Source organism: Triticum urartu, chromosome 2A, assembly GCF_056163025.1.
Source record: "Triticum urartu cultivar PI428250 chromosome 2A, HENAU_Tu73, whole genome shotgun sequence".
NCBI classification, from domain to species: Eukaryota; Viridiplantae; Streptophyta; class Magnoliopsida; order Poales; family Poaceae; genus Triticum; species Triticum urartu.
In genome coordinates, this window is record NC_141874.1 from 65,505,415 (window position 1) to 65,649,593 (window position 144,179).

A 144,179-nucleotide genomic window follows, 5' to 3' on the forward strand; every position below is an offset into this window, starting at 1 on the left:
TTGACGCCGGTTGATACTCAAATGAATATAGGCACTTCTTGTCAACATTGATGCTTGTCTGAGTGAACTTTGGAGTACATAGCAGCAGCATAAGTACATGTCCATCTGATCATTTTGTGTAGTTCTACTGAAATCACCCGATGTAATGATTTGCTTGCGAGTTCAGGCTCCAAATTACTCCTTTATGAAATCGGCAAACAGTAGCACAATACCAAATTACCAATACATATGACAGGCACAATAATCAGGATAAAGACCAGTACCAACCTGTGTGAGGTAGCATATCAATTACTATTTCCTTCGACTGGAAGCCGAGATAAGCCAAGCGATTGACAACAAAGGAAGAAAGCAAGCGGAGATTAACGACTGACAGGAAAGGACGGAAGCTGTCGAGGCAATGAAGCACCCAAAGTTTTTGTGCAGTTCCACCAAAATCGAGCATCCCTGTTGGCACATATATTGAGGGAGTGAGATTACTGTAATAGTGGAACTAGTTGATGAAACATACACTAACCAATAGAAGCACCCTCATTATCTTAATGGGTAAAGTTAGCAACATAGTAGTCTTGCTTAAAGAGAGGTATTGGTTTATTTAATCAGTGCGAATTAGCTCAACTCTACACTCAAAGCATTGCCATTTATCATAGGTTGCAAAACTTTAACGTGCAAAGATAAAGGAGTTTCTCATGATAGTAGCACGATACAAATAGAGATGACAGGAAACTAATATGGATGAAGGCCTTAGGCCCGTACCAACCTGAGAAAAAAAGCTTATTCATGTAGTCCCATAAGAGATGATAAAGCACTCACTGGAATCACACAATAGTATATATTTTTGTGCACTTCAAATGTATGGATGAAATCACTCTTGTTTACTAGTGCTGAGATTATATCGAAAGATTATCAAGAACTTCCAGCAGAGTTAAAGCACTGGCTGGGATACAGTTCATTGTATTGTCTTGTGTAGTTCCACTAAAATGTATGATTGGCACAACATGATCCCTGTTTGCACAAGTAGGAACAAGGTGAAACCTTCATTAGCTTAGTGAGAAAGGATAGGAAGACATTAGCATATTACTCAAATAGTAGCATCAAATTCATGATGGACAATACGCAAAACATTGCCTCATTGAACCAATAGCAATAAATTGACATGCAAAACAATAGCACTATTATGCCATGACACTAATAATATTCCCTCCTTGCTCCACCACATGATTCACCTCCATAGACAAACATACACACGTACATGATTCAGCATAGGGTCCTACTAAAGATTTGTTTAACTCCAACAGGAAAATTAGGCAGTAATAAATTAGTGGTACTTAAGTACTCCTAATTAATTAAGTGAGACAGCAGAAGTGGAAGGGCTCCCTGGAGGATCGTCTCACATGTAAGGTAGTCATTGCCGGAGCCCTTGAATGGCCTCTACTGAGGCCTCTGGCTTCAGCAAGATCGCCTTGGCACTGTTTATTCTTCTTCTTCTTCCTCTTCATGCTCTGTTTCTCTTTCTCCTCACCAGTTGGTGAAACCAAGTACATGATTGGCCTTCTAATTCAGAATTGGTTTTGTCAGTACGGGAGTACAAGTGTACTAGTAAAAAACAACATTATTTTCTCATGGCAGTCGGAAAATAGAGATGAACACATGCATTAAATATCATTCTTACCTAAAGGAAGGTTATGGCGCCAATATGGATGATGAGGATTGGAACACAGATCTCGCTTTGTGCAGTTCCACCAAAATGAACCAACTGTTCCATTCTAACATTCCAGTTAAACAGCACAAAAGTCACTTCTTTTAAGAAGAGTTTTGTGGAGTGCACCAAAAGGTCACAACAGCAACCAGGTGAATTGGATATCCCTATTTGCACAAAAATGCACAGAGGAAACAGTCAGAATCTCAAACAATTACAGGCAAACTTGTCATATAACAGTGGCATGGCTTCATTTTTACCAGGGACATTAGATTAAGAACAGCTAAGGCTGCGTTCGGTTCACAGGTTTGGTGCAGGATTTTCGTAGGAACACAATTCCTATGGTATTCTTTCCCTTCCAACCGTTCGGAACACGGGAAAGGTGAATAGTGTTTCATAGGAAAGCTGCTCATTTTTTGGGCGGAAGCCCGAGGCAGGCGCTCGCTGCCATGCGTTAGACAGGTTGTTGTGCTGTGTTGCCGGAATAAAAAATCAACCTATGTGTGGTACGTGAGGTGAGGACAAGAGTAGTCACTGTGCAGCTGAATAAACAAATAGCATCTCATACTGCCAAGCTTGCTACTCTAAAAAAACAAATCTGTACATTTCGTAGTCCATCCGGACACATTCTCTTGAGAGTTTCCTCCGGTTCGTTGTTCCATGGTTTTATACCTACATTCCTTTCCTATTCCTCTATTTTCATCAAGACCTATGTTTTCTGCCCCTTTATTCTAAACAGAGCCTAAATATTTGGTATAAGGGCATGGGACAGTGGGTGCACCAGCAGTCCAGCACCATGTACGTAAACAGGGGCATAAAGTGGTGATTCATAGTTTTTTGCCCCGAGAAACAAACATCCAAGAAACATATCTGGGTTGGTCCCATTTTTGTTCACTCTAGCCACCTACTCCTATGTGTGGATAGCAAATCTAGTCCTGGTCATACCATTGTGTACAGCGTACCCCTATATTTCCCTTTTCGACCATGAGACCGGTTGGATGACCAGTCTGTACTACTTTCACCCCCCCTTTCCTTCTTGTTTGTACCAAGTCCGATGTACATACTAAATTCCCCCACCCCCACTTTATTTCTTGTTTGAACCAAGTACCCTTCCGTCCGGAATTACTTGTCATCAAAATGGATGTGTCTAGAACTAAAATACATCTAGATACATCCATTTCAATGACAAGTATTTTCGGACGGAGGGAGTACAAGATTCGACTCCATGAAGTAGCTTTACCTCTAACAATAGAAAAAAAAATGTGACGTTGGACCATCCGATCGAGAGGGGCTAAGAGGTAGAAAATGATGCACATGCAGCGACGTAGCGAGCTGGGGAAGTAGCGCTAAGGCGGTTTCGAACGAAGATATACCTGAAGGTCATCGGGATGTGGATAGGTGGGCGGCGGGAGGCCGGATCCGCCCACAGGCAACGACGAAGGGATCGGAGGACCTCCGGCACCGGCGCTCGGCCAGAGATAACGGTGCGGCCTGCAGTGGGTCTCCTCCCTCACTGTCGACGACGGCCTAAACGCTGCCCCTCCTCCCCTTCACCGGCGGAGGGGGATACGTCCAGATCTGTAACCAGCGGTGAGGATAGAAAGCCAGTGTTTTTTGAAGGGAGAAAGACAGAGTTACTAACCCTATCTTGTTTAGATCTGGAGAGGATGAGAGTGTGTGAATAGAGCAACCCTAGCAAGCAAGCGCGGAGGCTCCGGCCTATATATACGTAGTGGGGTAGTTTTCCTTTTCACTCCATTAAAACAATCGTTTAAAATTGTGTACTACCACATGCCAGGTCGCGTTTTTTTAGTTGTTGATTGTTTTTTGAGATAGCTACCCGCTTGTTAAAAGTGGTGCTATGGTGTGTCAGGTCGCACTTTGTATCGTTCAACTCTGGTACTACAAGTCCCTCCATTAAATGAACAACCACCCCCTCGGAAAAATTGTGAACTAGCCCACGGCTAAAATTAGCGGAAACATGGGTTGCCCCAACATGCATTATTATTTATATTTTCTACTCCCTCCGTTCCTAAATATAAGTCTTTTTTATTAGCCACACCTAAGACAAGAATTTTTTCATTAGCAGTGAACCCCACATGTCATAGACACAAAAATTGTGGCAAGATTCCCTTAAGCAAGCCAAAGTGTGTCTAACAATTTGAGCAACTCAGGTTAGGCAAGTGTGGCAAGTGTGGGAAAAATAATGTGGCAACATAAGACAAACATAGTCACAATCCAAACAGCCCCGTAATTTTTTGTGACATGCATGAAAATTTGGTTAGTTAAATTTATAGTCAAAATTTGGCAAGGTGCACCAAATCAACAAATGCAAGTATCAAAAGGAAAGTCACGACATGCATGCATGCGTTGTGCTCCCTCCGTTTCCAAATATAAGTCTTTTAAGAGATTAAAACAAGTGACTACATACGAAGCAGAATATGTCTACTCCTACATACGAAGTAGCCCATTTGAAATGTGTAAAAAGACTTATATCGAGTGCAGTGCTTTGATGTGTCGCATCAACTCGTACAAGACCGAGAAATTTGATTACTACAACGCCCTCTCCCTCGTGGACTGAGCTCCGGTGCCTTAACTGCACCTGCCTTTGGCTGCATGACAGGAGGGCCAACCACCTGTTGGGCCCACCTATCATAGACGCAAAGGTAGGAGCAGTAAGTAGAAGCTTTCGCTACACGCTATCCCTCCCGCACGAGGTGGACGGACATGCAGCAGTGGATTCGATACTGTAGAAGTAGGAGTAACATCATTGTTCATCTTCTCGAAGAGGCGAAGAGCCAAGCGCAACCCGAACATGGCAGTTGCAAACGCTCGCGTGGTGCGGTTCCTTGGAGTACTAGCCAGGCTCTTGCATGAGACAAAATTGCTATTATTTAACAATTAAACTCCATTATCCATTGGTTGATACTCATTCTACATAGGTCCACGCGCTTAGGACCGTTTCCTCCTAGGGTCACCAATGTTTATTTGCTAATTAATAGCATTGCATGCAATGAACTAGCCACTGCAAGTCATTAAAAGCATGCACACCTCTCATCTCTTATTGGTTGATATGTCAAGAAACAAGAAACAAGGTAGAAGTTAATGCACCGCGCCTAAGTGTTTTGGGACTATTTGGTTTTTGTAAGATGACTTACACACCTAGACGGAGGGAGTAGTATAGCCCTGTAAACCGGAAAGGAGTATTTGCCTTTCTAGAGATTTCAACAAGTGACTAGATTACACCGTGTGCAGTACTCCCTCCCTTCCGATTTAAAGGGCTCAAATCTCAAATCTCATGAACCAAGGCATTTTGCGATTGGAGGAATGTATCTTGTACTTTACAAAACTACCCTAATTAAACTCATGCATTAATTACGTAGTTCTCTTGTTTTCCTCGCTGCCTTGGTCGCCGTGCACAATATTGAGCACTCCTATATGACTAGCTGCTCTATCTACATGCAGAACATTTCAAAGCATCCGGGCCCGCGTGCCATCCACCAAATCACAGCGAGGTGCTACAGTCGAGACTCACCTGTCACCCCGGTGTGGCCATCATGACCCGTCATATCACAAAACCCACACCTTTACCAGAAGTGGTAAGGTGGCCTCCAAGTTGGACTGGACGAAGCAACCATCATTTCACTGGAACGCTCGTTCAAGCCCTTTCTTCCCTTTCTTGAAGAAAACCTCACTCCAGGCTACTCACTTCTGCCATTTTTCTTCTGTACCGACGAAGGAAAGGTGGGCGAATAAGTTATGCTGCTATATTTTCATTCCAAGAATCTTCTTTTTGCGAAGCACCGACCGATTCTCACATCCTATTCTTTTCCTATTTTCATTGCGATTGTGGTTTCCTTTCAATTGCTTTTTGTTTGTCAGTTCATTGGTGGATCTTGAAGCACTAGGCAAAGAGTTGTCGGCGGACAACCCACTGGAGACAGCGATCTCCAGGAAGCGAGCACCGACCAATGAGTTGACCATGTTGGCGGGCCAACCCATAGAGACGAAGAACTCCAAGAAACAAGCACTAGCCAAAGAGTTGAGGACGTTGGTGGACGAACTCCTCAAAGAAAGTTGGAAGAACAGCAAGGGCCCCACCATGCCTACCCCAGGAACTCTGATTGCCACCTATATGAGGCTCAAGACCGAGTTTGAGGAGATAGTCGCCGTTGAGAAGCAGTATTCCCCTGGCAAGGTGATGGCCCCCATCAAGGATGAGGAGATGGCCCCCGGAGGGATGAGATCCCCAGGTGAGCTGCACAAGGTAAAAAATAATGGCTTATTACCATAGTTGTGGTTTTTGATTATTTGCAATGTGCTTGCTAATATGTTAGGGTTGTGTAGGTGCCGGTGGACGTCCTTGATGATTCCGATGTCGTGGCTCGTCCTGTTGGCATCGCCCCGGAGATCGATTCTGATGCCGCTATCCATCCCGTGGACATCGCCCCAGAGATCGATTTCGATGTCGCAGTCAGTCCTGTGGACATCGCCCCAGAAATTGATTCCCATGTTGTTGTCCGTGCTGTGGTCATTGCCCGAGAGATCGATGACAAGAAATAGTTGGTCGCGCGGATCCTTCAGGGTAGTTTGCATTGCCCTGTGTTTAATTACCAGAACGATGCATGTTATCAAACCATCTTAGGGCTAGTGCACTGTCTTGTGTGGGTGGATCTTGCTACTTTTGTTTGATAGTGAATCATGCAATGAATCATGCGAACCCTCTCCGAGTTATGGAAACAGATGTATCCTCACCAGCTTTTGATGTAATATATGGCATGCTTAGATGTAAGTTTGAACTGTTTATCATATCAGCAGGGCTTGTTTGATGATTCTTGGTGTTAGTAGGCTAGCTACTGTGCGAGCTATAGTACTTTCAAAACACTCATCGAAGAGAAACGTTGGGGCTGATGAGCTCGTGGTACGCTTATACTTATCCCTCGTCGATCGACCAATAGCCCTAGCTCCTAAAATTATAGGCTTAGCGATCGATCAGACAATAGTCGACATACATTCAGGCCTCATTTGGTTCATAGGGTAGGAAAATCGTAGCAAAAGTATAGAGAACGTGCAACACAAAATCATAGCAGTGCAGAGACGTACTCCCTCCGTTCCAAAATAGATGACCTAGGCGGGCTAGTTTGGCCTAGTTGGTTTCAGTGATATGACGTGGTACAGTGTCGTCCAGTCTTCGCGTGTGGTAGTAGTATTGCGGGTATAGTAAGTTTTCTTGAAGAATCGGAATTCAACGAAGTCATGATGGTTCTTTCGTCCGACTAACTTTGTTCATGGCAGGTGGACCAGGATAAGTTTGTGCATGGCAGGTGGACCAGGATGGTCGACGTCCCACATGTCGGCGAATGAAAGTATTCTTTCCGATATAGTGGACGAGCAACGAGTATTCATTGTTTATTTTTTATGAAACCTATTGTCTCCATTGTTACGACGAAGGAGTGTGAAACACGGCAGCCCAGTGAACTTGGCATGTGCACCACTCCCTCGTTCCTCATGTAATACTACCATAGTGTTGACTATAAGGTTAGAACTTTTTCTCACTCTCTCTGTATCTATTTCCTCTCAAATGTTTTTTACCTTTCTTTTTTTAGACACAATTGTTTTTTATGCCTCTTTTTTAGAATTAGTTTTTTATACCTAGGAGCATGTGTAGAGACGGGCTCCTGGAGATACCACTCCTTGACTTTGTCAATGCCTCTCTCTCCTCCACATAACTGACATAAGCAGGCTTGTCGAGAAGACAAGAGATGGTCTCTTAGCACAATATGTTTCACCATGTTTTTAGGAATAACTAGTTATTGAAGATAAGGCTAAGAGATGATCCATTGTACACATGTTTTTTTGTCATCTTTAAATTACATGCAAGACTTATGATAAGACTATCTTATCAACCATTGTACATGCCCTTTATAGCCCAGAATTTTACTGGTACTACTTGCTATGAATGCAGGTAGCTAGCCTCTGAGGGGGGAGCGCGCGCGGGGAGGTGGTGGGGTGGGGGAGGGGTTCTGGTGGGCCAGGGCGGTAAGAAGCGGGCTTCGAAGCGGTGCGGACTCCTGCACGGCCCACCTCACATTATCACCACATATTTCTTGGACTCCGTGCACGGCAGGCGGGCGATCTATTTTCCCTCCCCCATCTCTCTCCTCTCAGTCGACGCCCGCCGAGCGATTAGATTTTGGCTATCAACGGTTTATTCAATTGGAGTCCCACATGTCAGTGAAATGCAAGACAACGCGTGTCTCCTCTGGTGAGCGGCGTGCGAGCTGGACTGTCGGGGGTGCGATGTGAACGCGACGCGTACGAGTTGTAAGTGTGCCTCCTTTTCCTTTTGAGCTTGCAAAGCGTAACATTTTCGTGCGATCGATTGATAGAAATCCAGAACAAAATGACGAGGGCGGTGCTTTCCCGCGTGTTAGGCGGGCTAGTTTGAGTGATATGATGTGCTACAGTGCCATCCACTTGCTCCATTTTTATGTAAGCAAGAGTCTACACTCTTACGTGGGAGGAGTGCGAAACACGGCGGATCTGATTTTGATCAAGGGATAAATGTTCCCTACGAAATAATGGAGCACTGTTAGCGATTATAGCATGATAGTTAGGGCATCTCCAGCGCTGGCCCTCAAATTTACACCGGCATCTGTCCAAGGACACTGATGGATGCCATCCAATTCTGCCCGCATACCTTTCGACAACTATATGAACTAACCAGACAAAATTCGTGCAAACAAAGAAAATTTCAAATTGACCGGATGAATTTCATTAACATTTCGAGAACTTTTCCTATAAACTAGACGAAATTCATTACATATTTCGCACAAACTGTACTAAAACCTATTGTAAACCTAATCTAAATGATCGTCGGGCCCCGACCACCATGTCCGGCCATGAACCCGAGAAAGCCGGCCATTGCCTTTGCCTCCTCCTTATCCGCCTCGATAACCTCCTCCTCCAAAGCACAAGGTTATGAAGATTTCCGCCTCCACGTCGCCGTCAAGCGGCTAATCGGCCGCCGATTTTTATCCCTCCAAGCTTGGCGTTGACTGAGTGGAGGAGCGGTGGCCTTCCTGGGACCAGAGCGGTGGCGACCTACCATCTACAACTTTTCCTCACTGCCGGCTACGCCCGCGCACACGCGCCGGCTTCGTGGTCGTGGCGGCGGAGGGCGGCCGGGGGGAGCCGATGATCTCCTTCATCTGCTCCTGCGAGAGTACGTCCAAGAGAGCTTTGGAGCGCGCCCGGAGTGGAGCCACCGATGTCCTTCGTCTGCTCCTGCGATAGTACGTCCAAGAGAGCTTTGGAGTGCCCAGAGGCCATGGTTGGAGTGGTGCCAACAGAAGGAAGGGACCGGAGGAGAATGAGTGTGGGTCTTTGGCCATGGCTGGGAGCTGGGGCTCAAGTTAATATAGCGGGCGAATGGCAATGAGCCGCGGTAGACGGATGGACGGCTGGCACCAGAGTAGGTTCATCGGCAGCCGTGGTGTCATTAACGCGGAGCAGTCGCTTGCATCGGGATGCCGCACGGGTGGCACTCTCTCGGCCATCGCGCTGCTGCAATGCCGGCGCCAGTGAGAGGTCGCGTCGGGCATGAATGCGGACGCTGCTTCATTGACTTAACCGCAGGTGCATTGTCTCACTGACATGTGGGCCCAACGGGCATCAGGCCAGCATGTCAGTGACACACCAACTGCACTTGCAGTTAAGGCCGGTGAATGCGGCATTGACGTTCTAGAGAGAAGGTGATTGTTTCAGGCGAGAAGCGCGCGCTAGCGATGGAAGGGGTTTCGATAAGCCAGGGCGGTCAGATGCTGGTGTGGTGGTAAAATGTGAACTCATGGATGACGAGCCTTTGAAGCGTATGAGGCACGTATTGACACCCAGGCGTCCATGCAACCGCTCTTGTCGCAAGCTAGCATTCGACGACCACCATTAGACACCACACAACCATACATAACTTACGAATAATGGACGAATCGATCAGACACACACTCGTGTGCAGTGGCACTATGATCGGTTGCTCACGATAGTTCATACTCCGCACCATAGTACCCTCTCTAGCTAGGTTGTTTTATAGATTGTCATTGTGATGGACGATATACATGAGCAAGGCGCCGAGTCACGAATATGACCGTTGGTGTTGAGCCAGGTGAATACATGCTTGGTGTTTGCGGAGGCCTCCAGCAAACGTCTAAACAGTAATGTCACATACGCATAATTTTGGTTTTTATTTCTTTCTCCACTGACAGGTAGGCCCGCATAGATAGATAGATAAAGAACATGAGTTGATGAGGCACATGCTGACTATTTGACTGGTCAACCAGACAAATACGAAGCTATACGCTGAGCCAGTGACCGTATAATCACCATATCTCGTATACAATGATCAAAGTGAGCTATCAAGACAAGTTCAATGACCGCCAATGCATTTTACTCGGTAATAAATGACCAGGATTGAAGGGGAATCCAAATTTCCTTCGTCTTCTGTCCTTGATTTCTTGACAAACCAATGCACTTTACTATTGTCCGGCCACTCCACCCCATAGCTGTCACCAAGCGTCGTTCATGCCACCGCGCCGCACACTAACCGGTAAGGAAGCGATGGCATCCCGCCGCGCCGAGTTCCTCGCCGCCCACGACCGCACACAGAATGGTAGGCAAGCGGTGGCATCCCGTTGTGCCGAGTTCATCGCCGCTCGCGACCTCACACCTATGTGGGTGGAATTTGAAGCTGCCAAGGCCGACTGGGAGGTAGAGCAAGAGGCAACCAAAGCCGCACAGAGGGAACGGAAAAGTTAGAAAGCACTCAAGAAAAGAGAGGCCCGTTGCCGCAAGAAAGAAGAGGACGCACGCGCTACTGCAGAGAGGTCGGCGGAGATCCAAGCACGATGGGGTGTCGCCAACAAAGCCGGGAAGGAGAACAACGGCGTCTGGCCAGCATGTGAGAAGTAGTAGTAGTACTAGTAGTTAGTGTGTGTGTCTATGTTTGAGTACGAGCATGTACCAGTACTACTAGTTACTACTGTAGTTTTTAGAGCAAATTACCAGTATATTAGCCTAGACTAAATGGAAAAATTCCTATCCTAAGCATCAAATGGCATCTCTTTCTCTATAGGAATTGAGATGCATGTCATCTCACTTCCTATGATTTTCATATTCCTATCCTATGAACGAAAGGAGGCCTCTGTTGGAGTAACTACTGTAGCTAGCAGTACTGCTGGTACAGTAGTTTTCTTCAAGAAGCGGAATTCAACGAAGTCATGATGGTTCCTTCGTCTGAGCAACTTCAAAGTGGGAAGTGGGCATGTGATTTGACGTCTCATTAGTCATTGTTACTGCGGCGCGATGACCTGGGTGACTCTCCCTTGGAGTTCTGCGTGTATGGCAAGTGGACCAGGATGGTCGAAGTCCCACATGTTGGCGAACGGATGTATTCTTTCCGATATCGAGGAGCAAGGAAACCGCGTGGTATAGTATCATTATTGATTGGTTCGCAAAAAAATAGTATCACTGCCAATTTATAATTATTTTTTATTTCTGATGAATGCTAGCGTTTCAACTCTTACAACGAAGGGTGCCAAACACGGCACGTGCTGGATGTCCCATAGATCAGCAAAAGGAGTGGGACATGAACAACATGGTAGAGCCCAACGTAAAAAACAGCATGCTAGAGCGTCTCCACTTCTTCCACTTCTGGGTCGGAGACCACAGGTAGTAGTACTTAGTGGTATGAACAATACAAAGTGCGAGCTGGAGAGAAAGACATGTCTAGTTGGAAGGTCTCAGGGCATACACGTAAACAAATATAAAAGTTAATATGTGCCTCCAACTAATATAGTAGTAGTAGTAGTAGAGTACTTAGTCACATACTCCATAACATCACCGTGCATTGCACGTACAACATTTAGTGGTAGTACGTAGTAAGAGACAAATGCCACCCAAGAGTTCCCTTCTCGGCCTACTTTTGGGTGTTTGGTAGAGTGTATGGAGGGTGCATGAGTCCACACTAGTTTAGCACAAATACACTAGAAGCATGCATGAAGAGAGCATGCATGAAGAGGGGTGTTGAGTTGAGCATGCATGAAGAGGGAACAACTATGCTGAGATGAGACGCAACCAAACACACCCTATATGCCACGCATGTTCATACCATTTGTGCCTTTCTACTTCACTTACTGCGCTACATTACTCAGGTTCGTACGTCCACTCCTGGGTACATGTCCGTCTCGTAGTTCCAGTCCCACGTGTTCTTCATACAGATGGAACGATCCTTGCATAACATGTGCACCTTGATGCTAGATGTATCGCGTGTTGGCAAAAGGATGAACAAAGCTCACGTAAAAAAATAGAGTGGAAGAACATAGATTCCAGATGACCGAGAAGGAGCAAGGAACCTCGTGGTGGAGCATCTGCACTCATAATATTTAATATTATTCAGCGATATAAAATTAACCAATCATCTCCAAAGTGGACTGGAAGAGTACGAAACACGGCAACCTAGTGTAGTTACATCATACTAGTGCATGGCTAACCCACGCTATCATCATATTCTTGGCTTCCGTGCGACGCCTATCTCTAGTAATCCAGCAGCCTGTATCACTTCTCCCTCCTCGTCTCTACTCCCTCCTTTTCAGTTTATAGGGCTCAAATCTGAAATCCCATCTATCAAGGCAGATGATGAGTGGAGGAATATATCTCGTACTTCATAAAACTACCCAAATTAAACTAATGCATTAATGTGGATTAATTACACTACATGCATGCTTGGCCACTAGATGAGTAGGAACATTGCATGCATTGGTGGGTTCCTTTTGAATTATTGCATGCAAAGATTTAATGCGCCTCGGAATCTCAATAGGAGTTGGACATGAGCCCTTTAAATCGGGAAAACGAAAAATTTGAGATAAGCCTTATAAACTGGAAAGGAGGGAGTATTAAAGTGCAGTGGGCTGGCGTTTTTGCCGTCTATTGAGGTCGGTTAACTATCCCATGTTAGTGACATGCCAAGAGCATTCTAAAAAAATTCCTTTCACGTTCCATTTTCAAAAAGAAAAAATCCTTTCACGTATGAATTTGCCCGTATGCTTTGAGCAACTTGCATGTCCTATACTGCTCCTGTTTGATACTCTAACTTAGATAGAGGTTAGACTAACTCATGACTAACCCTGAACTAACTGTAGCCAAAGAGGTGTTTGGGTGACAGGGTTAGATTGACAATAAATTCACTTCATGGAGAGAGAGAAGAGTGATTTTTCAGTGGTCCCAATGAGAACTATCTCCAGTTAGCACCTCTTGGGTGGGATAGTTTTTTTTGGTGGGTTCGGTGCAACTTGCTCCAATTTAAACCCTCATGCGTGTATACTTTAGGGCTATTTGAGCCCCAACAAGCTCAAACTAACTATAACCCATGGATCCAAACAGGGCTTATGGCCAGTCTCGACGCGGAGCAGTCGAGTGCACTGGGAAGCGGCGCTCTCTCGGCCGTCGCGCCACTTCAAAGCCGGCACCAGTGAGAGGTCGCCTCCGCTCTGGCTGGGCATTAATGCGGCACTGAAGCTCCAGGGCGACGCTGACCGTTTCACGCAGGAAGCGCGCGCTGGCAAGGGAGTATAGGTTTTGAACCGTTTCAGGTGTAGTACTGGTAGTTTGCAAAACTACTCAATTATTGCACTCAGTTTCCTAAGAAAGTGTGGTAAAAAACATTACTCCACAACCCGCTTCCCTTCTCATTCCTCTCCCACCGCCCGCACACGTCCGGCGGAAGCCATCGGTCAACCCTTATATAGGAGTGCTAGCACAAAAAGATGCATGCATGACCACTAAAATTTCCATATTAAAGCACCGCTCCGGCGGGAGTATGGCGTATGTTGTTACCTTCGGCCGGCCCATGGCTATCGGGCGACGGCGACCAGAGAAGAGGTGGCGGGAGGGGAATGAATGCAGCTACTGTTTGGGTTCGCCTTCCAGCTTAAATAAATGCGCAGCATCACGTGTACACGCGGGTGCACAAACTGTAACATACGTGTCTGCTTAAGTGGGTGTCACGTAACTGGTGTGTGTGTGAGAGATATTCTGAGAGACAGAGTGCGTGTTTGCGACTCTACTCTTCGGACATGTACTCAACCTTTTGCATCGGGATATAAGTATAATGGCATTTACTTTAGCTAGTGATTTATGTGGCCATGTTAACGTGGTTGTGTCAAAAAAATGTCACTTCCTGCTCGTGATTTGCATTATATAATTACAAGCAAGATTCTCGTGCATTGCACGGAACATCAATATGCATTTTTTTTACAAAACACATGTTGTGATTGACCCATGCAGGAGTAATCCCATGTGTAAAAACTAATGACATCTTGAGAATTTTATCGGAAAACTGGTATCTCGAGAATGTCATTGAAAAAATGAAAGATGAGAGATAAGGCAAGGAGGAGTGGAGCGTGGTGGTGACTGGTGGTCGGAATGGGCGGAGGCATGGGGATGGACGGCGCCGGCAGGCGGCAGTGGCCACCATGCATGCTAGATTGTTCCAGAGAGTTATTCCTTTTTTAATTGCTGAGCAATGAGGTTGCGGGAGATAATTATGTGGAGATAGGTGCGGGTATCTTCTGTTAAGTTATCATAGTTTGCTTTCTATCCTCAGATATAGATCATACGGTCTGTATTACAAGATGACAGCCACACCATCACCGCCAACTCGTTTTTCTATAAGGGTATAGATGATAAGTTTGCTGACTACTAAAGTAAAGTGGAATTTGTCCATGTTATGCAAGTAAATAAAGGTGATTGTTTATCATACGGGTAAGGTTGGATGAAGGGTGGTAGGAACAAATGCTCCACCTAGAGCATGTGTGTGTGAGATGGAGTCTTAGTGTGTGTGTGGGGTGTGTGTGTGTGAGAGAGAGAGAGATGGAGTCTTAGTTTGTGTGTGTGAGAGAGAGATGGAGTCCTAGTGTGTGTGGGGGGTGCGTGCGTGTGTGTGTGTGTGTGTGTGTGTCGCGGGGTCCTCTATGGCGGATGTAATGTAAGTGTGCATGGCTTCATCATAGAGAGGTGATGTGTATGGAAGAGGCCACCAACGATGGGGTGCGAGAGAGAAAATGCCTGTAGAGAGGGAAGACAAGGTGTGTGCGTGTGAGAGGAGTCGACATCGAGAGAACGTGTTTGTTCGAGAGACACCGGGGAAGACTACTATATATCGATGGTGCATGTAGGCGGGAATTAAACAAAGGGATGGTCTTATTGGTTTCGAGGATATAGGGGAAGAGTGAGAGGCGGGGGGGTAGCTAGAAGGAGATTGTTAATTGTGAGTGTGTGTTTTACCCATCCAGGCGGAAGTTATGTGCAGAAAAGAGGAGAACGATTCGATGTGGCGTTAGGATTGAGGGTAATCAACTACGTATGGAAACATAGAGACCTTGAACGTGCATGTGTGAGAGGTATACATGTGTACGTGGGATGTGTGTGTGCGCGTGCGCATGATCAAGATAAAAGAAAGAAGACATAAGTCATAAGATCAACGACATGGGAGAGACGGATCGGTATGACAATATGCATGCATGTGAGAATGCAGGGAAGAAGGCCCGACAATTGAGCATGTGTGAGGGAGTCCTAGATTAGGGGGTCTCCGGACGGCCAGACTATATCCTTTGGCCGGACTGTTGGACTATGAAGAAACAAGATTGAAGACTTCGTCTCGTGTCCGGATGGGACTCTACTTGGCGTGGAAGGCAAGCTAGGCAATACGGATATGTAAATCTCCTCCTTTGTAACCGACCTTGTGTAACCCTAGCCCCCTCCGGTGTCTATATAAACCGGAGGGTTTTAGTCCGTAGGACAACATACAATCATACCATAGGCTAGCTTTTAGGGTTTAGCCTCTCCGATCTCGTGGTAGATCAACTCTTGTACTACTCATATTATCAAGAATAAATCAAGCAGGACATAGGGTTTTACCTCCATCCAGAGGGCCCGAACCAGGGTAAAACATCGTGTTCCCTGCCTCCTGTTACCATCCGCCTTAGACACACAGTTCGGGACCCCCTACCCGAGATCCGCCAGTTTTGACACCGACATTGGTGCTTTCATTAAGAGTTCCTCTGTGTCGTCGCCGTTAGGCTTGATGGCTCCTACGATCATCGATAGGGATGCAGTCTAGGGTGAGACTTTTCTCCCCAGACAGATCTTTGTGTTCAGCGGCTTCACATTGCGGGCCAACTCGCTTGGCCATCTGGAGCAGATCGAGAGTTACGCCCCAGGCCGCCAGGTTAGGTTTGGAAACTTAAACTACACAGTCGATATCCGCGGAGACTTGATCTTTGACGGATTTGAGCCCCTGCCTTGTGTGCCACACGGTCACGATGAGTATGATTTAGCTCTCACTACTGGAATCAGCTAATTTGCCATCTGCCAGCTCTTTGCCGTCTGCTAGCTGACGGCAAAGAAGCTCTTTGCCATCAGCTACCAAAAAGCAGACGACAAAGATCTGGCGGACGACAAAGAAGCTCTTTTCCGTCCGCCATATCTTTGCCGTCCGCCAGCTGACGGCAAAGAATCTTTGCCGTCAGCTGGCGGACGGCAAAGAGAGAGGTGGCCCCCACCCCCCCGCCCGTTTGGGAAAAACTTAACGGCCCACCTCTTTGCCGTCCGCCAGCAGACGGCAAAGAGGCAAAAGGCGGACGGCAAAGAGGGGCGGACGGCAAAGAGGCAGTATCTAACGGCCCGTATACCCCCCGCCCCTCTCTGTTCTCTTCTCGTCCCACTTCCCACCCGGCCCACCCCCGCCGCCTCTCGCCCCCGCCGCCCCGGCCCCCCGCCGCCCCGTCGCCCCCCCCCCCCGCCCTGGCCCCACGCCGCCCCGGCCCCCCGCCGCCCCGCGCCCCACCGCCCCGGGCCCGGCCCCCCGCCGCCCCAGGCCGCCCCGGCGCCCCGGCCAGCTCCTCCACCGCCCCGGGCCCAACTCCCCGCCTCCCCAGGCCGCCCCGGCGCCCCGGCCAGCTCCTCCACCGCCCCGCCCCCCTCCTCCACCGGCCCTGCCCCAAGTGAGCCCCCCTCCTTTTTTCTGTTTTTTTCTTTTTTAGTTTTAGTTTAGATTTAGTTTTAGGTTTAGTTTAAGTTTAGTTTTAGGTTTAGATTTAGTTTTTTCCTTTTTTCTGTTTTATTAGTTTTAGGTTTATGTTTAGTTTAGATTTAGTTTTAGTTTTAGTTTTAGGTTTAGTTTAGTTTGAGGAAAGAAGAAGAAGAAGAGAAAAAGAGGAGAGGAGGAGAAGAAGAAGAGGAAAAAGGAAAGGAAGAAGAAGAAGAGGAGGAGGAGAAGAAAAAAGAAGAAGGGGAAGAAGAAGAAGAAAAAAGAGGAGAGGAGGAGAAGAAGAAAAGGAAAAAGGAAAGAAGAAGAAGAAGAAGAAGAAGAAGAAGGAAGAAAAGGAAGAATAGGAAGAAGAAGAAAAGGAAAAAAGAGGAAAAAACCCCGACCCGACACGGCACCCCGACCCCGACCCGGCACCCCGACACGACACCCCGACCCCGACACCCCGACCCCGACCCCGACCCCGACACCCCGACCCCGAGCCTGACCCGACACCCCGACCCCGACACCGACACGGCACCCCGACCCCGACCCGGCACCCCGACCTGACACCCCGACCCCGAGACCCCGACCCCGACACCGACATGACACCCCGACACCGACACCCTGACACCACACCCACCCTTACCCCGACACCGACACGGCACCCCGACCCCGACCCGGCACCCCGACCAGACACCCCGACCCTAAGACCCCGACCCCGAGCCTGACCCGACACACCGACCCCGAGACCCCGACCCCGACCCGGCACCCAACCCGACACCCCGACCCCGAGACCCCGACCCCGGGCCTGACCCGACACCCCGACCCTGACACTGACACGGCACCCCGACCCCGAGACCCCGACCCCGACCCCGACCCCGACACCCCGACCCCGAGCCGGACCCGACAACCCGACCCCGACACCGACACGGCACCCCAACCCCGACCCGGCACCCCGACCCGACACCCCGACCCCGAGACCCCGACACGGCACCCCGACACCGACAGGACACCCCGACCACCGACACCTCCCGAAAAGGTGTTCTTTGGCCTTCCAGAGGCCGACGGGGTCATATATTTGTGAATTATTAGTTAGGTCATATATTTTTTGATTTTGTAGTTTTAATTGTGTTGATCGTGTAGTTTTAAGTGTGCAGTTGTTTCATCGCTGCGAGGTTTGGTGTTCGACGACCTCGCCGTGCGTTTGACGAGCTCTGCCCCTTCGTTCGTGGGTGAGCACAAATGACAAGTCCTCCTCCCCCATTAATTATTTGATCTATTCCGATGAAACTTGATAGCTAGCTATATATGTGTCTTGAATCATCAGTATGCGTAACCAATATGTGTCTCCCGTTCGAAAGCGTCATAGTTATAAATATGCATGCATTTGCATATTTATAACCTTGATTCTTTCGAATTGTCCAACGCTATCCATGGACAGCCCGAGTATGTGTAGATTGGGTTCGTTTTTCCATATGCTTTGCTCCGGATCCGACGCATATATTTCGTCAGTGCCTCCCCTGTTGTTCTCCGGGTACACATCCTCTCTGTTTATTGCAGAGACGTGTATCAGGAGAACAGCGGGGAGGTGCTGCCGAAATTTTGCGTCGGATCCGGAGCATAGCATGGGAAAATAAACCCAATCTACACATACACGGGTGGGATTAGGACCTATCATTACCTATTAGAGTGTAGGTTGCATGGACGTAATAAAATTGACAAAGTAGATCAACTGATGAATATATACATGGTGAATTACATATATAATTGTTGTGTGTCCAGTAGCTCTGAAAGTCAAGATGAGTGACCGTGCTTGGATGTATACCGGTCACACTGGTCAGAACAAATGGAGCGCTGAATGGTTCACAAAAACTAAGGGGTTTGTGCAGAAGAGTGGTTTTATGCCCGATTATACGGTGTGGACATTTCATGGTGAGTCTGCCCAACGTGACCGAGCTGAGGTGGATCGTCGTCGCACCGACGAGCATGGTACCGGGATGGAAAACATGGTGCAAGGCTATGATGATGCTCGGGATTCGGACGAGGAGATGGAGGAATCTGCAAAGGCCTTCAATGAAATGTTGGAGTCTTCGAAACGTCCGCTCCACGAGCACACTGAGCTTTGTCAGTTGGATGCCATCTCACAAGTAATGGCTCTGAAGGCTCAGTTCAACTTGGGCAGAGAATGCTATGACGCAATTATGACAGTATTTGGACGCTTTCTACCCAAAGGCCATATAATGCCTGCAAACCTGTACCAGTCGGACAAAATCCTCCGTGCACTAGCCCTATGAGAAGATACATGCCTGTGAGAAAGGATGTGCCTTATTTAGGCTTGACTATGCGGACTTGAACTATTGTCCCATTTGCAAGTCTTCCAGGTATATTGTGGTAGACAACGGTATGGGTGAGAAGACACAGACCAAATCCCCGTTAGTGTTCTTCGGTATATGCCAATCGTACCAAGAATTCAACGTCTTTTCATGGTCGAAGAGACGGCCAGACAGATGACATGGCACAAAACAGGCAAAAGAACCGAACTAGATGCAGATGGGAATCTGATGATGGCACACACATCGGATGGTGTTGCGTGGAAAAGGTTTGATGAATTACATGCTGACAAAGCGGCAGATCCGAGGCATCCTCGAGTCGGCATCACCACGGATGGGTTCAGTGTGTTTGGTATGACGGCAGCCCAATACAGTTGTTGGCCCGTATTTGTCTTTCCACTCAATCTCCCCCCCCCCCCCGGACAGATTATGCAAAGAAAGAACATTTTCCTGACGTTGATAATTCCAGGACCCAACTATCCGGGCAAAAATATGAATGTGTACATGCAGCCGCTGAAGGACGAATTGCAAGAAGCCTGGGATAATGGGTTCAAGACATACGACGCCTTTAGCAAACGGAACTTCATAATGCGTGTCTGGTACATGTACTCGACGCATGACTTGCCGGCGTATGCGCTATTCGTTGGCTGGTGTGTGCATGGAAGGTTCCCATGCCCCACATGCAAGGGAGCTCTTGAGTTTCGTTGGCTTCAGGCCGGTCGCAAGTTTTCTTGCTTCGACATGCATAGACAGTTCCTGGATCCTCGCCATAAGTTCAGGAAAGACAAGAAGAACTTCATCAGGGGTAGAGTTGTCAAAAACTCTGCACCACCTGCATTGACATGCCAACAGACCCTGGATCAGTTAAACGCTCTCGAGCCAGATCCACAACGTCCAGGGTACTTCAAGGGGTATAATACTAAGCATGCGTGGACTCACAAAACATGCTTATGGGATCTGCCTTACTTCAAAGACCTCCTTTGCCCACACAACATCGACGTGATGCACACTGAGAAGAATATCGCCGAGGCACTTTTTGGTACATTGTTCGGCATAGATGGGAAGTCAAAGGATAATACTAAGGCTAGAGTCGATCTGGAGGCGCTATGTGATAGGCCGTTACAAAACATGAAAGAACCGAAAGGAAAGCAGAACTGGACGAAGCCAAAGGCATGGTTCAATCTTGGAAGGCCAGCTATGAGGGAAATTCTCTTGTGGGTGCAACAGCGGTTGATGTTCCCCGATGGGTATGCAGCGAATCTAAAGAGGGGAGCGAATCTTGATAAACTAAAGATATTTGGTCTCAAGAGTCATGATTGGCACATATGAATTGAGCAGGTAATGCCGGTGATGTTGCGTGGCTTCATCCCTGAGGATGAATGGCTAGTACTGGCAGAACTCAGCTATTTCTTCCGTGTTCTTTGTGCGAAAGAACTATCGCCTGGCGTGCTAGAAGAAATGGAAGAGTTGGCGCCGGAGTTGATCTGCAAGTTAGAGAAGATCTTTCCACCGGGCTTCTTTAATCCAATGCAGCATTTGATTTTGCATCTCCCGACCGAGGCAAGATTGGGGGGGCCCGTGCAAAATCGTTGGTGCTACCCAACTGAGAGGATGCAGAAGACGCTTCGAGAAAAATGTAAAAATAAACGTAGAATTGAAGCATCAATGGCTGAGGCATTCATCACAGAGGAGGCGGCAAACTTCGTAACAGCGCACTACGAAGCCAAAAATCATCATTTGCATAATCCGAAGCCTCGGTACAATGCTGACGAGCCTACAAAGGGTGGATCCAACCTCAGCCTATTCAAAGGGAATCTCGCACCAGCTAGTGTTTCACATCCAGTATCTTTGGATAATGAAGAATGGCGGACCATTTCGTTGTATATCTTCAACAACCTGATAGAAGTGCGGCCGTACATCGAGTAAGTTCTCAGTACATTGTTTCGCAACTTCTATTTCCTTTGAACTACTCTTATTCCTGGATATGTCATACAGTCGATACGTCACCATATTCTCGTATGGAGCGGAGATCCAAAAGGATTCCATCGAAGAGTATGAGCTTCTCGCAAAGCAAGGAGGTGGCTATCCCGGTTTCATCTCTTGGTTCAAACAAACGGTAATTTCTATTAGACAATTTCATATCATTCGCTAATTTGTGCATAATGCAACAATCCTTTCATATTAAACTTGTAGGCTAATTCAGAGTCTATGGACGCCGAATTGAGACAAGTCGCTAATGGTTTTGACTATAAGGTCCGTTCATTTGACAAGTACGACATCAACGGGTATCGCTTTCGTACCTATGGCAAAGAGCTATCTATGGCCGACCGAAAGTCAACAAATTGTTGTGTATCTGCTATTGGCGAAGGAGGTACCAAGTATCATGGGAGAGTTGAAGCAATTTATGAACTTCTGTTCTATGGTGAAAATCCACCGAATGTCGTAGTCTTCAAATGTTATTGGTTTCAGCCGAAGGAGACTAGAAGGACTCATGAACATGTAGGGCTAGTTGAAATCAACCAAAGCACTCATTTAGATGTTCCTGATGTCTATATTATGGCTCAACAGGCGACCCAAGTATTCTATCTACCGTGGGCCTGCCAAACTAATCCAAATCTGAAAGGTTGGGATGTCGTTTATGAAGTGCCGCCACGTGCTAGACTTTCTCCACCAAAGGAAGAGGATTATGAACCTCACATTAACCCAGACACATATGAAGGAGAATTCTTCCAAGAGACACGTCTTTCCAAAAAGCGTTTCAGGAACCGCTATACTTCACCCCAAAACATTGAAGTAGACAGCGACAATGAATCCGACATCACCCCAGAGGAGGAACAAGAAGAGCCGGAACAAGAAGAGGTTACTGCTGCGGATGACCTGTCAATGCTTGACCAATAACGTCAAGGTGGCCTTGCACATGTTGATGCCAATGAACCCTATGAGCCCGTCATTGATTATAGTGATGATGATGATTATGCATTTATTGATGATACTGATCGAGATTATTAGTAGTGTCAGGTATTACATTTTTTTATGTTGTACTTGATGATGATACACTTAAGTGATACACATATTATTATTCATGTCGGTCTTTTTTTATGTTGTACTAATTTCGTTTACTGTTTGTCATGGCAGGTGTTGAAAGATGGTGGGCGCTGGTCGGGAGCGTGGTCTGAGGTCTTCCATTCCAGACGCACCTCTCCGGCGAGCGTTGCTGGACAGTATGGCCACACCGCCGGGCCCTTCTTCGTTGACCGCGGTGCCCAGCAGGGGACGAGGTAGGAAGAGAGGAGGTGGGGCACGTGGTCGTGGGAGAGGAGGTAGGGTGACTGCTATGGCGCCTTCCTCGCCGCCACCCCCAGCCGTTTCACCCGAGCACGTGACTGCTAGGGTGGACTCGTCCGAGGAGGAGGCTACACGGACTCCGGTCCACGAGCCTCCGGTCCACGGGTCTTGGGCCCACGAGCCTCGGGTCGACTGGCCTTCGGCCCACGAGAGTTCGGCCCACGTGACCCCGGAGGAGCACATGTCCGGATGGGGTACCTGGCCGGATCAGCCCGAGGAGCCGAGTGGCCATGCTGATGATGGCGGGGAGCCGACTGATCTTGAGGAGGAGGGGGCACCGTCTACCAGCGTGGTGCTACACGGCTCCCGTCCGTGCCGGTGACCCGCGAGCAGAGGTGGTTGATTTTCCCTGATGGGGAGAGGTACGTAAGTGCATTTAATATTTTTGTACCTTGTGCATTCACGTTTTTTCAAATAACTAATGCGTTGGCCTTGTCATGCTGCAGGGGTTGGGACCACCATCATAGTGTCCGCCGGCCCAACTCCGTCCTTGGAGTTCTTTGCTGGCAAAACTTCCCGGGGTTTGTCACGTTGCCTGGTGAGGGTCGGCTTCCAGAGCTTGGATTGAGCTGGGAGCACTACGTGGCTGCCCCGGCCCCGCCGGATGAGATTATCGACGGTGTCGTGTGCAACACGAGGGCAGACATGGTGATCAGAAAGTTCTGGGTAATTTCTCCTTTACACATTTAAAAATCTTCAACTAGCTAGTTATTAATTGTACTAATCAATATTGTCTCATTTGATTGCATACATTCTACAGGTGTGAGGAGGGATACGAGGAGGACGCGGCACATGTTATCGAGAACGTCTGCAAGCGCCTACTCCAGAACTTAAGGCACGAGGCTCGGGTGCAGGCTGTTCGAGACTACTACGCCTTGCGTGGTATCAAGAAGACCAAGCCGGCATGCCGCGATAAGTTCCTGAGTAAGGAGCAGTACATGAAGGTAATTCTTAAGGCCTTCTCTACTTAAGTTCCTTCATTTAGTAATTCTTAGCCGTAGCGCTCAAGTTTCTATTTGCTAACTTAGGCGCCTCCGAGATGGTGTGCGGATCGGATGGATTGTTGGGAGGTGTTGGTCGATGAGTGGTGCTCACAACGATGGCTAGCCCTCCACAACGAGGCCAAGGACAAACGTGCCCAAATGGAAGGTGTGCCACACCATCAAGGCAGCTCCAACTTATATCAGTTCGGGCGCAACTGGGTATGTGGTTTGCTTCATGATTCATGCAATTCATTCATCATGCTAGCTTGAGACCTTTAATTACTAATTTTCATTGTTTCTCTCTTTCAGGCACGCTACAATAAGGCGGATAAGGTGCCAGAGGTGTACGACCTGTATGCCATGGCCCACACTGCCTCTTTCAAGAAAGTCAAGGCTTTCTCTCAGTCTGACCTCGATGCAAACAACTTCACCAACATCTCCTCCCACAACAAGCTCGTGAGATATAGAGATGAGGGGAAGGCGAGGAAAGGGAGGACTTTAACCTGAGCCAGGGTCCCATTGATCCAGAGATGTTGATGATATCTGGTGGCGGGAGGTCCCATGGCTCCATAGCCATTGGAGATGGACTTATCCGTTGTCCTAGCACTCTCCCGGAGATCAAGGCGCGCCAGTCGAGCTCCGCTCCTGAGATAAGGCCTCGTGAACAGCCAGTGCAACTCGCCATCAAGGTTAGTGATACGTACTCAGTTATCTTTCTCCATTACATTGTGTGCGCTTCCATCAATGATTACGAATGGTCATGTGAGTGGTGTTGCAGGCTGCTATACAGAGTGAGAGAGATAGAACGGAGAAACTTCTGGCGGAGGCGGCGGAGAGGCAGCGGGAGTTGGAGGAGAGGACGACAACGATGATGGAGGAGGAGAGGGCACGGAATGACATGCAGGCAAGGGCCATGTACGAGCTCCTTGTGGTAAGTTTCTTCTGCAGATTAGCCAAAACATTCATGTAGTGTTTGTCTCATTACTAACTAGTATGACTGAGTCGTCAAAACCAAATGTGCAGTCTGTGTGCGAGAAGACAGGTCAGACCGCTCCGCCGATGCCAGTGATTTCTCCTGGGACCACGGTGAGTTTTATTGAATGGACATTACTTGCTAGTCTTAACATTTGAGTGTCATCATGCTAACAAGACATTGGAAATGATCTTTGGTGCAGCGTAACTCCAGACAAGCATCGCACGATCCTTCTCCAGCTACCGACACGAGCCACCCCGCTCCTACACCTCCTACATCTTGGTAAGTTTATCTAGTGTTTTGCTTAACACATGCATAAAGACCTAGACTTAGCTTCATTTCCTCCAATGCTTACCACAATGACCTAGACATAGCTTCTTCACCTCCAAAATGACTTAATAAGCTTACTGACCTCCAAAACCATCCATTTTACCTAAGTTAGCTCTAAAACGATCTGTACTTAGCTTACTTATGTCAAAAATTGCATAATTAGCTTAGTTAGCTTATAGACGATCCATTTTACCTAAGTTAGCTCTAAAATGACCCATTTTACCTAGGTTAGCTTATAAATGATCCAGTTCATCCAAGTTAGCTCAAAAATGACCCATTTTACCTAGATTAGCTCCTAAATGATCCATTTTACCTACGTTAGGTTTAAAATGACCCATTTCACCTAGGTTAACTCCAAAATGACCAATCTTACCTAGGTTATCTCATAAACGATCCATTTCAACTAATTTAGCTCATAAACGATCCATTTCACCTAGGTTACCTAAAAAACGATCCATTTCACCTAAATTAGCTTATAAATGATCCATTTTACCTATGTTAGCTCAAAAAGATCCATTTCAACTAGATTAGCTCATAAATGATCCATTTCACCTAAGTTAGCTCAAAAACGATCCATTTCAACTAAGTTAGCTCATAAATGATCCATTTCATCTAAGTTAGCTAAAAAGATCCATTTCACCTGAGTTACCTGAAAAACGATCCATTTGACCTTAGTTAGCTCATAAACGACCCATTTCAACTAAGTTAGCTCATAAATGATCCATTTCACCTTAGCTAGCTCATAAACGACCCATTTCAACTTAGTTAGCTCATATATGATCCATTTCACCTAAGTTAGCTCAAAAAGATCCATTTCAACTAGATTAGCTCATAAATGATCCATTTCACCTAAGTTAGCTCAAAAACGATCCATTTCAACTAAGTTAGCTCATAAATGATCCATTTCATCTAAGTTAGGTAAAAAGATCCATTTCACCTTAGTTACCTGAAAAACGATCCATTTGACCTTAGTTAGCTCATAAACGACCCATTTCAACTAATTTAGCTCATAAATGATCCATTTCACCTTAGCTAGCTCATAAGCGACCCACTCAACTTAGTTAGCTCATATATGATCCATTTCACGTAAGTTAGCTCATAAATGACATACTCTTCTTGTTCTAGTGTTCTTCTTGTTCTACTCTTCTTGTTCTAGTCTTCTTCTTGTTCTACTCTTCTTCTTGTTCTACTCTTCTTGTTCTAACTTTCTTATTTTTCATTTTGCAGAGTTCATTCACTTGACGAAAGCTTGCATAGATGTGGTGCTCCTTATCCCTTTCTCTGTTTCTTTCGTATCGTTGAACTATGCATGTATCATTGGATGAAACTATTGTAATATATATGGTTGGATGTGTCTATGTTGAACTTGTTATGTATGATGGAACTATGCATGTAATATATATGGTTGGATGATGAAGTTATGTGTTGGATATCTTATATGTTTGCTCTGTAATGGCCTTTTGAAATATATCTATATATGTCATCTATATTTGTGATGAAAATTGTTGGATTTAATAAAAAATAGATAAAAGAGCCAATATGCAGGCTCTTTGCCGTCTGCCACCGACCGCAACGGGCTCTTTGCCGTCCGCCGCGAACGGCAAAGAAGGCACGTGGCATCCAGCTGTGCTTCCTGGGAGCTGACCCATTTGGTCAGTTTGCCTACAGTGGCGGACGGCAAAGACTTTGCCGTCAGTGGCAGACGGCAAAGAACCTGCCATGTAGTGACGTGTAGATGACATCATACGGCGGACGACAAAGACACTATAAAGTTTGCCGTCAGTGGCGGACGGCAAAGGCCTGCCGTTAGCCACTTAACGGACTGACAGCGCAATTATTGCCGTCCGCCTTCTTTGCCGTTCGCCGCGCTCTCTTTGCCGTCTGCGGCGGACGGCAAAGACTTTGCCATCAGTAGCAGACGGCAAAGTAGCTGTTTACCGAAGCCTACTTTGCCGGAGCCTTTTGCCGTCCGCGGCTGACGGCAAAGGCCTTTGCCGTCCGCCGTTCATGCCTTTGCCGTCCGCCGTGGCGGACGGCAAAGTAGCTGATTCCTGTAGTGTCTACCATCAGACAGTGTTCAGGAGATCGCATCGGCAACTACTCCAACCCTCAATTCGGAGCCAATCGCGCCATCCATGGACGGGTGGATAGACCCCGCCACGGAGGCCGTACCCTCAGCGGCGATCGAGTCGAATATCGACCTTACCCTCCACGAGAGCCATGTTGCCAAATTACCGGATCCTTCTCCGGCCACGGACTCCGAACCGCCTGCGCCCGTGCCTATCGAATCCGATTGGGCGCCGATCATGGAGTTTACCTCCGCGGATATTTTTCAGCACTCGCCCTTCGGTGAATTCACTAAGGTCTCTCTCCTTGTCACGAGAGTCCTGGCCAAACTATGTCCGACAGGATTGGGATGCGGATGACGAAGAAATTCGCCGCCCACCCACCACCCACTTAGTAGCCACTGTCGATGATTTAACCGACATGCTCGACTTCGACTCCGAAGACATCGACGGTATGGACGACGATGCGGGAGGTTAAGAGGAACCACTTGTTGGAAATATGCCCTAGAGGCAATAATAAAGTATTATTATTATATTTCTGTGATCATGATAATTGTCTTTATTCATGCTATAACTGTATTATCCGGAAATTGTAATACACGTGTGAATACATAGACCATAATATGTCCCTAGTAAGCCTCTAGTTGACTAGCTCGTTGATCAACAGATAGTCATGGTTTCCTGGCTATGGACATTGGATGTCATTGATAACGGGATCACATCATTAGGAGAATGATGTGATGGACAAGACCCAATCCTAAGCATAGTACAAAGATCGTGTAGTTCGTTTGCTAGAGCTTTTCCAATGTCAAGTATCTTTTCCTTTGACCATGAGATCGTGTAACTCCAGGATACCGTAGGAGTGCTTTGGGTGTATCAAACGTCACAACGTAACTAGGTGACTATAAAGGTGCATTACAGGTATCTCCGAAAGTGTCTGTTGGGTTGACACGGATCGAGACTGGGATTTGTCACTCTGGATAACGGAGAGGTATCACTGGGCCCACTCGGTAATGCATCATCATTATGAGCTCAAGGTGACCAAGTGGTTGATCACGGGATCATGCATTACGGTACGAGTAAAGTGACTTGCCGGTAACGAGATTGAACAAGGTATTGGGATACCGACGATCGAGTCTCGGGCAAGTAACATACCGATTGACAAAGGGAATTGTATACGGGGTTGATTAATCCTCGACATCGTGGTTCATCCGATGAGATCATCGTGGAGCATGTGGGAGCCATCATGGGTATCCAGATCCCGCTGTTGGTTATTGACCGGAGAGTCGTCTCGGTCATGTCTGCTTGTCTCCCGAACCCGTAGGGTCTACACACTTAAGGTTCGGTGACGCTAGGGTTATGAAGATATGAATATGCAGTAACCCGAATGTTGTTCGGAGTCCCGGATGAGATCCCGGACGTCACGAGGAGTTCCGGAATGGTCCGGAGGTAAAGAATTATATATAGGAAGTGCTGTTTCGGCCATCGGGACAAGTTTCGGGGTTATCGGTATTGTACCGGGACCACCGGAGGGGTCCCGGGGGTCCACCGGGTGGGGCCACCTATCCCGGAGGGCCCCATGGGCTGAAATAGGAGGGAACCCAGCCCATAGTGGGCTGGGGCGCCACACCCCTATAGGCCCATGCGCCTAGGGTTTCACCACGAAGGAGTCCAAGTGGTGGAAGGCACCCCGAGGTGCCTTGGGGGGAAGGGAAACCCTCCCCTGGCCGCCGCACCTAGGAGATTGGATCTCCTAGGCTGCGCACCACCCCCCTTGGCCCTCCTATATATAGTGGGGGAGAGGAGGTATTTCATACCTCAGCCTTTCGTGCTTCCTCTCTCCCCGTTACGTCTCTCTCTCGTAGTATAGGCGAAGCCCTGCTACTGTGACACCCTGCATCCACCACCACGCCGTCGTGCTGCTGGATCTTCATCAACCTCTCTTCCCCCCTTGCTGGATCAAGAAAGGAGGAGACGTCATCCGTTCCGTACGTGTGTTGAACGCGGAGGCACCGTCCGTTCGGTGCTTGATCATCGGTGATTTGAATCACGTCGTGTTCGACTACATCATCCCCGTTCTTTGAACGCTTCCGCTCGCGATCTACAAGGTACGTAGATGCATCTAATCACTCGTTTCTAGATGAACTCCTAGATGGATCTTGGTGAAACGAGTAGGAAAAATTTTGTTTTCTGCAACGTTCCCCAACAGTGGCATCATGAGCTAGGTCTATGCGTAGTTCTCTTACACGAGTAGAACACAAAGTAGTTGTGGGCGTTGATTTTGTTCAATATGCTTGCCGTTACTAGTCTTATCTTGATTCGGCGGCATCGTGGGATGAAGCGGCCCGGACCGACCTTACACGTACTCTTACGTGAGACAGGTTCCACCGACTGACATGCACTAATTGCGTAAGGTGGCTAGCGGGTGTCTGTCTCTCCTACTTTAGTCGGATCGGATTCTATGAAAAGGGTCCTTATGAAGGGTAAATAGCAATTGGCATATCACGTTGTTGTCATTGCGTAGGTAAGAAACGTTCTTGCTAGAAACCCATAGCAGCCACGTAAAACATGCAAACAACAATTAGAGGACGTCTAACTTGTTTTTGCAGGGTATGCTATGTGATGTGATATGGCCAAAAGGATGTGATGAATGATATATGTGATGTATGAGATTGATCATGTTCTTGTACAAGGAATCACGACTTACATGTCGATGAGTATGACGATCTACAAGGATGATCATGGAGCCCCAAGATGGAGATCAAAGGAGCTATGTGATATTGGCCATATCATGTCACTATTATTATTTGATTACATGTGATGTTTATCATGTTTTGCATCTTGTTTAGTTAAAACGACGGTAGTAAATAAGATGATCCCTTACAACAATTTCAAGAAGTGTTCTCCCCTAACTGTGCACCGTTGCTACAGTTCGTCGCTTCGAAGCACCACGTGTTAATCGGGTGTGATAGATCCTTTCGTTCACATACAACGGGTGTAAGAAGTTTTACACATGCAAAAACACTTAGGGTTAACTTGACGAGCCTAAGCATGTGAAGACATGGCCTCGGAACACAGAGACCGAAAGGTCGAACGCGAGTCGTATGGAAGATACGATCAACATGGAGATGTTCACCGACGATGACTAGTCCGTCTCACGTGTTAATCGGACACGGATTAGTTGACTTGGATCGTGTAACACTTAGATGACTAGAGGGATGTCTAATCTGAGTGGGAGTTCATTAATAATTTGATTAGATGAACTTGATTATCATGAACTTAGTCTAAAATCTTTACAATATGTCCTGTAGATCAAATGGCCAACGTTGTATTCAATTTCAACGCGTTCCTAGAGAAAACCAAGCTGAAAGACGATGGCAGCAACTATACGGACTGGGTCCGGAACCTGAGGATCATCCTCATAGCTGCCCTGAAAGATTATGTCCTACAAGCACCGCTAGGTGATCCACCCGTCCCACAAAACCAAGACGCTATGAACGCTTGGCAGACACGTACTGATGATTACTCCCTCGTTCAGTGCGGCATGCTTTACAGCTTAGAACCGGGGCTCCAAAAGCGTTTTGAGAGACATGGAACATATGAGATGTTCGAAGAGATAAAAATGGTTTTTCAAGCTCATGCCCGGATCGAGAGATATGAAGTCTCCGATAAGTTCGTTAGCTGTAAGATGGAGGAAAATAGTTCTGTCAGTGAGCACATACTCACTATGTCTGGGTTACATAACCGCTTGACTCAGCTGGGAGTTAATCTCCCGGATGACGCGGTCATTGACAGAATCCTCCAGTCGCTTCCACCAAGCTACAAGAGCTTTGTGATGAACTTCAATATGCAGGGGATGGTAAAGACCATTCCTGAAGTATTTGCAATGCTGAAATCAGCAGAGGTAGAAGTCAAGAAGGAACATCAAGTGTTGATGATGAATAAAACCACTAAGTTCAAGAAGGGCAAGGGTAAAAAGAACTTCAAGAAGGACGGCAAGGAAGTTGCTGCGCCCGGCAAGCAAGCTGTCGGGAAGAAGTCAAAGAATGGACCCAAGCCTGAGACAGAGTGCTTTTATTGCAAAGGGAAGGGTCACTGGAAGCGGAACTGCCCCAAATACTTAGCGGATAAGAAGGCCGGCAACACCAAAGGTATATTTGATATACATGTGATTGATGTGTACCTTACCAGTACTCGTAGTAACTCCTGGGTATTTGATACCGGTGCCGTTACTCATATTTGTAACTCACCACAGGAGCTGCGGAATAACGGAAACTGGAGAAGGACGAGGTGACGATGCGCGTCGGGAATGGTTCCAAGGTCGATGTGATCGCCGTCGGCACGCTACCTCTACATTTACCTACGGGATTAGTTATAAACCTCAATAATTGTTATTTAGTGCCATGTCTGAGCATGAACATTGTATCAGGATCTCGTTTAATACGAGATGGCTACTCATTTAAATCCGAGAATAATGGTTGTTCTATTTATATGAGAGATATGTTTTATGGTCATGCTCCGATAGTCAATGGTTTATTCTTAATGAATCTCGAGCGTATTACTACACATGTTCATAGTGTGAGTACCAAAAGATGTAAGGTTGATAATGATAGTCCCACATACTTGTGGCACTGCCGCCTTGGTCACATAGGTGTCAAACGCATGAAGAAGCTCCATGCAGATGGACTTCTAGAGTCTCTTGATTATGAATCATTTGACACGTGCGAATCATGCCTCATGGGTAAAATGACCAAGACTCCGTTCTCAGGAACAATGGAGCGAGCAACCAACTTATTGGAAATCATACATACTGATGTGTGCGGTCCAATGAGTGTTGAGGCTCATGGTGGCTATCGTTATGTTCTCACCCTCACTGATGACTTAAGTAGATATTGGTATGTCTACTTAATGAAACACAAGTCTGAAACCTTTGAAAAGTTCAAGGAATTTCAGAGTGAAGTTGAGAATCAACGTGACAGGAAAATCAAGTTTCTACGATCAGATCGTGGAGGAGAATACTTGAGTCACGAATTTGGCACACACTTAAGAAAATGTGGAATAGTTTCACAACTAACGCCGCCTGGAACACCTCAGCGTAATGGTGTGTCCGAACGTCGTAATCGCACTCTATTAGATATGGTGCGATCTATGATGTCTCTTACCGATTTACCGTTATCTTTTTGGGGCTATGCTTTAGAGACTGCCGCATTCACTTTAAATAGGGCACCGTCGAAATCCGTTGAGACGACACCGTATGAATTATGGTTTGGGAAGAAACCTAAGCTGTCGTTTCTAAAATTTTGGGGATGCGATGCTTATGTCAAGAAACTTCAACCTGAAAAGCTCGAACCCAAGTCGGAAAAATGCGTCTTCATAGGATACCCTAAAGAAACTTATGGGTATACCTTCTACCTCAGATCCGAAGGCAAGATTTTTGTTGCCAGGAATGGATTCTTTCTAGAGAAAGAGTTTCTCTCGAAAGAAGTAAGTGGGAGGAAAGTAGAACTTGATGAAGTATTGCCTCTTGAACCGGTAAATGGCGCAACTCAAGAAAATGTTCCTGAGGTGCCTACACCGACTAGAGAGGAAGTTATTGATGATGATCAAGATACTTCTGATCAAGCTCCTACTGAAATTCGAAGGTCCACAAGGACACGTTCCGCACCAGAGTGGTACGGCAACCCTGTCTTGGAAATCATGTTGTTAGACAACAGTGAACCTTCGAACTATGAAGAAGCGATGGCGGGCCCGGAATTCGACAAATGGCTGGAAGCCATGAAATCCAAGATAGGATCCATGTATGAAAACGAAGTATGGACCTTGACTGACTTGCCCGTTGAACGGCGAGCCATAGAAAATAAATGGATCTTTAAGAAGAAGACATACGCGGATGGTAATGTGACCATCTATAAAGCTCGGCTTGTCGCTAAGGGTTATCGACAAGTTCAAGGGGTTGACTACGATGAGACTTTCTCACCGGTAGCAAAGCTGAAGTCCGTCCGAATCATGTTAGCAATTGCCGCATTCTACGATTATGAGATATGGCAAATGGACGTCAAAACGGCATTCCTTAATGGTTTCCTTAAGGAAGAGTTGTATATGATGCAGCCGGAAGGTTTTGTCGATCCTAAGAATGCTGACAAGGTGTGCAAGCTCCAACGCTCGATTTATCGGCTGGTGCAAGCATCTCGGAGTTGGAACATTCGCTTTGATGAGATGATCAAAGCGTTTGGGTTTACGCAGACTTATGGAGAAGCTTGCGTTTACAAGAAAGTGAGTGGGAGCTCTGTAGCATTTCTCATACTATATGTAGATGACATACTTTTGATGGGAAATGATATAGAACTCTTGGACAGCATCAAGGCCTACTTGAATAAGAGTTTTTCAATGAAGGACCTTGGAGAGGCTGCTTATATATTAGGCATCAAGATCTATAGAGATAGATCAAGACGCCTCATAGGTCTTTCACAAAGCACATACCTTGATAAGATTTTGAAGAAGTTCAAAATGGATCAGTCCAAGAAAGGGTTCTTGCCTGTTTTGCAAGGTGTGAGATTGAGCTCAGCTCAATGCCCGACCACGGCAGAAGAGATAGAAGAGATGAGTGTCATCCCCTATGCCTCAGCCATAGGTTCTATTATGTATGCCATGCTGTGTACCAGACCTGATGTAAACCTTGCCGTAAGTTTGGTAGGAAGGTACCAAAGTAATCCCGGCAAGGAACACTGGACAGCGGTCAAGAATATCTTGAAGTACCTGAAAAGGACTAAGGAAATGTTTCTCGTTTATGGAGGTGACGAAGAGCTCGTCGTAAAGGGTTACGTCGACGCTAGCTTCGACACAGATCTGGATGACTCTAAGTCACAAACCGGATACGTGTATATGTTGAATGGTGGAGCAGTGAGCTGGTGCAGCTGCAAACAGAGCGTCGTGGCGGGATCTACATGTGAAGCGGAGTACATGGCAGCCTCGGAGGCAGCACATGAAGCAATATGGGTGAAGGAGTTCATCACCGACCTAGGAGTCATACCCAATGCGTCGGGGCCAATCAAACTCTTTTGTGACAACACTGGAGCTATTGCACTTGCCAAGGAGCCCAGGTTTCACAAGAAGACAAGGCACATCAAGCGTCGCTTCAACTCCATTCGTGAAAATGTTCAAGATGGAGACATAGAGATTTGTAAAGTACATACGGACCTGAATATAGCAGATCCGTTGACTAAACCTCTCCCTAGGGCAAAACATGATCAACACCAGAATTCCATGGGTGTTCGATTCATCACAATGTAACTAGATTATTGACTCTAGTGCAAGTGGGAGACTGTTGGAAATATGCCCTAGAGGCAATAATAAAAGTATTATTATTATATTTCTGTGATCATGATAATTGTCTTTATTCATGCTATAACTGTATTATCCGGAAATCGTAATACACGTGTGAATACATAGACCATAATATGTCCCTAGTAAGCCTCTAGTTGACTAGCTCGTTGATCAATAGATAGTCATGGTTTCCTGGCTATGGACATTGGATGTCATTGATAACGGGATCACATCATTAGGAGAATGATGTGATGGACAAGACCCAATCCTAAGCATAGTACAAAGATCGTGTAGTTCGTTTGCTAGAGCTTTTCCAATGTCAAGTATCTTTTCCTTTAACCATGAGATCGTGTAACTCCCGGATACCGTAGGAGTGCTTTGGGTGTATCAAACGTCACAACGTAACTGGGTGACTATAAAGGTGCATTACAGGTATCTCCGAAAGTGTATGTTGGGTTGACACGGATCGAGACTGGGATTTGTCACTCTGGATAACGGAGAGGTATCACTGGGCCCACTCGGTAATGCATCATCATTATGAGCTCAAGGTGACCAAGTGGTTGATCACAGGATCATGCATTACGGTACGAGTAAAGTGACTTGCCGGTAACGAGATTGAACAAGGTATTGGGATACCGACGATCGAGTCTCGGGCAAGTAACATACCGATTGACAAAGGGAATTGTATACGGGGTTGATTAATCCTCGACATCGTGGTTCATCCGATGAGATCATCGTGGAGCATGTGGGAGCCATCATGGGTATCCAGATCCCGCTGTTGGTTATTGACCGGAGAGTCGTCTCGGTCATGTCTGCTTGTCTCCCGAACCCGTAGGGTCTACACACTTAAGGTTCGGTGACGCTAGGGTTATGAAGATATGAATATGCAGTAACCCGAATGTTGTTCGGAGTCCCGGATGAGATCCCGGACGTCACGAGGAGTTCCGGAATGGTCCGGAGGTAAAGAATTATATATAGGAAGTGCTGTTTCGGCCATCGAGACAAGTTTCGGGGTTATCGGTATTGTACCGGGACCACCGGAGGGGTCCCGGGGGTCCACCGGGTGGGGCCACCTATCCCGGAGGGCCCCATGGGCTGAAATAGGAGGGAACCCAGCCCATAGTGGGCTGGGGCGCCACACCCCTATAGGCCCATGCGCCTAGGGTTTCACCACGAAGGAGTCCAAGTGGTGGAAGGCACCCCGAGGTGCCTTGGGGGGAAGGGAAACCCTCCCCTGGCCGCCGCACCTAGGAGATTGGATCTCCTAGGCTGCGCACCACCCCCCCTTGGCCCTCCTATATATAGTGGGGGAGAGGAGGGATTTCATACCTCAGCCTTTGGTGCTTCCTCTCTCCCCGTTACGTCTCTCTCTCGTAGTATAGGCGAAGCCCTGCTACTGTGACGCCCTGCATCCACCACCACGCCGTCGTGCTGCTGGATCTTCATCAACCTCTCTTCCCCCCTTGCTGGATCAAGAAAGGAGGAGACGTCATCCGTTCCGTACGTGTGCTGAACACGGAGGCACCGTCCGTTCGGTGCTTGATCATCGGTGATTTGAATCACGTCGTGTTCGACTACATCATCCCCGTTCTTTGAACGCTTCCGCTCGCGATCTACAAGGTACGTAGATGCATCTAATCACTCGTTGCTAGATGAACTCCTAGATGGATCTTGGTGAAACGAGTAGGAAAAATTTTGTTTTCTGCAACGTTCCCCAACACCACTGCCCACAGGGCACTGGACAGCCACCTCATCATATGATATATATATGGTGGACACACCCAAAGAAGGCAATGGCGACGAGACAGCAGAGGGTGACCCTCCAAGAAGCAACACAAATGCCGACGTCAGCGGCGCCGCTCTAAGTCTCGCCAAAGCAAAAGTGGTGACACCGGCACAAGAGATAATACCATGCCGGACTATGCCGAAGACGACAACAATCCCCTCCAGCAAGATTTAGGGCAGGAGGATGGAGAAGCCAGCCCTCCCGCGAGAGCGGCAGATGGAGAGGCGGAGGATGATAATTACATGCCTTCCTCCGAAGACGAGGCAAGCCTCGACGATGACCAATTCATCGTGCCCAAGGATCCCGTCGAACAAGAGCGCTTCAAGCGCCGGCTTATAGCCACGGCAAATAGCCTTAAGAAAAAGCAGCAGCAGCTTCAAGCTGATCAAGATTTGCTAGCTGACAGATGGACTGAAGTCCTTGCGGCCGAGGAATATAAACTCAAACGCCCCTCCAAGAGTTACCCAAAGTGCAGGTTGCTACCCCCATTGGAGGAGGAAGCACCAAAACCTACATCCCCAGCGTATGACGCGGCTGATCGGCCACCTCGTGGCCGCGACAGAGAGGCATTCCAGCCAAAAGCTCAGCCCGCACCCCGACGCCATTCAAATAAAAAGGCATGGGGAAATACGCCAGACCTGCGAGACGTATTAGAGGACAAAGAAAAACACGCAAGATCGATCTACGGATCAAGAGGGCGTGCCACTATGCGAGACGATAACCGTCACGCCGGATACAGTAAAGTAAAACCGGCCAGGCCGAACACAGCGGACAAGACTCATTTGAGCTGCGTCGCAATATAACCCCGTACAGAGGCGCCGCACACCCCCTATGCTTCACAGATGAAGTAATGGATCATCAAATCCCAGAGGGTTTCAAACCCGTAAATATAGAATCATACGACGGCACAACAGATCCTGCGGTATGGATCGAGGATTTCCTCCTGCACATTCACATGGCCCACGGTGATGATCTACACGCCATCAAATACCTCCCACTCAAACTCAAAGGACCAGCTCGGCATTGGCTCAACAGCTTGCCAGCAAAGTCCATTGGTTGTTGGGAAGATCTGGAAGCCGCATTCCTCGACAACTTTCAGGGCACTTATGTGTGACCGCCGGATGCCGATGACTTGAGCCACATAATTCAGCAACCAGATGAATCGGCCAGGCAATTCTGGACACGGTTCCTAACAAAGAAAAATCAAATCGTCGACTGTCCGGATGCGGAGGCCCTAGCAGCTTTCAAATACAACATCCGCGACGAATGGCTCGCCCGGCACCTCGGCCAGGAAAAGCCGAAATCTATGGCAGCCCTCACAACGCTCATGACCCTCTTTTGCGCGGGAGAGGACGGCTGGCTGGCTCGCAGCAATAACATATCAAAGAACCATGGTACTTCGAATACCAAGGACGGCAATGGCAGGTCACGTCGCAACAAACATAAGCGCCGCATTAACAGCGACAATACCGAGGATACGGCAGTCAATGCCGGATTCAAAGGCTCTAAACCCGGTCAGCGGAAAAAGCCATTCAAAAGAAGCACTCTGGGCCCGTCCAGTTTGAACCGTATACTCGACCGCTCGTGTCAAATACATGGCACCCCCGACAAGCCAGCCAACCACACCAACAGGGATTGTTGGGTGTTCAAGCAGGCCAGCAAGCTAAATGCCAAAAATAAAGATAACGGGTCACATAGCGATGACGAGGAGGAGCCCCGGCAGCCGAACACCGGAGGACAGAAGAGGTTCCCCCCACAAGTGCGGATGGTGAACATGATATACGCAACCCACATTCCCAAGAGGGAGCGGAAGCGTGCGCTAAGGGACGTATATGCGTTGGAGCCAGTCGCCCCAAAGTTCAACCCATGGTCCTCCTGTCCGATCACCTTCGATCGCAGGGACCACCCCACTAGTATCCGTCATGGCGGATTCGCCGCACTGGTCCTACACCCAATCATTGACGGATTTCACCTCACTCGAGTCCTTATGGATGGCGGCAGCATCCTGAACCTGCTTTACCAGGACACAGTGCGCAAAATGGGCATAGACCCCTCAAGGATCAAACCCACAAAAATGACCTTCAAAGGCGTCATACCAGGTGTAGAGGCACATTGCACAGGCTCAGTCACACTAGAAGTGGTCTTCGGATCCCCGGATAACTTCCGAAGCGAGGAGTTAATCTTCGATATAGTCCCGTTCCGCAGTGGCTATCATGCACTGCTCGGGCGAACCGCATTTGCGAGATTCAATGTGGTACCGCATTATGCATACCTCAAGCTCAAGATGCCAGGACCTCGGGGGGGTCATCACAGTTAATGGAAACACAGAACACTCTCTCCGCACGGAGGAGCACACTGCGGCCCTCGCAGCAGAAGCGCAAAGCAGCCTCTTATGGCAATCCACTAGTTCGGCAATTAAGGACCCGGACACCTTCAAGTGCGCCCGGGGTAATCAGCAACAGGACCGCCTGGCACGTTCTGAGCTCGCATAGCAATGCGGCCCCCACCTCAGTCCCAGCCAAACGGCTAAATCTGTGCCTCGCGTGCATAATTACACATTGAAAATACCATGGGCACAGGTGGGGAGGGGGGCACGACTGCGGCACGCCCCAAGACGCGGCTCAACTGCACTAGGGGCTTCCCGCCTTATTATTTTTTTCTCTCTTTTAGGACTTTACTCTCTGGAAACATCGTTCGGCAGTATGTTTGCCGGACACACAATACAACAATCAAGGAGGCAGAAAGCTACGTCGCATCATGGAATTCCCAGGTGGTCTCTGATAACGAGTGAAATACCTGCTTTCAATAACATTCCTCAGCTTGCCCTTGGAGGGGACATGTCAAATAGTCCCACTTTTTGCTTATTGCACTACTTGTACCATTTTGCTTTAACGCACCTTCTTGAATAAATAATGCATAGCACTAGACTATTATTGCATTCTTCTTTTATATATATATATATATATATATATATATGTTCATTCATGACATCTAGCACCCGTACACTCTAGTACGGCCAATACGCTAGGGGCTTAAGCATACCCCATAATATGGCGTTAGAAGTCCGAACACTTTCCACAGTGCCACACTCCGAACTTATAGCATTATATGCATTAGCTCTGAATCATGTCTTGGGTCAATAGTTGGGTTTGCCCGGCTCCTACGTTCTGCTATATCGCCTAAGGTAGCATTGGGAGAACTACTGCGATTGTGCCCCGGTTCTTCTAGGCTAAGCACCTCAGTAGAGAAAGCTAAAACTGACTGTCATGATAAGGCGAGAGACTGGTTGCTGTTCGAGAGGTTTCGAGTCCCTAAAGACTTATGCCGCTTAGAGCGAGGAGTCGGCTCTGTCCAGCCTAAGGCGTGTATAGCGCGCCGAATTCAGCCTTCTGAATACTAGGGGCTTCGCCAAAATTTAAAATTATAGAATTCTATGTCTAAGTGAGAGTGATAAAGCATTATAGTCCGATTTCCTTGTTCGTTGTGTCGAGCACCTCCCTCGAAGGACCCAAAAATGGGAACAAGAGTGCTCATGTTTATCCCGAACACCCCAGCATTCGTGGCATGGGGGCAGAAGCCGATGACTAGCCATCTCTCAGATTTGATAAACAGCCGAACAGAAGGTAATATTTTAAATTCAAACAAGCGTTGCATAGCGCATATGAAAAAGTTTTCATCATACAGGATCACACGAGCAAATTCATTCAAATATTACATCTTTCGCACACTCGTCCGCTACAAGACGGGCACCCTTCAAGACACCCTCATAATACATCTCGGGGTGGTGATGCTCCTTGCCCTGCGGCGGCCCCTCCTTCACTAGCTTCACAGCGTCCATCTTGACCTAGTGCACCTTCGCACGGGCGAAAGCCCGGCGTGCACCTTCGATGCAGACGGACCGCTTGATGACTTCCAGCCGTGGGCAGGCATCTACAAGCCGCCTCACCAAGCCATAGTAGTTGTTGGGAAGGGCGTCGCCAGGCCACATCCGGACTATGAAGCCCTTCATGGCCTATTCGGCCGCCTTATGCAGCTCGACCAGTTGCTTCAGCTGGTCGCTCATGGGCACCGGGTGTTCGGTCCCAGTATACTGAGACCAGAACAACTTCTCCGTCGAGCTTTCCTCGTCGGCCTGGTAAAACTGTGAGGCATCCGACACGCTGCAGGGAAAATCTGCGAATGCTCCTAGAGAGCTCCAGACTCGGGTAAGTAACAAGTAATTCACTTACACATGCTTGCTTTGCATATTGAATGCCTTACCCGCCGCTATCTTCCTCATCGCCTCAATCTCCTGGAGAGCTTTTTGGGCTTCAGCCTTGGCATTCTTTGCGCTCTCGAGGGCCGCGTCAAGCTCGGACTCTCGCGTCTTCGAGTCACGCTCCAATGCCTCGTGCTTCGAAACGAGAGCTTGGAGCTCTTGTTGCACCTCGCCCACCCGTGCCTCTTGTTTTTCCCGCTCGGCGCGCTCCTTGGCCGCTTTATCTTCGGCCTCGGGCAGCCCTTGCTTTAGGGTCGCCACTTCGGTTGTGGCCCCTGGCAAATTCATGATGATCCTGTCATTTCGCAATCGCATCTTTTTTATTATATATATATATACATCCATAGACAAGGTATTACCTACCTTTGTTCTCTTCGAGCTGCCTCTTGGCAAGGCCGAGCTCTTTCTCGGACCCCTCGAGGTCCTACTTCAGTGCGGCGACCTCTGCAGTTAGTGCGGCAGAGGTCAGCAGCGAAGCCTGCATACGCATATAGACATACTTATATTAGACTCCTGCGTATATTATTTGATCCTCTATTCGGCTTTTCTTTTGAATGCCAAACAGAGCATCACGGGCTACTGTCTATGCGGTAATATTTTTCCTATATTTTAAATATTTACCTCAAAGCCTGTTAGAAGGCTGGCACAGGATTCAGTCAGTCCGCTCTTGGCGGACTGAACTTTCTTCATCACCGCACTCATAATAGTGCGGTGCTCTTCGTCGATGGAAGCGCCGTGAAGCGCTTCCAGTAGGTTGTCCGGTGCGTCTGGATGGACAGAGGTCACTGGCACGGGCGTCTTGCCCCTTTTGGAAGGGGGCCACCTGCCCGAGTCCGGAACCACTGGAGGTTCGGCACGGTGTCCAGCTGAGTGCCGAACTTGGAGCCCTTGGGAGCCTTGCTCCCCTTGCTCCTGGAGTCTGGAAGGTCGCCTTGAGGCACCTCCGGGACTGTCTCTCCCCGACTCGGTGCCCCTCGAGACAATGCCTCGGCATTGTCCGTAGGGCAAGGGGAGGAGGCGGTCGGAAGTGGATCGTTATCCATATCCGACGAATCCAAGGAGCCGTCCAATGAGGATACGTCGATACGGGCTTGGGGCAGTCTGCATAGTCATATTCGGCGTTAGGAGAAGCAGTGCGACTACGGTATGCTATGAGTGACTCTGGTATCCGAATACTTACGACTTCGCCAGGGGCTTGGCCCTGAGCAGCCACTCGTCTTCGCCTTCGGCGGCGGTGGTGGAGTAGTCCGGAAGGAGAGTCCTTCCTTTCTTGGACCCTTCGGCCTCCCCGGTTGGGGCGGCCTTCCTTTTCTTGTCTCCCCCGATTGGAGGGGGAGCATCTTCCTCTTCCTCCTCGTCTTCGTGGGAGGAGTGCGTCGCGGAGTTATCGGACGATGAGTCCGATACCACCTGGCGTCGGGAACTCTTTCGGGTTCCCTTGGCCTTCTTCTTGGTCTTCTCCGGCACCTTATAAGGAGCCGGAGTCAGCATCTCCATCAGGAGAGCGTCCGCAGTGTCTTCGGGCGGAGGGGTTGGACAGTTAATCCGTTCCGATGTCTCCACCCAGTCCTGTCAAAGGCATGGGAGCTCAGACCCCGTGCATGGTTAAACTATGGGAAATAAGAATCCTACCAGATGTATAGAACTCACCGAATTCGCAGGGCGCTTCGCGCTTAGCCCACGGTCCTCGGTAAGAGAAGGAGGGACCTCGGCGCCCTTGAACAGCACCCTCCAGACGTCCTTGTGCGTCGTGTCGAAGAGCTCACTTAGAGTCTGGTGATGGGCCAGGTCGAACTCCCATAAGTTGAAATCCCATTGTTCACACGGGAGGATCCGGCGGAAGAGCATGACCTGGACTATGTTGACAAGCCTAAGCTTCCTGCTTATCATATTCCGGATACATTTTTGGAGTCCGTCCAGCTCCGCCGATGAACCCCAGGACAGGTCCTTCTCTTTCCAGGAAGTGAGCCACGTGGGGAATCCGGATCGAAACTCTGGGGCCGCCACCCAGTTGATGTCGCGCGGCTCGGTGATGTAGAACCACCCCGATTGCCACCCCTTTACGGTCTCCACGAAGGAGCCCTCGAGCCATGCAACATTGGGAATTTTGCCCACCATGGCTCCACCGCATTCCGCTTGTTGGCCACCTACAACCTTCGGCTTGATATTGAAGGTCTTCAGCCACAGGCCAAAGTGGGGGCGGATGCGGAGGAAAGCCTCGCACACGACGATAAACACCGAGATGTTGAGGATGAAATTCGGGGCCAGATCATGAAAGTCCAGCCCGTAGTAGAACATAAGGCCGCGGACGAATGGATGGAGGGGAAACCCCAGTCCGCGAAGGAAGTGATGGAGGAAAACCACCCTCTCATGAGGTTCCGGGGTAGGGACGATCTGCCCCGCAGCTAGCAGCTGATGCGCGATATCCGCGGCTAAGTATCCGGCTCCGCATAGCTTTTTGATGTGTCCCTCCGTAACGGAGGAAGCCATCCACTTGCCTCCCGCTCCGGACATGTTTGGAGAAGGTTGAGGAGAAGGATGTGGACTTGGGCGTTGGAGCTCGAGTGCGCGAGAATGGATGAGCAAGGAGGAGGAAGGCGTGGGTAGAAGAAGGTTAAACCTTATCCCTTTATATGGGCGGAAAAAACTATGCGCTCCCACTAGCCTGGTAAAACTCGCTTATCCCTCAAACGCCGTAATTGATGGCACGGTTGGGTTACCCACGTCCGTATTGATGAGAATCCCGTAATAAGGGGAACACGATATCTTTTTTGACAAGATGTGTCAAGAAACCGCCTCGCGTTATGTGCGGGGCTGGTTAAGGAAAAACGGTTCGAACAATTACCGGGCCATGACGTGATGTCACGCTGCCAAAATGTGTCAGCAGATTAGATTTATGGAAATATTATTCTCTCTACGGTGGTATGTGTAACTTATTTTGCAGGGTCGGACACTATCCTTGTATTCAAATTCTTCCGTGGTGTATTCAGAGGAGGAACCCGCCTTGCAATGCCGAAGACAACACTATGCGCCGGACTCATCATCATTGAAGCCTGGTTCAGGGGCTACTAAGGGAGTCCTAGATTAGGGGGTCTCCGGACAGCCGGGCTATATCCTTTGGCCGGACTATGAAGAAACAAGATTGAAGACTCCGTCCCATGTCCGGATGGGACTCTACTTGGCGTGGAAGGCAAGCTAGGCAATACGGATATGTAAATCTCCTCCTTTGTAACCGACCTTGTGTAACCCTAGCCCCCTCCGGTGTCTATATAAACCGGAGGGTTTTAATCCGTAGGACAACATACAATCATACCATAGGCTAGCTTTTAGGGTTTAGCCTCTCCGATCTCGTGGTAGATCAACTCTTGTACTACTCATATTATCAAGAATAAATCAAGCAGGATGTAGGGTTTTACCTCCATCAAGAGGGCCCGAACCTGGGTAAAACATCGTGTTCCCTGCCTCCTGTTACCATCCTCCTTAGACGCACAGTTCGGGACCCCCTACCCGAGATCCGCCGGTTTTGACACTGACAATGTGTTTTTGTCTTTAAGAGATAGTGGCGTGGGCTGGAGCATGCATCTATGGCGAGCAGAGGGAGTGAGGCGCAACGATTGTGCAAAAGAGACCAACCTATAAATGCATATGTATGGAGATACATATATAGTGTGGGTGATAGGAAGCAAGACTCTGTGCGAGAACGAAATGTTGACGGAGAAACTACAGATAGATACAGAGATGGAGATGCTAGCTAGAGGGACATCCGCTATTTTGGGTGTTGGAGATGACCGTCGGGTGGTTCAAAGGGTGAAGTTATATATGTGTGTGAGAGGGCACTTGACTGCATGTAGAGAGAAACGTATGTAGTGTGCGTGATAGGAATCAAGAGTGAGGGCGAGAAAGAAGGCTGATGGAGAAACAGATAAATAGAAAGATAAAGATGCTAGCTAGTGTGTGTTAGAGATAGGAGTCGAGTGGATCAGAAGGCTGGGTTATGTGTGTGGGCGTGAGAGAGATAGAGAGAGGGTGCATGTGAGTCACATACAAACAGATATCAGAGAGAAATGAGATCCATAGAGACGGAGTTTTGTGTCTGCGAGAGAGAAAGATATTTCACAACGAGAGTGATAGCTAGAGAGACATACGAGGGAACGCAAGATATCTCTAGGGAGAGAGGGTGTATGTGAGCGACATACAAGAGAACAATGGAGAAATATGAGACCCTGGGAGACAGAGTTTGTGTTTTGTGTGTGAGAAAGATATATTTAAGAGGAAGTCGTAGGTTCTCATATCTAAGGAGCGAAAGACATCTCTGTATGAGGGGTGTGCGAGTGGCACACATGGGAATAGTAGAGAGAAATGAGACCCCGGGAGACAAAGTTTTGTGTTTGTGTGAGAGAAAGAGATTCCACATGGAGAATCATAGTTAGAGACACATAGCAAGGAGCGAGATATACTTAGAGAGAGATAGAGTGGTGAAGGTCGAGGGAGATACTACCATCAGTGTGTTACGAAGATAAAAGATCATTGTCGACATACAGGTAGCACGAGAGATACTTGAGAGACGATGAACGCGTATAGGTCTAGAGAGATAGTCCTATATAAGCATGAGTGATAGCTATATGAGACGAATATCTGGATTAAAGGGGATTCAAATATTTAAACTGGAGATCACGACATCAATAATATCATAACGCAAATTGGTGTATCAAACATGCATATTCATTTGAATTTGGGCACACGTGTAATGTTATATAGTTTACCAATATTGGTGATCCATAGATTCTTCAATTACAAACAATGCATGGTTTACATGCAACCAATGTCTAAATGGGATTACACTATATGTTGCGTGTGTGAAACACATTGTACATGTTTGAGAAGTAAAAAAACCTGCATGAAACACACATTAATTGGAGACAGTTAGCGAGGAATGCATACATTGGATTTCAACATAAAGTGGTTTCAAATATTTGAAAATCCAAATTGATGGATACAACCTTAAGAATCTGAGATCATGTCATTTGTAAACCATATTTATGTATAAATGGTGTTGTGCTTTTGAAAGTATATATAAAAAATGATGTATATAGAATGTAATTCCAATTGAAAATGGAACCCACCCGGAAAAAAAATACAAATGGGATTTGAATTGAGTTGGCACGGTAAATGTGCACTCTGCAAAATTTGAACGAAGCGGGAAAAGTCGCAGTAACCGCCCGAAACCAAAATCTGCGAGATGGAAATCACTACTGCCTATCCCTGCCACGCAAAGCCTATCTACTGGATTTCTATAGGTTTCGATAGGGGTAGGTTTGTAATTTCACCCAAACGTGACGTAACCGCCTCTCACCCAGATTCATACACGGTGGGCACCAAAACACAGTGTGTCCTCGGCCAAAATCGACTCCCTCCCCGATCGTATTCATACACGGTGGGTGCCAAAAACAAACTCTCGTCGGCAAATATTCGATGTATGCGAGATTACCGTCCTATCCCCAACCGACTAATGTTGCTATGATGTAGTAGAAATTTGAAACGGGGGCTAAGTTTGTAAATTTCCTCGCATTTGAGACAAGAGCGCCCTGAATACATGGTTCCCCCCTTCCTCTCTACCTCCCTTTTCCCCATTCGTACTCCGTGGGCGCCAAAACACCCTCTCCACCCCACCCTCCTCCGTCCGCCACCGTCCGCCACCCCATCCACCGTCGTCCTCCTCCACCATGCCGGAGCTGATACCCCGACACCGCCGTCCATTACAAGAGATCGACCTCTCTCATCCACAGCTTCGGACCGGGATCCTTCCATCTCGTCCTCTCGCTTCATCCCGCCGTCGTCCACCTTGTCGGCGCCGCTCCTACGACCGTCTCGTCCAACGCGCCCCACCGCCACTGTCTACCCTCCTAGATCTGCTTCCACGCCGCCGACAGCTGTTGCTACCGCAGCACCGTCAAATTCTCGGCAGATGCGTACACAACGCCGCACCAGAGGCAGTACTCTTTCCTATCTGCTCAACTTATTTATCGCAGCAAGAAAATAGATCGCCACTGCTTTACTCTGATTTCTTGTCTTGGTTGTGAAGTTGCCTTTGTCCGGTTTGCACCTTCAGATCCGCCATGGCACGCTCAACACTATACTCCCAATACTTATGGTTTTCCCCTTTTATATTCCACACTAGTTAAATCACAGTAGACTAAATTTCAAAATTGGGTCAGTTGATTTTTCAGAGCTCGCCGGAGTTCGCCGGTGCGATCGAAGGGGCTCGGGTGGTTGTGGGGCCTCGCCGAACGAAGAAAACTCGACGCGGGTGGGGGTTGGGCGGGGGTGGGGGTGGGGGTAGCGGAGGAACACAGGCAGTGGGGGCCGGTGGTCCGGCCGGCGGCCCGTGCGGTGTTCTGTATGGGAAGAATCAGAGACGAGGAAGAAGAAGGGTTAGGAGACGTAGGATATTCATCCAACCGCCTGAAATGGTCGAGAGACAGCTGGGAGTTGCATTCTTAATGCGCTCTGGTTCATCATGTGTGGGCACTGCGCAACCAACGTTTTATTATCCATAATCTGCTTGCTCTTCTTTACCATGTTCCTCTTCCGTTCTTCTTTAATATGTACTCTCTCCGTTCCTAAATACAAGTCTTTGTATAGATTCCACCATGGAATACATATGGAGCAAAATGAGTGAATCTACACTCTAAAATGTAACTGGATACATCTGTATGTGATCCATAGTGGAAATCTCTACCAAGACTTATATTTTGGAACGGAGGGAGTATGATAGTAGTACAGTATGTTCCTTGTACTGAAGATGAGCAGGGACATTTGCAGTGTAGAGGTCTATACGGTCAGTTGTGATGGACAATTTGAGCCTCTTTGATTCGTAGGATCTTGTAAACATAGGAATAGGATTTGTAGTGGCCTGCCCACTTGAATCCTATAAGAATAGCAAGGAAATGCGGGGAGCTGTGTCGCCTTTGAGAGTTACACTGATATTAACAGTACCGCACCTTCACTTCAAGAGAGCTGGTATCCAAAGCCTTTCTAGCCGTACCGGCAATACTAGCACATATATTCCAGCAAGTTCCACTTTGCTGATTTTACTTTGATGCTTAAGGTTTTCCCGTTATATCTACACTATGATCTGTGTAGCTGCTTTGTGTCACACTAGCAGTAGTCCACTCTTGAAGCTAAACACTGCAATGACTTACAAAATTGGCACCAAGGCATTGAGTGCCATTCTAGATGTAATGAAACTCATACGCTCCCCACCTGTTGATTCTTGTTCAGAATATGATCCTAATGACTATTCTAACCTCAAGGAGTCAAAGGCAGATGGCATGTCCTGTTCACCCATCAAGGTGCATGTTCTAATTTGGCAATGTTTTATTGATTGCGGGTATCTTGCATATGTTGTCTTGCATTACTTCTACTTTGTTGCACCGCCATCTGCTTAGTTTACTCATCATATATGTCGAGATGCCATGCCCATCCATTATCAATACATATTACATCTGTCATCATACCATGTTTTTCCACTCAAATGTTGTTCTTGTGCATCAGACATCAAAAAGGAAGAGGGTGATTGCCGAACCTGAAGGAGCACCAGCCAAGTCCTTGAAAATGTGGTGGTGCCGGAGAAATCAGACAGCACCTCACTTATATTGGTTGTACAACCAGTGACACAAAATGTAGGATCGACTCCAGCAGACTGTACCCATACTTCACTGGCTACACCACTAGCCCCACCACACAGGACCTGCACTCCAGCAAAAGGTATACCGATTCATTTGCCATAGCACCAGCTGTACCATAGAAAAATCCCACTCCAGCAAAAAGTACAGCAAGTCCACTGGCCGAAGACCTATCCCAACTGCAGAGACGGCTAATTCCTGCAGATTGGAACCCCATTCCATTTATTCCCAGTTTAAAAGACAATGCTTTCAATGTTGTTAGGGACTACATGCACATATTCCCATCATGGGAAGATTATTGTGAAGATAAACACCATTTTCACATCTTCCTGTCCAACTTACATGTAAGTGCTACTATTCATGGTTATTATTTTCCTGTTTTCTGCTGATTGAACACATCAATGATTTACATTACATTGTTGTAACTAGGCGAGGGTCAATCTAGATAGTCATGACGAGCAAAGCTTGCTTGTGCTTTTCAAGGAAGCATTGCAGCAGTATCGCTGTTACCTGAGGAAATCACACATTGATGGCAAGTCTATAAACGAATTTCCGGTGAAGTCTCCTGTGCTAAATTTAGAAGACATTGAATGGAAAAACCTTGTTATGCACTGGTCTCGTTCCCAGGATGAGGTACTGTCTATGAAATCACATGACAATTTGAACTTCTACTTTTCCGCATGTGCCTTACGGATCTTTTGTGCATGAAATTTGCTCGAAGAAGAATTCTGGTTTGACAAGAACAACAGGATATCGCAAATATGCTGCCCGCTGCTTTGCTCTTGTTAGTACCTATTGTCTTGTATCACTGTACTTGCATACATACCTGGTTCATTATGTGACAGCAGTATGCATGATAGCTTGCTTATCAATTGTTCGCTCCAAATTATCTCATATGTATGAATGGTTACATTAGTGTAGAATATATCCAATGCCAATGTTTTTTTAGCTCTGCATTGTTCTTGTAAGTACACGCTGTCCTTTGTCAGTGTACATATAATGACAGGTAGTTGTTCATGTACCATCACTCTGCAGCTTATTTTCCTTTGCCCTCCATTTTCTACACATCAGATCTATATTTGCTCTTACCATAAGGTTGGTACTAAAGAAGTTTAGTTGTGCATTGCTCTTGGCTTTACCTTTTGTCTGTATCGCTGCACTTACATTTATAGCTACTTGGTTATGTAGCATCACTCTTCATCTTATCTTAAATATTCTCCATTTTTTCATATATTATCACATCTATATTTACTCTTAACAAAATGTAGAATAAAGGCAATGCTTTTGAAGAAGATTTTGTGGTAAACTTCTTGAATTGCCCCCCCCCCCCATCAGCATGGACAAGGCCTTTATAGAGCCTGTCTTCACCAATAATGTAAGTTTGTCCATCTCAAGCCTTCAAACTTTGTTGTATATATTTGGTTAGGCATGACTGCAACAGCTGTTTATTTTTGGTGTTTGCATCAAATTGCTTGTTTAAAGTTTATTATGTAGTTCATAAACAAAAGTTTGTCCTTTCTCAATTTAAGTTTTCAGTTGTACAACCAAGTTCCTTCTTCATACCATGTAAATTAACCTATACAGAGCAAGTGATCTTCTTTTGCACTGCATGTATGATTATGTTCTTCATCCGTAATCCAGTGGTGTGGTGAACCTACCCACTACAGCACAATGTCATATTCTGCAATGTCTTAACTATGAACAGTGTCATATCATTCTACTATTATTCAAACCGTCTCTTTATTTGCCAATCTGAAATGGTATAAATTGACAGCACACTAACCATTGATACTTATGAGTTCTTGATCTGTAATCCAGTGGTGTCGTGAAGCTGCCAACTCCTTGCCATGTCTTGACCTGAACAATACCATATTGTGTTAATGCAATTTTAAACTGTGTCACTTTATTCGTCAGTAAGAAATGTGATGAATTGTTAGCACTGGTACTTTTATGTGCAAAACCTGTCATCTGTCTGCTTGTTTATCTTTCAGAGTGAGGAAGATATAAGTGTTGAACAAGCGCAGTCTCATTATCTTGCTCAGCTGCTTGCGCTGCAGCTCCCCAGCAGGGCTAACCTTTCTTGAACTCTATTGAAGTGCTGTCGGTTTTGTATATTATTTTGTCGGCGTGTTTATTTGCACTGGTGGCGATCTTTGATGCCCAGTGTATGTAATCTGCTGTCTGCTTGTGCTTTATTATGATAGTGGCGAACTTTGATGCCCAGTGGATGTAATATGCCGTAATTTCTTTATTGTATAGTCTAGGTTTTTTCTTATTCACAATGATGCAATTATTTTACTATATATATATATATATATCATGTCTTCGCAGTAAACCGGCCAAACCGTAAAATTACGGTACATAATCGGGCCGTCATGCAATCACGGTGTAGGTTGGGCCTGAAACATGCCGAACAGCTCACGGGCCGGCAGCAGCCCGAAATGAACCCCGGCCCATGATTGTGCGAATCAAATCACGGGCTTTTAACAAGACAAAATTGTCTTGGTCCTTGTTAGGCCCAATGAGATATCGGCTGTGAGCAGGACGGATGCAAACCGGGCCGTAGTTAGGCCCAACTATATGACGGGCTTTTAATAGGCCGAAATTAATATAGGGCCGAAATGTTAAACGGGCCCTTAACAGGCCAAAACTAATACCAGGCCGAATTACTAAGTGGGCCTTTAGCAAGTGGGCCCAAAAGCACAGTGTCTAGTTGACGGGCCGAATCTGATATGGGCCATAATTGAGCCCAAAGCCTCTTAAAGGGCCAGACCTGATCTGGGCCGTAATTTGGCCTAGAACGTGGTAGTCTTTTAACGGGCCAGATCTCATATGGCCCACTATTAGGCCCGAAGCATGGCAGGCCATTAATGGACCGGATCAAATATGGGCCGGCATTTGGCCCAAAAGATGGCAGCCAGTTAATGGGCCGGCCTACTAGGGTCCTCAAAATCTTGTGGGCCTACAGCTGGGCCGGCTCATTAATGTCGGCTAAATCTCGTGTGCCTTTAGCTGGGCCGGCCCATTATGATCCGCAAGAATCTTGTGGGCCTTTACCTGGGCCGGCCCATTATGGCACACAAAAATCTTGTGGGCCTTTACCTGGGCCGGCCCATTATGGCCCGCAAAATCTTGTGGGCCTTTAGTTGGGCCAGCCCATTATGGTCCGCAAAATCTCGTGGGCCTTTATCTGGGCCGGCCCATTATGGTCCGCAAAATCTTGTGGGCCTTCAGTTGGGCCGGCCCATTTAAACTTGATGGGACGGTCCACGTGTCAACATATCATAGGCGCGTCTCGCCCATTGGATGAGTGACACCTGTGCCAACGCAGACCTGACACGTGTCTCCTCAAGCCAATGATGATTTTACACGTGGAAAATCCCCATTGGTCGGGGCTGTTAACGGGTTATCGGATCCAAAACCCGACCCGATAGCTTAACGGCGTTCCGTTACGGTGGATGCCACGTGTCGGTCACCCTTGATGAAAGCACTTCTGTGACGCGTGATTTATCGTTATGGAAGTGGACAGCACAGGTAATGTCATGGAACACTTCTACGACAGCACAGGTATGACTATCTTGATTCTGTCATAAATTTGTCATGGATGTACATGCATGACAAAAAACGCGATCTACTGTGACAAACATGTATCATCACGGAAGTGTATTTTTTTGTAGTGAGAATTGAGGATGATTCCAATTACTTAGCCGTTCGCGACTTGGGGGATGGATATGGTCGGGCCTTTCAAGAGGTCCAAAGACAAGACGACCCACCTTCAGGTGGCGGTTGACAAGTTCACAAAGTGGGTGGAGGCAGAGCCAGTTAGCAAGTGTGATGCAGCCACGGCGGTTCAATTCATCAAAAAGGTGATCTTCCGGTTTAGTTTTCCACACAGCATTATAACAGACAATGGCACCAATCTGTCAAAGGGTGCCATGAAGGAGTTCTGTCAGCATGAACACATCCGGCTTGACGTATCATCAGTGGCTCACCCACAGTCCAATGGTCAAGCGGAGAGGGCCAATCAAGAGATTTTGAGAGGCATCAAACCCCGGCTTATGGTTCCTTTGCAGCGGATGCTGGGTTGTTGGGTCGAGGAGCTACCTTCGGTGTTATGGAGCATCAACACCACACCCAACAGATCGACAGGATACACGCCGTTCTTCATGGTTTATGGAGCGGAGGCGGTTCTTCCTAGTGACATACGTCATGACTCACCTCGTGTAGCGGCGTATGTTGAAGATGACAACGAGAAGGCACGACAAGAAGCTCTTGACCTGTTAGATGAGGAGCGTGACATAGCGGCAGCCCGTTCGGCGATTTATCAGCAAGATCTGTGTCGTTATCACAGTCGTCGGGTTAGAACCAGAACCTTTCAAGAAGGACATTTGGTGCTTCGACTCATCCAGGATCAGACGGATATGCACAGGTTATCCCCCCTTGGGAAGGACCCTTTGTGGTCAGCAAGAATCTGCACAACGGGTCGTACTACCTAATCGATGTTCGAGAGCACAAAGACTAACGTAAATCGAAGGAGGAGACCAACCGCACGTGGAATATTGCTCATCTTTGGCCCTACTATACTTGAGCTATAGGCTCTGCTTATGTACATATTATGACAATGTATATATGATGATCAATACAATAAACCGGAACCTCAGTTAAAACGGGGTATCTGTTGTTTTCTTCCATCATGTGTGGTTACATGGAGCTTCTATTTCTAAAGTGGCGTCCGGTTTACCCCTTGATTTAGCTTATTAAAGATTTATATCACATCACTTGGGGGCTTGGTCGTATTCGAACCATAGCTACACCTTTTGATCGGCGTAATGCCACAGCATCACTTGGGGGCTTGGTTGTATCTGAACCACAGTCACACCTCTTGATCGGCTTAAAGCCAAATCAATCCGGGGCCAAAGAGAGTGTTGTAAAAACAACAACTCAAACATAGGCACCCATTGAGCACTGCTCAAAACGTTACTTGGGGATTCTTTGCTATCGCAATGAACTTAGAATCAACGCTTGTAATTGGGCAATCAAGCCACGGCTTGGAAGCCTGGTGCATACACCTAAAACCCCGGGTTAACCTGCCTCTTTAAGTAAGTCACGCCGCCCAGGTAAACCTGGTATGACCCTTCGAACTTTGACAAGTTACTCTAAAATACAGACCCTGAACTTGTCAAGTTAAAACGATGATTCGTTAAGGATTGCGGACCATCTTAAAAGGCTTTGCAAAAATGGTTTAACTCAGCGGCCTGGCAGCCCATGAAAAGCCTCGAATTTTGGGCCTGGCAGCCCGTGAAAAGCCTCGACTACAACGGTTTTATTTACCTTTGATTGAGTTTTGCTCTCTTTTTGTTAAGATTTATGATGTTTTTTAAGCCGGTGTTATCAACCCGGCTAGACTGCCAATTACAAATTGACAGTACACGATCAAATCATAATCCGGAGACTATCAGCCCGGTATGGTTTTGAATCGAAATCTCAGTATGAAGTAAACCGGTGTTTTTCATAACCCGGAACGGTTTATATTGTAAACCAGCCTTATATAAACAGGAGTTGTTTCTCCTCCAAGTGTTGGGTTATAAACCCCGCTACAAGGTTGGTCAGCCAACATCATGCCTAAGGGTTGCAGGTATTATATGTTTCCATATTTGGTTATATTTCGCAACCTAAATTATAATCCTTGGTCATATATATATATATGGGTATCATGACCCGCCCGGTGGTAAACCACCAGGGCGCTTTGAACTTTTTTGCAGGAACAGCTTAAAGGGCTATGGATTATGAATATGCACGAAGGCATACCAGGCCAAGTATTTTCACTAGCCTATTACAAAGCGTTCCAGTGCCTAAAAGGATAATTGTGTTCTCAAATACATGTCGCAGCATGTAGAAGACTAAAACCGGCCTCCGGTTCATGATTGGTCGCCAGCTTGGCCTGACGGTTGCGGATCATCTCGCGCCGGGTCAGCTTCCTCTTCTCTACCCAGTGGCTGGAAATCAACAGTTGCCCAGTCGATCCCAGTTAGGGCTTGGAATACAGCTTCATCACTTATCAGCATGGACGGTTCAATGTCAGGGGCATAAGTGTGCTGACGGATTGGCAGAATAAGATTCTGAGCTTCGGGAATTGGTGCAGCAACCCGTTTGTTCTTGTCATCATAGTTTGCTTGATAGTATGACAGATCCGCTTCTTCAACCAGTTGACAAGCCAATGGGCGTACCTCCCGGTTTATGATCCGGAGATCATCTTCACCAAATTTTGTTGCGTCTTCCTTCAAGCTGGGATAACCTTGGGCCGCTTCAATTGGATCAAAGTCAGGTACCCATGCTTTTGCCCGGGTCAGTGCAGCCAAAGCGCTTGTTCTAGCAGCGGACTTTTTCAGTTTGTCAACCCGGGCAGGAAGCATAGATAACCTTTGTAAAGTATCCTTAATCAAGGTGGGAGGAGGATTGTTGTGAGAAGCAGTGTATATGATCCGCTGCGCACCGGTATATAGCTGTTGTATCAGAGTATAGGTTGCTTTAGTTTTTTCTGAACATCAGATCCTAAGTGGCTAATACGAGTTCCTGTATCATTACAATGATTAGTAAACCGGCAAATACATACAAGGATATGTTGAAATCAGGAATCAATAATGCTTACCAAACACAGCTGCAGTCATGGCATGAACCTGCCGCTTCATGCTAGTCAGTTCATCAACCACTGGTTTAAGAGCGGCTCTGCTTTCTCAGCCCTGTTGATCAAATCGGATTTTTAACTTTCCCAATCTGTCCATTCCTTGTTGAAGCCTTCTTTCAATTTCTCCATAGCGCCTGGAGCACTGGTCAATTCTTCCTTCGCCTTGGAGGTTTCAGCTTGTTGCGATTTAAGGTTCTCCTAGAGATCAGCGGTTTGGCTCTCTTTCTTATTCAGCTCGGCCTGCAAAGAGACAGTTATATGATGAGGTGACAATACATACTTGAAGCACCAAGCACATAACAAGTTATGCCCTCGGTACTTGGGGGCTAATGCATATTTGCTCTTCATCATACATTTTCTACACGTCCCAAGCATAATACAAGTATTCAACTTGGCACTTGGGGGCTAATGGATATTTGTTCAAAAGAATGCTGATACAGGAGGTTCTTCTACAAATTCCCAGTTCATCTTTATAAAGTTAAACCGGCACTTGGGGGCTACTTCAGTGAAGTTTAGATGCATTGTTGCAAAGCATAAAATTTTTTTACTAAGTCCCGGTTTAGATTGTTATCTTAAATCGTCACACGGGGGCTACTGGAATTGATAAGCTGCAATTAAAAAATAAAGAGGGAACACTTATGAAATTACCTCATATCGTTCCTTCATCATATTTACCAAGCCGGCTTCATAGTCACGACTGGTATATAGACGGCTCAGATAGCCGAAATGAAGGTCTTGAGCATTCAGATGGGCGTAAGTGGACAGATCGGCATTCCATTTGTCTTTGCCAATTGCAGAGAATTCCTCTTTGGCGGTATGCCTTGACAAAGCGACAGGATTTCCTGGATCAGTATGGCCAATGTCAGTAATCAGAACATCATCATCCTTCTCCTTAGCAGCTCGTACTGGAGTTGCCGGTTTCTCAATATCTTTTACTGGACTGACCGGTTTGTCAGTTCGGATAGGGCTTGTTGGCTGGTCGGCATGGCCGGTGGTATCAACTTCTGCCTGCTCAGCAACGAAGTCATGATCTTGAGGCGGTGGGTCATTCAGCATATCGTCAATGTTGGCCTGTTCAGGATCTGGAGTTTTCTCCGGTTCAGCAGCCATGTCTTCCTCTGTCGGTTTATTCAGACGAGCCTTCTTACTGGGTTTGAGCTTGGCACTGAGGAAAATAAAAATAAGGATCAGTATAGTATATATTAAGTAACATATCAAGGATATAAGTAAGAATATGGCTCACCCAAGCACTGTTTTAAGCGGTGGAAGCTTTGTGGCAGACGATTCACCAGATGATGAGTGGGAAGTACCCTGATAATTTGAATCAGATGGAATAAGAGGTTGATGAAAACAACCCGCTTTGGGGCGTGAAGTGTCAAGGGAATAAGAGACCTCTGAACGGCGTTTCCGAACCGAACTGTTCGGTAAACCGGCGGAGGTAACTACCTGGCCGCTATGCCGGGTTGTGCGGCGAGCCTCGTGCTGTTGTGTCTTCACAAGAAAGTTCGGATCCAAGTAAGCAAGAGGATGAGAAAATTTAACTTTCCGGTTTGCTCGACGGGTTTTTAGTGATGGCAAAGGGTTTGAATCGGAGGAAAGAACGATTACCTCTACAGCATCAGCGTGACTGACTTCAGCGTCGTCCTGACAATAATCATCATCAATAAGGCGTATGAAAAATAAACCAAGTGAGTCAAGTTCTACCTCTAAATCCGGGTTACCCACATCACCATCAGCTGGTGGATCGGAGGATGCAGTGGTCCTCTTCCGGTTGGCAGGTTTTTTCACAACTTTGGTTTTTTGACCGGTTGGCTTCACCGGTTTGTCTTGCGGGGGTTTCTTGTTCCAGAACGGATCATCGCCCTGTCAAGAGAATAATCACACTTTCAGAGAATATTGGGACAGAAGCAATTTCAGATAAACAGATTATATGATTCTCACAGCTGGCGGTTTGTTGGTGGTGCAGAAAGGGAGTAGGCTCCCCTGACCGACGTCTTTCATCTATATCTATACCTAATATTAAAAGACGAAGGCTTTCATAATTCTCCATACGTCATCTTTTTATATCCGTCGATTTTATGTTAAACATGAAGATTGACGGCTGAGATTTAAAAGTAGACCTACCTAAATTTTAGTCCGGGTTTGTACGTCCTACGCCGTCCATTGTCTGGCTGGAACTTCCGTTGTCAACCCGTCATCCAATCATTGCGAGGGTCCGGAGTGATTCACATGCCACAATGCTCCAGCTGACTGCCTAGCTAGCTCATCCAACGTCTCCTCCACCATCTAGAAGCTTCTGTTCTTTTGTGCCATGGGCAACGGCCTCTCCCCATGCGTGAGCATGTCGGCAGCGGCCAAGTCCTGCGACGGCCAGGCTGCTGTAATGGGGCAGGCGGACAGGGGCGCTACCGGTCACCAACGACAACAACGACAACAACGAGGGCAACGGCAGTGTATTCACGCCACGGACGTGACGACCGAGCTGCTCTCGGCAGACCATGTGGTCTGCCCGGCCTACTCCTTCGCCGGCCTCCTGGTCCCCATCGCGTGGCCGGGGGAGCGACTACTGTCGGGCCAGACCTACTTCGTGGTCCCTCGGCGCGTCCTCTCCAACCCTCCCGGCGGCAACAGCAGCGGCAAGGCGGCCACGCTCGCGTAGTAGTTGGCTGCGTCAGGGGGCAGGAAGACGGGGGCAGCTTGCAGGCCACGGCAGTGCCCGTTCGAGTACGTCAAGAGCGGCCCACTCTTTCGTCAGCCTCCTGGTCCCCATCGCGTGGCCGGGGGAGCGACTTCTGCCTGGCCAGAGCTACTTCATGGTCTGCCCGGCCCGGTCCTTCGTCGGCCTCCTGGTCCCCATCGGATGGCCGGGGGAGCGACTACTGCCGGGCCAGACCTGTTTCGTGGTCCCCCGGCGCCTCCTGTCCAACCCTCCTGGCGGCAACAGCAGCGGCAAGGCGGCCACGCTTGGATCGCTGTTGGCCGCGCCGGGGGCAGGAAGACGTGGGCAGCTTGCATGCCACGTACAGTGCCCGTTCGAGTACGTCAAGGGCGGCGATGACGGCTCCACGGTGCTTATCCGGGTCCTGCTGCAGTTCATCGAGAAGCGTCAACGGCTGCCGGCTAGCGCGCGTCGGGAAGGGTGAATAGGTCAGCGACGGAGCTGTGCAGCACGCTGGAGCAGAAGCAGCACTACGAGCAGCTGGTCGGGGCAAAGGGCTGCCCATGGTCGCCGAGGCTGGAGACCATCTCCGAGCGCAGCAAGAGGAGGATCATCCTATCGCCGTCCGGACTGCTGCTGTCTTTGCAATGATAGTTAGCTAATGAGCTTAGATCGTACTGGATTTAGATATTAAATCAAGATTAATTAGGTAGGGAACAGAGCGTTCGATTTTACATGTACAATAAGTGGAACTGAAATACAAAATTTACAAATATCTCGATTTTTTTACAAATGTATAGAGAATGTTTGGAACTGACCGAGAGTATATATGATACAAGTCATGGTACATAACACGCCGCCCAAATCAGCGCCTCCGATCTAGGAGCTCCGCTCCGTCATGTCGAGGCCGGTTCGCCAGAGTAGTGGGCCTCAAGGTTGATACGAGGGGGCAGATGTGGCGATACGTACAATTCCCCAGCCGCGCTGAAAAAGAAAGCAAGTGTAAAAGAACGGATGAAGAAGGATCCTGAGGAGTCAGGAAGAGGGGGTAGCGCAGGGCGCCGCGAGTGCAAATGCCCCAAATTTTAGAACCTCCAGCACCTCCAGCCTTGTTTCCATCGGACAGACAAGTGCAAATGCCCCAAATTTCAGAACTACTATGGTTCTTAATTGACTTACTATCATATACTCATGGACACATATGCACTGCAAGTCACCTATTAAACAGTCAAGTCGACTGTAGAAGCGGTTGTGGATCTTCGTCTTGATGGGACACTCCTGGTGCAAGGTGTATGCCTGTCAATTCCATAGTGAACTAAGATGTGTAAGACAAAAAGAGGTACAGATGGTTTGATACAAATATTATAGCAAAAGTAGTATGAGCACTGTCAGGCCAGGTACCATTAGTGAGCTAAATCGAAAAAATTCATTGGTAGCCAACGTTGTAGTTTAAGTACCCAGTCGTCTGATATCATAGCAAAGCATGACGCATGCTTGATTTGTTCGTGCCTTTTCTGGCCTCTACTAATGCGAGACTTACCCTCTTCTTTTTTTGCTGGAGGCTTCCTTTGATACAACTGTACTCAAGTTCAGAGGTGGGTAATTATGTTTTCTGCCCGTTGATGGATGCATCTCCAGGAGAAATACAGTTTATCCATTAGTTTTAGCAAGAATTTTAATTCAGTGTTACCTCTAAAGCATACATGTTTTTGGCCTTACAATTGCTTCTGTTTTACTAGATACATCATGGAATGTTATTCTCAATCCGTTCATTCCATTGAAATTGCAGGATAGATCTTAATTTTCTCCATGAGAAAAATAAGATGCTCTATACATTTTCTGATAAGATAGAGAGGCAACTTTCTTCTGGCAACGCCGCAAAAATGAGATTTTGAATTATATTGTCAATCTCTTTGGCCGCATATGTTTATAGTCCTTTTTTCCCAATATCCATGTTATGTGTGTTTGTTGAACAATATTTGTCATGGTGATTTAGTTGATACCATATGTTCCGCTTCTCTATTTCTATCGAATCAACACATACATGCATTTTTGTAGTCCCATATTTTCCATAAAACACAGGCAGGACGTGCGGGTGCGTGTGTGCTTTCGGTAAGGGGATCGATGTTCTATGTTGCAGTATGCACGAAAATCACATAAGAACCCTTTTTTGTGCAGTATGTGAACCGTATGAATCCAAGTAGAATAATAATGAATGTCTAGGGAAGGTAGCATTGTTACAAAAAACATATTATATACACTGAGAGTGATCTAACGGTAAAAATGGAGTTGACAATGTTGTTTGATGTGCATGTCCATCATAAAGGTATATATATTTGACATGATTGTTGTTGAAGTATTATAAATTTTATGACCCGTTGCAACGCACGGGCATTTTTGCTAGTATATCCATATACCCTAAAAACATCGGGGAATGGAATAGATCGGGAGTTCCGCCGCCGCAAGCCTCTGTAGCCACCAAAAACCAATCGGGGCCCTATTCCGGCACCCTGCCGGAGGGGGGATCCATCACCGGTGGCCATCTTCATCATCCCGGCGCTCTCCATGACGAGGAGGGAGTAGTTCACCCTCGGGGCTGAGGGTATGTACCGGTAGCTATGTGTTTGATCTCTCTCTCTCTCTCTCTCTCGTGTTCTTGATTTGGCATGATCTTGATGTACCACGAGCTTTGCTATTATAGTTGGATCTTATGATGTTTCTCCCCCTCTACTCTCTTGTGATGGATTGAGTTTTCCCTTTGAAGTTATCTTATCGGATTGAGTCTTTAAGGATTTGAGAACACTTGATGTATGTCTTGCATTTGCTTATCTGTGGTGACAATGGGATATCACGTGATCCACTTCATGTATGTTTTGGTGATCAACTTGCAGGTTCCGCTCGTGAACTTATGCATAGGGGTTGGCACACGCTTTTGTCTTGACTCTCCGGTAAAAACTTTGGAGCACTCTTTGAAGTACTTTGTGTTGGTTTGAATAGATGAGTCTGAGATTGTGTGATGCATATCGTATAATCATACCCACGGATACTTGTGGTGACATTGGAGTATCTAGGTGACATTAGGTTTTTGGTTGATATGTGTCTTAAGGTGTTATTCTAGTACCAACTCTTGAATAGATCGATCCGAAAGAATAACTTTGAGGTGGTTTCGTACCCTACAATAATCTCTTTGTTTGTTCTCCGCTATTAGTGACTTTGGGGTGACTCTTTGTTGCATGTTGAGGGATATTTATATGATCCAATTATGTTATTATTGTTGAGAGAACTTGCACTAGTGAAAGTATGAACCCTAGGCCTTATTTCCTAGCATTGCAATACCGTTTATGCTCACTTTTATCATTAGTTACCTTGCTGTTTTTATATTTTTAGATTACAAATACCCATATCTACTATCCATATTGCACTTGTATCACCATCTCTTCGCCGAACTAGTGCACCTATACAATTTACCATTGTATTGGGTGTGTTGGGGACACAAGAGACTCTTTGCTATTTGGTTGCAGGGTTGTTTGAGAGAGACCATCTTCATCCTACGCCTCCCTCGGATTGATAAACCTTAGGTCGTCCACTTGAGGGAAATTTGCTACTGTCCTACAAACATCTGCACTTGGAGGCCCAACAACGTCTACAAGAAGAAGGTTGCGTAGTAGACATCACGCGAGTGGGCCCCATTCGTCATAGTCATAGAGAGGGCGGACCCAGTTGTCAAAGGCCCATGTGGCCTTAGCGGGCATAGGCGTGGGGCGTAGCCTGAGCGGGCAGGCAGACCCGGCAGGGCGCCGGAACAGGGGGATGTCGGTGGCCACAGCGAGCTAGGCAGGGCGCGGGGGTCTCCGAGCGGCGCAGCGGGGCGAGGCCACCATGGCGACGGGGCGCATGCAGCCCGACTGGTCCCTGGCGCCGGCTGGGGCGGAGGAGGGCGCTGGCCAGGGCAAGGGACAGGGGCGGAGCGGGACGGCGGAGCGAGATGGTGGACGGCGCGGGCGCGCACTGGGCGCAGGCGATGAGTGAGGGAGTCCTGGACTAAGGGGTCCTCGGGCATCCGGCCTGTTATCCATGGGCCGGACTGATGGGCTGTGAAGACGTGAAGGCTGAAGGTTGTACCCGTGTCCGGACAGGGCTCTCCTTGGCGTGGAAGGCAAGCTTGGTGATCAACTATGAAGATTCCTTCCTATGTAACCGACTCTATGTAACCCTAGATTCACCGGTGCCTATATAAACCGGAGGGTGTAGTCCGGAAAGGAGATACTCATTACCGCAGTCATATAGGCTAGACTTCTAGGGTTTGGCCATTACGATCTCGTGGTAGATCAACTCTTGTAACACTCATATTCATCAAGATCAATCAAGCAGGAAGTAGGGTATTACCTCCGTAGAGAGGGCTCGAAGCTGGGTAAACATCGTGTCCCCCATCTCTTGCAACCATCGACCTTAGACGCACAGTTCGGGACCCCCTACCCGACATCCGCCAGTTTTGACACTGATATTGGTGCTTTCATTGAGAGTTCCACTGTGCCGTCGACGAAAGGTGTGATGGCCCCTTCAATCGTCTATAGTGACGCTGTCCAAGGAGAAACCTTCCTCCCCGGACAGATCTTCGTGTTCAGCGGCTTCGTACTGCGGGCCAACTCGCTTGGCCATCTGGAGCAGATCGATAGCTACGCCCCTGGCTATCAGGTCAGTTTCGGAAGCTTGAACTACGTCGCGGACATCCGGGGAGACTTGATCTTCGATGAATTCGAGACCGCGACGATCGCTGCCCCCCCCACTCCGATGAACATGACCTAAATCAATCATCGGATCACATCCAGGAGATGGTTACTGTTGCTGCAACGGCCTCAGAACCGGAGCAGATCGCGCCATCCGAGGCCATAGAGTCCGTGGTGTTGGAGCCGCACACAGACTCGACACCCTGCAATATTTGCGTCAACGGAAATCCGGACTCGTCTCTGGCTATAAGTTTCGGACCATGTACGCATGCGGACACCGAGCTGGATCGGTTATCGGTTTTCGAATTCAGCGCCGCAGACATCTTCCAGCACTCACCTTTGGGTGACGTGCTAAACTCTTTAAAGAATTTGTCCTTGGAGAAGGACCCGCGCCCGAACTATGTTTGGTTCGAACTAGAGGCTGACGATGGGGAATTTTGCTTCCCACCCGCCACCCACTTCATAGCCACTGTCGATGACTTAACCGACGTGCTTGATTATGGCTCCGAAGACATCGACGGTATGGACGACGATGCCGACAAGGAGCAACGCCAGGACCCACCATTCACTGGACGTTGGACGGCCACCTCTTCGTACAATGTGTACATGGTTGATACGCCTAAAAAAGCTAGCGACGATGACAAAGAAGATCCAGTTGCGAACAAACCTTCCGAGACATAGTCCAAGCGTCGGCGCCCTAAACGCCGTTCTAAGCCTCGTCGCTCAAAAGATGGCAACACTGGCACCGGAGAAAATAGTACTCCGGGCGACGCTGAAAACAATGAAGACCCTGCTGGAGTAGTATCCGAACAGGAGGAATGAGGGAGTCCTGGATTAGGGGGTGTCCAGATAGCCGGACTATACCTTCAGCCGGACTCTTGGACTATGAAGATACAAGATTGAAGACTTCGTCTCGTGTCCGGAAGGGACCTTCCTTGGCGTGGAAGGCAAGCTTGGCGATACGGATATGTAGATCTCCTACCATTGTAACCGACTCTATGTAACCCTAGCCCCCTCCGGTGTCTATATAAACCGGAGGGTTTAGTCCGTAGGACCAACAACAACAATCATACCATAGGCTAACTTCTAGGGTTTAGCTTCCTTGATCTCGTGGTAGATCTACTCTTGTAATACCCATATCATCAATATCAATCAAGCAGGAGTAGGGTTTTACCTCCATCAAGAGGGCTCGAACCTGGGTAAAAACATCGTGTCCCTTGTCTCCTGTTACCATCCGCCTAGACGCACAGTTCGGGACCCCCTACCCGAGATCCGCCGGTTTTGACACCAACATTGGTGCTTTCATTGAGAGTTCCTCTGTGTCATCACTTTTAGGCCCGATGGCTCCTCCGATCATCAACAGCGATGCAGTCCTGGGTGAGACTTTTCTCCCCGGACAGATCTTCGTCTTCGGCGGCTTCGCACTGCGGGCCAATTCACTTGGCCATCTGGAGCAGATCGAAAGCTACGCCCCTGGCCATCAGGCCAGATTTGGAAGTTTAAACTACACGGTTGACATCCGCGGGGACTTGATCTTCGACGGATTCGAGCCACAGCCGAGCGCGCCGCACTGTCACGATGGGCATGATCTAGCTCTGCCGCCGAACAGTGCCCTGGAGGCCGCACCCGCATCAGCTCCGACCCTTAATCCGGAGCCAACTGCGCCGATCGAGGATGGGTGGTTGGACACCGCCTCGGGGGCTGCAATCTCTACGGCGATCGAGCCGAACACCAGCTCTGTCCCCTGTGAAGCCCGTGACTCCAAGGCGCCGGACTCCACTCCGGACTCCGAGCCCCCCGCGCCCCTACCGATCGAATACGATTGGGCGCTGATTATGAAGTTCACCGCCGCGGACATCTCTCAGCACTCGCCCTTCGGCGATATTCTGAATTCACTAAAGTCTCTCTCTTTATCAGAAGAGCCCTGGCCGGATTATGGTCAGCGAGGTTGGGATACGTATGATGAAGAAATTCAAAGCCCACCCACCGCCCACTTTGTAGCCACTGTCGATGACTTAACCGACATGCTTGACTTCGACTCCGAAGACATCGACGGTATGGACGCCGATGCAGAAAACGATCAAGAACCAGCGCCTATAGGGCACTAGAAAGCCACCTCGTCATATGACATATATATGGTGGACAACCCAAAAGAGGACGACACCTCCAAGAAACAGCCTAAGCGCCGGCGTCAGCGGCGCCGCTCTAAATCGCGCCACAGCAAAAACGATGATTCCGGCACAGGAGATAATAACACTCCGTACAGTGCCGAAGAAAACCCCCTCCAGCAAGATTTAGCACAGGAGGATGGAGAAGCCAGCCCCCATGAGAGAGCGGCAGACAGAGAGGTCGAGGACGATAATTATATGCCCCCCTCCGAAGATGAGGCAAGCCTTGACGACGACGAATTCGTCGTGCCGGAGGATCCCGTCGAACAAAAGCATTTCAAACGCAGGCTTATGGCCACGGCAAGCAGCCTCAAGAAAAAACAGCAACAGCTTAGGGCTGATCAAGATCTGCTAGCTGACAGATGGACTGAAGTCCTTGCGGCCAAAGAGTATGAGCTCGAACGCCCCTCCAAGAGCTACCCAAAGCGCAGGTTGCTACCCCGATTAGAGGAAGAAGCACCTAAACCTACATCACCAGCACATGATGCGGCTGACCGGCCACCTCGCGGCCGAGACAGAGAGGCCTCGCGGGCCTCCACTCAAGCCGCACCCCGACGCCGCTCAAAAACTACCAAGGCACGGGAAAATGCGCCAGACCTGCGAGACATGTTGGAGGACAAGGCAAGGCAAGCAAGATCGATCTACGGATCACACGGGCGCCCCATGGCACGTGACGGTGATCGTCACTCCGGATATAATAAATCTGGCCGGGCCGAACACAATAGACAAAGCTCGTTTGAGCTGCGTCATGATATAGCCCAATACAGAGGCGCCGCACAGCCACTATGCTTCACAGATGAAGTAATGGATCATCAAATCCCCGAGGGTTTCAAACCTGTAAACATTGAATCATATGATGGCACAACAGATCCTGCGGTATGGATCGAGGATTATCTCCTTCATATCCACATGGCCCGCGGCGATGATCTACACGCCATCAAATACCTCCCACTCAAACTTAAAGGACCAGATCGGCAGTGGCTTAACAGCTTGCCAGCAGAATCAATTGGTTGTTGGGAGGACCTGGAAGTCGCATTCCTCGACAATTTCCAGGGCACTTATGTGCGACCACCAGACGCCGATGACCTAAGCCACATAATTCAGCAGCCAGAGGAGTCGGCCAGGCAATTCTGGACACGGTTCCTAACAAAGAAAAATCAAATCGTCGACTGTCCGGACGCAGAGGCCCTAGCAGCCTTCAAGCATAACATCCATGACCAGTGGCTTGCACGGCACCTTGGACAGGAAAAGCCGAAATCTATGGCAGCACTCACGACGCTTATGACCCGCTTTTGCGCGGGAGAAGACAGCTGGCTAGCTCGTAGCAATAACTTGACCAAGAACCCTGGTAAATCGGATACCAAGGACAACAGTGGCAGGTCGCGTCGCAACAAGCAAAAGTGCCGCATTAACGGCGACAATTCTAAGGATACGGCAGTTAATGCCGGATTCAGAGGCTATAAATCCGGTCAACGGAAAAAGCCATTTAAAAGAAATACTCAGGGCCCGTCCAGTTTGGACCAAATACTCGACCTCTTGTGCCAGATACATGGCACCCCTGAAAAGCCAGCCAATCACACCAACAGGCATTGTTGGGTGTTCAAGCAGGCAGGCAAGTTAAATGCCGAAAATAAAGACAAGGGGCTACATAGCGACGACGATGAGGATCCCTGGCCGCCGAACAACAGTGGACAGAAGGGCTTTCCCCCACAAGTGCGGACGGTGAACATGATATACGCAACCCACATCCCCAAGAGGGAGCGGAAGCGTGCGTTAAGGGACGTATATGCGATGGAGCCAGTCGCCCCAAAGTTCAACCCATGGTCCTCCTGCCCGATCACTTTTGATCGAAGGGACCACCCCACTAGCATCCGTCACGGCGGATTTGCTGCATTGGTTCTAGACCCAATTATTGACGGATTTCACCTCACTAGAGTCCTTATGGACGGCGGCAGCAGCCTGAACCTGCTTTATCAGGATACAGTGTGGAAAATGGGCATAGATCCCTCGAGGATTAAGCCCACCAAAACGACCTTTAAAGGCGTCATACCAGGTGTGGAGGCCAACTGTACAGGCTTAGTTACACTTGAAGTGGTCTTCGGATCTCCGGACAATTTCCGAAGCGAGGAGTTAATCTTCCACATAGTCCCGTTCCGCAGTGGCTATCACGCACTGCTCGGGCGAACCGCATTTGCCAAGTTCAATGCGGTACCGCACTACGTATACCTTAAGCTCAAGATGCCAGGCCCTTGAGGCGTCATTACGGTAAATGGAAACACCAAACGCTCTCTTCAAACTGAGGAGCATACGGCGGCTCTCGCAGCAGAAGTGCAAAGCAGCCTTTCAAGGCAATTCTCCAGTCCGGCTATTAAACGTCCGGACACCTTCAAGCGCGCCCGAAGCAACCTACAACAAGACCATCTAGCACGTTCCGAACAAGCATAGCAATGCGGCCCCAACCCCAGCCCTCGTGAAATAGCGAAACCAGTGCTTCGCGTACATAACTACGCTCTGGAAATACCATGGGCACAGGGAGAGGGGCACTATCACGGCACGCCCGAAACACAGCTTAAACCGCACTAGGGGCTGCCGATTTTTTAATTTTCTCTTACTTTCAGGACTCCATTCTTCGGAAGGCCTAATCGGTAATACAATTGCCGCACAAATGATGCAAGAACCAGGGAAGCAGAAAGTTACGCCGCATCATGGAACTACTAGGTGGTCTCTATAACGAGCAATATACCTGTTTCTCATACCATTCCGCAGCCTGCCCCTAGATAGGACATGTTAAATAGTCTCGCCTTTTGCTTATTGCACTATTTGTATCGTTCTGCTTTGATCGCAGCTTTTTTAAATAAACAATGCATAGCTCTCGTCTATTATTGCATTAATCTCTTTTATATATGTTCATTAATGACATGTTGCAACCGTACACTCTGGTACGGCCAATACGCCAGGGGCTTAAGTACCCCTCAATATGGTGTGAGAAGTCCGAACACTTTCACAAGTGCGGCACCCCGAACTTATAGCATTATATGCATCGGCTCCGAATCATGTCTTGGGTCAATAGTTGGGTTTGCCCGGCTCCTATGTTTTGGTGCCTTACGTTCCGTTATATCGGCTAAGGTAGCACTAGGAGAACTACTGCGATTGTGCCCCAGTAGAGCTGGGCTGAGCACCTCAGTAGAGAAAGCTAAAACTGACTGTCATGATGAAGTGAGAGACTGGTCGCTGTTCGAGAGGTCTTTCGAGTCCCTAAAGACTTATGCCGCTTGGAGCGAGGAGTCAGCTTTGTCCAGCCAAGGCGTGGATAGCGCCCCAAACTCGGTCTTCCGAATACTAGGGGCTTCGCCGAAATTTAAAATTATAGAATTCTATGGCTAAGTGAGAGTGTTCAAGCATTATAGTCCGATTGCCTTGTTCGTTGTGCTGAGCGCCTCCCTCGAAGGACCCAAAAATGGGAAAAAGAGCGCTCAGGTTTATCCCGAACACCCTAGCACTAGTGGCATGGGGTTAGAAGCCGATGACTCGCCATCTCTCAAATTTGATAAACGTCCGCACAGAAGGCAATATTTTAAATTCAAAAAGCATTGCTTAGCGCATACGAACAAGTTTTCAGCGCACAGGACAAAACGAGAGAGTTTACTCAAAAATTACATCCCTGGAACATTCATCCGCCATAAGGCGGGCACCCTTCAGAACGCCCTCATAATACAGCTCGGGCTTGTGATGCTCCTTGCCCGGCGGTGGCCCGTCCTTCACAAGCTTTTCCGCATCCAGCTTGCCCCAGTGCACCTTAGCATGGGCAAGGGCCCTACGGGCACCTTCGATGCAAATGGAGCGCTTGATGACTTCGAGCCTTGGACAAGCCTCCACCAGCCGCCGCACCAGCCCGAAGTAGCTCCCAGGCAGAACCTCTCCAGGCCACAACCAAACTATGAGGCCCCTCATGGCCTGTTCGGCCACCTTGTGGAACTCGACCAGTTGCTTCAGCTGGTCGCTCAAGGGCACAGGGTGTCCGGCCTCAGCATACTACGACCAGAACACCTTCTCTGTTGAGCTGCCCTCCCCGGCTCTATAGAATGCGGCGGCATCGGACATGCTGCGGGGCAAATCTGCGAATGCTCCTAGAGAGCTTCGGATCCGGGTAAGTAACAAATAATTCACTTTCACATGCTTGCTTTGCATAAAGAAAGCCTTACCCGCCGTTATCTTTTTCATCGCATCCACCTCCTGAAGGGCCTTCTGGGCTTCGGCCTTGGCAGACTTGGCATTTTCAATGGCCGCCGCGAGCTCGGATGCTCGCGTCTTCGAGTCAAGCTCCAACCTCTCATGTTTTTTCATGAGAGCCTGGAGCTCTCGCCGCACCTCGCCAACCTGCACCTCATACTTCTCCCGCTCGGTGCGCTCCGTGGCCGCCTTCTTCTCGGCCTCGGACAGCGCTTGCTTAAGGGCTGCCACCTTAGTCGTGGCCCCTACAATAGCCATGTCAATCCTGTTATTTTTTGCAATTGCACCTTTTATATATTTCAATAAGGTATTTCTTACCTTCCTTTTCCTCGAGTTGCCGCTTGGCAAGTCCGAGTTCTTGCTCGGACTGCTCGAGGTCATGCTTCAGCGTGTCCACCTCCGCAGTCAGTGCGGCGGACGTCATCAATGAAGCCTGCATACGCATATTGACTCATTTTTGTTAAACTCCTGCGAATTAGATCCTCTATTCGGCTTTTCTTTCCGAACGCCAAACAGAGCATCAGGGGCTATTGTTTATGCGGTAATATTTTTACATATTCTTTACTTACCTCAAAGCCTGTTAGAAGGCTGGCACAGGCTTCAGTCAGCCCACTTTGGGCGGACTGAACCTTCTGGATCATCGCACTCATAATAGTGCGGTGCTCCTCGTCGATGGAGGCGCCCTTAAGCACCTCCAGCAGATTGTCCGGCGCCTCCGGTTGGACGGGGGCCGCTGGCTCAGTAGGCTTGCTCCACTTAGAAGGAGGTCGCCTGCCGCAGTCCAGAACCGTTGAGGATTCCGGCGCGGTGTCCGGCTCAAAGCTGGACTTAGAGCCCTGGGGGGTCCTATCCCCTTTACTCTTGGAGTCCGGAAGGTCGCCTTGCGCCTCCAGGACCACCTCCTCCTGACTTGGAACCTGTTGGGACAACACTTCGGCGTCGTCTGTAGGGTGGGGGGAGGTAGCCGTCGGAAGTGAATTCACATCCGACGAATCCAGGGAGCCGCTCGACGACTCATCGAGCCCGGCCTTGGGCGGACTGCATGATCATATTCGACATAAGGAAAGGCTGTGCCATAAAAGAATGCTATGAATTACACTGGTATTCGGACACTTATGATTTTGCCAGGGGCTTGGCCCTGAGCGGCCATTCCTCTCCGCCGTCGTCGGCGTTGATAGAATAGTCCGGAGAAAGGGTTTTCCCCTTCTTGGACACCTCGGCCTCCCTATTTGGGGCGGCCTTTCTTTTCTTTCCTCCCCCGCTGGAGGGGGAGAGGTCTCTTTTCCCTCCTCCTCATCTTCGTGGGAGGAGTGCGCCTCGGAGTCATCAGATGATGAGTTTGACTCCACCGGGCGCCGGGAACTCTTCCGCGTTCCCGTGGCCTTCTTCTTGGCCTTCTTCTCTGGCACCTCATACGGCGCCGGGACCAGCAGCTTGGTTAGGCGAGCATCCGCTGGGTCTTCGGGTAAAGGAGCCGGACAGTTGACCTGTCCGGCTGTCTTCTGCCAGTCCTGTTAAAGGCAAGGGGGCTTAGGTCCCGCATAGAGTCAAAACTATGAAAAACAAATATCTTCTAAGAGGTAAAAGATAGCTTACCGCGCTGGCTTGACGCTGCGCGCTGAATCTGCGATCCTCGGAGGCGGATGCGGGAGCCTCGGCACCCTTGAACAGCACCTTCCAGGCATCTTCGTACGTTGTGTCGAAGAGCCTGCTCAGAGTTTGGTGCTGGGCCGGATTGAACTCCCCAAGTTGAACTTCCGTTGTTGGCACAGAAGGATCCGACGGATGAGCATAACCTGGATTACATTGACAAGTTTGAGCTTCTTGTCCACCAGGCTTTGGACGCATGTTTGGAGTCCGGTCAGCTCTCCTTTTTTACCCCACAGCAGGCCCGTCTCCTTCCAGGAGGTGAGCCGCGTAGGGGGTCCGGATAGGAACTCGGGGGCTGCGACCCATTCAGGGTCACGTGGCTCGGTGATGTAGAACCACCCTGATTGCCACCCCTTTAGGGTCTCCACGAAGGATCCCTCGAGCCACAAGACGTTGGGTATCTTGCCCACCATGGTGCCTCCGCACTCCGCCTGGTTGCCGCGCACCACCTTTGGCTTGACGTTAAAGGTCTTAAGCCATAGGCCGAAGTGGGGTTGGATGCAGAGGAAAGCCTCGCACACGACAATAAACGCCGAGATGTTGAGGACAAAATTGAGGGTCAGATCGTGGAAATCCAGGCCATAGTAGAAGATGAGCCCCCGGACGAATAGGTGGAGAGGAAAGCCCAGTCTGCGGAGGAAATGGGGGAGGAACACCACCCTCTCATGGGGCTCGGGGGTGGGGATGAGCTGCCCCGCTTCGGGAAGCCGGTGCGCAATGTCGTTAGAGAAGTATCTGGCCTTTCTCAGTTTTTTGACGTGTCCCTCCGTGACGGAGGAGACCATCCACTTGCCTCCCGCTCCGGACATGGCTGGAGAAGGTCGAGGTGGGAAGTGCGGGCTTGGGCGCTGGAGCTCAAGTGCATGGAAGACAGATAGGCAGACAAGGAAGAAGGTGTAGGTAATAAGGTGGATCCTTATCCCCTTATATGGGCGGACGCAACTATGCATCCCCACCAGCCTGATAAAACTCGCTTATCTCCCAAGCGCAGTAATCAATGGCGCGGTTGGGTTACCCACGTCCATATTGATGAGAATCCCGTAAATAAAGGGGGCACGATCTCTGCTTCGACTGGACGTGCCAAGGAAACCACCTCGCTGAACGCGCTGAGGTGGGACAGTAAAAACAATTCGAATAAAGGCTTGGCCGTGGTGTGATGTCACGCTACAGAATACGTCAACAGATTAGATTTGTGTAAATATTATTCTCTCTATGGCAATATGTGGAAACTTATTTTACAGAGCCGGACACTATCCTTGTGTTCGAAATCTTCTACGAAGTACTTGGAGGAGGAACCCGCCTTGCAATGCCGAAGACAATCTGCGCGCCGGACTCGTTGTCATTGAAGCCTGGTTCAGGGGCTACTGAGGGAGTCCTGGATTAGGGGGTGTCCGGATAGCCAGACTATACCTTCAGCCGGACTCTTGGACTATGAAGATACAAGATTGAAGACTTCGTCCCGTGTCCGGAAGGGACCTTCCTTGGCGTGGAAGGCAAGCTTGGCGATACGGATATGTAGATTTCCTACCATTGTAACCGACTCTGTGTAACCCTAGCCCCCTCCGGTGTCGATATAAACCGGAGGGTTTAGTCCGTAGGACCAACAACAACAATCATACCATAGGCTAGCTTCTAGGGTTTAGCCTCCTTGATCTCGTGGTAGATCTACTCTTGTAATACCCATATCATCAATATCAATCAAGCAGGAGTAGGGTTTTACCTCCATCAAGAGGGCCCGAACCTGGGCAAAAACATCGTGTCCCTTGTCTCCTGTTACCATCCGCCTAGACGCACAGTTCGGGACCCCCTACCCGTGATCCGCCGGTTTTGACACCGACAAGGAACAAGACAACGGGCAAGTTAACCCTCATAAACAGGCCATGCCCAACGACCCGGACGACGATAGTTATCGTCCAGTATTCAAGGATGAGGAGAGCCTCGGCAGCGAGGATTTCATCGTGCCTGAGGCACCCCTCGAGCAGGAGCGCTTTAAGGCCAGCTAATAGCCACTGCAAGAAGCCTGAAGAAAAAGCAGCAGCAGCTCCAAGCCGATCAAGACCTACTCATTGACAGATGGACCGATGTCCTGGCAGCCGAAGAATACGGCCTCAAACGCCCAGCCAAGAGTTACCCGAAGCGCAGACTGCTACCTCAGTTCAATGAGGAGGCACCAGATCCCGTACCTCCCTCGCGCAAAGCGGAACGACCACCACGTGGTCGCGATAGGGCGGCGGACCGACCACCCCGCGATCGGGATAAAACGGCAACTCAGGCCGAACAACAGCACGGCGCACCGCCTCATAAAAACAGAGACAGAACAGCTCGGGACCATACATATGACCTTAGGCAGGACCTGGACAGTAGAGCAGGACACACCCGATCAATCTACGGATCGCGAGAACGCTTCCCGACTCGGGATAATGGCTACCTATTCGGACGTGACAAACCTAGTCACGCCCGGGCCGATAACCACAGACAGACTTCATCGGAGGTGCGCCATGACGCGGCCCGATATAGGGCACCGCACACCCTCTCTGCTTCATAGATGAAGTACTGGATCACGAATTCCCCAAGGAGTTCAAGCCCGTCAATATCGAATCATATGACGGAACAACCGATCCCGCGGTGTGGATAGAAGATTTTATTCTCCACATCCATATGGCCTGAGGAAACAACCTCCACGCCATCAAATACCTCCCACTAAAATTAAAAGGACCAGCTAGACACTGGCTAAATAGCCTGCCTGAAAATTCCATCGGCAGTTGGGAGGACTTGGAAGAAGCTTTTCTTGACAACTTCCAAGGTACTTATGTCCGGCCACCAAATGCCGATGACTTAAGTCATATAGTCCAACAACCTAGAGAATCAGCCAGAAAATTCTAGACTAGGTTCCTAACCAAAAAGAACCAGATCATCGACTGTCCGCATGCCAAAGCCCTACCAGCCTTCAAACACAGCATCCGCGACGAATGGCTCGCCCACCACCTCGGCCAAGAAAAGCCGAAATCCATGGCAGCCCTCACAGCAATCATGACCCGCTTTTGCGTGGAAGAGGATAGCTGGCTGGCTCGCAGCAAAAACACAGCCAACAAGATAGGCCCCTCCGAGGCAAAGAATAGCACCGGCAAGCTCCGGCGCAATAGACACAAACGCCGAAGTAGTGGTGATAACACCGATGACACCACAGTTAATTCCGGATTCAGCGACTCCAAGTCCGGCCAACGGAAGAAGCCCTACAAAAGGAACAGCGAAGGACCATCCACCTTGGACCGCATACTCGATCGTCCGTGCCAGATACATGGCACCACAGACAAACAAGCCAATCATACCAACAGAGATTGCCGGGTTTTCAAGCAAGCCAGCGAGTCAAATGCCGAAAGCAAGGAAACGGGATCGCAAAGCGAGGATGACGACGAGGAGCCCCGGCAGCCGAACACTGGGGGGCAGAAGAAATTTCCCCCTCAAGTCAAAACGGTGAACATGATATACGCTACACACATCCCCAAAAGGGAGTGCAAGCGCTTAGGGACGTCTACGCGGTAGAGCCAGTCGCCCCAAAATTCAATCAGTGGTCGTCATTCCAGATCACCTTCGATCATCGAGATCACCCAACTACTATCCGCCATGGCGGTTCAGCCGCACTGGTCCTCGACCCAATCATTGACGGATTTCACCTAAAACGAGTCCTAATGGACGGTGGCAGCAGCCTCAACCTACTCTATCAGGATACAGTGCGGAAGATGGGCATTAATCCCTCATGAATAAAACCCACAAAGACTACTTTTAAAGGAGTCATACCAGGTGTAGAGGCCCGTTGTACGGGCTCAATCACACTGGAGGTAGTCTTCGGTTCCCCGGATAACTTCCGAAGCAAAGAGTTAATCTTCGATGTCGTCCCCTTCCGCAACGGCTACCATGCACTGCTTGGACAAACCGCGTTTGCTAGATAAAACGCGGTGCCACATTACGCTTATCTCAAACTCAAGATGCCCGGTCCAAGCGGTGTCATTACAGTAAATGGAAACAGGGAACGCTCCCTCCGTACGGAGGAGCACACCGCCGCCCTAGCAGCAGAAGTACAGAGTGGCCTTCTCAAGCAGCACTATAATCCGGCTGCCGAGCCCCTGCACATCGCTAAAAGGGTCCGGACTACACCGCCACAGGACAGCTCGGCTCGTTAAGAGCTCAATTAGCAATTCCGCCTCCGTCCCATCCCCGATGAGGGAATGGCGTTCATACCGCGCGTACATAACTACGCACTCAAAACCCCATGGTTACTGACGGAGGCATAACTAGCTTGCAATCCACAGTGCGGCTCGACCGACCCTGGGATTCGCACACCTTTACTTTTCCTTTTCATTTCGGGTTTTTCTCTTTTCGAGGTCTACTCGGACGACCCGCTTGCAGAACACACCAAGGAGGCAAGGAGCCCTGGCATTCAAAGGAATCCCCAGGTGGTCTCTGCTAACGATTGCCATACCTGTTTTACATACCCGTACGCAGCTCGCCCTTGGTCATGGCATGTTAAATAGCCTTACTTGCTTTTCGCATTACTTGTACAAGTATGCCTCGACGTGTTAATCACATCACAAATAAAGGGTAGCGTCGGCTTATTGCTTAATTTTCCTCCTTTTCCTTTGTATTCACTACTCATTGCACACGTACACTCTGGTATGTTTTATTGCGCCAGGGGCTTCATCACGCCCCACATTACGGCAATAAAAGTCCAAACACTGTTACAGTACAGTTCGGCACCCCGAACTTATAGCATTATATGCATCTACTCCGAATCATGTCTTTGGTCAATAGTTGGGTTGCCCGGCTCCTGTGCTTGCTACCCTATGTTCTGCTACATCGGCTAGGGTAGTAAAGGGAGAACTACTGCGATTGTGCCCTGGTCTAAACCAGATGAGCACATTAGTAGAGAAAGTCGAAAACTGACTGTCATGATGCGGTGAGAGCTAGTCAGCTGTTCGAGAGGTCTCAAATCATTAGAGATTTTTCCGCTTTATGCGAGGAATCGGTGCTTCTCTGATTAGGCGAGTATTGCGCCCCCAGTTCGGCCTTCTGAATACAAGGGGCTTCGCCGAAATTCTCTTCGTCAAACTCCTATGGCTAAGTGAGGGTGATAAAGGCCGCATAGTCTGATTGCCTTGTTCATTGCGCTAAACACCTCCTTTAAGGACCAGCATGTGGAGTAAAGAGTGTCTAGATTTATCCCGAACACCCCCGTACTACCTACGTGGTGTAGAAGCCAACGACTGGTCAACCCTCAGATTTTACAAACGGCCGCACAGGAGGTAAAATTTCAAAAATCACAAACGTTATATTACATAACATCATTGTTTCATCGTACAGGACAGGATAATACGAATGTTTGGGAAAATAATATCTTTTGAACATTGCTCCGCTACCAGGCGGGACCCCTCCAGGACACTATCAAAATATAGCTCAGGTCGATGATGCTCCTTGCCCTCAGGTGGCCCCTCGGTCACCAGCTTCTTGGCATCTAGCTTCACCCAATGCGTCTTGACATGGGCAAATGCCATCCGTGCACCTTCAATGCAGACCGATCACTTCACAGCTTCGAGCCGTGGGCAGGCACTCACAAGCCGCTTCACAAGTCTGAAGTAGCTGCTGGGTATGGGCTCGGCAGGCCACAGCCGGACTATTAGGTCCTTCATGGCTAGCTCGGCTGACCTGTGCAGCTCGACCAGCTGTTTCAGCTGGTCGCTAAAGGGCACAGGATGTTCTGGTCCAAGATACTGAGACCAGAATAACTTTTCCGTAGACATCCCCTCTTCGGCTTGATAAAATCGGCAACATCTGATATGCTGCGCGGCAGATTCATAAACGCCCCTTGGAAAACCCAAATTCGGGTCAGTACAAGGAATGTTTCCTTCGCATACTTGCTTTGCATAGCGAGAGACTTACCTGCCGTAATTTCCTTGGCCGCCTGAATTTCTTGGAGGGTGCTTTGGGCTTCGGCTCTGGCATCCTGTGCGCTCTGGCGGGCCTTCGCAAGTTTGGACTCTTGCGTCTTAAAATCGCGCTCCAAGGACTCGAGCCTCTCGACGGTGTCTTGGAGCTCTTGGTGGGCCTTGCTAACCAAAGCCTCGTGCTTCTCGCACGTGGCGCATTCCTTGGCCGTTTTGTCCTCGGCCTCGGCTAACGCCTTCTCGAGGGCTGCCACCTCGGTCATGGCCCCTAATGAAGTTCATGACACTTTAGCCCGCACGGACCATTCATCCTTTCTAAATATACCCGCAGGTTGCTGCATACCTTGGCTGTCCTCCAGGTGCTTCTTCACGAGGCCGAGCTCTTCCTCGGCCCGCTCCAGTTTCTGCTTCAGTCAAGAAACCTCCATAGCATGAGCGGTAGCAGCTTGCAGTGATACCTGCGTATTCACATAGACAACTTATGTTAGACTCCTGTGAAAATTATTCTTGATCCTCTGTTCGGCTTTTTCTTTCCGAACACCAAACAGAGCATCAGGGGCTACTGTCTACACTGTGATATTCTTCCTACAATCACATTACTTACCTCAAAGCCTATTAGAAGGCTAGTGCAGGCTTCGGTCAGTCCGCTTTTGACGAACTGAACCTTCTCGATCATCGTGCCCATGAGGGCATGGTGTTCATCCATAAGGGAGGTGCCTCGTAACACCTCCAGCAGATTATCCGGTGCCTCTAGTTGGACAGAGGACACCCGCGGAACAGGCACATCTCCTCCTTTTGGGGAAGGCCGTTCGCTGGACTCCGGAGCCAAGTAGGTCTCCGAAATGGTATCCGGCCAAGGGCCGAAGGGAATTCGGGCCCCGTCACCAGTTACCATGGGGGCCTTTTCCCCCATGTGTCCGACGACCAAGGAGTCATCCTGGGGCGCCACCCCAACAATCTCCGGAAACTCCCCCAGTCTGGGAAGGTCTTTTGGGACACCACCTCGCCATCATCCTTGGGTGAGACAGAATGAGCGGGTGGCGGAGACATGCTAGCCATTTCCTTCGAGTCTAGCGAATCCTCTGTCGAGGATCGCGGGAAGCCATCAAGGGCCGGACTGCAACAACATAATCCAAATATATCAATAGGCCAGACGTTTGGGCGTGCCTAAGCATTTTGGTACTTACGATGCGGCTCGAGGCTTGTTCCGGGGAGGTCGCTCCGGACTGCTATCAACATCCCACGCGGAAGTATCCACGCGGGAGCCCCTCCCCTTTTTGGGCGCTTTTCAGATCGTACTCCCACAGATAGCAAGTCCGGCGTTGGCACGGAAGGACCCGACAGATGAGCATGACCTGAATCATGTTGACAAGCTTAATTTTCCTGTCTATCATGTTCTAGACGCACGTCTGGAGCCCAGTCAGCTTGTCCGAGGGACCCCAGGTTAGGCCCCTCTCTTGCCAGAAGGTGAGCCGCATCGGGATTCTGGATCGGAATACGGGGGCCGCCGCCCAGTTGGCGTCGCGTGGCTCAGTGATGTAGAACCACCCCGATTGCCACCCTTTCACCGTCTCCGCGAATGAGCCTTCGGGCCAGGTGACATTGGGCATCTTGCCCACCATGGCGCCTCCGCACTCTACTTGTTGGCCGCTCACCACCTTCGGCTTCACATTGAAGGTCTTCAGCCATAGGCCGAAATGAGGTGGGATGCGGAGAAAGGCCTCGCATACGACAATGAATGTCGTGATGTTGAGAATGAAATTGGGGGCTAGGTCATGAAAGTCTAGCCCGTAGTAAAACATCAGTCCACGGACGAACGGGTGAAGAGGGAACCCCATCCCGCGGATGAAATGTGTAAGAAACACAACCCTCTCATGGGGCTCTGGAGTAGGGACGATCTGTCCCTTGGCCGGGAGTCAGTGAGCAATCTCCTTGGCCAGATATCCGGCCTCCCGGAGCTCCTTGATATCCTTCTTCTTGATGGAGGAGGCCATCCACTTGCCTCCTGCTCTGGATCCGGACATATTTGGAGTACTTTCTTGGACGAGGGAAAGCTAAAGCTTGGGTGCTGGAGCTCAGTGATAGAAGGGCTGAGGAGGAATAAAGGCGTGGGTGAAGAAAGGGAATCCTTATCCCCTTATAAAGGCCAAGAATATCAAGCGCCTCCCCACTCACCTTAAACTCGCCTATTCCCAAGGGACGTGCAAGCGGCACGGTTGGATTACCCGCGCCCGCATTGATGAGAATTCCGCAATAAGGGGACACGATCTCTGCTTTCACAAGATGTGCCAATGGCAACCGCGTCTCAAAACATGGAGCGACAAACGAAAAACGGTCCGTAATTATGACCGGGCTGACGTAATGTCATGTTGTAAAAAGTTTTCAGTAGGTTTGACTCGTACAAGTATTATATTCTCTCTACGGTTGTGTGTGGTACATGTTACAGGTTCGGATACTATCGTCCCATCCGAAGACTGTCTTGGAGTTCGGAAGAAAGGGAACCCGCCTTGCAATGCCGAAGACAATCTGCACGTCGGACTCCTCATCATTGAAGCCAGGTTCAGGGGCTACTGAGGGAGTCCTGGACTAAGGGGTCCTCGGGCATCCGGCCTATTATCCATGGGCCGGACTGATGGGCTGTGAAGATGTGAAGGCTGAAGACTGTACCCGTGTCCGGACAGGGCTCTCCTTGGCGTGGAAGGCAAGCTTGGTGATCAACTATGAAGATTCCTTCCTATGTAACCAATGTAACCCTAGATTCCCCCGGTGTCTACATAAACCAGAGGGTGTAGTCCGGAAAGGACATACTCTTTACCGTAGTCATACAGGCTAGACTTATAGGGTTTGTCCATTACGATCTCGTGGTAGATCAACTCTTGTAACACTCATATTCATCAAGATCAATCAAGTAGGAAGTAGGGTATTACCTCCGTAGAGAGGGCCCGAACCTGGGTAAACATTGTGTCCCCGTCTCTTGCAACAATCGACCTTAGACGCACAGTTTGGGACCCCGTACCCGAGATCCGCCGGTTTTGACACCAACAGCGAGCGCGGCGTGGATGGCGACTGCGGGGCCGGCGAGCAGGGCGAGGGGAGCAGGGGCATGCGGTGGGGCGCAGCCATGCATGGCTGCGGCGAGGGCGAGGCCGAGGCCAAGCGGACGGCGGCAGTGGCTGCGGGAGCAGCGGGCGTATGTGCGCACGACGGTGGCCGTAGCGAGGGTGAGGCAAGGTGGCGTAGAGCATCTCGCAGCGTGCAGCAGGCGTAGGCGGCAGCTCCAGCAGGGAGCAGGGCGGCACGGGCATGGTCGTGGCCAGAGCGGGGCACTGCGCGGCCTGTAGGGTCAGGGTGCGGCGTCGTGGCCTCGGCCTGGTGGTGTATTGCGGCTGCGTGTGCGTGCGCACAAGGACAGGGGAAGAGGAGGAGAGGCCAGGGGAGCTCATGGGGGAGTGTTAGGGTACGGGGCAGTGGGGCTTGGGGAGGAGGTCGGGGATGATGGCGACATAGGGGAGGGAGTCCGGCGAGGTGGCTCTGACGAGTGGCCCTCCAGGCAGCGGCGACGATGGGATGAGCTCCTGAGAGGCGATGGCGCAGGGAGGAGGCGAGGACGAGGGTGACAAGGTCGATGACGGAGTGGCCAAGGCGGCGACGTCCAGTGCCCCGACCCGATCTGGATCGGGGGGAGGGAGAACGAGTGTGGGGAGAGTGGGGGTGTCGGTGGGTTAGGGTTTGGCCTGCGAAGGCCATATAGGGGGCGGGGTGGGCCGGCCTGGTAGGCCGATGGCTGGACTGAGGCCCAGTTGGGAGGGGGTTTGTTTTACTTTATTATTAGTTTTATTTTATATTTCATATTGTTTTCTATTTCTTTCCTATTTTAATTTTAGTTCCACATTATTTTTAGTTAGTAAAATATGACAATAGCTCCTAAATAATGTTTCAGAACCACTCACTGTCATAAAAGTTTTACCCTGAAATAAATTAGTTTAGAGTTTTATTAATTGAAAAAGGTATTTACTTAATTGTTTTTGTTATTGTTTAAATCACTTTAGAGTATTAAAGCATTATATAAAAGTGTGGTTTCTTCACCATAATTACCGATGCATTATTTGGCACAACCTGAACATTTTAGTTTTAATATTTGAAAACCTTTACCATTTGACTTGATTTTGAATTTGAATTTGGAATGGTTTCGAATCAACACGAGTTTATCAACAGTAACCAAGGTGACGTGGCATCATTAGCAGAGGTTCACTGTAGCTTAATTATCCGGGCGTCACAACCACCTTTTGTCAGGATAGCTTGTACTAGGTGTCCCCCTTCAAATTGGCCATTATGGAATCCCTTCCCGCCTAACATTTGGGAAGAAGGACCAGGGCCTCTATAAATAGGACTAGCCACCACCATAGGGAGGGAGGATCATTCGGACCACCCCAACCACACAAGCTCACCGAGCTCGAGAACGCCTCTCCCCAAGAGGTTGTTCTTCCCTTGTACTTGTTCATCCTCAACCTACAAGGCAATCCACCACACCACACTGGAGTAGGGTATTACACCACATCGCTGGCCCAAACCAGTATAAACTCTTGTGTCCCTTGTTCCTCGGGTTTGGCGAGATAGGCTTTGAGATTGTGGCGAGAGTGTGAGCTAAGGGGAGAGAGATCTTCGTGCGCACCCCAGTGTTCGAACCTCAAGGGTTTTGCCGGAACCCGTAATCCTACATTTGGCGCGCCAGGTATCGGCGGTGACCTCCGGCTGAGTTTGGGGAAGCGCTGGGAGCTGATTCTCGGGAGCAGCCGCGGGCGGAGGGGCCGCTTTTGCCTGTTTTTCTTTCTTTTCTTCCTGCTTCACAAGAAACAATTATGGGGCCCTGCGGGGGCGTATGATGAATAGTAAAGCTTTTTCTGCCTTATGCTATGTTTATCGCTTCTGAGTTGTGTTGTGGTATCAGTGCTTTACGTAGGCATGTAAGGATAACTTAGCTTGATGCGTCGGTGTCCTGGAAACGGGGGCACCCAGACTTGCCTACCTGTAGCCCAGGGCGTGGCTCATCTAGCGGCCTGGTATGGCCCATCTTCATCATCAAACACTCAAGACCCTCGCGAGGCGGGTGACACAAGACCTCCTCAGGGGCAGCCTCACCAGGCTGGCTCGCGAGGAGCGGAGAGATAAAGGCGAGGGGCACCTCGCGAGTTTCCCGTGACGTGAGCCATGACGACCAAGGCCAGGCGGGCGCCAGGCAGGCGCCAGCGGGCGCAGAGTACCAGTTGCCTCTTTGGTGCTAAAGAGGCAAGCGCAGGCGAGGAGTCCCGAGGCATCAAGCAAAGGTTTCCACATCGGTGCAATGAGACAAAGACTAGCAGGACGGCAGGACGGAGGTCGTCGCGGAGCCCACGACAGCGTCACAACCAGAGCCTTTGGCAGGAAAACACCACCTTTTGTCAAGAAAGCTTGTACTAGTTGTCCCCCTTCGAATTGGCTGTTGTGGGATCCCTTCCCGCCTAACATTCGGGAAGAGGACCCGGGCCACTATAAATAGGACTAGCCACCACCATAGGGGGAGGATCATTCACACCATCCCCAACCACACAAGCTCACTGAGCTCGAGAACGCCTCTCCTTAGGAGGTTGTTCTTCCCTGGTACTTGTTTATCCTCAGCCAACAAGGCAATCCACCACACCACACTGGAGTAGGGTATTACACCACATCGGTGGCTCAAACCAGTATAAACTCTTGTGTCCCTTGTTCCTCGGGTTCGGTGAGCTAGGCTTTGAGATTGTGGCGAAAGTGTGAGCTAGGGGGAGAGAGATCTTCGTGCGAACCCCAGTATTTGAACCTCAAGGGTTTTGCCGGAACCCATAATCTGACATAAGGCGCGCCAGGTAGGGGTGCGCTGAAGCTTCGGCTCCCCCGCAGCATCACCTCTCCGTTCGACCCCCCATGGCCGGCGCCGCTCCTCCAGCTGGACCGACGGGTTCCCGCGGCGACACCAGGGGGCTCAGGGTCCTCGCCCCCGCCTTGCGGCGGGTGCGGTGGCCACACAAGTTCAGGCCGGAGATGCCACCCTGCTATGACGGCGCGGCGGACCCGTCGGCCTTTCTCCTGGTGTATGAGGACGCCGTTCTGGAGGCAGGAGGCGATGACAAGGTCATGGCCAACTAGTTCCCCATGGCCCTCGCTGGTGTGCCGCGTGCCTGGCTGTTCAACCTACCAGGATCTTCTGTGGCCTCTTGGGAGGAGCTGCGCGGCCTTTTCATTGCATGCTTCGCGGCACCGGTGCCTGTCGCCGTCGCGGCCCTCCTCGGTGGCTCGCAAGCACCTCCCTCGGACTGCCACGCCAAGAGTTTTTCCGTCAAATCGGCACCGCCTTTGTGTAGTAAGGAGCCCCTCTAGGATGGGCAGCGCCCGAGGCCGACCTCACCTTCGACTCAGGGGATCACCCCTTCACCACTGCCAGCTTGGGCGTGCTCCCAATACTTTGCACGCCCACCATCTGCAATGTAGTCGTCACCAAGACCCTCATCGACGACGGGGCCAGCCTTAATGTGCTCTCCGTGGAGGCTTTCGGCCTGCTTAACGTACCGCACGAACGGCTCCATCCCACCAAGCCCTTCTCCGGAGTCGACAGCGGCTCCACCAGCCCCTAGGGCAGATCCGCCTCCCCGTGACCTTTGGCACCAGCGACAACTACCACACCGAGCTTAACGACTTCGACATCGCCCGCATTGGCCTGCCGTACAACGCCATCCTCGGGTACCCTGCCTTAGCTCAGTTCATGGCAGCGACTCATCTGGCCTACAACCTCATGAAGACGTCGAGCAGCAGCAGCGTCCTCACTGTGGCTGGAGACACCAATGAGGCCCTGGTGGCCCTCGAGCTTGCCTTTAGGGCCGCGGCGGCAGCGTATCCGGCCGGCGAAGCCACCCCAAGGGCTAAGGAGGCCGCGCCGGCAAAGAAGAAGCAGATGTTCACTCAAGATTGGGCCGAAACGAAGCAAGTACCAGTCAAGGAAGGTGGACCCTCGGGAGCCACCTTCACCATAGGTGCCAACCTCGACCCAGATCAAGAGGAGGCATTGGTGAAGTTCTTGCGCGCGAACAAGGAGGAATTCGCCTGGGAACCCAAGCAGCTAGTAGGGGTCCCAAGGGGGTAATCGAACATCACTTAAGGGTGTGCCCCAATGTGCGCCCTGTGAAGCAGAAGGCGCGGTGACAATCCACAGAGAAGCAGTCCTTCATCATCCAGGAAACTCGCAAGCTGGAGGCGGCAGGTGTCATTCACGAGGTCCGATACCCGGAGTGGCTGGCGAACCCCGTCGTGGTGCCAAAGAAAGGCGGGAAGGAACGCATGTGTGTCGACTTCACCAACCTCAACAAGGCCTATCCCCAAGACCCGTTCCCGCTTTCGCGCATCGACCAGATCGTCGACTCCACCGCCGAGTGCGACCTACTGTGTTTCCTGGATCCTGGACGCATTCTCGGGCTTCCAGCAGATCAAGATGGCAGTGGAGGATGTGGAGAACACCGCCTTCTTGACCCCGTGCAGGGTGTACTGCTACACCTGCATGCCATTCGGACTGCGCAATGCTGGGGCGACCTTCCAGCGGCTGATGCACATTGCCCTGGGTCAGCAGCTCGGGAGAAACGCTAAACCTACGTCAACGACATCATGGTAAAATCTCGGGAGGCGAGAACCCTCATTCAGGACCTGGAGGAGACCTTCGCTAGCCTGCGCCAGGTAGATTTACGGCTCAACCCGGAGAAGTGCGTGTTCGGTGTCCCCTCCGGCAATCTACTTGGTTTCCTCGTGTCTCACAGGGGGATCGAGGCTAACCCCGAGAAGGTTAAGGCAATAGAAGACATGAGCCCACCGCAAACTCCCAAGGAAATGCAGAAGCTTGCAGGCCGCGTGACCTCGCTGGGGCGCTTCATCCCCAAGCTGGGGGAGCGCGCCCTGCCGTTCTTCAAGCTGATGAATAAGAAGGGCCCATTTGAGTGGACCCCAGAGGCCGACCTGGCGTTTCAAGACCTCAAGAGATACCTGACTAGCCCTCCGGTGATGGTGGCGCCCCATCCCCTCGAGCCCCTGGTGCTTTACCTTGCCGCCACTCCCCACTCCGCCAGCACGGCGCTGGTGGTGGTTCGGGAAGAGCGCCACGCCAAGAGTCTGCCGCGCCATGCCACACCTTCAGCCGGGGCGATGCGGCACCAAGACGATGCCACAAAGGCTGCAGCAACGCCAGCGAATGATCAAGCCCAGCGAGACGGCGTTCTCGGGCCTGCGGAGGCCCGAATGGATGACCAGGATCCTGAGGTCCTATCACTTCAGGAGACGCCCCAACCTCTGGCAGCCGCAGGCTCCATCGATGCTCCCGTCCTCGTCGAGCACCCAGTGTACTTCGTCAGCACGGTGCTGTGGGATGCGAGGGCATGGTATCCCATGCCGCAAAAGCTATTGCTCACGCTCCTGGTGGCCTCACGCAAGCTGCACCACTACTTCCAAGGGCACCCGATCAAGGTCGTTCAGCCTACCCATTGGAGAGGGTGCTTCGGAGCCCTAATGCCGCGGGAAGGGTCGCCGAGTGGAACATCGAGCTAGAGGCATTTTAGCTCGAGTTCAGCACAATCAGGGTCATCAAGGGGGCCGCCCTCGCCGACTTCGTGGCCGAATGGACTGACGCCCCGGAACCTAAAGTCGGCGAGAACCGATCACTCTCGCCGGTAAGTGAAGCACCAGATGGTTGGGTCATGTACTTCGACGGCGCCTTCGCACGACAAGGCGCGGGAGCTGGAGCCATGCTCATCTCGCCCACCCAACACAAGCTCTACTATGCCGTGCAGCTCTGCTTCCAGCAAGGCGAGAAGGTGTAGGATCGAAAGTATGTCTAGAGGGGGGGCGATTAGACTACTTGACCAAATAAAAATCTAGCCTTTTCCCAATTTTAGTTCTTGGCAGATTTTAGCAACTTAGGACAAGCCAAGCAATCTTAACACAATTCAAGCTAGCATGCAAAGAGTATATGAGCAGCGGAAAGTAAAGCATGCAACTTGCAAGAATGTAAAGGGAAGGGGTTTGGAGGAATCAAACGCAATTGGAGACACGGATGTTTTTGTCGTGGTTCCGATAGGTGGTGCTATCGTACATCCACGTTGGTGGAGACTTCAACCCACGAAGCGTAACGGTTGCACGAGTCCACGGAGGGCTCCACCCACGAAGGGTCCATGAAGAAGCAACCTTGTCTATCCCACCATGGTCGTCGCCCACGAAGGACTTGCCTCACTAGCGGTAGATCTTCACGAAGTAGGCGATCTCCTTGCCCTTACAAACTCCTTGGTTCAACTCCACAATCTTGTCGGAGGCTCCCAAGTGACACCTAGCCAATCTAGGAGACACCACTCTCCAAGAAGTAACAAATGGTGTGTTGATGATGAACTCCTTGCTCTTGTGCTTCAAATGATAGTCTCCCCAACACTCAACTCTCTCTCACGGGATTTGGATTTGGTGGAAAGAAGATTTGAGTGGAAAGCAACTTGGGGAAGGCTAGAGATCAAGATTCATATGGTAGGAATGGAATATCTTGGCCTCAACACAAGTGTAGGTGGTTCTCTCTCTAAAAAGGTAAGTTGGAAGTGTAGGTTCATTTTGATGGCTCTCTTCACGAATGAAGAGGAGGTGGAGGCGTATATATAGCCTCCACACAAAATCTAACCGTTACACACAACTTGCCAATCTCGGTGGGACCGAATTGATAAACTCGGTTGGACCAATTCAGCAAATCTAGTGACCGTTAGGATTTTCGGTGGGACCGACATGCAACTCGGTAGGACCGATATGGTTAGGGTTAGGTCATAACATAATCTTGGTGAGACCGATTACACCAACTCGGTGAGACCGATTTTGGTAATAAGCTAACCAGAGAGTTGGTCAGGTAAACTCGGTGGGACCAATTCTCTCATTTCGGTGAGACCAAAATGTTATGAAAGGGAAACAGAGAGTTTACATTGCAATCTCGGTGGGACCGATCGCTCATCTCGGTGGGACCGAAACATTACGAAGGGAAACAGAGAGATTACAATCCCATCTCGGTGAGACCGAGATCCCTATCGGTGAGACCGATTTGCCTAGGGTTTGTGGCAGTGGCTATGACATCTGAACTCAGTGGTGCCAGATAGAAAGAATCGGTGGGGCCGAGTTTGACTTTTGGTTTAGGTCATATGTGGATGTGAGAAAGTAGTTGAGGGCTTTGGAGCATATCACTAAGCATTTTTAGCAAGAGCCTCATTAAGCAACACCTCATCCCTCCTTGATAGTATTGGCTTTTCCTATAAACTCAATGTGATCTTGGATCACTAAAATAGAAAATGTAGAGTCTTGAGCTTTGAGCTTGAGCCAATCCTTTTGTCCTTAGCATTTTGAGGGGTCCACTTTTCTCATCCATGTCATGCCAATCATTGAGCTTTCCTGAAATATTAATCTTGAAATAGCATTAGCTCAATGAGCTATATGTTGTTAGGAATTACCAAAACCACCTAGGGATAGTTGCACTTTTAGAAGGTCTCCAACAACATTGCAGAGTACGAGGGGTTGATCGCCGGTCTCAAGGCAGTGGCGGCCTTGGGAGTGAAGCATCTCACCATCAAGGGTGACTCCCAGCTCCTCGTCAACTTCTCTAACAAGGTGTATGAGCCAAGGGACGAGCACATGGAAGCGTACCTCGCAGAGGTGTGCAAGATGGATAAGCAATTCTTGGGCTTGGAACTGCAGCATGTACGGCGCGACACCAACAAGGAGGCCGATGAGATTGCCAAGAGGGCGTCGAAGCACCAGCCCCAAGAACCCGGCGTCTTCGAGGAGCGACTCATCAAGCCCTCGGCGGCTCCCCCCGCCGCGGAACTCATGCCACCTCAGGAGGAGCTCCCTGCGCCACCAACCTCAGGGGCCCCCGCCTGTGGCCCGACCTCAGGGGCTCACCTGCTCCGGGTGCTCGAGCCCCAGGAGGGTTGCTAGACCGAAGAGTTTAGGGCGTACTTGGTGCAGGGGACGCTGCCGGAGAAGGAGGAGGATGCAGAGCATGTGGCCCGACAAGCCACGGCATACTGCATCCAAGATGGTGAGCTCTACAGAAAACGGCTGAATGATGTTTCCTTACGTTGCATCTCCAGGAAGCAAGGGGGCGAGCTGCTAGGTGATATACATGATGGAGATTGCAGGCATCACTCGTGGTCGCGCACCCTGGTTGGCAAGGCGTTCCACAGCGGGTTCTACTGGCCCACAGCACTCAACGACGCAGTCGAGCTAGTGAAATCATGCAAGGCCTATCAATTCCATTCCAAGCAGATCCACCAACCAGCTCAGGGCCTCCAGACTATCCCACTCTCATGGACGTTCGCGGTCTAGGGGCTGGATATCCTAGGCCCCTTCCCTCGAGCACCTGGGAGCTACCGCTACCTCTACGTTGCCATTAACAAGTTCATCAAATGGGCAGAGGTGGAGGCCGTCTGCACCATCCGAGTCGGGTCCGCAGTTTAGTTCATCAAGGGCCTCGTGAGCCGGTTTGGGGTCCCTAACCGCATCATCACCAACAATGGCTCGCAGTTCACTAGAAATCTCTTCAAGACATTTTGTGCTAACCTTGGAATGCAGATATGCTACTCCTCAGTGGCACACCCTAGGAGCAATGGCCAGGCCGAGCGCGCCACGCGGATGTCTTGAGGGGCCTCAAGACCAGGACCTTCAAGAAGAAGCTCGAGGCTTGCGTTAGGGGCTGGCACGACGAGCTCCGGTCCATGCTGTGGTCCATCTGCACCACCGCCACCAAGCCAACGGGCGAGACTCCGTTCTTCCTCGTCTACGGAGCTGAAGCAGTCCTCCTTCACGAGGTCAAACATCGCTCCGCACGGGTCCTAGCGTTCGATGAAGCGCACTAGGACTCCATGCGAGGGATGGACCACGTGCTGGGGAAGGAGCGCCGCCGCTAAGCCTCGCTCCGGGCGGCAAGGTACCAGCAGGCGCTGCAATGGTATCACTGCCGCAGCGTCCGCTCCAGGACGCTCGAGGTGGGCGATCTCATCCTAAGGCGGGTGCTCTCTAGGTAAGGGCTGCATAAGCTCTCACTCATGTGGGAGGGCCCGTTTAGGATTGCCCACGTCTCCAGGCCTGGAGCTGTGCGCCTGGAGACGCAGGACGGGATCCCCATCCAGAACGCCTGGAACATCCAGCACCTCCAGAAGTTCTACCCATGAACCAAGGCCAAGTGCTTGTGAAGGTCTCCACTCGTGATACTCTCATGTAATAATGAGTGGGGTTGTACGCGCCCTAGAGTCTCCAGAGTGCCGCCCCGGGCCTCGGGGCTCCCTCCCACGTCCTAGTGGCAGCACTTAGCTCCGCGCTGGTGAGAAGACTAGACTCGTGCCGGACGCGGCTGTTCATTTGCTTTCCGTAGTTGGCTTGCCCCTCTTTAATGGAAATTTGAATTCTGGTGTTTCTCGGTGGCTTGGTTCGATTCCCTTTTCTTTTTGTTTCTTCCCTCGGTTCTCTGTTTTGCCCGACACTCTCCCTCGCACGCCTCGCGAGGGGGTTGGATAGGTGCATGCGTAAGCGCTTCCCTTGGTCTTCACGACGCACCCTCGTTCGAGCTCGCGACCGGTGCACCCCTTTTTAAGTCTGTGCCCCACGGGTACCGTGATGTGGTGCGCTAGGCCATGACCGGCCACGCCTGGGGCCCGGAGAAAGGTAGAACAAGGGTTTCCTAACAAATTTTTGCAGTATCTTGAGTCTGTGGCAGGGAGGTCTCATCGGGTGTTGGGAGATGCGCGCCTCACGAGGTGGAAACTACTTCAGACGCATCGAGCTAAGTTATCCTTACATGCCGACGTAAAGCACTGATACCACAACACAACTCAGAAGCCATAAACATAGGATAAGGCAGAAAAAGCGTTACGATTCATCATACGCCCCCGCGGGGCCCCAATACTTGTTTCTTATGATGCAGGAAGAAAAGAAAGAAAAACAGGCAAAAGTGGCACCTCCGCCCGCGACTGCTCCCGAGAATCAGCTCCCAGCGCTTCCCCAAACTTAGTCGGAGCCCTCCTCACGCTTCACTGAGGCGCAACGATGGGATGACCCGCCACCGTCCTCGAAGCGAGCCCGACGACGGGGCGGTTGGTCATAGCCGCCGCTGCTGGAGCTTTTGCCGGAGGAGGAACCGCCGCTTCCGGACGAGCCGAGGCCATCATCGAGGGCGAGCTCGCCCCCGTCCTCGTCGCGGCCATCGCTAAGGCCGAGCACTTCGTCACTGTCGCTGTCTTCAGGGCAACACCCAGCCCGGCGACCCTCTTCTCCAAACACCCTCACGAAGAGGGTCGCGGCACCGTCGTACTTGAAGTGGAGGGTGCACCGCCTGCTCAGACCGCGCGCGCGGGCAATTGTCTGCCAGCCGCGGGACAGGGCTACATTGCCCGCGAAGGAGATCTCCAGCGCGACCCATGAGGCCTTACTGCAGCAGCCGTCCGCCTGCAGCCAGAGGCCACCGGGACCCGTGGTCGCCAGCTCACCAGCAAGGGAGAGCGGAAGCTGGAGCCAGGTGCCGGTCGGGTTCTCTGACCACACAATGAACTCTGAGAGGACCTCTGCCGAGTGAAAGCGTGGCCGGGGAGGCCTAGCGACCATGGCATGCCTCCCCTCGTCGACGGGACCGCCACGCCTCAGGCGGCTTCCACCAGGCGGAGAAACAACGCCTCGGCTGCCCGAAGCGGCACCGGACCCCGAAGAGATTCGTCCTTGCCCACGGGGAGTCACAGCGGGGGTCGCGGCGTGCTTGCGAGGGCGATCGCGCCCCCTCTTGGGCGGAGGAGAGTCGGGCCCCTCTTGGCGATCCTTCCCCTTCTCCGCGGCCGAGAACCTCTTCGTTGGCTCCATGGGCATCGCTGCAAGATGGTGGAGCGAGGAAGAAGAAGAAGTGGGTGGAATGGAGGAAGAGATGAGCGACGGGGGCTCCGCCCCCCCCCCCTCATTTATAGCCAGGAGGAGGCCAACCTCCGGCCTCTACGATCGAAGGTAATGATGGCTTTTCTTCTACATGCAGTAGGGACTCATCAAGTCGGGCAGTTTCCGAGGCAACATGGGGAAGCGGAGACGCCCACGTCCCGTCAATCGCCACACGTCAATCAAGGACGCCGTCTGTGGGGGCACGCGGCGCTTTGCACTTGGCCTTGGCTTCGCCTCGAAGCCAAGTCCGAGCGTGCCTTGGACCCGGGGGCTACTGTCGGCGTCCTGCGAACGGGGGTACCCAGACTTGCCTGCCTGCGGCCCAGGGCGTGGCTCATCCAGCGGCCTGGTACGGCCCATCTTCATCAGCAAAGCCTCGCGAGGCGGGCGACACAAGACCTCCTCAGGGGCAGCCTCACCAGGCTGGCTCGTGAGGAGCGGAGAGATCAAGGCGAGGGGCACCTCGCGAGGTTCCTCTGGCGTGAGCCGTGATGACCAAGGCTAGGCGAGCGCCAGCGGGCGCAAAGTACCAGTTGCCTCCTTGGTGCTAAAGAGGCAAGCGCAGGCGAGGAGTCCCAAGGCATCAGGCAAAGGTTTCCATATCGGTCCAACGAGACCAAGACCAGTAGGACGGCAGGACGGAGGTCACCGCGGAGCCCACGACGGCGTCACCACCAAAGCCTTTGGCAGACGAAGACCATCTTTTGTCAGGAAAGCTTGTACTAGCTTTCCCCCTTCGAATTGGCCGTTGTGGGATCCCTTCCCGCCTAACATTTGGGAAGAGGACCCGGGCCACTATAAATAGGACTAGCCCCCACCATAGGGGGAGGATCATTCAGACCATCCACAACCACACAAGCTCAGCGAGCTCGAGAACGCCTCTCCTCAGGAGGTTGTTCTTCCCTTGTACTTGTTCATCCTCAGCCTACAAGGCAATCCACCACACCACATTGGAGTAGGCTATTACACCACATCGGTGGCCCAAACCAGTATAAACTCTTGTGTCCCTTGTTCCTCGGGTTCCGCAAGCTAGGCTTTGAGATCGTGGCGCGAGTGTGAGCTAGGGGGAGAGAGATCTTCGTGCCCACCCCAGTGTTCGAACCTCAAGGGTTTTGTCGGAACCTCATGAGGGTCAAACAATCACTCAAGACCCTCGCGAGGGGCCAAGCCTCGCGAGGCGGACGACACAAGGCCTCCTTAGGGGCGGCCTCCCTAGGCTGCCTCCCGAGGAGCGGAGAGATCTATGCAAGGGGCACCTCGCGAGGTTCGCATGACGTGAGCCATGACGACCAAGGCCAGGCGAGCGCCAGCGCGCGCAGAGTACTCGTTGCATCTTCGGTGCTAAAGGGGCAAGCGCAGGTGAGGAGTCCCGAGGCATCAGGCAAAGGTTTCCATATCGGTGCAACGAGACCAAGACCAGCAGGACGGCAGGAAGGAGGTCACCGCGGAGCCCACGACAACGTCACCACCAGAGCCTTTGGCAGGCGAAGACCACCTTTTGTCAGGATAGCTTGTACTAGCTGTCCCCCTTCAAATTGGTCGTTGTGGGATCCCTTACCGCCTAATATTTGGGAAGAGGACCCGGGCCACTATAAAGAGGACTAGCCACCACCATAGGGGGAGGATCATTTAGACCATCCCCAACCACACAAGCTCACCGAGCTCGAGAACGCCTCTCCTCAGGAGGTTGTTCTTCCCTTGTACTTGTTCATCCTCAGCCTACAAGGCAATCCACCACACCACATTGGAGTAGGTTATTACACCACATCGATGGCCTGAACCAGTATAAACTCTTGTGTCCCTTGTTCCTCGGGTTCGGCGAGCTAGGCTTTAAGATCGTGGCGAGAGTGTGACCTAGGGGGAGAGAGATCTTCGTGCGCACCCTAGTGTTCGAACCTCAAGGGTTTTGCCGGAACCCGTAATCCGACAATACCTAAAAAAGTCGACGTGATCGACATGTGCATAAAGGCCGACTAAGTAATACAATTGTTGAGATGGAAATCGACGAAGCCAACAAAAAAGGAGCATAAGAAATACCACAACCACAAACACAAACTGGTAAGAATTGTAAATAACATCATCTTTGAGTTTTACAAATTACACTACATGTCTCTCTAAAACAAAACCAAAATGTAATCCCAAGTTCCTAGGTTTAAATAAGTATACGAAAGTATTACTCGGTGAAAAATTCGAAAAGGAAAAGGGTACATGGGACGTTCATTTTTTACAGGGCGTTCCAAAGGTAAACAAAGGTGAAACTCCATTTTTTGTTCTAAGGTTCGCACATCTCTTTGATGGCAACAACTTCGTTGAAGAGATAGATAATTTCGACATAAGTTTTCACTGAAAACTCGCATTAAATCTACTAGATGTCATACAACTGCATGAACTAATTCTGATGTGTTTTTTCTCCTTGTTTTGCTGAACTTTTTATAGGATGAAACGAGACAATGGAAAGCAGAACAAATGTGCAGGCTGTTATTTAGCGAGCAGAATGAAACCAAACCCAGCGCAATGGGTGATGATATTTGAAAGATCTTTGAGAACATCGCAGTCTAAAAGTTGTAGATAAGCGAACGAGCCTAGCTCCATCGAAACCTCAGAAAACAGTTTAACCGCACTTGATAATGTGATAATGAAGCCATAGATTCTTTTTATTCATGTAGTTCCTTGTTTATTCTGTAACCGAGTATTCGAACACCAGCCGGTGCCGCTAGACACTTCACAACTGTCTATCCATACGGTTGATAACCATGCCCCATGAAGCCCCAAGTTCGTCCGTAGACATGCGTGCGTCATGTTGACGCGCCATGACTCTACATACTCCTCACGCGTCATCGCCCGTGACTTTGATGTTTCGCCTCTGTGCAACCGTGTGAGCCGAATGCCACAAAGCTACAGCGCTGTGTGCATTTGGCCTGAGTATAGGCGGGACTCTCTAAACGAGTATTCGAACCAATTCCTATGGCGCCACCCACTCGTGCCTTTAGATACTTCACACATGTGCATCCACAATGGTGCCTCTCTACTTCAGTATCAGCAAGCATGCATCTGCTACAACAACACCATGCATCCAGAGGGTTGAGAGCGGTGCCTCGCGAATCCCCACACCCCTACCGTGACTCTTACGTGCCCGTGATGCCAGACATTCCTGACTCTCTAGAGGCTTCACAACCGTGACTCCCTAACTGCATATTCGGAAGCATGCCTCTGGTACCACACTTTCGTGCATCCCCAGGGATGATACTTCTTCGCCTCTAGAAACCCCACTTCCGTGAATCTTGTGACTTCACTTATGTGCCTTTTGTGCCTACATCCACGTGCCTAACGTGTCACGCCCCGTGAGTCTTACATGGTCGCGGTACCACGCCCATGTCGCTTCAAGACATCACAACCGTGCATCTCTAACCGAGCATTCAGACACATGCTATCAGTGTACAAAAAGAGGGGTACACTTTTTGTACCCCTATAACTGTGCACGGGCAGTCTGAGCCACGGGCACCACCACGCTGAGCAAGGCCAGGGAGGTGAGCCAAGGTAAGACCGAAGCTCGAAAGAAGCAGAACGACGCCAAGACCAAGACCACGAAGAGCAAAGGAGACGAAGCGGACTCCCCCGGCAAGATCCTTGCCGGGAGGCGGTTTTAGCAAACCCGGCAAGACCCTTGTCGTGGCAGCTCGCCCCACACCTATGGAGCGAGTCACCCTTGAGTCCACTGCCCCCATGGGGCAAGGATTCGGGAGACATCCCCGTGGTGGCATGCAGATCTTTGTGAAGACATTCAAGATCAGATACACACTTTAGAAGGTGATGATCCTTGGCGGGATCCCAGCCAAGGAGGATGATACGTCTCCAATGTATCTATAATTTTTTATTGCTCCATGCTACTTTATCTACTGTTTTGGACTATATTGGGCTTTATTTTTCACTTTTATATTATTTTTGGAACTAACCTATTAACTGAAGGCCCAGCCCAGAATTGCTGTTTTTTGCCTATTTCAGTATTTCGAGGAAACAGAATATCAAACGGAGTCCAAATGGAATGAAACCTTCGGGAACGTGATCTTCTCACCGAATGTGATCCAGGAGACTTGGACCCTACTCCAAGAAGTTTCCGGGGAGGTCACGAGGGTGGAGGGCGCCCCCCCTGGGCGCGCCCCCTGCCTCGTGGGCCCCTCGGAGCTCCACCGACGTGCTCCTTCCTCCTATATATACCTACGTACCCCCATTAGACCAAAGGGGGAGCCAAAAACCTAATTCCACTGCCACAACTTCCTGTATCCATGAGATCCCATCTTGGGGCCTGTTCCGGAGCTCTGCCGGAGAGGGCATCCATCACGGAGGGCTTCTACATCAACACCATAGCCCTTCCGATGAAGTGTGAGTAGTTTACTTCAGACCTTCGGGTCCATAGCTAGTAGTTAGATGGCTTCTTCTCTCTTTTTGGATCTCAATACAATGTTCTCCCCCTCTCTCGTGGAGATCTATTCGATGTAATCTTCTTTTTGCGGTGTGTTTGTTGAGACCAATGAATTGTGGGTTTATGATCCAACTTATCTATGAATAATATTAGAATCTTCTCTGAATTCTTTTATGTATGATTGAGTTATCTTTGCAAGTCTCTTCGAATTATCCGTTTGGTTTGGCCAACTAGATTGGTAGTTCTTGCAATGGGAGAAGTGCTTAGCTTTGGGTTCAATCTTGCGGTGTCCTTACTCAGTGACAGAAAGAGTTGCAAGGCACGTATTGTATTGTTGCCATCGAGGATAACAAGATGGGGTATTTATCATATTGCATGAATTTATTCCTTTACATCATGTCATCTTGCTTAAGGCGTTACTCTGTTTTTAACTTAATACTCTAGATGCATGTTGGATAGCGGTCGATGAGTCGAGTAATAGTAGTAGATACAGGCAGGAGTCGGTCTACTTGTCACGGACGTGATGCCTATATACATGATCATACCTAGATAACCTCATAACTATGCTCAATTCTATCAATTGCTCAACACTAATTTGTTCACTCACCGTAGAATATCTATGCTCTTGAGAGAAGCCACTAGTGAAACCTATGGCCCCCGAGTCTATTCTCATCATATCAATCTCCATTACTTTATTTTACTTGTTTTGCTTTTACTTTTTACTTTGCATCTTTATACCAAAAATACTAAAAAATATTATCTCTATCAGATCTCACTCTCGTAAGTGACCGTGAAGGGATTGACAACCCCTAAGCATTGGTTGCGAGTTGCTACCGTTTTGTGCAGGTACGAGGGACTTGCGCGTGACCTCCTACTGGATTGATACCTTAGTTCTCAAAAACTGAGGGAAATACTTACGCTACTGTGCTGCATCACCCCCTCCTCTTCGGGAAAAACCAACGCTAGCTCGAGACGTAGCAAGAAGGATTTCTGGCGCCGTTGCTGGGGAGGCCTACGCCAAGTCAAGTCAAGATTTACTCTCCCATCAACGAGCCATTTCTGGCGCCGTTGCCGGGGAAGCCTACGCAAAAGTCAAAATACCAAGTACCCATCACAATCTCTATCTCTCGCATTACATTATTTGCCATTTGCCTCTCATTTTCCTCTCCCCCACTTCACCCTTGCCGTTTTATTCGCTCTCTCTTTACCTTTGCCTTTTGTTTGCTCGTGTGTTAGTTTGCTTGCTTGTCGTGATGGCCCAAGATGCTACCAGATTGTGTGACTTCACCAATACCAATAACAATGATTTCCTTAGCACTCCGATTGCTCCTCTTGCCAATATTGAATCTTGTGAAATCAATACTGCTTTGTTGAATCTTGTTATGAAAGATCAATTCGCCGGCCTTCCTAGTGAAGATGCCGCTACTCATCTAAATGGCTTTGTTGATTTATGTGATATGCAAAAGAAAAAGGATGTTGATAATGATGTCATTAAATTGAAGCTATTTCCTTTTTCGCTTAGAGATCGTGCTAAAGCGTGGTTTTCATCTTTGCCTAAAAATAGTATTGATTCTTGGAACAACTGCAAAGATGCTTTTATCTCTAAGTATTTTCCTCCCGCTAAGATTATCTCTCTTAGGAATGATATTATGAATTTTAAGCAACTTTATCATGAACATGTTGCACAAGCTTGGGAGAGAATGAAATTAATGCTAAGTAATTGTCCTACTCATGGTTTGAACTTATGGATGATTATACAAAAAAATTATGCTGGATTGAATTTTGCTTCTAGAAATCTTTTAGATTCGGCCGCGGGAGGCACTTTTATGGAAATCACTTTAGGAGATGCTACTAAACTCCTAGATAATATTATGGTCAATTATTCTCAATGGCATACTGAAAGATCTACTAATAAAAAAGTGCACGCTATAGAAGAAATCAATGTTTTGAGTGAAAAGATGGATAAACTTAGGAATTTATTTGTTAAGAGTGCTTGAGAATAATAATGAATCTATGGATGTGAATTTTGTTGGTAGGAATAGTTTTGGTAACAATGCGTATAGAGGGAATTTTAATTCTAGGCCTTATCCTAGTAATCCTTCTAATAATTATGGAAATGCCTACAACAACTCTTATGGAAATTTTAATAAGATGCCCTCTGAATTTGAGAGTAGTGTTAAAGATTTTATGAATTCGCAAAAGAATTTCAATGCTTTGCTTGAAGAGAAATTGCTTAAAGTTGATGATTTGGCTAGGAACGTTGATAGAATTTCTCTTGAGGTTGATTCTTTAAAGCTTAGATCTATTCCTCCTAAGCATGATATCAATGAGTCTCTCAAAGCCATGAGAATTTCCATTGATGAGTGCGAAGAAAGAACCGCTAGGATGCGTGCTTACAAAGATGCCTTTATTAAAGTGTGTTCTTCTAAATCCTATGAAAATCAAGATGAAGATCTGAAAGTTATTGATGTGTCCCCTATTAAATCGTTTTTTTGCAATATGAATCTTGATGAATCTAATTATGATCTTCCCTTACCTAGAAGGCGTTCTAAGAATTCTGAGTTTTTAGATCCTGATGATGAAATTGATAAAAAAGGGATTGAAAGAAGTAAAAATCTAGATATTGCTAAACCCACTATTTTGGATCTCAAGGAATTTAACTATGAAAATTGCTCTTTAATTGATTGTATTTCCTTGTTGCAATCCATGTTAAATTCTCCTCATGCTTATAGTCGAAATAAGGCCTTTACCGAACACATTGTTGACGCCTTAATGCAATCTTATGAAGAAAAGCTTGAGTTGAAAGTTTCTATCCCCAGAAAACTCCATGATGAGTGGGAACCTACAATTAAGATTAAAATTAAAAATTACGAGTTTTATGCTTTGTGTGATTTGGGTGCTAGTGTCTCTACTATCCCCAAAGCTTTGTGTGATTTGCTAGATTTCCGTGACTTTGATGATTGCTCTCTAAACTTGCATCTTGCGGATTCCACTATTAAAAAGCCTATGGGAAGAATTAATGATGTTCTTATTGTTGCAAATAGGAATTATGTGCCCGTAGATTTTATCGTTCTTGATATAGATTGCAATCCTTCATGTCCTATTATTCTTGGTAGACCTTTCCTTAGAACGATTGGTGCAATTATTGATATGAAGGAAGGGAATATTAAATTCCAATTTCCCTTAAAGAAGGGCATGGAACACTTTCCTAGAAAGAAAATAAAATTACCATATGAATCTATCATGAGAGCCACTTATGGATTGCCTACTAAAGATGGCAGACCTAGATCTATCCTTGCTTTTATGCCTAGCTAGGGGCGTTAAACGATAGCGCTTGTTGGGAGGCAACCCAATTTTATTTTGTGTTTTTTGTTTTTGGTTCTGTTTAGGAATAAATAATCCATCTAGATTCTGTTTAGATGTGGTTTTATCTTTTAATTAGTGTTTGTGCCAAGTAAGACCTCTAGGATAACCTACGGTAATAGTAAATTGATTCTGCTGCAGAAAACAGAAACTTTGTGTGCACGAAAATAATTATGATAAATCACAGGAACGTTCTTTTTAGTTGATTCTTTTTGCTGTAGATCAATAAACAAATTATCTATAAATTCCTATTTTGGCTGAATTTTTCACGTTCCCGAAATTGGCGTTAGTTACAGATTACTACAGATTGTTCTGTTTTTGACAGATTCTGTTTTTCATGTGTTGTTTGCTTATTTTGATGAATCTATGGTTAGTAAAAAATAGTTTATAATCCATAGAGAAGTTGGAATACAGTAGGTTTAACACCAATACAAATAAAGAATGAGTTCATTACAGTACCTTGAAGTGGTGTTTTTTTTCTGTCGCTAACGGAGCTTACGAGATTTCTATTGAGTTTTGTGTTGTGAAGTTTTCAAGTTTTGGGTGAATTCTTTTGATGGATTATGGAACAAGGAGTGGCAAGAGCCTAAGCTTGGGGATGCCCATGGCACCCCCAGGATAATCCAAGGACACCAAAAAGTCAAAGCTTGGGGATGCCCCGGAAGGCATCCCCTCTTTCGTCCACTTCCATCGGTAATCTACTTGGAGCTATATTTTTATTCACCACACACTGGTAGAAAAAGGGCCTATAGTCCCGGTTCGTAAGGGCCTTTAGTCCCGGTTCCGGAACCGGGACTAAAGTGTCGGTACTAATACCTCCCCCCTTTAGTCCCGGTTCAATCCAGAACCGGGACTAAAGGCCCTCCACGTGGGCAGTGCGCAGAGCCCAGTCAGGAGACCCTTTGGTCCCGGTTGGTGCCCACGTGGAGACCCTTTGGTCCCGGTTGGTGGCACCAACCGGGACCAATAGGCATCCATGCGTCAGCACTTCTGTGGCTGGGGTTTTTGTTTTTTTTTAAAGGGGGGGGTTGGGGGTTTTGGGGGGTTAATTTAGGTGTTTCGTATATTGTGTTAGCTAGTTATAATTAACAGAGAGAAGTGTCCTCTGTTATGTCCGTGCTTGGTCGATGCTACGTACTATACATACGTATATAGAGAGGACTAGACACGCTAGCTAGCTAGTAAGCAAACGAAGGAAACAGAAGATCGTCATGAACATATATGCATATATACAGAGAGAAGTGATATCGACCACCCCTCCTTCTCCGAGAGATTGGTCGAACAACAAGTTCTCGTATATCTATCTGACACTACCGGCTATATATATAAAATAATTATCTCTTACAAATATAATCATACGGACTCAGGGTCCACATAGAATTCTCCGTCTTCAGGGATCACGTGGTCAAGAAAGAATGCCGCCAATTCCTCTTGAATTGCTCGCATGCGAGCTGGTGCTAGGAGTTCATCCCGCTTCCGAAACATCTAATTTGAAGAAGGGGGTCAATACATATATATATATAAATGAATGAAACTCAACACAAATGATGGTAATAAAATAAAATGTGAATGTTGTTATTTACGTACTTCATATTGCTCATTAGAGTACCCGCCCCGCTCACAGGTCGTGTGGCGGATGGACTCGCAGATGTAGTATCCACAGAAATCATTCCCTTGTTCCTGCCACAACCACTTTACAAGAAATAGAGGTCAATCAAACTGATAAGCAAGAATGCTAAATGGTATTGATGAAACTAGCGCTTGAATCACTAGGTGATGCGCGGAACATGCTACTATAGTACTTACTTTCGGGTGTCTAAATTCCAGCTCCTTCGGCAGTCCCGGAACTGTTTTGGTGAATTTTCTCCAAACCCTGCCGGACAAAGAAAACAATTACTTGATATCAGGAAATGAACAAAGTTGCTGATATGGTGGATAATGATCGATTTAACTTACTTCTTGAGGATTTCAGTCATGTCCGCATACTCCTTGGGATCTTTTCGTTTAGAGTCCAAGACGGTTACAACTCCCTGCTCAAGCTTAATCTCTAGGAGAATATAGTGGTAACTGCACACACATGCATAACTCATCAATTACATTACTATAACCTTGACTAATATATAAGGGAAACCGAATACGCACAAGACAGTAACACTCACCTGAAGTTGTAAGGAAAGAGTATTATATCTTTGTTTTGATTTATTACGAACGATCGTAGCAAGCTGGCCTCGGTAGCTGCGGCATGAAGTTTAACCTGAGTTGCATCTATGAGATATGTGTTAATGAACCCAATATCACCGACTTGTCTTTTCTTCAATTCGGCGATCTTCAATCTACATAATATAGTGAGGATGATTATAAATACATGCAATGAAAGAGCTAAGCTATATAGAGAAACTTAATGACAGAAGTAGTACTACTTACAGACAGTAGCAGGCGACCGTTGTTTTATCGAGGGCCAATTGATTGAAAAACTGATAGAACTCCTCAAATGGAACAGGCAACAGATCAATTCCAACGAGGTCATGCTCCGGTTTAACTCTCGCATACAAAGTACTCCTCCCCCCAGAGTCTCTGCAGATTTTCAAGTACCAATCATGCAATCTTCGCATCATCGTTGATAGAGATCTTTCATCTTTGACGAGAGGCTTCCCGTACTCGTATCTTTGTATCTGCACCTCCATGGGTTCATAATGTACTTCATCGGGCAGGTAATCTGCAAGATTGCTATAACCAGGCACCATCCTCGGATCATTATCGACGTTGTGGCTAGGCACCTTGAGCGGGGGGCACGATTGCTTCGCTTGTTCACCGAGCTGGGCAATTTGTTTCCCAGCTCGTCATTCTTTCAGCCTTTGATCACTGACAGTACTTCCCGACCACTCCGCTTCGGCAAATTCCTTTCCAATAATGCGGTCATAGTTTCCTTTCGGCGGATCAGACTTTGGTGGTTTTGTCAGGGCAGCCAGAGTGCGCTTCACTTTCACCCGATCTACCTTCTCCTCCGGAGGTGGATGTTTCTTTGCTTTCACCCCTTCAAAGAAGTTCCTCACTTCTTCTCGCGCGATCTCGGCGTTCTCCTCCAGGGTCCTCTCATATGGTAACTTCTCTGGAGTCTTCAGAGAAGGACCGAATCTGTATGTCCTCCCGCCTCTGGTTGTACTGCTAGACGCCGACCGAGCAGACGGAGCGGTTGTCTTCTTTACTTGCTTAAGCGGCGGAGGAGAAGGACTACGACGCGCCGGAGCAGCTGGAGCGGCGGCAGGTCTCTTCCGCCCTTGCTGACGAGGCGGAGAAGGAGGAGGCTGGCTGCTCGGGCGCGTCGGCACAGGCGGAGAAGGAGGCGGAGTGCCGCCACGCGCCGGAGAAGGAGCCGGCCGAGGGCCCTGATCGTCACTCGCCGGAGGAGGAGGCGGTGGAGGCGGAGTGGCCTGACTCGCCGGAGGAGGAGGAGGAGGAGGCGGTGGCGTCCAGTTCGGAAGGTTGATGAGCTCCTTCCGCCATAGGCATGGAGTCTTCAGAGCAGACCCCAGCCGAGTCTCCCCTTCACCGGTAGGGTGGTCAAGCTGGAGGTCCTCAAATCCCTCCGTTACCTCATCCACCATCACCCTAGCATATCCTTCTGGAATCGGCCGGCAGTGAAAAGTTGCGCCGGGTTCAGTAGGATAAACAGAGCCAACAGCCGCCTTGACCTTCAAATTCATCCATTGCGTCATAAGGTGGCAGTTTTGAGACTCCGTTATAGCATCCACGGGATAGCTGGCAGGAGCCGTCAAGGCATGCTCCAGCTAAAGCAGCTCGGTGGAAGCCACGCTGCTTCTGCGCTGAGATGGCAGGGTAGCTTCGGGGGAGGCTTCGGCAGTACGTTTGCTGCAATTTGCTTCTCGTTCCTCTATCGCGTCTACCCTTGCATGCAGCGCCTGTATTTGGGTCTGCTGCACTTTTTTCCTCCTCTCATGGGATTTGTAATCGCCTGCGTCCGGACACCCAACCTTCCACGGAATGGAGCCTGGCGTGCCTCGTGTCCGTCCAGGGTGCTCAGGATTCCCGAGGGCCATTGTGAGCTCGTCGTTCTCTCTGTCTGGAAAGAACGTCCCTTCCTGCGCTGCTTCGATATACTGCTTAAGCTTACTGACTGGTATGTACATTTGATCGTTCGTCCAAATGCACTTCCCTGTTACAGGGTCCAGTGTTCCGCCAGCCCCGAAGAACCAAGTCTGGCAACGGTCTGGCCAGTTAATTGTCTCTGGTTCGATCCCTTTATGAACCAGATCATTCTCAGTCATGGACCACTTAGGCCGGGCTACGAGGTAGCCACCTGACCCCGTGCGATGGTGAAGCTTCTTCTTTGCAGCATTTTGCTTGTTTGTCGCCGACATCTTCTTACTCTTTTCTGATGTCTTGTGGGCCACAAATGCGGGCCAGTGATCTCTGATCTTCTCATATCTGCCCTTGAATTCTGGTGTCTCATTATTTTCGACAAACTTATTCAGCTCTTTCTTCCACCTCCTGAATAGTTCTGCCATCCTCTTCAGAGCAAAGACTTGATTAATTTCTCTTTAACTGGGTTCTCTGGATTATCCTCAGGCGGTAGGGTGAAATTTGACTTCAGCTCAGTCCAAAGATCATTTTTCTGCATATCATTGACATCAGACACCTCAGGGTCTTCTGTAGCCGGCTTAAACCATTGCTGGATGCTTATCGGGATCTTGTCCCTAACCAGAACCCCGCACTGAGCAACAAATGCGCTCTTTGTCCGGAGGGGTTCAATAGGTTGGCCGTCGGGCGCGATTGCTATGATCTCAAACTTTTCATCCGAGCTCAACTTTTTCTTCGGGCCTCGTCTCTTTACCGAAGTTGTGCCCGATTCGGAGGGCTAGAAAAAAGAACAAAGACTTAATTAATATGTGTACATACCAAAACAATGAATGCATCAATCAGCTAGTCAGCATAGGCTTAACTAATATATATACCTGGCCGGACTCAGTTCGGTCACCGGTGCCGTCATCACGGTCTCCTTCTTGCACCGGCATTGGGTCACCGGAGCCGTCCTCATGTTCTTCTGCTTGCACCGGCATTAGGTCACCGTAGCCAGCTTGTTCACCCTCTCCTTCAAGACCATCGGTTTCGTTGAGAAACAATGAGAGGGCATCACTTCCTTCTGCGATTATGTCCCTCAACAACGCTTCTTTTGTTGCTTCGTCTAGGGCGGTGTCCATAGTTTCTACAAATATTTACAACATAGCAATTATTATTCAAACATGACAGATGGATATATTAGTGCCAAACGTAGAACTAGCTACCTAATCATAGTAAGCTACCGGGAGGGGGTATATATCGACAACGACGACACTACATCTATGTCCCTCGACGACCCTCGTTCCCGATAAAAAAAGAGGAAGAAGAAGAAAAATAAGAGGAGAAGAAAGAATAGAGGAGAAGAACCCTCGACCCCTAGATGACCCTCTTCTTCCTCTCATGTTCGAGAGGATCGCCGAGGGGTCGGGAGGTTGCCTAGTGTCAAAGGATTCAACAAAACCATGTCTTCATCATTAGGCGAAAGTAACATGTGCATGATGGTACGAAGCTCTTCAAAGTTGTTCTGGAACGGAGTCTCGGATAGGATAATTCGCTTTTTGGTACAAAGTTCAGAAAGAGCCTTCCGAATATCGCTATTTGGAAGGCCTTTGCTGAATTCGTACCAAAAGGCGGATTATTCTATCCGGGAATCCAGTCCAGAACAACTTTGCAGAACTTCGTACCAACATGCCCTGGTTACTTCTGGCTAATGATGAAGGCATGGATTTCTTCAATACTTTGACACTAGGAAATCTCTCTCGACCCCTCGGCGATCCTCGACCCCTCGAACCCTCGACGACCCTGGAACCCTCGACCCCTAGACGACCCTCTTCTTCCTCTCATGTTCGAGAGGATCGCCGAGGGGTCGGGAGGTTGCCTAGTGTCAAAGGATTCAACAAAACCATGTCTTCATCATTAGGCGAAAGTAACATGTGCATGATGGTACGAAGCTCTTCAAAGTTGTTCTGGAACGGAGTCCCAGATAGGATAATTTGCTTTTTGGTACAAAGTTCAGCAAGAGCCTTCCGAATATCGCTATTTGGAAGGCCTTTGCTGAATTCATACCAAAAAGCGGATTATTCTATCCGGGACTCCATTCCAGAATAACTTTGCAGAACTTCGTACCAACATGCCCTGGTTACTTCCGGCTAATGATGAAGGCATGGATTTCTTCAATACTTTGACACTAGGAAACCTCTCTCTACTTCCGGCTAATAAGAAGAAGAAGAAGAAGAAGAAGAAGAAGAAGAAGAAAAGAAGAAAAAAAGAGGAGAAGAAGAAAGGAATAGTGGAGAAAAGAGAAAATAGAATATATTCTATTTTCTCTTCTTCTCCACTATTCCTTTCTTCTTCTCCTCTTCTTTTTCTTCTTTTTTCTTCTTCTTATTTATTTCTCCTCTTCTTTTCGGTAGAGGAAACCCTAAATAGCTAGCAAGTATCGTGGGTGTGAGATACATGTGGCCTTCGGTGTCGGACACTACATCCACGTCCCACAAGTGACGTGGGCGTCGAAGCCCGCGCCACTTGTGGGATGTGGGTGTAGTGTCCGACACCGACGGTACATGTATCTCACACCGACGATACTTTCTATTTAGGGTTTCTCCTCTACCGCTCCTCGACCTCTCGACGACCCTCGTTCCCGATAAAATAAAGAGGAAGAAGAAGAAGAAAAAAGAAGAAAAGAAAGAATAGAGGAGAAGACTTCCTCTTCTTCCTCTCCTCTTCTTCTCCCTCTTCTTCCCCTTCTACCTCGCCTCTCTCATGAATGTCCGACGTTCTCGACCCCCCCCCCAATGTGTCGAAGAAAAAAAAGAAGAAAAAAAAGAGGAGAAGAAGAAAGGAATAGTGGAGAAGAAGAGAAAATAGAATATTCTATTTTCTCTTCTTCTCCACTATTCCTTTCTTCTTCTCCTCTTCTTTTTCTTCTTTTTTCTTCTTCTTATTTATTTCTCCTCGTCTTCCTCTCCTATTCTTATTCTTATTTAGTTCTCTCGACCCCTTGTCCCTCTCTCGACCCCTCGATGACCCTCGTCCCTGATAACATATTTTTTCTCCCCTCGACACCTCTCGACCTCTCGTCCCACTCTCGACCCCTCATCATCATCTATCACCCCCCTCGGTTTCTTTAGCATATATCCATGAACAAAATAGAGGAGAATATTGAAAAAAAAGAAGTCTTCCTCTTCTTATTTTCCTTTTTCCACTCCTTCCTTTTCTTCTTCTTCTTCTTCCTTCTTCCTCTTTTCTTCCTTTTCCTTATTTTACTTTTTCCTCTACACTAACCTAAAATCGATATCTACTAATTAACAACCTAAATAAAAAAATGAATACATATATGAAAAAAAAACATCATATAAAAAAACATTTTTGACATATTTAGCATATTCTGATCCATAGTTCAAAATTTTCAAATTTCATTCAAATGAAATTTGAATCGGATTCAAATAACTTGTTGAAAACCTATTCTAAACCTCTCCAACAATTCTGAAATTTTGCCATCGCCTTTGTCTTGCATCAGTACCTCACCACAAATTTTTTTTTAAAATTCCAAAAATGCCCAAAGCCATCTAGCATTTCATCGAACACCTTCTATATGGACAAAAAAATTCAGAAAAGTGGACAGCGCGTTGCTGCTGCTCCACTTCTCCTCTCCTTTACTTCTCCTCTCCTTCTACTCTTGAATGCATCGGGGCCGGCGGCGACCATGGAGCAGGGGCGGAGCAAGGGCGCTCGGGCGCAAGAGTGGCACTCGAGAGGGGGGCTCACTTTGAGGGGGGCGGCGACGGCTGGAGTCCGACGACGAGGACGGCGGGCTCGGGGCGGCACGCGGTGACAGGGACGGCAGCCTCAGGCCGGGCGGCACGCGGTGACGGCCGGGGACAAGGAGGCGAGCTCGGGGAGGCACGCGGCGACGGGGACGAGGGCGGCGGGCTCAGGGATGCCGGCGACGAGGACGGCGCGGGCTCACGGAGGGCTCGGCGGCGACGAGGACGAGGAGCAGCCTGGCGGCGTCGTTGGAGGAGAGGACGAGGAGATCGATCGAACTGAATCGAGAATTTCACAAGTCCAGCTTATATACCAAAAGCATTGGTCCCAGTTGGTGCTACGACCCGAGACTAATGCACCCTTTAGTCCCGGTTGGTGCCACCAACCGGGACCAAAGGCCAATTTTCAGCAGCCCAAAGGCCATGGAGGCCCAGTAGGTGGCATTTTTTTTGTTTTTTTCTTTTTTATTTCTACATTTTTTTGGTTTTTTTATTTTTTTATTTCTACTTAAAACTAAATACTTACAGTTTTTTAGTGATTTCTTTTTGCTTTTAGGTCACAAAAATTATAAAATTTCTGTTAGTGCCATTAGTTTTAAATTTTGAATAGTTTAAATTTGAATTTTTAAAAATTTGTGTGAATCACTAGTTTATGAATAACTTTACTATAAAAATAAAAAAAATTCTATTTATTTTTTATTTATACTTACAACTAAATACTTATAGTTTTTTAGTGATTTCTTTTTGATTTTAGGTCACAAAAATTATAAACTTTCTGTTAGTGCCATTAGTTTTAAAATTTTGAATAGTTTAAATTGGAATTTTATAAAATTTGTGTGAATCACTAGTTTATGAATAACTTTACTATAAAAATAGAAATATTTTTCTATTTATTTTTTATTTATACTTACAACTAAATACTTATAGTTTTTTAGTGATTTCTTTTTGATTTTAGGTCACAAAAATTATAAACTTTCTGTTAGTGCCATTAGTTTTAAAATTTTGAATAGTTTAAATTGGAATTTTATAAAATTTGTGTGAATCACTAGTTTATGAATAACTTTACTATAAAAATAGAATTTTTTTTCTTCTTTGCTATTTATTTTTTATTTATACTTACAATTAAATACTTATAGTTTGATTTTAGGTCACAAAAATTATATTCTTTCTGCTATTGAAGAATATTATAGTTTTATTTTAGTTGATCATAACATAATATTTTAATTGATTGTTTTTATTTTCATAAAAGTTTTGTAGTTCATTCTGTTTGCTATTAATTTATTCTTTGAGCTAAATGACTCTAAAATTGGAAAGCATTTCAAAATGAACTCTCAAAAGGTTGAAAGTTGGCATGGTATCATCATTTCACCCACATAGCATGTTCCAAAAAGTAGAGAGGGTTACGACAAAAACTTGATGCACTTCGTGTACAAAATGGACAATCACTTACGAAGTATCAAAGTTTCGAACCATAAGACATGAAAGCATTTCAAATGAACTCTGAAAAAGTTGAAAGTTGGGATGGTATCATAATTTCACCCACATAGCATTTGCTTATTGCGGGAGAAAGTCTTCACTTTTTCTTCGCTTGTGTCATTTGCTTATTGCGCCGTAACCATGGATAATCTTCATTGTTTATCAGGATGCTTGGGTCAGCCTTGACATTGAAGGGAGGAATTTCATGAAACTTTTCATAATCTTCAGACATGTCTATCTTGCCGTCCACTCCCAGGATGTCCCTTTTTCCTGAAAGAACTATGTGGCGCTTTGGCTCATCGTATGATGTATTCGCTTCCTTATCTTTTCTTTTTCTCGGTTTGGTAGACATGTCCTTCACATAGATAACCTGTGCCACATCATTGGCTAGGACGAACGGTTCGTCAGTGTACCCAAGATTTTTCAGATCCACTGTTGTCATTCCGTACTGTGGGTCTACCTGTATGCCGCCGCCTAACAGATTGACCCATTTGCACTTAAACAAAGGGACCTTAAAATCAGGTCTGTAGTCAAGTTCCCATATGTCCACTATGTAACCATAATATGTGTCCTTTCCACTCTTGGTTGCTGCATCAAAGCGGACACCGCTGTTTTGGTTGGTGCTCTTTTGATCTTGGGCGATCGTGTAAAATGTATTCCCATTTATCTCGTATCCTTTGTAAGTCAATACAGTCAAAGATGGTCCCCTGGACAACAAGTACAACTCATCACAAACAGTGTTGTCACCTCTGAGATGTGTTTCCAACCAACTGCTGAAAGTCCTGATGTGTTCACATGTAATCCAGTCGTCGCACTGCTCCGGGTGTTTGGAGCGCAGACTGTTCTTGTGTTCATCAACATACGGGGTCACCAAGGTAGAGTTCTGTAGAACTGTGTAGTGTGCTTGAGACCAAGAATATCCGTCCCTGCATATTATTGAGTCTCTTCCAAGAGTGCCTTTTCCAGTCAGTCTCCCCTCATACCGTGATTTGGGGAGACCTATCTTGTTAAGGCCAGGAATGAAGTCAACACAAAACCCGATAACATCCTCTGTTTGATGGCCCATGGAGATGCTTCCTTCTGGCCTAGCGCGCTTACGGACATATTTCTTTAGGACTCCCATGAACCTCTCAAAGGGGAACATATTGTGTAGAAATACGGGCCCAGGATGACAATCTCGTCGACTAGATGAACTAGGACGTGCGTCATGATATTGAAGAAGGATGGTGGGAACACCAGCTCAAAACTGACAAGACATTGTGCCACATCACTCCTTAGCCTTGGTACGATTTCTGGATCGATCACCTTCTGAGAGATTGCATTGAGGAATGCACATAGCTTCACAATGGCTAATCGGACGTTTTCCGGTAGAAGCCCCCTCAATGCAACCGGAAGCAGTTGCGTCATAATCACGTGGCAGTCATGAGACTTTAGGTTCTGAAACTTTTTCTCTGGCATATTTATTATTCCCTTTATATTCGACGAGAAGCCAGTCGTGACCTTCATACTGAGCAGGCATTCAAAGAAGATTTCTTTCTCTTCTTTTGTAAGAGCGTAGCTGGCAGGACCTTTATACTGCTTCGGAGGCATGCCGTCTTTTTCGTGCAAATGTTGCAGGTCCTCTCGTGCCTCAGGTGTATCTTTTGTCTTCCCATACACGCCCAAGAAGCCTAGCAGGTTCACGCAAAGGTTCTTCGTCACGTGCATCACGTTGATTGAGCGGACCTCTAGGTCTTTCCAGTAGGGTAGGTCCCAAAATATAGATTTCTTCTTCCACATGGGTGTGTGTCCCTCAGCGTCATTCAGAACAGCTAGTCCACCGGGACCCTTTCCAAAGATTACGTAGTGTAAATCATTGACCATAGCAAGCACGTGATCACCGGTGCGCATGGCGGGCTTCTTCCGGTGATCTGCCTCGCCTTTGAATTGCTTGCCTTTCTTTCGACATTGATGGTTGGTTGGAAGAAATCGACGATGGCCCAGGTACACATTCTTCCTGCATTTGTCCAGGTATATACTTTCAGTGTCATCTAAACAGTGCGTGCATGCGTGGTATCCTTTGTTTGTCTGTCCTGAAAGGTTACTGAGAGCGGGCCAATCTTTGATGGTCACGAACAGCAACGCCTTAAGGTTAAATTCCTCCTGTCTGTGCTCATCCCACGTATGTACACCGTTTCCATTCCACAGCTATAAAAGTTCTTCAACTAATGGCCTTAGGTACACATCAATTTCGTTGCCGGGTTGCTTAGGGCCTTGGATGAGAACTGGCATCATAATGAACTTCCGCTTCATGCACATCCAAGGAGGAAGGTTATACATACATAGAGTCACGGGCCAGGTGCTGTGATTGCTGCTCTGCTCCCCGAAAGGATTAATGCCATCCGCGCTTAAAGCAAACCATACATTCCTTGGGTCCTTTGCAAACTCATCCCAGTACTTTCTCTCGATTTTTCTCCACTGCGACCCGTCAGCGGGTGATCTCAACTTCCCATCTTTCTTTTGGTTATCACTGTGCCATCGCATCAACTTGGCATGCTCTTCGTTTCTGAACAGACGTTTCAAACGTGGTATTATAGGAGCATACCACATCACCTTCGCAGGAACCCTCTTCCTGAGGGGCTCGCCGTCAACATCACCAGGGTCATCTCGTCTGATCTTATACCGCAACGCACCGCATACCGGGCATGTGTTCAGATCCTTGTATGCACCGCGGTAGAGGATGCAGTCATTAGGGCATGCATGTATCTTCTCCACCTCCAATCCTAGAGGGCATACGACCTTCTTTGCTGCGTATGTACTGTCGGGCAATTCGTTATCCTTTGGAAGCTTCTTCTTCAATATTTTCAGTAGCTTCTCAAATCCTTTGTCAGCCACAGCATTCTCTGCCTTCCACTACAGCAATTCCAGTACGGTACCGAGCTTTGTGTTGCCATCTTCGCAATTGGGGTATAACCCTTTTTTGTGATCCTCTAACATGCGATCGAACTTCAGTTACTCCTTTTGACTAATGCATTGCGTCCTTGCATCGACAATGACCCGGTGGAGATCATCATCATCGGGCACATCGTCTGGTTCCTCTTGATCTTCAGCAGCTCCCCCCGTTGCAGCATCACTGTATTCAGGGGGCACATAGTTGTCATAGTACTCTTATTCTTCGCCGTCTTCCATCATAACCCCTATTTCGCCGTGCCTCGTCCAAACATTATAGTGTGGCATGAAACCCTTGTAAAGTAGGTGGGAGTGAAGGATTTTCCGGTTAGAGTAAGACCTCGTATTCCCACATTCAGTGCATGGACAACACATAAAACCATTCTGCTTGTTTTCCTCAGCCGCATCGAGAAACTCATGCACGCCCTTAATGTACTCGCGGGTGTGTCTGTCACCGTACATCCATTGCCGGTTCATCTGCGTGCATTATATATAATTAAGTGTCCAAATTAATAGAAGTGTACAAATCTCGAGGAAAATGGAGCTTGGAGGTCGAGCTTCGAGAGGAGAAAGCTTAAGTAGTGTGGCTCGGGCATTCCATCGAACACCTCATGTGCATAGGAGGTGAGCTAGAGCACCACAAAGCCCTCTCCCCCTCGGCCAGAAAAAATAGAGCACTGTGCTCTGCTCTTGCGCGAGGGGGTATATATAGGCACCTCATTGGTCCCGGTTGGTGGCATGAACCGAGACTAAAGGGGAGCCTTTGGTCCCGGTTCAAGCCACCAACCGGGACCAATGGTGGTGGGCCAGGAGCGAGGCCCATTGGTCCCGGTTCGTCCCACCAACCGGGACCAAAAGGTCCAGACGAACCGGGACCAATGGCCCACGTGGCCCGGCCGGCCCCCTGGGCTCACGAACCGGGACCAATGCCCACATTGGTCCCGGTTCTACACTGAACCGGGACTAATGGGCTGAGCCGGCCTGGACCATAGCCCTATTTTCTACTAGTGACATGATATGTGTTTTGCTTGGAGCGTCTTGTATTATTTGTGTCTTTGCTTGTTAGTCTACCACAATCATCCTTGTTGTACACACCTTTTGAGAGAGCCATGTATGAATTGAAATTTGTTAGAATACTCTATGTGCTTCACTTATATCTTTTGAGCTTGATAGTTTACTCTATGTGCTTCACTTATATCTTTTTGAGCGTGATAATTTTTGCTCTAGTGCTTCACTTAGATCTTTTAGAGCACGGTGGTGGTTTGTTTTAAAGAAACTTGATCTCTCATGCTTCACTTAGATTATTTTGAGAGTCGTTAATAGCAGGGTAATTTGCTTAATGTTAATATACTTGGTATTCAAGATATGTGAAACTTTCTTTTTAGTGGGTTGAATACTAAGATAAGTTTGATGCTTGATAATTGTTTTGAGATATGGAGGTGATAATATCATAGTCGTGCTAGTTGAGTAGTTGTGAATTTGAGAAATACTTGTGTTGAAGTTAGCAAGTCCCGTAGCATGCACGTATGGTTAAAGTTGTGTAACAAATTTGAAGCATGAAGTGTACCTGGCTTGTGCATCCTTATGAGTGGTGGTCGGGGACGAGCGATGGTCTTTTCCTACCAATCTATCCCCCTAGGAGCATGCGCGTAGTACTTGATTTTTGATGACTTCTAAATTTTTTCAATAAGTATATGAGTTCTTTTGACTAATGTTGAGTCTATGGATTATAAGCACTTTTACCTTTCCGCCATTTGCTAGCCTCTTCGGTACCGTGCATTACCCTTTCTCACATTGAGAGTTGGTGCAAACTTCGCCGGTGCATCCAAACCCCGTGATATGATATGCTCTTTCACACATAAACCTCCCTATATCTTCCTCAAAACAGCCACCATACCTACCTATCATGGCATTTCCATAGCCATTCCGAGATATATTGCCATGCAACTTCCACCATCATCATCATCATCATCATGACATGCTTTACTTTTTTCATATTGCGATTGCATGATCTTGTAGTTGACATCGTATTTGTGGCAAAGCCACCATGCATTATTTTTCATACATGTCACTCTTGATTCATTGCACCATCCTGGTACACCGCCGGAGGCATTCATATAGAGTCATATCTTGTTCTAGTATCGAGTTGTAATCATTATGTTGTAATCAATAGAAGTGTGATGATCATCATTATTAGAGCATTGCCCAATCAAAAAAAATAGAAGAGAAAGGCCAAAAAGAAAAAAAGAAAGGCCCAAAAAAAAGAGAAAATAAAAAGGGCAATGCTACTATCTCTTTTTCCATACTTGTGCTTCAAAGTAGCACCTTGATTCTTCATGTAGTGAGTCTCATATATTGTGCTTCAAAGTAGCACCATGATTTCATATAGTGAGTCTCATAAGTTGTCTTGTTGATACTAGTGGGAATTTTTCATTATAGAACTTGGATTGTATATTCCAACGATGGGCTTCCTCAAAATGCCCTAGGTCTTCATGAGCAAGCAAGTTGGATGCACACCCACTAGTTTTCTTTTGTTGAGCATTCTTATCTCTAGTGCATTCGTTGCATGGCAATCCCTACTCCTTGCATTAACATCAATTGATGGGCATCTCCATAGCTCATTGATTAGCCTCGTTGATGTGAGACTTTCTCCTTTTTGTCTTCTCCACACAATCCCCATCATCATATTCTATACCACCCATACTGCTATGTCCATGGCTCACGCTCATGTATTGCGTGAAGGTTGAAAAGTTTGAGATTATTTGAGTATGAAACAATTGCTTGGCTTGTCATCGGGGGTATAGAAGTTGGGAACATCTTTGTGTGACGAAAATGAAGCATAGCCTAACTATATGATTTTGTAGGGATGAACTTCCTTTGGCCATGTTATTTTGAGATGACATAATTGTTTGATTAGTATGCTTGAAGTATTATCATTTTTTATGTCAATATGAACTTTTGTCTTGAACCTTTCAGATCTGAATATTCATACCATGATTAAGAAGATTTACATTGAAATTATGCCAAAGTATCACTCCGCATCAAAAATTCTCTTTTTATCATTTACCTACTCGAGGACGAGCAGGAATTAAGCTTGGGGATGCCTGATACGTCTCCAACGTATCTATAATTTTTGATTGCTCCATGCTACTTTATCTACCGACGTGCTCCTTCCTCCTATATATACCTACGTACCCCCATTAGACCAAAGGGGGAGCCAAAAACCTAATTCCACCGCCGCAACTTCCTGTATCCATGAGATCCCATCTTGGGGCCTGTTCCGGAGCTCCGCCGGAGAGGGCATCCATCACGGAGGGCTTCTACATCAACACCATAGCCCTTCCGATGAAGTGTGAGTAGTTTACTTCAGACCTTCGGGTCCATAGCTAGTAGCTAGATGGCTTCTTCTCTCTTTTTGGATCTCAATACAATGTTCTCCCCCTCTCTCGTGGAGATCTATTCGATGTAATCTTCTTTTTGCGGTGTGTTTGTTGAGACCGATTAATTGTGGGTTTATGATCCAACTTATCTATGAATAATATTAGAATCTTCTTTGAATTCTTTTATGTATGATTGAGTTATCTTTGCAAGTCTCTTCGAATTATCCATTTGGTTTGGCCAACTAGATTGGTAGTTCTTGCAATGGGAGAAGTGCTTAGCTTTGGGTTCAATCTTGCGGTGTCCTTACTCAGTGACAGAAAGAGTTGCAAGGCACGTATTGTATTGTTGCCATCGAGGATAACAAGATGGGGTATTTATCATATTGCATGAATTTATTCCTCTACATCATGTCATCTTGCTTAAGGCGTTACTCTGTTTTTAACTTAATACTCTAGATGCATGCTGGATAGCGGTCGATGAGTGGAGTAATAGTAGTAGATGCAGGCAGGAGTCGGTCTACTTGTCACGGACGTGATGCCTATATACATGATCATACCTAGATAACCTCATAACTATGCTCAATTCTATCAATTGCTCAACAGTAATTTGTTCACCCACCGTAGAATATCTATGCTCTTGAGAGAAGCCACTAGTGAAACCTATGGCCCCCGAGTCTATTCTCATCATATCAATCTCCATTACTTTATTTTACTTGTTTTGCTTTTACTTTTTACTTTGCATCTTTATACCAAAAATACTAAAAAATATTATCTCTATCAGATCTCACTCTCGTAAGTGACCGTGAAGGGATTGACAACCCCTAAGCGTTGGTTGCGAGTTGCTACCGTTTTGTGCAGGTACGAGGGACTTGCGCGTGACCTCCTACTGGATTGATACCTTGGTTCTCAAAAACTGAGGGAAATACATACGCTACTGTGCTGCATCACCCCCTCCTCTTCGGGGAAAACCAACGCTAGCTCGAGACGTAGCAGAGGACCACAAGGCCTCCGGCAAGAAACTTGCCGAGGATGACAGCGGGCGCCACGGCAAGACCCTTGCCGGGGCCCCGGCAAGGCCCTTGCCGAGAACACTCGTAGGGCCACCATCAGGCCCACGCCAGTCAAACCTCCACCACCGTCTCGTATGCAGCTGCTGACCCAACCAGCTGGGCAGGCACTTGCGTGGCGGCATGCAGATCTTCGTGGAAACCCACCACTGCGCCACCTCAGCTGCCTGCCTGCCTACATGGCATCGCGGGCATCGCTGGCCAGGGCGCGTGTCAACATGAGTGGAAGCGGCAACGGACGAGATAGGGCTCTCCCCCGTCCCCGATAAAGCAAGGACACCTAGGCAAATGCATTAAATGCGTCTTGTCATGTAATGTGAGGGATAACCTCGCATCACTGTACCCTTTCCACCTCCTGTGTGCCACTGTGGCAACCCCTTTTTCTATAAAAGGAGGCCCGAGGCGACCAGAAGAAGGATTCGGCTTTTTGGAGCTTCTCACACCCCATAGCTAGCTCAAGAACACAGATATACAATCCACCAAAGCAGGAGTAGGGTTTTACGCATCCTCGCGGCCCAAACCTGGATAACAAACCGTGTGCTACCTGTTTGATCCGCTCTCCTCACGACCCCGCGCCCCGCTAACCGTAGTAGGGATTCTTGTGATCCCATAGGTGTCGTTCTCACCGACATCTTTGGCGCGCCAGGTAGGGGGCGCAGTTGTGAGAATCGGCTTTAGCAGTTAGTTCGACGCTTCTTCATCGTCATGGCGCCCAAGAAGAAGACGACGGTGGCGGTTGGCCCGTCGGAGGCCAGACATCCCGCCCCGACGCGGGCGAGTAGCAGACCGGTCGCAGAAAGGACCCGGGGCGCCATTCGCGAACACCAACACCGTCCCAGCAGCCGGAGTTTGGGAGGCGGCGATGTTCGTGCGCCTGGCAATGGGCCGCAGGCCGCCAAATCCAAAGACGGAGCCAGGCCCTCCGCGGGTAGCGTGGGGCCTTCCAAGATCGTTGCCACCCCGCCCGAAGGCGATGCGAGGGCTTCCAAGACTCCCACGCCGGCGTCGACAGCGCGCTCCTCTCAAGCGGCGCGCGACGAACGGCGTAATCACGCCAAAGATCCCGGGCGTCGCCACGGGAAGAGCCCCGGGCGCCACTCTCGGGATGTAGAAGACCTGCCCGCTCACTGAGGCGCTGGTGAAGATGGCATGCGACCGTGGGGTCGTGATAGAGCTCCTTCTGACATGGTCAGAAGTCGAAGCGCGTCGCGATCCGTGCAGGTTTCGCTTCCACCAACGCCAGCAAAAGCCCTGGCGCGCGTGCAGTTGCTCCTCGATTTTCCTCCCACTACGGGGAAACTCGACGAATGGAGAGCCACTATCCAAAGCCTTGTTGCGGTGGCCAACAAAGACAAACCCAGTCCGGTGGGGCCCCCGGGTCAGCGTTCCAATGGAGTCGCGCGCACCAGCGGCGAGAGAGCCGGCGGCGCTGCAACCACGGTGCACTCGCCTCCTCCTCGCCCGGTACCGCGGACGCCGGCCCGTCGTGACGTTATGGGCGACGAGATCTCCATAGCGTCGTCCGACCCGCGGACCCACTATGACCAGCGCCAAGTCCTTCGGGAACGAGAACATGAAGACGCTCGAACCACTATCGAGCGCCAGCGCGGAGCGCGCCACCAGTCAGACAGGCGAGCAGGGCCTGCTGTGAACCACCCGGCACCGGAGAGCCCTGGAGGCCTACCTTACGAGGTAGGCTGTCCGGCTTTTACCCATGAGCTGCGGCAGTTCCAGTGGCCCACTCACCGCACTTTCAAACCTAACGTTGGCGAGAAGTACAACGGCAAGACCCACCCATCGGAGTTCCTCAGCATCTACACCATCGCGATGAAAGCTGCCAGAGCCCGCGACGATAAGGTGCTTGTGAATTACTTTCCATTGGCTCTTAAACCCAACGCCATGTCATGGTTGATGCACTTGCCGATAGACTCTATTTCCTCCTGGACGGATTTGTGCCATGAGTTTGTGGGCGCCTTTACTGGAGGTCACCAAGCCCATGGCCAAGCGAGCGACCTGCACGTCATCCCCTAGAAGGAAGGCGAGAGTCTGCGCAAATATATACAGAGGTTTAGCCGGGTACAGTACAATATCCCTGATGTTCACCCTGCCGCCATCATCAACGCGTTCCATCAGAACGTGCATAACCGCAAGATGCGCGAAGAACTGGCAATGAGTAAGGTGAAAGATGTGGCAGAAATCTATGTTCTTGTTGACAGATGTGCCCGAGCTGAAGAGGGAAGGAAGTACCCCGGCGAAGATGCCGGCGTGGAAACTGACTCCTCAGATGAGGATACTGCCGCCCCGGCAAAGAAAGGTCGGCGCCGCAACAGGAAGCACAAAGGAAAAGCCATGCTTGCCATCGAGGGATCTGATGACACCGGCTCCACCAAGAAAACCAAGGCAGATGACCCCGACAAGGAAATTGCCGGGTGCATCGCCTGCCGGGCCTTGGCGGCTGCCGAGAAGCCAGGAAACTCCGACAAGCAATACTGCAAGATCCATCGCACCAAAGGCCATGATCTCCAGAACTGCCGACAGGTTGAGCTCCTTGCTGAGAAGCAGAGGGCTGAATATGAAAGGCGGGACAAGGAGAAAGGCCAGGACGGTGCTGAGGGGTCCGGCAAGAAGCGTGACGGCCAGGCGGGCCGTCGCGGCAAAGATAAACAGCAGGAGAGGCCCGCCCGGGGCCGCGACAAGAAACCAGAAGACGATGATCACGAAGAGGACGACGAGTCCGGTGGCCAAGAATTTCAGAAAGCTACAGAGGCCATGTGTGTCGACGGCGGCGCCTCGCTGCATACCTCTCATTGCCATCTCAAACAGTGGGCGCGTGAGATCACAGCGGCAGAGCCGTCGTTTGATGCCCAAAGGCCGCTGAGGTGGTCCAGCACACCTATCATTTTTCACGCTGAGGATCACCCTGATCGCACTACTGCGGTCGGGTGCTTGCCACGCAACCTCAAGGTGACAAAGATGCTAGTCGATGGCGGGGCCAGTCTGAACTTAATCTTGCCTATCGTGATTGAGAAGCTGCAGATTCCTGACGGAGACCTCGAAGAGACAGGCACGTTTCAGGGGGTCAACCCGGGAAGGAGTCAGCCAAAGGGGAAGGTCACACTGACTGTGACTTTTGGAAGTGATCTGAACTACAGGACAGAAAGAATTGTGTTCGATGTTGCCAAGATCCCCTTGCCTTACAACGGGATCCTTGGCCGCCCAGCGCTGGCCAAGTTCATGCCGGCGTCACACTACGCCTACAACACCCTGAAGATGCCAGGGCCTGTGATGATCATCACCATCCCATCCGACAAGAAAGATGCGCTAATTTGCGCTGACCAACTCTACCAACAAGCAGTTGCAGCAGCTGCCGCCTCTAGGGCACTTGCTCCTGCCACTGGAGCCCCGGGAGGGAAGAAGAAGAAGAAGACCGGTGAGACCTCGGACACCCACTCCGGCAAGCGCACCTCTTCGGAGTGTGGTGCTCCCGTCGAGGACGTGCCTGAGAGCTCCACCGGCAGGAACAAGAAGTCCAGGGCCACGCCGCCGGAAACTAAGAAAGTTTCTGTCAAGAAGGACGGCATGGGAGGGGCTTTCACCATAAGCTCCGCCCTTGATGACAAATAGGAAGACGCGCTCGTCACCTTCCTGCGGGCAAATGTCGATGTGTTTGCATGGCAAGCATCCGACATCCCCGGTGTTCCCAGGGAGGTGATTGAGCACCACCTTGCTGTCTGTCCTCATGCGCGGCCCGTCAAGCAGAAGGTCAGGAAGCAAGCTTTGGAACGACAAGTGTTCATCACAGAGGAGATCCGGAAACTGGAAGCAACGGGTTTGGTGAGAGGAGTGCTCCATCCAACGTGGTTGGCCAATCCAGTGGTAGTGCGCAAAGCAAATGGGAAGTGGAGGCTGTGTATTGATTACACAGATATCAATAAGGCTTGTCCCAAAGATCCTTTCCCGTTGCCGCGCATAGACCAGATTGTTGACTCCACGGCTGGGTGTGACCTGTTGTCATTCCTCGATGCCTACTCCGGCTACCACCAGATCTTCATGACAAGAGAAGACGAAGAGAAGACAGCATTCATCACCCCATGTGGTACGTATTGTTTCATATGGATGCCTTTCGGGTTGAAGAGTGCTGGTTCAACGTTTGCAAGGGTGCTCCAGATTGGTTTTGAACCCCAGCTCCATAGAAATATGGAAGCTTATATGGATGACATAGTGGTCAAAACCAAGGACAGGGCAACCCTCATACCAGATTTGCAAGAAACATTTGCGAACCTGCGCAAGATCAACCTCAAGCTGAACCCTGAGAAGTGCGTCTTTGGCGTCCCGTCCGGCAAGCTTCTCGGGTTCTTTGTGTCACAGCGTGGGATAGAAGCCAATCCGGACAAGATCAAAGCTATAGAGCAGATTGAAGCACCCAAGCGAATCAAGGATGTGCGTCGGCTTGCTGGCTGCGTTGCCGCCATGAGCAGATTCATTTCCAAGTCTGCCGAGCGCGCCCTTCCCTTTTTCAAGATTTTGAAAAAGGCGGGCCCAATGGAGTGGACGCCAGAGGCCGAAGCAGCATTGCAAGATTTGAAGAAGTATCTCTCCTGCACGCCAGTGCTGGTTGCACCCAGGCCACAGGAACCGTTGCTGCTATATTTGGCGGCAACGAACCAGGTAGTCAGTGTCGCACTAGTGGCGCAGAGAGAGGTTGACGACGAGGTGTCAGCAGCGACAGAGCCTGATGCCATTGGTGCAGAGACGACACAACCGGTTGGAGTGCCGCCAAGGAAGAAAATGATGCAGCACCCGGTCTACTTTGTTAGCTCCCTCTTACTGGGGGCTAGATCAAGGTACTCCGGTGTGCAGAAATTTCTCTTCGGCCTTCTTATGGCCTCGAGGAAGCTGCATCACTACTTCTAGGCACACAAGATCACTGTCGTCACTCGCCTCCCCCTGCAACGGATATTGCACAATCCAGATGCAACGAGAAGAATTGTGGAATGGGCACTGGAGCTATCCAGCTTTGGCCTTAAGTTTGAAAGTACTTCGATGATTTAGAGCCGAGTCCTGGCGGAGTTCATTGCAGAATGGACCGCGACGCCTGACGAAGAAGCCCAAGAGACCGCTCTCCCCAGCAAGGAGGCAAGTTGCAATTGGATCATGTACTTTGATGGAGCTTTCTCCTTACACGGCGCCGGGGCTGGCGTGCTTCTTATCGCACCCAACGGAGAGCACCTCAAGTACGTGATCCAGATGCACTTCCCCAGGGAGGTGTCGACAAACAATACAGCAGAGTACGAAGGGCTGCTTGCCGGTCTTAGGATCGCGGCGGACCTCAGAATCAAGAAACTCATCGTCAGGGGCGACTCGCAGCTTGTCGTCAAGAAAGTCAACAAGGATTACCAGAGCCCGTTGATGAAGGCCTACGTCGATGAAGTGAGAAAGCTGGAAGAGCATTTCGACGGTATACAGGCTGAATACGTTCCCCGAGCAGAGAACAATATCGCCGACTACCTGTCGAAACGCGCTGCCCTCAAGCTACCTGTGGAACCAGGTACCTTTGTGCTTCAGCTAACTCAGCCATCCATTGATCCATCAACAGAGCAGAAAAAGAGGAGGAAATCAGGGACCGGCAAGTACTTTCCCGCCGAGCTCCCCGGAGCCGCGGGCAAGGATGTTGTCGGGGACACTGAGCCTGCCACGGGACGGCTGGCTTCGGCGGAGCATCAAGCTCTTGCCGTCGAGGCGGCCGCTCCTGTAGCGGAGGAAATGCCTTTAGTCCTCGCTGTCGAGCCCCAGGCTCCAGCATGGGCACAGCATATCGTCTGATTCCTCCAAACAGGGGAACTTCCTGAGGAGCAGGAAGAAGCGGAAAAAGTAGCCCGTCGCTCTACCATGTACCAGTTCGTCGATGACGTCCTGTACAGAAAGAGGCCAAACGGTGTGAAATTGAAGTGTATCCCTCGAGAGGAAGGACTGGAGCTGTTGGCGGAGATACACGGAGGCATATGTGGATCCCACATCGGGTCAAGGGCCCTTGCCGGCAAGGCATTTCGGCAAGGCTTCTTCTGGCCCACCGCCCTCCAGGATGCGACGACACTAGTCACCGGGTGTGAAGCGTGTCAGTTCCATTCAAAGAAGCTTCATCAGCCAGCTCAAGCCCTTCAAACCATTCCTCTCTCCTGGCCCTTCTCGGTCTGGGGGCTCGACATACTGGGCCCTTTCCCCCGCGCTGTCGGGGGCTTTGAGTACTTGTACGTTGCAATCGACAAGTTCACAAAGTGGCCGGAGGTGGAGGCGGTGAGGAAGGTCACAGCTCAGTCAGCCGCCAAGTTCTTCAAGGGACTGGTATGCCGTTTTGGTGTACCAACAGGGTCATCACCGACAACGGCACACAGTTCACAAGCCGCACCTTCATGCAATATATTCAAGACCTCGGCAGCAAAGTCTGTTTCGCTTCCGTTGCTCACCCATGAAGCAATGGTCAAGCTAAGAGGGCAAACGCTGAAGTGCTGCGAGGCTTAAGGACCAAGACCTTTGACAGGCTGCAGAAGAGCGGAAGGCGCTGGATTGATGAGTTGCCGACGGTTCTTTGGTCGATCAGGACGACGCCAAATCGAGCCACCGGCCAGACACCCTTTGCCCTAGTATACGGGGCAGAAACAGTTCTCCCCACTGAACTCATATACGGGTCACCTCGAGTGCTCGCTTATGATGAGCTTGAGCAAGAGCAACTACGGCAAGATGACGCAATGCTCCTTGAGGAAGATCATCTTCGGGCGGCTGTGAGAGCAGCACGCTACTAGCAAGCCTTGCGCCGCTACCATAGCCGCAAGGTTCATGCCCGAAGCCTTGAGGAAGGCGACCTTGTCCTTCGGCGCGTTCAATCGGCCAAGAATTCCAACAAGTTGACACCAAAGTGGGAAGGCCCTTATTAGGTAATACGAGTCACCAGGCCCGGCGCAGTCCGCCTGGAGACCGAAGATGCCGTTCCGGTGAGTAACTCCTAGAACATTGAGCATCTTCGTAAGTTTTACCCGTGAGGCGCGGCTTGCTGGGCCTCCCGGCAAGCCACATTTTGTACAAGCATTGCCGATGATGCATGTAACCCTTTGTACAAAGCCAGGCATAGACCCTGAGCATAAAAAAATGAAGCGTTTGCGCCCTAAGTTATAGCATGCATGCTAGGTCGAGTCTCGTCCTTGGTTAGGGTTGATAGTGCTTAGCGGCGACTAACCCCTACCTTAGAGGTCGAGTGTGCGTCTCTTTGCCGTTCTTTTGTCTTCGTTGGTTCGCAGGGCTCACAGATATCCTTGCCGGATCACTTGAGGACGGAAAAGAGAAGGACAGACCAGCATCTAGACCCCGGCAAGCCAGTATTGCCGGGGGCTGCAAGAGCAAAGATTCACCCACGGCAAACCAGGGTTGCCGAGGGCTACAGCTTCAGATAAGTTCTTCATCCCTTATCATGCATTCCCTTATGGACTGAGGTACGTGAAACCTCGTTTTTTCCCTAAAGCTATCGTGCTCCCCTAACTCTAGGCCCTAGGACTCGTTCCTGGGGCCAGGTTTGGTCGTAGTCGCGGCAGCAAAGGGATGAAACAAGGAGCCTGAACCCACCTCATCCCTGCCTCCGCCAAAGGCGTGAGAAAGGTCGAGCGAAGTGGGGAGACGGCAAGGCCTGTTGCCAGGCAAAGAAATGTTTATCTTAGATATATCAAGGATTTACTCCTTGTCGTGGGTTCTACCCACAAACAAATGACCCGGCAGGCATCCCTTTTTCATTAAAAACATTCCACTTAGGTATAGTCCATAGGGAATGAAAAACATGAAAGATGGGATTACAAGTTTTAAATTCAGTTAAGGCCCGAAGGCTTACAAACTAAAAAGAGATAAGGTGCCCGTAACCCCTTTCTTGTCCCTCTCCTCAGGAGGCAGGTCAAGGAGGCGAAAAGGGCAAAAGGCGCGCCTAGGCGAGCTACGGGTGGCAGAAGACACCAAGAGAACATCTCGGTGGCTGTCCGAAGGCTGGATGGTGATGGTAGCGCCGGAAGCAGAGCTCGAAGACGAGGAGGCAGGACGTCAGCACGCGTCGAAGGCGTCGGTGCCCGCTTACTCCGACTCGACGGCCTTGCCGCCCGCCCTCTTCCTCTTCCGCAGCCTCCCAACGCCAGCCACCCAAGGAGACGACACCGAGAAGTTCAGGGAGCCGGCGACACGGATGATGGGGTCGCCGGTGCCACACGGAGCGACGCCCGACACCTAGTCGGACCCGTCATCCTGCCGCCTACTACCCTCATCGTCGTTGCCGCTGTCCTCCTCATCACTCTCGCTCAAGGAGGAGTCTTCGCTATCAGAAGAGCTCTCCACGCAGCACCTTGCACGAGTCCCGAAGAGCCCGAAGACCTTGACGGAGAGAAGGCCGCCCTCCATCAGCTTGAAATGGAGAGTGAGCCCCTCCATCAAGCGGTGGATATGAGCGAACGTCTTCCATCCCCGACGAAGATACATCACGTGAGGAGCTGGGAAGTCGACGCGAACCCGCGTGCCGCTGATCCCACAGCCCCTCATGTGCAGCCGCAGCGACTCCGACGGATCCAACTCCATCTCTCGCGCGAATGGAGTCGGGAGACGAAGGCGACGGCGTGGCGGTCGGCGCAGCCTGACGAAGAACTCACAAGGGTCATCCCCAATGTGGCCCTCCATGGGGGAAGGAGCTGCTGGCGGAGGCAAGGCCGGCGCGCCACCCCGTCCTCCTCTTCCCCGAGCACTCCGGCCTCGCCCACGGCCTCGCCCCCTCCCCTTTCCCCTCGCGGCTGGCTCTGCCACCGCAGGCGCAGGAGAAGGAGGGACGCGTTCTCGAGCAGCAACCCTCGCCGCCACTGTTGAAGAACCAGGATTCCCTCTCTCCATGATGAATGGAAGGGATGAGTAGAAGCTAGAGGAAGAAGAAGATGAGAGAATGCGGGATGCCATCCCCCTCTCCCGCTCTTTATAAAGGAATGGGGTGGGGGCTCGGCCGCCCCACTCAGCCAATCAAGACGCGGAAGGCGCAGGAAACTGGGGCCGACCCACTGCTCCAGCCCGCGGCGGCCCGGTTTCCCGCCTCCACCGTTCGCCACCTCAAGCGCATGAGAGCCACGTGGCAGGCGAGAAGGACCAAGGCGACCTCTCCCCACCCCGTGATCGTGGGGAGTGGACGCCTTGAAGACCACGCCTCCCCCTGTTTATGGGGAAGGCGCAAACCGCCCCCTTTACTGCGACGTGACGCATGCGTGCAGAGCTCAGCCCCACGCATGCCGCCCACGTCACACACGCCTCCCCACGCCGCGCCACGCGCGAGAAGCATGGGAAGCGCAGCGCGCGAAGAAACTTACCGCGGTAAAAACCGCCCCGCCTGCCCGCGCACCATTTTTGGGCCTAGCCCAATGACGCGATTGCGCTTACGTGTGGCCCAGGCCTGGGGGCTCCTGTCGGTGTACAAAAATAGGGGTACACTTTTTGTACCCCTATAACTGTGCACGGGCAGTCTGAGCCACGGGCACCACCACGCTGAGCAAGGCCAGGGAGGTGAGCCAAGGTAAGACCGAAGCTCGAGAGAAGCAGAACGACGCCAAGACCAAGACCACGAAGAGCAAAGGAGACGAAGCGGACTCCCCCGGCAAGATCCTTGCCGGGAGGCGGTTTTAGCAAACCCGGCAAGACCCTTGTCGTGGCAGCTCACCCCACACCTACGGAGCGAGTCACCCTTGAGTCCACTGCCCCCATGGGGCAAGGATTCAGGAGACATCCCCGTGGTGGCATGCAGATCTTTGTGAAGACCTTCAAGATCAGATACACACTTTAGAAGGTGATGATCCTTGGCGGGATCCCAGCAAAGGAGGACCATAAGGCCCCCGGCAAGAACCTTGCCGGGGATGACAGCGGGTGCCACGGCAAGACCCTTACCGGGGCCCCGGCAAGGCCCTTGCCGAGAACACCCGTAGGGCCACCATCAGGCCCACGCCAGTCAAACCTCCACCACCGTCTTGTATGCAGCTGCCGACCCAACCAGCTGGGCAGGCACTTGCGTGGCGGCATGCAGATCTTCGTGGAAACCCACCACTGCGCCACCTCAGCTGCCTGCCTGCCTACATGGCACCGCGGGCATCGCTGGCCAGGGCGCGTGTCAACACGAGTGGAAGCGGCAACGGACGAGACAGGGCTCTCCCCCGTCCCCGATAAAGCAAGGACACCTAGGCAAGATGCATTAAATGCGTCTTGTCATGTAATGCGAGGGATAACCTCGCATCACTGTACCCTTTCCACCTCCTGTGTGCCACTGTGGCAACCCCTTTTTCCTATAAAAGGAGGCCCAAGGCGACCAGAAGAAGGATTCGGCTTTTTTGGAGCTTCTCACGCCCCATAGCTAGCTCAAGAACACAGATATACAATCCACCAAAGTAGGAGCAGGGTTTTACGCATCCTCGCGGCCCGAACCTGGATAACGAACCGTGTGCTACCTGTTTGATCCGCTCTCCTCATGACCCCACGCCCCGCTAACCGTAGTAGGGATTCTTGTGATCCCATAGGTGTCGTTCTCACCGACACATGCCTCTGCCACCACACTCTTGCGCATCCACAAGGTTGATACCCGTGCATCGACAAGTCCCGAGCCCGTACCTGTGGTGCCTTCACTGCCTTCCATACCTGCATCCAGGTGCCTCACATGACACTTGACATGACTCTTACATGCCCCATGGTGTCACACACCCTTGGCTCTGCACACTTCCAAACCGTGACCTTCTAACTGAGTATTCGGACCTCACCTCTCCTACTCCATACACGTGCCTCTGGATGCTTGTGGTGCCTTCATTTCTGTAGAGACTTCACTCTCGTGCCTCCGGCCCCTGTAGTAAGACATGCCCATGGCTCTAGAGACTGCAAACATGTGCCTCTCTAACTGCTTATTATGACCCATGCCACTGCTGCCTCTCCTCGAAAATCCGCGCTTATGTGCACAACAAAATTGTACTTAGCGTCCCAAGACTGCTTTGTATTTTGTTGTACTTAGAGTGAAGAGCAACATAACTACTTCAAAATGACATGATTGTTGAATAAACATAGTACTAAGCAAGCTAAATAACTTGTTCAATCACATAAACAAACTACGAACTTGACATAAACAAACTTTTTTAACCTGATACACATGACATAAGAAACTGGTTCATTCTAACACAAGTAAACTACAAACTTGAAACAGTAGAAAGGACAAGCAGAAAAACAAGCAACTCTATGGCCAGATTCTTAAATTTTCGTCATCAATAGTAGCCATAGTAGGGATCTTCATAGTTCTTCTCTGCCTCTTTTGCACTCTCCAGACCTTCTCTGATGTTTTCAATTCTCTTCCATGACTCGTAGGTGGCGTACGCATCTATCGCTGCATACTCGATGAGGTAATATGGCAGTGGGTTGATCCCCCATAGTTTATGGTCTTCATCCCTGTCAATCTTTTTCTTCATCTTGTTGTAGAATGGGTGGATCACGCTGCCTGCAACATCAGCCAAAGAGTGGAACCTCTTTCTTTCCTTGAACGGAACACTCCATTTGCGCTGGATGTCTATGTACTTGTCGGGGTTGATCTCCAAACCAGATCTCTGCAACATCTCTTTGTCACCTTCAATACTGAAGTCGGCAAAGGTGTAGAACCTGTCCTCCTTCAGGAACAGGCGCAGGCTGGGCCTGCAAGGGGGATGACAGATTGAAGGTGGATCCATCAAGTACATGCTTATATAGTATAATTCATGGACAAATTTTTTTCAAAAACTACTATACAGAGTTCATAAATTAAATACAAGCACAACATGTTATTTTTCTTTTTGTATTTACACTTGAGTCAATGACATATCTGCTTCTTAGCCACATTACCACATCAATTCAAGAAACTGTACTATAGCATCAAGAATAGAAACTACACTAGAACATCAAGTTCAGAAAATAATGTCGTACATCAAATTCATAAATTAATCTAGTGCATCAAATTCATAAACTAATCTGGTGAGTCAGGTTCAAAATCTATTCTGCTGCATCTACTTCAAAAACTTCACTAGTACATCAAGTCCATAAACCAATTTAATCAAATTTCAGGGTGCATAGCTAATTAAACAGAAGCATGAAGAGGTTGGATTTGTAGGATGGTTCACCATTTTGTTGCCGCGCTAATGTGGTATACCAGACAGAGTTCCTCCATGCATAACTGCAAAACCGCTGCCCTCTGCGGAGGTTCGTCTTCCCTAATGTACTCGACATCAACGCCGATGTGCTGAGGGTACAAGCCGCAGACCCTCTTCATGATCCTGCTGATCATCTTGCCGGCTTCGTCTGGATTGCTGGTGCATACGACATCCGGCTTCTCCTTGGCGTGGATGACAACCTCCTTGAGGTACCTTTTGTAGTCGTGCTTCTGACCGGGGACCTGAATGTCGTCGACCTCACTGCTCTGGTTGGACGTCTCACCACGGGGACGCTTGGCAGATGGTTCATCCGCCATTACCCTCCTCCAACGATGGCGGGCTTGAGACAGAGATTCTGGGGAGTTGCTAGTTGAGATGGAGCGGCAATGGTGTTTCCGAAATTGAGTAGCTATGGAAGTGTGGTTGCCTTTTTGTGGCAAGGTTTAGGTCGTGGAGGAGGCGGTTGGATGCGGCCTCGTCGTGGTAGTGGGGCGGTAGACATGCGCTCGCCGTTGCAGTGCGTCAGGGCAACCGCCGAGTGGCAGTGCTCGCGGTTGCCGACAAAAAGCAACCGTCAAAGCGTCCGCTTAAGCACGTACAAATGTTTTTGCATACGCCATTTAAGCACATACTGCACTGGCACGCGTAGATAGTGTGCACTCCGTTTAGCTACTATGTTGAACTGCATGCACCTTTCCCGACGCACGCCACTGCTACCACATGACCAATGCTATAGAGACTTCACACATGTGGACCCACAACTGATACTCTCCAAGTAGGTATTCGCACCCATGCCTCTACTACCACACTTCCCGACCCATGACTCTCACGTGCCCGTGGTGGCACACGCTCGTAACTCTAAAGACTTCACAACCGTGACTCTCTGAGTGAGTCTTCGGATGCATGCCCCTGCCACCACACATTTGTGCATCCACAGAGTTGATACTAGTGCCTCTAGAATTCCAACGTCGGTGTCTGTAGAGCCTGGTGTTCCGTGCCTCACACGTCTATTAAGATGCTATAGCAAACAAAAAAACACAACCAGGCGGCATGAATCTTGATGCTAAAATCGGACCGTCGAAGACTACAGATGGTTCCACCATTTCCATCCCTCCCACCCCCACTACTCTCATGCTTCCTCTCTTCCATAGTAAATCTCGAAACATTCCGCACTCACACACGGTCTCCTCCTCCCTTCTGCACATGAGCCCAAATTAGAAGTAGAGTTCCCCTCACAAAACAATCGCCACTGTGATTCGCCGACCGCCCTCCACTTCGAGATACACACCGTCAAACGGTGCGCCCAACAACACAAAGTACCCACCCGGCGGTGACGAAGCGAGGACTTCAACACCGGCGACGGAGATCACAAAAAAAAGAGGAACAGATAGAATAGAACAATGGAGTCGAGAAGCTGAACACAAGAAATCAAAGGTAAATACGAATCTATCCCATTGCATTCCTCGATGTAGATCGTAGTGATTTCTCCATTTCTAGGGACAGCAACCCTAGCCACCGCAACAGCCGAGTTTTGCACTAGCCAAAATCAACTTGTCTAACAAATTGAAGTACCGTGCACACGAGATTTAATAGAAATGTTACTGCTCCCTGCTACTGAGTTTTCGCCACACGATATGTGCTTAAACGTACTATACCTGCCATATCACTAACTAGAATACCTCAAATGATTCAAACACTACGAGCATACTAAGAGCTCAAACCTGGTAATTACACCAGATTTTCTCTGTCCCTTGTCCCTTGATTGTAAATGTTTTCAAGTTAAGTGCCTCATGTCCGTCACTGCACTGGCTTTACATCAGTGCCTCCTGTACCTGCATCCGTGCCTCCTGTGCGTTCAATGGTGTGCCTACTGTGCCTACATCCACGTGCCTCACGTGACAGTTGCCGTGACTCTTACGGGGCCCGTCGTGCCACACCCACATGACTTCACAACCGTGGTTCTCTAACCAAGTAGTCGGACCCATGACTCTGCAACCACATTTTTGTGAATCCAGAGCGTGCACGTACATGCCTATGGTACCTTCACTTCTATGCCTTCCGTGCTTGCACCCACGTGCCTAACATGAAATGCGTCGAGACTCTTATACGGTCCCGATGCCACGCCCGCGTGGCTCCTGATACTTCACAATCGTGCCTCTGTAACTGAGAATTCTGACATATGCCTCTGCCACCACACTCTTGTGCATCCACAGGGTTGATACCTCGTACCTCGAGAAGCCGCAAGTCCATGCATGTGTTGCCTTTAATGTCGTGCCTCATGTGCCTGCATCCACGTGCCTCACGTGACACTTGCCGTGACTCTTACGTGCCCCGTAGTGCCATACCCAGGTGACTTCACAATCGTGGTTCTCTAACCAAATAGTCGGACCCATGCCTCTACCGCCACACTTTTGTGCATCCAGAGCGTGCACGTATGTGCCTGTGGTGCCTTCACTTTTGTGCCTTCCGTACATGCACCCACGTGCCTAACGTGACATGCGTCATGACTCTTACATGGTCCCATTGCCACTCGCGCGTGGCTCCTGAGACTTCACAACCGTGCCTCTGTAATCGAGAATTCTGACACATGCCTCTGCCACCACACTCTTGTGCATCCACAGGGTTGATACCCCGTGCCTCGAGAAGCCGCAAGTCCGTGCCTGTGTTTCCTTGAATGTCATGCCTCTTGTGCCTGCATCCACGTGCCTCACGTGACACTTTCCGCGACTCTTACGTGCCCCGTAGTGCCACACCCACGTGACTTCACAACCGTGGTTCTCTAACCGAGTAGTCGGTCCCATGCCTCTGCCGCCACATTTTTGTGCATCTAGAGGGTGCACACCCGTGACTTGACAAAACACAGGTACGTGCCTGTGGTGGCTTCACTTTTGTGCTTTCCGTGCCTGCACCCACGTGCCTAATGTGACATGCACCGTGACTCTTACATGGTCCCACTGCCACTCCCGCCTCGCTCCTGAGACTTCACAACCATGCCTCTTTAACCGAGCATTCTAACACATGCCTCTGCCACCACACTCTTGTACATCCACAGGGTTGACACCCATGCCTCGAGAAGCCGCAAGTCCGTGCATGTGTTGGCTTCATTTCCGTGCCTCTGATGCCTGCATCCACGTGCCTCATGTGACACTTGCATGTCTCGTGGTTCTCTAACTGACTGTTACAAGCTCCACTTTCGTGCCTCCTATGCCTGCATCTATGTGCATGTAGAACCTGCACTTCTGTGCCTCGTGTGCCTGCATCCACGTGCCTGTAGAGAGGCTCCACTTCAGCATTACTAGTCTCAACACTAAAAAGAATAATACTATAGCAAACAAAAAAACCCAAGCCAAGGAGAATGAATCTTGATGCTCAAACGGACGGTTGAAGATTAAAGATGGTTCGATGGTTTCCATCTCTCCCTCCCTCTTCTACTATCTTGCTTCCCCTTTCGCAAAGTAAATCTCGAAACCTTCGTCACTCCTGCACGCTCTCCTCCTTCCTTCTGCGCACAAACACAAATTCGAAATCGAGTTCGCGTCACTGGACAACCGCCACCGCGTTCGCCAACTGCCCTCCAATCCGACATACAGACAACCAAACACTGCCCGCGACAACACCAATAACCCCGCCGGCTGCGGCGACCGACGGCGAGGACTTCAATAGTGGCAGCGGAAATCACAACAAAAAAAGAGCAACGACACAATAAGCGGATGGAAGAGAAGAACACCACACAAGTAATTGAAGGTAAATATCATTCTATCCCATTCCATTCAACCAGGTAGATCATAGCGATTTTTCCACCTCCAGGGACAGCAACCCTAGCCAGCGCTACCAAGGAGTTTTCCAATACCCTAAATCACTTTGTCTAACAAATTGAACTAGCGTAGAGATGATTTAATATAAATGCTACTGCTCTCTGCCTTAGAATTTTCGCCAGGCGATAAGTGCTCAAAGTTACTATACCTGCAACATCACTAACTAGAATACGTCAGTAGATCCAAACCCCGCAAGCATCCTGAGAGGCCAAACCTGATAACCACACAAGATGTTCTACATCCCTTGTCCATTGACTGTAACTGTTTTTCAAATTAAGTGCCTCTGGTGTGAAAAAATGTGAACAAAGAATAGGTGTACCCTATGCTTCTAGGGTGAAACAACCCATGCCTCTCTATCCATACAAATTTGTTTTCAGACCACGCAGTTTTTTTTTCTGTGACACTCAACTCTGCTTCTAACACCTGGCCATTTTTTATGCAGCAATGAGAAACCCTCACGAAGAACCTAACACCCAGCAAAGTACTGACGAAGACCCTGCTGGAGAGCATGCAATACAGCAAGCTCCTGTCAAAGGTTTGAGCAAAGTGTCGACTGTCGATCTACCAAAAACTATATAGATACATTAATAACTTAACTGCTCTCCTTGACAACAATAACTTAATTATGTCTACAAATAAAACTACCTGCCACTTTATATATATTTCTTTATAGAAAACTTTAAAAATGTTCACACACTATCTTATTTTTAATTCAAAAACGGTTTATCTTACCCAATAAATCTTCAATTCTGCTTGATGATATTCCTTCCATTATGAAATATCACCTGGAGTGTGTGTTTTTGTCTCAGAAAATGATTCACCCTAACTTCACTTCCCCAGCTGCACTTATAATCATAATTAATATATTTTTTCCATCCCCTGATTAGCTCAATCGGTAATAGTAGTAATAACCTTTTTAACCAAAAAAAAGAAACTAAAAATCCCCTTTGGGAGTTTCACATTCCTTATGCATAATCATGGAAGATATATTTTTTAAATCTGTATCAATTTTTTTGGACAAAACTATATCCTTTTTTGTTACCTGGTCATTATGCAGGACACGAAGACGATGATATTGAAATCGCAGAAACACACAGCATGTCTCCTCATTCGTGAGAAAAGGACACAAAACAAAACATGAAGAACAAAGCACATGCAGTAGAAATGGTAACTTACACTAGGATCAACAGGAGTAACCATCTAGCAACAAGCAAAAAAAAAGAGAAAATCATATACTAGCACTATTTTTATTGCTGGAGCAAAAAGGCAAAAGCAAAAGGACAATGCTGAAAAAATTGTCAACACTAATACCTTGCAGCATCAGCTATTACCTCTAATGGTACTCCCGCCAACAGCACCAACTGTCGGTGTCAAAACCGGCGGATCTTGGGTAGGGGTCCCGAACTGTGCGTCTAAGGTCGATGGTAACAGGAGACAGGGGACATGATGTTTACCCAGGTTCGGGCCCTCTCTATGGAGGTAATACCCTACTTCCTGCTTGATTGATCTTCATGAATATGAGTATTACAAGAGTTGATCTACCACGAGATCGTAATGGCTAAACCCTAGAAGTCTAGCCTGTATGACTATGGTAATGAGTATCTCTTTCCGGACTAAGTCCTCCGGTTTATATAGACACCGGGAGGATCTAGGGTTACACAAGGTCGGTTACAAAGAAAGGAATCTACATATTCAGTCGCCAAGCTTGCCTTCGGAGAGTCCCATCCAGACATGGGTGCAGTCTTCGGTCTTCATATCTTCACAGCCCATCAGTCCGGCCCATGGCTAACAGGCCAGACGCCCGAGGACCCCTTAGTCCAGGACTCCCTCAGTAGCCCCCGAACCAGGATTCAATGACAAGGTGTTCGGCGCGTAGATTGTCTCTGGCATTGCAAGGTGGGTTCCTCCTCTGACGACTTCCAAGTAATGTATCCGGCTCATGATTCAATGCCGCACCCCTCGGCTTCTGTGCATCTATGACTACAGCTTCCACGTGTCGGGCGAATGCGGACGGTCAGGGTATTTTTTGCAAATAACACCTTGGCCATGCAAGAAAGAGCGTCTATTTAAAGGGATTGGATCTCAGACCCATTCGGCACCATGCGGAGAAAATCCTCAGAGATTTCTAGGAAAGACCATTCCAACATGGCTAGCATCCCCCGCTCCTCTTCCTGTTCTGGCCTAGAGAAAGGCGAGTGGGAGAGGTGTTCCGTATCACATGGACAGCTGGAGAAGCTGCAAACGCAGGGGTTTCTCCCTCCTGTATATCTGGTCCCTGTTCAAGCAGGGTTGGCTTCCTTCAACGGCAAGACCCAGGCAGAGGATTTTCCCAATCCATCCACGGGGGAATGAGTGTTCTTCATCCCCTATCTGCTGAGGGGCGTGGGATTTCCAATTCACCCATTCCTCCGAGGGCTTCTGGAGTATTATGGCCTCCAGCTGCACAATTTTACCCCAGCCTCCATTCTGCACATTGCGGGTTATGTCGCTTTATGCGAACTATTCCTGGGTTGTGAGACCCATTTTGATCTGTGGAGAAAGTTGTTTTGCCTTGTCCTGCGCAACCACGAGGGATCGATATTCAAAGTGGGCGGGGCTGAAATATGGCGTATTGCTGAGACCGGATACCTATCCGGCACATAGAAGAAAGCTTCCGAAGAGTGGACCTCCGAGTGGTTCTACATTGATGATGTCATACTTCCAGATCCAATCCGAAGAGGTCTCCCCGAGTTTGTGAGTGTTCCTCTGAAGAAGTGCCACAGCTGGCGCCCTCGGAGCCTCGAGGAGGAAGATAGTGCAGAAGTTCACCAACTCCTAAGCAAGATCAGGACGCTTGCCCAGTCCGGGTATACGATAGTCGAAGTAATGGAGACCTCCATAGTACGGGGAGTTCAGCCGGTCCAATACAGAGGACTTCCCATGTGGAATTACAATTGGGAAGATGACGCCTCCCGCTGCGGCAGGAAAGGTCCAGACACCCCTGCCGCCCTAGCCAAAATATTGGCCGAACTGTTCAAGGGTAAGGAAGAGGAGTTTCTGCGCATCACGCATAGAGAAGGATATTCCATGTACAATCCTCCTAGCTGGGTGAGCCCCCAACTTTTTTGCTCCACTCATTCCCCTCCCTGAGCTTTGTTCACTGAAATATTAACCCATCCATTTATAACAGCACTGGCGAAAGACTTCCGAGGGGCTTTACAGCCCCGCCCCACAGCCCGAGGGCCACAATCAGGACCTTGACCCTGGATTTGAAAAGGATCCGGATATATTTGTGGAGCTGGAGAATGGGACATTTTACCAAACGAGCTATGATGGCACAGAGGTGGCCATTGTCGCCGACTATCCCGGTCTTCTCCCCGCTTCTCATGTAAGTAATTAGGAGACACTTTGTCTGAGAGGGTTTCCGCATTCTTTCTTGCTCACCGCGGCATCTTGTGCTCAGAAGGGGAGGCGTTCGGCGCGTCGGGCTGCCAAAGGGGCGTCTCCGGAGAGAGGGGCTCCCGCGCCTGGCAGGCCTTCGAAGAGGAAGGCAAACAGAGACACGGTCGGGCCTTCCTTGAAGAGGTATGGGTTTGCAACTATGCTCTTTTTAGTAGTCGTGTCCAACCATGACTCGTATGTTCATTTTGTATCAAAAAAAAGGTTCGACAGACTATGTCCGGGGACCCGGCCAGTCGTGCTTCTAATAACTAAGATTCGGTCCCGACCGAAGAGAAGGGGCCCAATATGGGAGTGGCGTCGGACTGTCCTTCTGCCGAGGGTTCGGAAAATATGTCCGTCACCAATTCGGAGGTGGAGAGCGCCATGGATCACCGGCGCCGGAAGGCCATTTTACGAAACCCCCGCTTCTCAAAAGAGGAGTTCGGTGCCTTCAGCTCGGCTGATGCATACATCCAAGCTGCTCGAGATGGGCTTAACAGAGCCACCGAGCAACATTTGAAAGATGTGCAGGTAAGTTTACCTTACCCGAATTTGATAACCATGAGCCAGTAGCCCTCGAGACTTGAAGCAGTTGGGACAAATGTTTTAAGGATCGTTGTGTAACCAGGTTCTTATGGAGAAGAATGACTTGCTAGCTCAAGAGCTGGAGCAGTGCCGGACACAGCTAACTGCTACTACCACCGAACTGGAGAAGTTCAAGAAGGCGTCCTCTGGTAATATTTCCCTCTATCGAGAAACAAAAATGATACGGCAGCTATATTAAAACTGATGTTTGTCTCATAACAGGGTCATTGGGCCAACTGGAAGAGGAACTGAAGGACGCGCAGACGAGCGAAAATGAGGCGAAGAGACAACATGCCGCAGGCGAGCGCGTCCTGACCAAAGTCAGGGAGGAGAAAAACAAACTCCAAGATTCAAACACCAAACTGGGCGAAGAACTGAAAGATGTATGAGCCCAGCTAGCCGACTCCGTGAAGGAGAACAAAAAACTGCGAGGCGGCATATTTAGTATGTGGCTGTATTTACCTTTTAACAGTTTGGAAGTAAAAGTAGCTGATATAGCTGTTATTGTAGGTATATTGACGGGCCACCCCAAAGAGGAGGTGTCCGGATCATCAAGTGATCTTCTGCAAGGGTTGTCGCAGTTGCACGAGCAAGCTCGGCAGGCAATGCGGAGCGTAGCCAAGGCCTTATGGCCATCCGACTCCCCTACAGGGAGTATGGAGAAGCTTGTAGAGCTATTCAAGGGAGCGCGGCGGCGTGTCCGACTATGGAAGATATCGGCCTGTTGAGAAGGTGCGCGAGAGGCCTGGGCCATGGTAAAAACATGATATACCAAGCTGGATCCGAATCACATGGCCCGGGTCGGACCGCTAGGGTCAAATGGGGAAGAAATTCCCGTTAGTTTACTATATGGCCAAGTAGAGGTGGCTGCTAGATACTCCCAACAGGATTGTAAATTAGATCGCCTGTTGGACGTTATAGAGGAGGAAGTTTTTGAGTCTTAAGTGACTATGTATTCTCCTTCTAGCTGGATCGTAAAACGATTGTCATGGCCGACCTTTTCGCTTCGATCTCTCGACCCGAAGGTGCAGAGTGTTTCCAAATACCTGAGCGGCAAAATAAACTGAAATAGGACGACCTAGACAATTTTTTTATTGATCTGCTGCAATTGGAATCAATATTTTATCACGTTCTCGTGAATTTAAACAATTGTTTTCGTGAACAGAAAGTTTCTGGAATTTTCAGCAAGATCAAATAATTACTATCCAAGAAGATCCTATAGGTTTAACATGGCACAAACACTAATTAAAACATAAAAACAAATCTAACCAGAGGCTAGATCAAATATTTATTCCTAAACATAAGCAAAAAGCAAAAAACTAAAATAAAATTGGGTAGCCTCCAAACAAGCGCTATCGTTTAACGCCCCTAGCTAGGCATAAAAGCAAGGATAGATCTAGGTATTTCCATCTTTGGTTTTAGGAAAGAAAAGAGCAAACTTATTATCTATGGCATTAATCTTTCTGTTTTGATAAAGCACATGGCTATTAATGGTAGAAGAAAGATTAAGCACGTTACGAAAATTTACATCTAAACTAGCCTTCATTTCTTTGATAGTTTCGTTTTGATAGGAAAGCAAAAGAGAGGTAGGTTCGATCTTCTCATTCATGGGGTGCCCGAATATAGTTTTCATTTTTTCATAAGTATCTATAGCATCCCCTTCAAGAAAACCTCCTTCAAAAATAGAATCTAAAACTTGTTTAAATGAAGAAGGTAAGCTAACATAAAAGCTCTTGAGGTATATCTCAATTTGATATTGTGGCACATAGCTAGCTCGAATCCTTAATAACCTGTCCCAAGCATCTTTTAAAGATTCATCAAGTAAATAGCGAAAAATTCCAAAGTCCTCTTTATCAAAATCATTCAAATTCTCATTGTGAACCCCGGTAGGTTTTTCCATAGTGTTATTATTTATGAGCTTAGCGAGGACAGAAGGACTATCCAAAGCACTAGAACTAGGGAGAGAACCCTTAGCTCTCTTTGACTCAGCCATGGCAAAGGGAAGGCAAACAGAGAAGAGAGGGCGAATAAAACAGCAAGGGTGAAGTGGGGGAGAGGAAAACGAGAGGCAAATGGCAAATAATGTAATGCGAGGGAGATGAGTTTGTGATGGGTACTTGGTATGTCTTGACTTGTGCGTAGACTCCCCGGCAACGGCGCCAGAAATCCTTCTTGCTACCTCTTGAGCACTGCATTGGTTTTCCCTTGAAGAGGAAAGGGTGATGCAGTAAAGTAGCGTAAGTATTTCCCTCAGTTTTTGAGAACCAAGGTATCAATCCAGTAGGAGACCACGCGCGAGTCCCACGCACCTACACAAACAAACAAGAACCTCGCAACCAACGCGTTAAAGGGGTTGTCAATCCCTTCACGGTCACTTACGAGAGTGAGATCTGATAGATATGATAAGATAATATTTTTGGTATTTTTATGATAAAGATGCAAAGTAAAATAAACGGTAATAAAAATAGCTAACTGTTGGAAGATTAATATGATAGAGAATAGACTCGGGGGCCATAGGTTTCACTAGTGGCTTCTCTCAAAAGCATAAGTATTACGGTGCGTAAATGAATTACTGTCAAGCAATTGATAGAATTGAGCATAGTTATGAGAATATCTAGGTATGATCATGTATATAGGCATCACGTCCGTGACAAGTAGACCGAAACGATTCTGCATCTACTACTATTACTCCACACATCGACCGACTCCTGCCTGCATCTAGAGTATTAAGTTCATGAAGAACAGAGTAACGCATTAAGAAAGATGACATGACGTAGAGGGATAAACTCATGCAATATGATATAAACCCCATCTTTTTATCCTCGATGGCAACAATACAATACGTGCCTTGTTGCCCCTGCTGTCACTGGGAAAGGACACCGCAAGATTGAACCCAAAGCTAGGCACTTCTCCCATTGCAAGAAAGATCAATCTAGTAGGCCAAACCAAACTGATAATTCGAAGAGACTTGCAAAGATAACCAATCATACATAAAAGAATTCAGAGGAGATTCAAATATTGTTCATAGATAATCTTGATCATAAACCCACAATTCATCGGATCTTGACAAACACACTGCAAAAGAAGATTACATCGAATAGATCTCCAAGAAGATCGAGGAGAACTTTGTATTGAGATCCAAAGAGAGAGAAGAAGCCATCTAGCTAATAACTATGGACCCAAAGGTCTGAAGTAAACTACTCACACATCATCGGAGAGGCTATGGTGTTGATGTAGAAGCCCTCTGTGATCAATGCCCCCTCCGGCGGAGCGCCGTAAAACGCCCCAAGATGGGATCTCACGGGTATAGAAGGTTGCGGTGGTGGAAATAGGGTTTTTGCTCTGTATATGATGTTTCCAGGGTATATGGGTATATATGGGAGGAAGAAGTACGTCGGTGTAGCAACGAGGGGCCCACGAGGGTGGAGGGCGCGCCCAGGGGGTAGGCGTGCCCCCTACCTCGTGCCTTCCTCGTTGATTGCTTTACGTAGACTCCAAGTCCTCTGGATCACATTTGTTCTGAAAATCACGTTCCCGAAGGTTTCATTCCGTTTGGACTCTGTTTGATATTATTTTCCTTCGAAACACTGAAATAGAAAAAAAACAGCAATTTGGGTTGGGCCTCCGGTTAATAGGTTAGTCCCAAAAATAATATAAAAGTGTATAATAAATCTCATTAATCATCTAAAACAGAATATAATATAGCATGGAACAATCAAAAATTATAGATACGTTGGAGACGTATCAGGGTTCATAATGGAGCGAGTGCAAAAAACATCTTTAGTTTACCGACCGAATATTCCCTTAAGAACGCTAGCTTTCGGCTTCACCCAGTCTGAGGTACACATCCGGATGACCCGTCAGTAACAATCTTAAAGGTGCTCCCTTTATGCCCTAGCCGAACTAACGGGAACGTAGGGCATAAGCACAGGAGCCAGGCAACCCAGCTTGGCCAAAACTTAAGTCATATCGATGCATATAATGGCAAAGAAAAGGTACATATGGGAGAAAACGCATATGTAATGAGATTTATGATTGGAAAATAGAAATATCAAGCTTCTGTCCAAGAAGCCCCCAGGTATGATAGGCGTACATACTTGAAGATGTATGCGTCGGAGGTGCACGGTCTAACCGCACGAAAGCCTGTAAGGCTAAAGAGAAAAAATGGAAAGAGAGAAAAAATGATGAAAACAGTAAGAGGAAGGAGACGAACAAAGAGTTCGGTGCTTGGCATAGAATCTTCGGAGTCTGGCCGCGTTCTAGGGATTCGGCTCTAGTCGATTGTCTGACGCATCACGCAAGCGGTACGCTCCTCCGGTGAGAACTTCGTCGATGATGAAGGGACCCTCCCACTTGGGCTTGAGTTTTTCCTTTTTCTTCTCCAGCAGGCGTAGAACGAGTTCGCCAACGTTGTAAGTTTTGGCCCGCATATCTGCTTTGATACCTGCGAGCCTGCTGTTGATAAAATGCAGAATGGGCTTTTGCGACGTCGCGCTCCTCCTCCAGGGCATCTAAGTTGTCCTGCCAATCGAGCTCAGCCTCTCTCTCTCTTCGTACATGCGCACTCGAGGTGAGTCATGAATAATGTCACGGGGTAGTACTGCCTCTGTGCCGTACACCATGAAAAAAGGTGTGTATCCGGTAGTGCGATTGGGCGTGGTCCGCAGCCCCCAGAGTATGGAGTCGAGCTCCTCAACCCAGTGCTTGTCTGATTCCTTCAAAGACCGCACTAGTCTAGGCTTGATGTTGCTCATAATGAGACCATTGGCTCTTTCAACTTGACTGTTTGTTTGTGGATGATAGACAGAGGCGTAATCGAGCTTGATGCCCAGATTAGCGCACCAGGTTTTTACTTCGTCGGCTATGAAATTGGAGCCGTTATCAGTGATGTACTATGCGGAACACCATAACGGTGTACAACGCCAGATATGAATTCTATCACCGGCCCGGATTCGGCCGTTTAACTGGTTTAGCCTCTATCCACTTGGTGAATTTATCCACCATGACCAGCAGATATTTTTTCTTATGGCTTCCTCCTTTAAGGGGTCCAACCATATCCAGTCCCCAGACCACAAAAGGCCAAGTGATGGCGATTGTTTGTAGGGCGGTGGGAGGCATGTGGCTTTGGTTGGCGAAGAGTTGGCATCCGACGCAACATTGGACAAGGTCCTGTGCATCTGCTTGGGCCGTCGGCCAATAGAATCCTGTACGGAAGGCCTTGCTAACAAGGGCTCGAGCTGCGGCGTGGTACCCGCCGAGACCGGCATGAATTTCGGCCAGGAGCTGTCACCCCTCCTCCTCGGAGATACACCTTTGAAGGACTTCGGTAGCGCTTTTCTTATAGAGCTCTTCGTCATGAACCTTGTAGGCCTTCAAACGCCTAACGATACGGCGGGCCTCATTCTGATCCTCGGGAAGTTCTTTCCTATTAAGGTAGGCCAAGAAAGGTTCGGTCCATGGGGCAATGACTGCCATAATAAGATGGGCCGATGGTGTTATTTCGGTGGCGAAGCCGCCGATAATGTATGTGTGTTCAGCCTCTGGGCCTGTGCTCGGATCCGGCCTAGTGTTGCTGCTTTCCCCCTGCCACACTACGGATGGCTTGAAAAGCCTTTCCAGCAATATATTAGGTGGGATGGGGTCGCGCTTGGCGCCAATACGAGCGAGGACGTCCACCGCTTGATTACTTTCACGGGCCACATGATGGAACTCGAGCCCCTCGAACCGAGCCGACATTTTTAGGACAGCATTACGATAAGCCGCCATCTTTGGGTCTTTGGCATCGAAATCTCCATTTATTTTAGATATTGCCAGGTTTGAGTCTCCGCGCACCTCCAGGCGTTGTATGCCCATGGAGACAGCCATCCAGAGACCATGCAACAAGGCCTCGTATTCGGCTACGTTGTTGGAGTCTGTATATAGTATTTGGAGTATGTACTGAACACGTCTCCAGTAGGGGACGTTAAAACGACGCCCGCTCCGAGCCCTGCCCGCATTTTGGAGCCATCGAAATACATAACCCAATTGGAATATGTGTCATACTCTTTAGGGAGTTCGGCCTCTGTCCATTCGGCGACGAAGTCAGCTAGTACTTGGGATTTAATAGCTCAACGTGGTTTATATGTAATATCAAATGGAAGGAGCTCAATGGCCCATTTGGCAATCCGGCCCATGGCATCGCGGTTGTTTATAATGTCATTGAGTGGTACTTCGGAAGCCACCATGATCGAACACTCCTGGAAGTAGTGACGGAGCTTTCGGGATGCCATGAAGACCGCGTATGCTATTTTTTGATAATGGGGGTATCGGGATTTGCATGGTGTAAGGACAGTGGATACGTAGTATACTGGCTTCTGAAGCGGGAATTTGTGTCCGTCCTGTTCTCGTTCCACGATGAGAACGGCGCTCACCACCTGATGTGTTGCCGATATGTATAATAACATCGGTTCACCGACGTTTGGTGCGGCCAGGATTTGGTTGCTCGTAAGAAGGGTTTTTATTTCCTCCAGTCCGGCTGTTGCCGCATCCGTCCACTTGAAGTGATTGGTTCGCCGTAGAAGGCGATAGAGTGGCAGTGCCTTTTCTCCCAATCTAGAGATAAAGCGGCTTAGAGCTGCCATGCAACCCGCGAGATTTTGGACTTGTTTAAGGTCTGTTGGCATAGCCAATTGTGACATAGCTCGGATTTTGGCTGGATTTGCTTCAATTCCGCTGTTGGAAACAATGAAGCCCAGCAGTTTTCCCGCGGGGACGCTGAAAACGCACTTTTCCGGATTGAGCTTAATGTCATACGCACGGAGGTTATCAAATGTGAGACGTAAATCGTCTATTAGTGTTTCGACGTGCCTAGTTTTGATGACGACGTCATCCACATAAGCTTCAACTGTCTTGCCGATCTGTTTCTCCAGGCATGTTTGAATCATGCGCTGGTATGTGGTGTCGGTGTTCTTGAGCCTGAAGGGCATGGTGTTGAAATGCTGTTGTAGCTTGATCGGACTCCTTCATTTTGATTTCATGGTATCCGGAATATGCATCAAGGAAGCACAGTGAGTCGTGTCCAGTGGTAGCATCAATGATTTGATCAATGCGGGGGAGGGGGAAGGGATCCTTAGGGCAAGCCTTATTGAGGTCTTTCAAATCGATGCACAACCGCCAGGATTTGTCCTTCTTCGGTACCATCACCAGGTTTGCCAGCCAGTCTGGATGTTTTATTTCTCTGATGGATCCGTCCTCAATTAGCTTGGCCAGCTCCTCCCCCATAGCTTGGCATTTGGGCTCGGAAAAGCGCAGCAGTGCTTGTTTGACTGGTTTGTATCCCTTTAAGATATTAAGGCTATGTTCGGCCAGCTCACGTGGGATTCCAGGCATGTCGGAAGGGTGCCAGGCAAATATATCCCAGTTTTCGCGAAGGAAATCCCTTAGTGCGGTGTCGACCGTTGGGTCTAGTTGTGCTCCAATAGATGCTGTCTTCTTGGGGTCCGTTGGGTGGACCTGGAATTTGACTATTTCTTCTACCAGTTTGAAGGAGGTGGATTTGGGTCATTTGTCTAAGATCACATCGTCCCTATCCACCGTGGAGCACAGTGTGGTTAATTCTTCAGTCGCGAGGGCTTCAGATAATGCCTCAAGGGCCAGGGATGCGGTTTTGTTTTCGGCGCGGAGTGCTATGTCCGGATCACTGAAAAGAGTGATTATACCGTTTGGTCTGGGCATTTTGAGCTTCATATACTCGTAATGAGGTATAGCTTGGAAGCGTGAAAAAGCATCCCGCCCCAACAGGGTGTGGTATCCGCTGCTGAAAGGAGCCACTTGGAAGGTGATTTCTTCAGATCGATAATTCTCCGGCGTGCCGAATACCACGTCAAGTGTGATTTTTTCCACACACCGTGCCTCCCGACTGGGAATAATTCCTCGGAAGGTCGTGCTCCTTTGCTTGATGCGACTCCTGTCTATTTCCATTTTGTGGAGTGTATCCTCATAGATGAGGTTTAGTCCGCTGCCACCGTCCATGAGGACCTTGGTGAGTCGAAAGCCGTCCACAATGGGACTGAGGACTAAAGCGGATGGTGCTCGGACTGTCCTGTATTTTGGTTCGTCGCCGACATTAAATGTTATAGCCGTGTCGTTCCAAGGGTTTACTATGGTGATTTGACAGACTTCAGCGAGGCCGCGAAGTGCCCTTTTGCGCTTATTGTTTGAAGCGAATGTCTCAAAGACCGTCAGAACTCTGGGGTCATCGTCTTCTGGAGGGTGTTGCTCCAGGGTGTTTTTGGTAAGGATGCCCTCGCCGCTCTTGGCTACCTGCCGGAGTATCCAACATGCTCTAAGGCTGTGGGTTGGTATGGTGTCCGGTGTTGTGTGTATTTTGCACGGGCCATCGAGCCATCCCTCCATAATGGTTCTGTGCCGCGTAATGGGTTTGTATTTCTTGGTTATTGGACTGGGCGTGTCCCGAGGATGCGCCCTTTTCGCCTAGACCAGTCGTTGAGTTGGGACCGATGGCTCCCAACAAGCTGCCTGGTCTTTCCAGGCACTTTCCATTGCATTGTACTTTTGTACGATAGTTACCAAGTCAGCGAAGTGTCGTATGAGGCGGTGATTAATGGTGTTGAGGATTCCTTCGTTCGTGCAGTTGTTGCAGAACGTTGATATCGCGTCCTCGTCGCGGCAATCTTGAACCTTGTCCTTGACAAGGAGGAATCTGGCCCAGAAGTAGTGGACCGTTCCCTGAGACTGTTGTTGTATACTCATGAGAGCGCTTATATCTGGGTGGGTGGGTGGAATTGGATCTGGACCCTGACTCGATCGATGATCCGAAGTTTGAAGGTTTTCCAGACTTAACAGTCCGGGCTCCGAAGTATCTTCTGGTTGCTTAGGCCTACCGTCTGATTCTATGTTCGAAAGGCCGATCACCTCCTTTTGCTGGTGGGTATCCGGTTTTGCAGGGTCGGCGATCTGCTTCAGTATAGGGGAAGAGCCGCCGTCATGCTCCTCGACTACCGCTATCTGGTGGGTGACTGGTGGAGATTTGATTTCTCTTTGGTCGGGTCTAAGCCCGATCCGATCGTAATCTGTGGCGATTCCCAGGGCAGCGATGCGATCAAGGAGCTGGTTTAAAGACGAAAACTCCGCCGGATCCATCTGCTTGGAGTGTTTGGAGTCACTACGAAGGGGATTTTCGATGGCCCGAGAGGTCATCGTCGGCTTAACGGCCGAACGGGCAGTAAGGGTAAAGCCGCCCAGCTGGAGGGTTTGGCCTGGGGCCAATTCTCCTCGGGCGGTGATATTGTCTTTATGGACAAGGCGAGTCATCGATCCTGTCATCGATGACACAGTGGAACTCTCAATGAAAGCACCAATGTCGGTGTCAAAACTGGCGGATCTCGGGTAGGGGGTCCCGAACTATGCGTCTAAGGTTGATGGTAATAGGAGACAGGGGACACGATGTTTACCCAGGTTCGGGCCCTCTCTATGGAGGTAATACCCTACTTCCTTCTTGATTGATCTTGATGAATATGAGTATTACAAGAGTTGATCTACCACGAGATCGTAATGCCTAAACCCTAGAAGTCTAGCCTGTATGACTATGGTAATGAGTCTCTCTTTCCGGACTAAGTCCTCCGGTTTATATAGACACCGGGAGGATCTAGGGTTACACAAGGTCGGTTACAAAGAAAGGAATCTACATATCCGGTCTCCAAGCTTGCCTTCCACGCCAAGGAGAGTCCCATCCGGACACGGGTGCAGTCTTCGGTCTTCGTATCTTCACAGCCCATCAGT

The 144,179-nt window shown here is 49.0% G+C and overlaps 1 pseudogene; it reads left to right on the forward strand.

The window, feature by feature from the left end:
- The first annotated feature begins 56,850 nt into the window (after positions 1 to 56,850).
- LOC125540975 (uncharacterized) lies at positions 56,851 to 57,927 on the forward strand (annotated as a pseudogene).
- The last annotated feature ends 86,252 nt before the right edge of the window (positions 57,928 to 144,179 follow it).